At 40.5% G+C, this 133,465-nt stretch overlaps 5 protein-coding genes and 4 long non-coding RNA genes across 16 annotated transcripts; 4 read left to right on the top strand and 5 right to left on the bottom strand.

Annotated features, from left to right (window-relative positions):
• The first annotated feature begins 30 nt into the window (after nucleotides 1-30).
• Nucleotides 31-7,714, top strand: LOC147757529 (uncharacterized). Its single transcript, XR_015320706.1, has 3 exons — nucleotides 31-2,016; nucleotides 7,088-7,301; nucleotides 7,578-7,714. It is a non-coding gene; the product is annotated as an uncharacterized LOC147757529 (long non-coding RNA).
• On the bottom strand, nucleotides 4,844-9,477 carry LOC147757530 (uncharacterized). The gene is made up of 3 exons (XR_015320705.1): nucleotides 9,340-9,477; nucleotides 7,544-7,740; nucleotides 4,844-7,288 (listed from the first exon to the last, which is right to left on the bottom strand). It is a non-coding gene; the product is annotated as an uncharacterized LOC147757530 (long non-coding RNA).
• Nucleotides 9,478-17,983: 8,506 nt separating this feature from the next.
• On the bottom strand, nucleotides 17,984-25,934 carry LOC111245350 (uncharacterized). Of its 5 annotated transcripts, none has more exons than XM_022793595.2 (8): nucleotides 25,732-25,934; nucleotides 24,928-25,083; nucleotides 23,475-23,582; nucleotides 22,302-22,481; nucleotides 21,444-21,862; nucleotides 20,815-21,001; nucleotides 20,270-20,443; nucleotides 17,984-19,493 (listed from the first exon to the last, which is right to left on the bottom strand). In XM_022793595.2, exons 3-8 carry the CDS (start codon nucleotides 23,568-23,570, stop codon nucleotides 18,987-18,989), a joined length of 1,563 nt encoding a protein of 520 aa, XP_022649330.1. In that variant the 5' UTR covers nucleotides 23,571-23,582; nucleotides 24,928-25,083; nucleotides 25,732-25,934; the 3' UTR covers nucleotides 17,984-18,986. The 5 variants fall into 5 exon arrangements, with proteins under 5 accessions (XP_022649330.1, XP_086836449.1, XP_086836448.1 ...); XM_086980323.1 differs by lacking the exon at nucleotides 25,732-25,934 and adding an exon at nucleotides 25,586-25,711; XM_086980322.1 differs by lacking the exon at nucleotides 25,732-25,934 and adding an exon at nucleotides 25,344-25,481.
• An 8,081-nt stretch (nucleotides 25,935-34,015) lies between these two features.
• Nucleotides 34,016-35,648, bottom strand: LOC147757531 (uncharacterized). The gene is made up of 2 exons (XR_015320509.1): nucleotides 35,530-35,648; nucleotides 34,016-34,894 (listed from the first exon to the last, which is right to left on the bottom strand). It is a non-coding gene; the product is annotated as an uncharacterized LOC147757531 (long non-coding RNA).
• LOC111244431 (zinc finger protein 131-like) lies at nucleotides 34,457-46,795 on the top strand. Of its 2 annotated transcripts, XR_015320508.1 has the most exons (4): nucleotides 34,457-35,003; nucleotides 35,505-35,753; nucleotides 35,945-37,567; nucleotides 44,174-46,795. XR_015320508.1 is itself a non-coding variant. In XM_022791575.2 (3 exons), exons 1-3 carry the CDS (start codon nucleotides 34,457-34,459, stop codon nucleotides 36,169-36,171), a joined length of 1,023 nt encoding a protein of 340 aa, XP_022647310.1. In that variant the 3' UTR covers nucleotides 36,172-46,795. The 2 variants fall into 2 exon arrangements, 1 of the variants encoding a protein (XP_022647310.1); XM_022791575.2 differs by having other exon boundaries at nucleotides 35,945-46,795.
• Nucleotides 44,585-46,854, bottom strand: mRpS11 (mitochondrial ribosomal protein S11). The gene is made up of 3 exons (XM_022791576.2): nucleotides 46,615-46,854; nucleotides 45,525-45,703; nucleotides 44,585-45,086 (listed from the first exon to the last, which is right to left on the bottom strand). Exons 1-3 carry the CDS (start codon nucleotides 46,809-46,811, stop codon nucleotides 44,869-44,871), a joined length of 594 nt encoding a protein of 197 aa, XP_022647311.1. The 5' UTR covers nucleotides 46,812-46,854; the 3' UTR covers nucleotides 44,585-44,868.
• Nucleotides 46,855-47,143: 289 nt separating this feature from the next.
• RpS7 (ribosomal protein S7) lies at nucleotides 47,144-49,045 on the top strand. 2 transcript variants are annotated; one of them, XM_022791578.1, is made up of 3 exons: nucleotides 47,144-47,442; nucleotides 47,817-48,068; nucleotides 48,612-49,045. In XM_022791578.1, exons 2-3 carry the CDS (start codon nucleotides 47,830-47,832, stop codon nucleotides 48,952-48,954), a joined length of 582 nt encoding a protein of 193 aa, XP_022647313.1. In that variant the 5' UTR covers nucleotides 47,144-47,442; nucleotides 47,817-47,829; the 3' UTR covers nucleotides 48,955-49,045. The 2 variants fall into 2 exon arrangements, with proteins under 2 accessions (XP_022647313.1, XP_022647312.1); XM_022791577.1 differs by having other exon boundaries at nucleotides 47,830-48,068.
• A 9,300-nt stretch (nucleotides 49,046-58,345) lies between these two features.
• On the top strand, nucleotides 58,346-60,806 carry LOC111245669 (cytochrome c oxidase subunit 6B2-like). 2 transcript variants are annotated; one of them, XM_022794315.2, is made up of 4 exons: nucleotides 58,346-58,473; nucleotides 60,034-60,143; nucleotides 60,330-60,431; nucleotides 60,669-60,806. In XM_022794315.2, exons 1-4 carry the CDS (start codon nucleotides 58,359-58,361, stop codon nucleotides 60,711-60,713), a joined length of 372 nt encoding a protein of 123 aa, XP_022650050.1. In that variant the 5' UTR covers nucleotides 58,346-58,358; the 3' UTR covers nucleotides 60,714-60,806. The 2 variants fall into 2 exon arrangements, with proteins under 2 accessions (XP_022650050.1, XP_022650051.1); XM_022794316.2 differs by having other exon boundaries at nucleotides 60,633-60,769.
• A 9,300-nt stretch (nucleotides 60,807-70,106) lies between these two features.
• LOC111244588 (uncharacterized) lies at nucleotides 70,107-92,633 on the bottom strand. The gene is made up of 5 exons (XR_002670972.2): nucleotides 92,557-92,633; nucleotides 92,355-92,418; nucleotides 72,909-73,151; nucleotides 72,276-72,446; nucleotides 70,107-72,011 (listed from the first exon to the last, which is right to left on the bottom strand). It is a non-coding gene; the product is annotated as an uncharacterized LOC111244588 (long non-coding RNA).
• Nucleotides 92,634-133,465: the final 40,832 nt, after the last annotated feature.

Raw genomic sequence — 133,465 nt, forward strand, 5'->3', positions numbered from 1 at the left:
TATAATAATAACGCAAAATGTTTGCAATCGGTACATCATTACTTGTGTCTGCAACGGTGCAGAGTAGACCCAGATTTCTGTAATCTGCCTTGGCTTCTTTGACAGTCGTAGATAGCGGCGGCAGAGAAAAATATCGTATTGCTTATAGAATATCCTCAGTGCGTCAATACCAGTCTTATGCTGGCCTTGCATTGTTAAAGATTAGCATACTCGCTTGAGAGTAATTTAGCATCGGACAGCGTCGAGAAGTAACCGATATGATATGGCTTGATTCGATTGCTAGCGATCTATTCGCATATCCCTGTCATTATGGATGTAAAATTTATGTGAGTGCTTGTGCGAGCTTGACAGACATGCTCTCATGTCCCTCATCATACCAGGCGCCTATGATTGATTGCTGTAAAGGACCATATTTGATGTTGTCCACATTGCCGGTAATGATACGTCGTGAATGGGCTTACCCAACTAACCCCCTGATGGTGTAATTAGAACTGTTTGCCCACTAAACTAAAAACACGTGAGGCGGTGATACCAAGTACAAAATTGTATATAGCTACTTGACCTTGTGTTGAAAGCCAGTCGTCATAGGCGAAACATCATTACCCAACTGTAGTATTTATTTTCACGACTTTATAAAGTGTATGTTTCTCTTTTAACAGGGAATGACAATTTTTTAACCTGAGGGATACTGTACATTATTTTACTCTTGAGGCTCGAAATTTTCATTGATTTTTCAAATTTCTTCCTTATTGATGTTGTACATAAATATTAAAGTTTTAACTCTACATCGTAATTATGTTTCTACCATAAAAAGTACAACTCGCGCTTGCCTGCTTGTTGGTGGAAGTAAAGTAGTGCGAGATAAAGATATATCCTATGAAGATTGCAAAGGTACTACTATATCATAGCTTTTCTGAAAGACGAGACGCATTTGTCTCTATGACTAGAATGTTTTGCTGGCAGGTATTGTTATTCTAGATTCTTTTGATCGCTTTAACTTTTTCATGGGGTGAAAATCGCAGCCCTAGTCTTATTTCTCTTTAGGTTTAAAACGGAGAGAAGGGCGAATGTTGTCGTAACGCGTTCCTGTTTTCACGTACGTATCCGCGAAGTGTCAGTTGTCCGTCCAACAAAGTGATTAATGCTTACATCAACTGGTAGCGCTCTATACCACTGTTTTCGGCCCTGCTGGAGCGTTATTTGCAGGGCAGCCCTAGGGAGGAAACGGTTTGAGGCGACGCAGGAGCAGAAGCAGCGCCGACAACACGAAGCTGGAGGTACATAGTATGACTATGTACCTCTAGCTTCGTGTGCGGGGATATAGCTCGTGAAGGGGGAACGTGGTCGGGATAGGTACGGCCGGCTTTTAGGGGTTTGAACGGCGGCTGGGACTCCACCCTGTAGAGGCTCGACGCTCTGCATAACTCGGCGGTGCCATCACCCAGCACACCGAGGGAAGTAAAGTAAGAGTGAGAGAGATGAGACTACGAAGCGACCAACGGCCGCTCAGAAGTCAGCCCGGAGAGCGCTTACCAGCCTCTGGTCTCTCACTGACTCACTTCCTCTTTTCCTCACTCTCGCCGAAACTTCGTATGGGCTAGTAGAGGACACAACTACCACCCCTCTCCCTCAACTACTTCCAGCAGCTCCATCACCGCCAAGCCAGCGATGTGATCGGCTGTGACGGTACAGAAAACGTTGTCGCCTATAAGGAAGGCAGCGCTAGCACGATTTAACGCACGGTAGACTCAAAAGAGGCGGCAGAGTGGCAGCTGGCCACTCTGCCGCTTCTTTTGGAATTCGTCAGTGAGTTCCGCATCCTGAGTCTTCCAATGGTTAAAACCAGGAACACGGTCAGGAAACGCCTGTGGTCAAGAAGCGACCCGACCGCCGCTATGTGGCAATAGCCTTGCGAGTTCGGTACAATAACAGCCGCACGGTTAAGTCAAACAGTCCAGTCTGGCTGAAAGGAAGGCGCACTTCGGTAAAGGCCAACTCCCTTCACGTAGATCTGTGGTGAGCGAGGTTACCTTCTTAAAATCCGATTAAGTTCCAGACTATAACTCTTTTTGCTCGCCTTACGACGATCTTTGATCGTCAATATGTCATCTAGACTAACCTAAACTTTATCTTCAGCGTGATATTTCTATCAGTAACTGTGATTTTGCTCAGATTTTTGCTAACTTCTATGGTAACTTGGGGGTTCATCTTCAGAACGACAGGTAGGTAGAGAAGTTTTCAAGGTAGTGATCCTTATTGATATTTGTTCTTATCATGACTACAGCGTTGTATGATGTTTTTATTCATGTAGGAATAAAATTTCCATATCTAGAGAAGTTTTATTAGAGTGCTTCGTAGAAATCATTGTTTTCAATTCTTATGCAAAAAATTTATTCAATAAGAAGACATCCGAAACATTTCTACTGTTTATTTTTCTTAATGCCATGCACGTTTATGGGGATTGCACTAACCCCAATTAATTTGTATTAAGTCGAGCGTATTCCCTGCTAAATAATAAAGATAGAAACATTCTCTAAATAATATTAGCCGCTTTGCATAGTCAAATTATAATACCGGAGGTAAGTTTTCGCCAATTATGTTCGACACTAGTTTCTTGACGGAGTGCGGATAACGAACTATTATCAAACACTCAGAGTTAAACAAACGAGTTCAGAAATTTAATACGTTGGTATAGGAGAAAACACAAGGCCATGAAAAGGTCCTGTGAAGTCTATATCGCACCAAACGAAACAAGTAGATTGATTCGTCCAAGCTATGCTTTACCATTATGCATATCATCGTGAGCCTGCCGAATAATTTCCAAAAAAAGGGGCGTCGGTAACCGTACGTAGCACAATTAAAATTAACGAGAAAGGTACAACTAACCATTACCCTGAACTGGCTACATACATGCTGGTTCTAGGCGTACGAATTTCCCGTAATTCATAATCTTCAAAGTATTTTATTACTGTCACTAGTAGAAACAGTTTATCGAATAAATCTGTGGCCTTTACCTCAGTCGAGTACTTATTATCGATAACCGTCTTGCTTTGTACCGCAATAACATCGCCGCCAACAATGTAAGTGTAACTTTGTTATACATGTTCGCATCACGTGGAATAAAATAATGCATTGGCTCTTCTATTAAGCACCCCCTTACCCATATCGGCTGCTTCCTAGCTGCGTTTCCACCATGCTAGCCCGGGACTCGTTCATCGTCGTTTTAACACCTCAACTGACCGAGCAAGCCTCGAGTAAGGCCCTGTCTTGTCGATTTTCTGCCATCAGCAACCAGAATCTCACTGACAGGGCAGTTCTGACCATGAGCGAAGAAAGCTATTCACCAAAGCTGCTTGTATATTCTCCTTCTTAATGGAAGGCGTGGCAGAGAAGCAGAGAATAAAGGTTCCTGTGCCTGTTTAGCTAGCTCAAGACGTCCTAAGACATTGTTCCAACTCGATGTCCGCCAGTGGCTGGGCGCTGTACCGGCAGTTGTTTAGGCCCATCTTTTGTTTTGCTACCCTTCCCAGCTACCCGAACCTGCCGCGGACGCCGCCCACCTTTCGTAGTCCGCCTGGTCGCGTGAGCCGATTCGGCTACGGCTTCAACCCTGCTCAACTGTGCCATTTCTCCTGCCTCTGCTGCTAAACGCTACTAGATCTACGTCAGGGCCTCTATTGGCAAGTAGCGTCCGGTGGGCCGCGCACCACGTCAGTCCCAAAACGGGCAGGTTGAAGGGAGGAAAAAGCGCCCATTGCAAGGGATACAGAGAGAAGGGGTATAGAGGTTGAGGGAGATAGCTCAAAAGAACAAAAACAAAAGACGATCCTGGGTGCGGCTGTACTAACGACGTTCTGACCTCATTCTTTGCCTCCGTGCCGTCCATGCGGCATCATCAAACTGATCCTCATCTAGGGCAGTCCTGGCCACCTTCACTCTTGTTTTACAATGCTGCTTACCTGTCATGATCTACTGCTGGACAACTTTGGTAGAGTCTACTGCTTCTGACTTTCTATGTCACCAGCATGTCTTGTCAGTTGGCCTAGTCCTTATACTACAATACACTGAAGCTTGTTTAGGTTTATGGTACGTGAACCGCACGCAAAAGCACTTTTCCTCGGAAGTTCTGGGAAAGAGCCATTCCATAGAGTACTAATACTCTTCAGTGCCCCTACTCGTCAGCACAGTTCTCCGTTGTAGGCGTTCTCCAGCGTTTCTTAATCCTCGATAGCAGCGCTGGCAGACTAGGTACTCTGACGGGGTATGGGACCCGTCTTTATAATCCCTGGATCGTTTTCGCTTGTCTCCAAAGTATGACGGTCCAACCAATCGTTCTGAACGGTCCGCTTTTGCTCGCAAGGGCAGAGCTGTTGCCCCTACAGATTCGTCACGTAAAAGGCAAACTTAACCCAGTCTACCCAGTGACTCCAATGAGCAAGCGACTTCAGCGGTCTTACTATGTTCCATTGCTGTCTGTGTCCGCAGCTGGCAGTAATGCAGGCACCTTAACGCCATAATTTCTCCTGGCTTTTGCTGTTTTTACTAGCACTAGTGACCAAACTTTGCTTCAGTAAGACTTGGTTAAGGCTATAGAAAGAGCTTGCATTGGATAGGATCAACGTTTTTGTTGTTGATAGATGAACGTGAAACATGCCGTTTAGTCGGCTAAAAGGCTTTTATTTTCGGGTATAATATTATAGCATGGCCGCGCCCTAAATCAACGTTTCGTGAGTAAGATCACTATGTCGGACCTCTGGATATTTTATGACCTCGAACATATGCAAGTCTATGGAGAAAAACCTAGCCAATATGGTATATATACAGAAATAAAAATTAGCCATGATTTCTATTCAAATTCACGTAACATTTTTTGTTATAAACGTAGTTACGTCTTGTTTTCAGATGTTATTTATTAGAATCATATCGTCTGTTCTTACGAGACGCTGGGTGTCACATGTGCAGATCCAAATGAGTAACGATTTTTTGCAACCGGTTTAGTGAAAAGGGACAATATTGCTATTCAACCTAATATAGATTACAAGCAGGCTTATCGAGAGTATTCATTAAAGATTTCTCCCCTTCTATATTTCTACAATAAAGTCAGGATTAGCCGCCAATAAATGTGCGACAGCATAATACACTTGACTGTTTTCGTGCCAATAACATTAATTAAAATGGCGATTTGGGTACAATGACAAAGCTGGTGGTTCTCTTCAAAACTGGTGAAAGTCTAGTTAGATTGCGAACGAATTCTGTGCAATAAAATACTTCATAAGAGGAGGCAGATAAATGCCAGAGCTATAAATGGGTCATACTTTGATCCGACTCCCGCAGCTTTATAGCCTTTGATTTGAGCGTTGTAAGAATTGCCTAGTTGAAAAAGAGTTAGTGCTAAATCACCGTTGGCTGTCGAAGGCGGTCTCCGTTTTTGTGCGCGGATAGACACTATATGCATAATATTAAAGTAATACGAATAGATTCGTTGCGGTATACCTCTATTCTATGTCCAGAAGCGTAGTGGACATAAACATTGCCACGGTGATATTGCACATCAGATAGCTCATATCATGAAACTTAGCATGAACATCACATTCGCATTTGCAGTCGCTGCTATTCGCATGGAGGCCTTAATCAGCTAAGCGGCAAATTTAAATGTCTTTCTCTTTTGTTTAATATAAAAGAAGTTTATACTATGCTGCCTACTCATCAGTTTGTTCATTAGGTCACGTCAACGTCGTGGTATCTCTTACATTGGTTGCCATCATCCAACGCCATTTGTCACCCAGCGTCCTGGCTCGCCACGCAGTTTAATTTCCTTGAAATGACATGTGCGTGGAAGTCCGCCGTTGTAGGCCCTATAATTCACGAAAGTCGATGCTCTCGACGCAGGTGCTACACGGGAATCCACAGACGGTCTGTTTCAGGCTAAAAGATCAGTAATTATTATAATGCCAAACCTAATGCGAATTTACTAATCAAATGATGCATTACATCTCTGAGTACAGAATGACACTTCCAGTGATATTTTTATAGATAATGTGAGTATACTTACATATGTCTATTTAAATAGTTGTTTCTCCCGCAACTACGGGCTTGGAGACGGCATTTAGTTCGTGCTTGGATGCAACTCTGTCCTCTAAATTCTATAGTGAGCGTAATCGATTTTAAATCACTGGCTCTGTTACTTTCATTGTAATGTTTCAAATCAATACGAATTGATGAAGTGTTCATAATTATTAAACTGACCACGTGTCCACACCTCCTAAAAATCAGTCTCGATTTTTTTTATTTACCCATCTACTCCATATTAGATTTTGAGCACTTTTTTTTATAGCTCTACGAGACTGTCGCACGCTTCGACATGATTGAATCCCAAATTCTGCCAACGAGAGTATACTGCACAATATATATATATACCGCTGTCTTTTTTGACATACTTATTTTTCTATTATTGATTTGATGTGGTACTCTATGTGAACGACTATCTGTTCCAGCGCCAAAAATGAATGGGCCCGCAGAACAGAAGGAACTATCATCAGCAGTGCGGCATTGAACCTGTGCACTGGCGCGACAATTTAAACTGTTACTACTAGACCAGATTGGCGATTTGCCGTTCACATGTGCATTCTGTTGGTCTTTGTGTGAGTGTGTGTTTGTGTGTATGCTAGGGCATAGGATCACCATAACTCAAGCAAGTATTCGCGACAATAACAACGACAACAATACATATAGGAACAATTTTCTTTTTTTGATAGATTTTCGACGTTATAGTCCTACTAGTGGATATGGGTTGCAGGCATATACTCTCCAGCGCGTTAGCTCCTTCCATTCTATGTTCAGCCTTCCTCGAGAGAGATCGAGAGAGAAAAACGAGAATACGCTGTCTCGTTCAGTGAATGCAGACTGTGACGCGTAGTGGTCGTACGCTTGCCGAATTTTTCAACCTCCATTCGATAGATCTGAACAATAAAAACTTCTAAACTGTACTTAGCGGGCATTCGTGCGACAAGCCAATATTTATGGACTGTTCGCCTTCCATCAAAACAATAATGCGCGATTCTATTTTTTCCGTTTTCTCGGGTTACAGAAGGAACAGCAGCCGAAACATTACCATCAGCAGTAGAAGCACTATCAGCAGCATAACCAATAACGATTGCTGTAATAGCTGGAAGGGAGTTCCTCGATGAAAGTTCTGCTGTAGCTGCGGCACTTCTTTAACGTCCTCTAGACCTCCTGGTCACCAACTTTACAGTAGCTTAGGACAGCTTCACTTGACTAGCCGGACAAGCTCGAGACAAAAAGTAAGAAGCAGTTAGTAACATACAAGTCTAATTTTAACATTCGTGTACGCCTCTGGGTGTGTCTACCTATATATATATATATATATATATGTGTGTAAGAACCTAACGTTTGTTAGAAAATGCTCTGTCTTCGAAGAACATTTTCTATCAAACTTGAAAAGATAAATTGAAATATTTTAGTCGACACACGTTATGACCGCAACGGTTTTGTTACTTAGTCGCAGCACTTGTAACTTACTTACCAGCTAGGTAACGCCCTATTATTTTCCCAAGTAGCATTTGAGTAGCCGACATAATCTGACGTTGGGAACTGTTCGAGCTGTTGACGGATCGAGCATTGTTTGAAGAACAATGCCAAGCCTGGCCTCGTGCTTTCAAAGGGTATACAGAAGCGCTCCGTGCTATTCAAGATCGAGGACAGTTGCGTGCCTAGTATTAGCTATAACGAATAGAGTCGTTGCGTTCCGTCACATGTAAAGATGTTCGAAAATGGTGAAATTTAGTCAAAATAGCAAATAAGCATTCGATGGACGTCGAGAATCCAGCGTTTCGTTTATACCCGATCGTTAATATCACTATTGGCCTAGCGAGTTGTTGGGGTCATTACAGAAGAAAAAACAGTCCGGAGACGGCAGTGTGCTTCGAATATAAAGTAAGTTGACCATTTTAAATAATAAGTGTTTTTAAACTACTCGACGGACGAAACAAAAAAAACTCGAAGTCTGACACGTAGATGGGTATTTCCACGCTAACAAACGTTCACTGACGAAATTAGATTGCAGGAAATTATATTTCCTGCAAAAACCGTACAAAACTAAACGTCAATTTGGCAAATCGTGAACCAGGTCTTTCTTGAATCATTCAAATACCGTTGTCACTTTGATATATTCATCCATGTGATCCGCCTTTTTTTTTTTCTAAGTCAAACGCATGTGCTATTGCTATGTTATATTTTGGTGGAAATGCTTAAAGAGCAGCTGGCCTGACCGTTTTTATAATACAACACACTTTTAATTATTTCAAATAAGTGTAACTGATTTGAATTAAAATTTACTCTTTCATTTGACCTCCCAGGTTGAAAGTTCGCTGAAGTTAAGTATTGCAGTATTGCTCTAGAAGACATTATCTTTATGAATGTATAGCTTGAATATATAGTTACGTAATCAGTAAAATCATTTTTTACGATAGCTAAATTTTTTTTCGCAATCAGATGACGAGGGTTAGATAATTTTCGGCACATTCGAATCAGCTTTTATAAATGAACATATTTAAATCTACCTACGAAAATAATATTATTATTATTCGGGCAGTTTCCGTTTATTTTATTATAGTCCTAAATCAGCTACAAAGCTAAAATTCTATATTGAATTGAAACAACAGCCTCATTGCGTTCTGCCAAAACAAATGCCTCTGTTGAAAAATATGATAGTCTTCTTAACGATTCGACAATCTTCCTTTGCCAGTACATAAGTTTACTATGATTATTTAGCTATCTCAGGACATTTACCGTTAGTACCACTAGTACCCTCCAGCGCTTGTTTGTTCTTTCACTTTTTAAATATCTACCTACAAACAATGCAGAACATATTCGCTATCAAATCTGGCAAATAGACATATGACCCAGCGAGTGATGTCCCGGCACAAAAGAGAAAGAAGCGGCTATGATGCCGCGGTTTGTGGTCCGCGTGACCTATAGCATGTACCGCGTGTCCGTCAGCGAGCGTGTACTTTGTATCTGTTCGCGTCTATAGGCCCAACAGGGCATACAAACAATTCTTCACGAATGAAACTCTTACTTCAAGCACCATCACAGCCTCAAGCTAGGTATCGGCACTTGCGACCGATGATGATGGCAAAAGCAGCAGCAGTGGTTGACGCTTTCATAAAGTCGTGCTCAGACAAAGAAAGCTTTGGCATATACAGACTGAGCAAGCAAATTCAATTTATCTCGCTCTTGTGCAGCTTTTTCGATCAATGACTGGCCGCCTTAGGGCGCCATTTCAGTTTAACATTCATATTGGCTTTCATAGATACGTACTTGCTTAAACTTTGCTGGTTGCGGCGCTCGTCATCGTGGCACTGTCGTTGACACTATAAGCATGCTATCGCTGTACGCGACAGCCAAAGATGGGCTTGCGTTTACCGCTGCTGCTGCTGCTGCCCATTTTTAGAGAGAAGAGAGAAATATCTAGAGTTCCGTGGATTTCAAGATGATCCTGTAGGCCGTCTAAACTCAGATTAGGCAAAAAGAGAAAGAACGCGCTTCAGCTCCGCCACCTTACCGCGTGCTCGCGTTGCCAGGATCTGTCGGTGCACGACGTCCTATACACAGGTAGTGCACGGATAGGTAGGTGGTATGATCCATCTTTCGATCTCCGTTGCTGACTCCCCAGGGCGTTTGCCTGCTAGGCGACTCCGCCCGGACATAATCAACTTGTACCCACTATCCCCGCACGCAACCCCGAACTACCCTAAAGCCGTCATCGTTGCTGCTGCCGCTATCCCCGCACCGCCTCGTATCGAATCATGGACGATGGGGGCACTGGACAGTCAATGAGGCCTAGGCCGGGTTTTACGGCCCAAGGACTTTGACGTGTGCCTAGAAACGTTGATTTTGCGTAATGCTTCCTGGCCGCCGCAAAATACCAGCCTTCTCCACATTCAATAACAGCTCTCAACTCCTGTACTGACGGAGAGAGCGAAAAGGCCAGGTGGAGTTTCCACTTAGAATAACGTACACGGCGGCATATTACCAAGATATGAAGCATTATATATGTATATGTATCTCTCTTTGTAAAATTTTCTCTGTAGCTCATAAAAAGACAAGGCGTTTTGCAGTATACCCACTAACATCGTAGGCTAATATGTATTATTCTTTATATTATATTTTACCCCTATAAGGGTAGAGTTAAGATGCTGACACTAAATATTATATATGGCAATATGAGTGTAAGGACGGAGACGGCGGAATTCAGGCGGATCTCAGCAAATACAATGTGTGCCTATAAATTTGATGTGACAATAGAATGTCTCTCATGGCTCACTGGGGCAAAAAACGGTTGCTTTAATAGCACCGATTATGATTTTTGTAAAATGGCTAGGCCACTTTATTGCAAGACAAACCGCATTAAACAGATTCCATTTGGGTAGCGTTACATGTGACACAAAGATTTGCTTTTATGTGCTATTATTATAAACATATCTGCCGGAAATTGGCATAACAGATTAGATCATATTCATACAAGCTGGTAAAGGTATATATATATATATATATATATAGTTTTATGTTAGTGGTGAAGGGCTGTATAAGTACTGAGCGCTGACAAGCTTAACCGGCCAACATCGTTTTCAAAATGCACACGTTCAGAGAAGGCGCAACGATTCTATTACGCTTACCACTCAGGCGAATAAATTATAGGTAAAGCGAATCTATGGGGGTGTTCTATTAATGCCAAATTACTTAAAATTAACTTAATATGGCAAATGATATGTCGTCTGTGTATATGTAAAGAATAGATAAACGCATAATAAATAATTAGATGAGTTATTTAAATGCGTGTACTACAGAATAAAAGGTATTTAAGTGAAAGGACGCCTTATATATCAAGATATTTTTGGCAAAATTTTTATCAAGTGTCTTAATTGCCCAGTAAATAAGGTCGTTTAGTAAAAAAATGGCGAAAACCGCAAAAATGCATTACACCAAGGCGAAATGCGTGTTCATGCAGCATCGTTTTAAAAATCGCAATAATAAATAATATATAAGTGTCGTATAAAATTATTTTAAAAATATTCACTACTTGAATTTTAATTTTAAAAAATCTATCGATTTTTAAAGAAAGACACTTAACTAATATAAAGATTAAACACTTAATGACAATTACTGACAACACCATAACATGCTTGCAAGGGTATTATTATTGATAACGTCGTCAGCATCCATTAAAGATGGTTTACAAGAAAGACTGTGAAGAGTCTTGAGGCAGCGTATAGAGGGATGATATCGTAGCTTTTAGTAAGAACGAAGTGACCATACTGATATATACTCTCCTTTTAAACCCTTTAAACCCCATGGCATTGATAATACGTCCCTAGGCACATGTTGCCGTGTCCCATTTCTTCCCCAGGCCACTTATCTTGTTGTTTAAGCTTGACTCCATTGGCTTCGACAAGTCCAGACAATCTCCTTTGTATCTTCCTAGCAACCCCCTTCAGCGGTCGCAGTGGCCTAAGCATTGGTCTGTTTGGCCGTTTTCCCAGCGACAGCCAGTGGACCACTATTATCTATTACAAGCAACATAAGTGGCTGTTGAACGATGTTGTTTCTCTTTCAGGGACAAAAGCTCTTTTCGTTATTCGTCGTTGTGGATCGCTGTTTTCCTGTTCAACCGGGCAGGCTGCACCCACAATCTCGTCGCTTCGCCCGAGCCTCTGTCCACTTGTTGCCCATTCGCTATAATCTTTCCCATCTCAGTAGCGGCTGCACTATATGTTAGCGATCACTGTGGCCGTCTTAGCCCTCCATGCTTATCCCTTCACGATTCTGAGGTAAACGATAACAACATGCCGCTTACCATCTTTTTGCGGCTGTTGGCACCGCCCGTCTGCCGCTGCGTTCGGTCGGCCAGCGCGCGCAAGCCGTGGCTCGTTTGTCGACGTCTAGGGCGCAGGCCTATTAATAGCCACCAGCGGGTCAATGAGGTTACTGAGGTTAACTCGAGGGTAAGGGATGGCAGCTAAATGTGAGAGAAGCTTAGCCTTTGGTTTAGGAGGACAAGGGCAGGGCACTTAGTCCGCGCCCTTTACCAGTCTCACCCACCTATTTACCTGTCTACCGCCTTATATGAGACGATCTTGGCAGCTGCGGGTTCGTAGGCGGCCGTCCGCCAGAGAAACACGCCAGCAGCGTTCGTTGGTCCGAGGAACCGAGCCCTGCGCAACCTATCCACTTACTGCAGCAGATCGCTTTCGTCTGATTACCCTTCAAATTCTGCCGCTGTTGTTGCTCCTGATTGTGTTATATCACTATTTCTTTGAAGACATGACTCCCTTTTTTCAAGCTAAGCAATAAGGGGTTGTTTTATGCGGCGTATGAGTGAAAATAGGGATTGAGGGTGGCTCATGGTCGCAGGGTTGGGCTTGAGGTCAAATGGGTGGTGAGCTTACGTGCGTTAACCCATCTTCCAGCCAAAGAGGGCCAATCCTCCTATTCTTGCTGCCTTTCTTTCTCTTTCTCACCTTCGTGTATTGCCGGCTCTCCTTCTATCTTTTACCCTAATCTCTGCCTCTTTTTCTCGTTTTCACCCTTACGCGTTTCCTCATACTATTAGTAGTATTTTAACTTTGTCCGCCACCGATGCTGAGGCTGTCCCTGCAAAAGACACTTCTGGTGCTGCCGCTGAGCGTTTCTGTCTTTCCTTTTGCAAAATCCCGCAAACTAGCCGTCGATATTTCGATCCCCTTCCTACGCAAAATCGAACGTCATCAACCCTAGCAGCGGCGCCAGCGCCGACAATGACGACATCGTTGACGATGATTCCCCCCGAGTTTGTTTTGGGGTTAACCCGACTGTCCCGTGCTGTACCACGGACACCGAACTAAGAGTGCTTCAGGCTAACGGTGCCGAGACACAGCTGCGGCGTCTCTCTGCGTTCATCTATCCGTTAGTCGCCCGTTGTTGGTGCATCCGTCTAGAAGGGTGGCGTCGCGGATCGCCTCGGTGGAAAGCCGTCATCCCTCACGTTGGGATTGCTTGCCAAATCCGGGGGTTTGATTCATGCCAGTCGTTGTCGTACCGTGGGTGCTCATTCGTTCGGTGTCTCTCACCCATCGTCGTTCGGACTACACCACGATGACCACGACGACGACGACGGGGTGGATACTTGCGCAGCATAAGAGGTGGGCTAGAAAGGCATACAGTTGTCAGTCAGGCAGTCGTTAGCAGTCTTCTGGATCGTTTGGCTAGCGACGGTGGCGGACCTGCCACCCAAATCTGACCATAGCAATAGAGAATTGGACTCGCCCTCCTTCATTCATTGGTTGCCTAACCGATCATCGTCGGAACCGCTGCCACCAAAGTCGTCCATGGCGGCAGGCGCCACCACGCTTCCTACGGTCCATACGCCCTCGTACTCATCCCCATGATGTGTTCCACCCCCCAGTCCGCGCGGCAGTCCATGCACCATCCTTGTCGACTAGTCGGTCGAACCATTGTCGAGCGACTCCACCAGAGTTGCAGGAACGCCCTTGTCGCTTCTTACGGAGCAGCACTGCCTGTCTGTCAGCAACCACCGTCTACCTAGCTAGCTAGGTCCGTTTCACGCGACATTACGAGAAGAGAGAAAAAAGAAAGACCGAGCAGGACCCAATGCTGCTGCTGCCAGTTAGGCAAAACGCCAGGGTGGGGACCGGTGTCACAACGAAACAGCGGCACATACTAGTCGTCATATTGGCAGCTGCGGTAGTGGCGATAGAAGCGGCTGACGGGATCGTGCTCTATTGGCAAGCAGCGTGGTTTAGCACAAGGTGTTGGACCGGGTTGGTACGTCCAACGTTGTTGGTTGGATAGCTTGGTCTGCTACAGCGACAGTTCTGCCTTTTGGCCTGCCGACCCGGTGAGCAAGGGGAGATGTACTTCGTCGAGGCTGTCCTCCTAGTCGGTGGCCCTAGTCGGCCTAGTCGACCACTGCCCCCTCAGAATTCGATGGGTGGAGAGCCGAAGTCAATCTCATAGCTTTCCGCAGCCGCCGCTGTCGCCACCATCGTGGTCGTAAGCGCCCATGTGCGAAAGGATCCGACCCGAGACCCGGAATCGGGCCAGATCGCCATGAGACTCCGTCAGATTCGGTCGACATCTCTTCTCGAGGCAGTAGATGTGAGTTTGCGCGACGGACGAATCCCAGTTTCTTAGACAATACGTACTGGAATGTAAGCAGTGAGCCAAGACGGCGGCGTTTGCCTTGGTCAACAGGTCAAGCTGAAGACAGGCCCGAAGCGTTTGTGATACTCAGCATGATAATAGGAATCAACCGATCGACATCATTTGTGGTAACTTGTGTGATTGCTGGCTTTCGACCTGCATTTTAACATCTTGCTGGACTGTCACTACATGGAATTTGAATGTTATATGCAGTATATAGTAGTACCGCGATTTCAGTGCTTCCCGCAAACTATGACAATCGCCATTCTACTTTTTCCCAGGTTTGTTTAATAATCCATGGAACATGAATAATGTATTTTAGAGTCTTCTAATGCGCTTACCATAAGTTTAACGTAAGGGGGTGCAGCTATCCAAAAAGCAAGTGTTTCAAGGTATCTTTTGCCAGACCGTTTTCCGCATGGCGTCTGCAATAAGAGCTTCTGTATAATCTAATTTCCGATGTACAAATGCTTGGCAAGCACTCCCAGCGAGATTCCGAAATCAAACTATGTTTGAATAATCGCGCTTTGATTCCTTAGACCCGTAAATTCACCTAAATCTCAAACGCAATCGTTGGAAAGACGCAAAAATTAAATTTTATAACTTTCCATCTGACACTGAAAGCTTATTTTTGCTTGGCAGCTTTGTCTCCAAAGATCGTAAACAAAGCAAAATAACGTTCTGCTCAATTTGCCTTTTGCCCTCAATATATTAATAATATCCAAATTCCAAGAATATATCTGTTCTGAGAGGTTCCAAACAGATCTCGCAGCAATAACAAAATCGACCAATCACACGTGGTATGTTACGAGATTGTTGCTAGAATTAGAAATGCTATAAATCCTACACGCGGTACAAATGCTCTCTCCATGGAACCTACAATAAAATTATCTACCATCACAGAAAAATACTGCCTTAATCTCTTTAGCTTCCCTGCATCAAATCACTGGGCAAATCGTGGGCGTAATTTCAATACTAGCCTGTTGTGTTGCATGCCCAGCAGACAATAATCATCCTAACGACTTCTTCAATTGAGTTGAAGCGTTCTAAATTTTTCGACGCGGCTAGGCGCCTGTACACGCGGCGTCAAATAGGCAACGAATTGATTATGTACACGTCTGATAGTTACTTCGGCGGTTCCTAAGTTGTAGTTATACAACACCCATAGGTTATTATCGGAGGGTGGCAGACTGAACAGGTCTTTTGTGTAACACTGCTAAATATAGTAGTTTGTCTGTTGGAGACATAGATTTTGCTCTAATGCATTGCGCACCCGGCCAGGTAAATGCCTGTGATGGCTGATCCCAGTCACCAAAGGTTTCGCGGAGATCGAAGCTTAGGGTGGAGTTCCGCCTGACGTGCTTACTCCATGGTGCGCTATTAACTAATTTCTCTGCCTCTCTCTTTCCCTGGCGGCCGTCGCCTCACCTGATTTCGAAACGACGTTGCATCTAAACACTAAACAACCTTATAGCCCTATTGACCGTAGGGGGCGCCTGTCGAAGGTATTAAGAAAGGAACGGCGAATTTTAAATAGAGCAGGCTTATGACAGTCTAATCCAAAGATATAGCTTATATTTTTCTGGTGTTATCACAAGTTCGACGTAATATCTACGAACGCTCTCGGTAGTACACGGTGATAAATGGGGAAATCTGTGTAGTCGTTTTGCCTGACTAATAATTTATTAAACTCAAAAAAAGCTTTCTATTGAATGTCAGTTTGCATTTTGGAGTTTTCTTGCTGCTTTTCAATGGCTAGAAATGACTAATTAGCTCGACACTACGATAGAAAAAATAACAGCCTTGACTTTATGCATACGTAAATCCTCCAGTTCCTTGTATTTGTTTTATCAGTCGAAGGCCAAAGATACGTGAAGAGATAATTTGAGGTAACGTAAGTAAGGTAAAGTAAGTCGGCCGTGCGTAAAGTAAAAAATGTTATTTTCAGAGCCACAATTTCGTTGCTCGGTTTTATCTTTACTAACAATTATTGTATTCCATTGTGCAGAATTTGACTGATTTGTCGCACCCAACTAGAAGAATCGAGAAGAAGTCATCCTCAACTTACATGGACAAAAACATAGTTATCGCTGAAAATTTGCAACGGTCTAATCCGTCGACAAAGCCGGAGTAGTCAACTCACTTGATCCGGGCGAAACAAAGCTCACTAAATTATAAAAATGCTTTGTTCGTTCGGCTCGAGTTAGGGGACTCTCATTTCATCTGATAATTAGAAGACATCAGCGTGAAAATGACGGAGTAATGTCATAAGATAGTTTTATCGCCAACATCTGTAGATATCACAAGATTGTCTCTGTAGCCTGTAATGCACCATCGCTTAAAAAATCTATCTCTTCACTGTTGCTGCACCGTGCCACCTGTTGCATTCGTACGGGCGGAATACCGTAAAGGATACGTTCATGTACACAAATATATACGTTGAAATCAAATACACTTGCGCAAATACTTTGTTTTGAATATTCGTATTTTGAATATTGATATATCGAATATTGATTTTAAATATTGAAATTTAAATATTGATATATATAGATTGAATATCATTTGAATATTGGTATACTTATTCAGAATATAAATATTTTATATATAGTCATTTTCTTAGTTATAGCATCATTTTTGCATGGGGTGATGTACGGTGATGTGTTATGAAGGAGAGACAAAATCGTTTTGGGTAGGGCCGCAAAAAAGAGCCGTGAAGCAAAAAGTTCAACCTTTTTACAGATAGTAAAAGAACAGATTTATTGTTTTCACTCTCTAATGAAATCTTTGCTTTTAAAAGGAAATTTTTCCAGTAGTACTGAAAACAGATTTTCATGGATAGGTCTTGAGACAGGTCGAGCGAATTTATATTAATTTACATATAAATATCCTATGGTAATGAATGCATTATTATACAGGTGCACACTGTATACTGTATCTAATATTACAAATAAACCATGGTTTGTCTTATTTTCCGTGGCCTTAAACGAAGAGGCAAATCTGACACGAATAAGGTAAATTAAGTTGTCCGAATATTATTCGGTGTACGCTTACCTTTGGAAGATAGACATTTTTAGTCGCTTCCCTGAGATTTATATAAGAAATAAATCTCAGTATGATTTAGCTTCCTTGTTGAAACAATGTGAAAGCCGTAAACACAACAAATAACGTGATCTTTATTCAAAAAGTTTGCAAGTAGGATCTCAAAAATTATCGGTTGCGAAGAGCATATGCTTGCCTCCCCCATTGTCGGAAGTAATGTTTCTTACATTTTTTGTAGTATTAAGACACCCAAGGTTTATTCCTTACTTCAGGGCTACACGTTAACTTATGTACTCACTTTGTAATGGTTTATCAGCACAATTTCTTCTGCGAAGTCCAAGATTACTTGACCAAGGCGATATTTAGAGCTTTGTTCATTAAATTAAATAAGAAATGATGGTTACGTGCTGTCGCAAAGGACCATTCAAAGACAATGTCGCATGTCGCATTATATCTAATAGAAACTTTAACTCAACTCAGTTTTCGTGCGATATAATCACTGGCTCGCAGAGGTGGGCAAGCTCGGTCCAGTTTATATAAACTAAAGAGTGTATTGGATGGTTGTAAATATAATATTATGCAACGAGAAAACAATTGGTTTAAGTTGTTTCTTCCAAAGAAGCAAAACTACGCCCAAAAAGCCACCGAAAACATTGATAAGCGCTACATCTTTCCCCACTATATTAAGTATTTTTACAGATATTTATCAATAAGTGAGACATAATTCTTACCATTTTTTTATTTTATGTATTCATTAACATTATTTAAATTGTACATATGTTCCCTTATAGGTCGCATCCGCGTCCCTGACATATTTAGCTTAAGTCTCTCATTTCCAATAAATGTCACATGATTCCATATTTTTCGATTCTCATTACTTCTAGTTCACCAAAGCGTCAATTAACAAAATGCATTCTAGATTATTGTTATTGTTACAGTTATCGTTTAATATAGCTTATTTTGAAGGGTATGATATTTTCAATAGGTGTATCAACCCAGATTTTTTCGCGTAAGCTGGCAGCGTCCTGAAAAGAGAAAGCATCGATTTCGACTGTTTTCAAATAAACTATGTAGCGTATCCAGTTCTAATTGTCCTACATAAAAATTACTATGCATTATTCATCATATCTGACGTGGAAAATCGCATGCGCTGCAATCAGGTACAATAACTGAGCTTACATGTATGGAAACAGGGTTTCACAGAAAAATCTACTTTGCGATGTGTAGATACATTTGCAAATATTATAATATTTGTTAATTATAACAATAGGCGTTCTATAATCATTGAGTATTTACATCTACTGACTGGTGCGCTCAATCCTTCCACAGAACCGTCAGCAGGACCTTGCTATCATTAAGTTACCACGTATGTTCAATACACACATACAGTTTGATTCTAAGGAGATTAAATAGCACGATTGCTAGAAGATTATATACTATGTAGGAATACTGCATATGCGTCCCTGCTACTCGTCAGGATTCATACACCAACGGCACGGTTTATACACGAAATGCGTTCATACGAAATTTCGCCGAGGCGCATTGCTTCCATTTTTTTACCACCATGCCTATTTCTACTAGTTAGTTTCCGTTGTCATTACCTTATTAGTTGCAGATAAGCTATCTTTAATATAAAATCTGTCCAGAAATCCACTTTTAGCTTTCTACTCGAGTGTCTCCAATACAGAATTAATCACGGCTTGGCCGCTTTTTTAGGAAAAAAGATGCTACTCGTCATTAATATCGCCGAATTCTTCGCTTCTGAAAAGAGCTAACATAGTAGTAGCGTCCTGAGGATCTCGTTCCTCTTCGTCGAGTTCGTCGCATACAAGTCGACGACGCTGGTCTAATGGAAGTTGGTTTTGTTTGAGTTCGATTTTGCACGAATGGCTGTCATCAGGGCGGGACCGTTTCATTGCTTTTGTAGATTTAGTCGACATCGGTGTCTGCTCTGTTCTTAGCTGCGCCAATTCTTTTACTACTGACAGCTCTGCTTCTTCGGCTACTGGCTTTTTCTCAATTACTGTCATTAATTGCTCATCCTGTTTTCCGTTGTCTGCCTTTTGCTTGCTACCCTCTTTGCAACGGCGCAGCTGCTCCCGAAGTATTACTTCCTGTTTAAGGGATTGCTCCTTTTGCGTGAGAATGTACTGGCTTAGCTCGCTTTCAGGGATAACCATCGAAAGGCTGCCATCATCGTGCTCGTCTTCCTGCAGCGATGATTCCAGCATCTCCTGAAATAAACAAAAAAAGCACCAACAATAAATGCTCGGAAGACGAGTATGGCTTAGGTGAACGTCCTTATGCGTTTTGGAAAATGTTGCTATGTGACATATACGACACAGATTTCAAGACACGCGAATTACTTGAAGGTTTGTTGCACAAGCATATAATCCCTACATTTATTATATTATTGTAAACATTAAGCGAAAGATTAGTTTAGATAGTGGTGGCCAACTGCAACATCAAATTCAAATAAATTAATCTTTCAAGGCTTTGTCCAGCCTCAGCTGACGTTAAAAATGTGCACCAGCGAAGGGGAGCAGCAGTAAAAATCTCGAAATCGTAAAACACCACCACGGTCTGAAGATGAAATGGTGGGATGACATTTGTTGCTGATGATCATTGAAATGCTCTGTTATATAAACATTACTACTTGTCAACTATTCATTCCACAGGCAACCATTCGTACATATAGTTTTCGTTGAATTACAGGAATTTCATATGAAGGCGAAAAAATTGTGCCAAAGCAAACCGAACGTTTGTAATGGCTGCCGATTAAATAGTTTTAATAGTTCCTATAGTTTGAAAGTATTCACACTAAAGAGACACCTACGTTCACCTATTGTTAGCCTAAAGGGCAAAAGCCTACTGGCGGTAGGCGTTCTGTTTGGTATACGTTTTTGATTCCCAGCGTGAAATTAGATACGCTGTGGTGTTTAACCTAGACAACCCCACAATTCCGTTAGGTTAATAGGCAAACACGTTGCCATTATAAGCGATTCCTTACCTGAGCTTCTTTGACTTCCTTAAAATTTTCAAAGGCAACATCGCCTTCGACACTTGTCATTCGGTCGGTTACCTTATATGCAAAAAATGCCTTTAATTTGAGGACCAGATCGAGAAGGAAGAAGAAACTAGCCTGAGTTATTAGCATTGAATAGCCTCCTCGTGTATTGACCACCTAAAATGATAAAGAGGAAGCCATTATGAAAGTTACTCATATGCCTCTTTTTGCAAAGATATTGCGTTCATAAAATACCACTGTCAAAGAATCCGTATTAGCCATATCGTAACAGACGTATGTAAAAGAAACGTAAATTAGCTTGACTATAGGAGAAACAATTCCGAATCGCTGCGGGCTCAATGGCTTCTTCTTATACTTTCATTGAGCTATACTATAACACGATAGATCAAAATTTGCCTAAAGTACATAGCGAATTTTGTGATGTTTAATGTCGCAATGCTACTACTCAAAATCCTGTGTTTTGTCCAATTCCCGCTTTGGTAAATTGTGCCTGCGCCTACAGCACATATGCAGAATACAATACTTACCTCGCATACAGTTTGTATGATTGCATTTGGGGAAATTTTATAAAATGAAGGAATTTTAAGGTTCGACATTGGATAAAAGCCGTGGGTTGTATTGAAATCGGCTAAGGTCATCCTGAAGAAGCGCTCGACATTGACCGCTTTGAAAGCCAGGAAAAATACGGACAATGCAAATAGATGAGGGGGACACCTGCATGGAGAGCAAACAAACGGAAGATCAAAGTAAGATCGAAAGCATCACTGTATAACTTTAAAATCATGATAATTTATAAAAATATTAACAGATATAGCCTCACCCCTTCCCCCGTATACCTACAAGCGGCAAGACTACAGGGCAAGAGAGCAACCTCTTTTACAGTGCTCGAGGTCGCAAGAGATTAGTGCGTAAAGACGCAGTGGAATAATCCATGCAAAATTTGATGGCCGTTTCCAATAGTTTTTCATGTGACATCTCTCACCATAGCTCTAACCATTTTTGCACTCTCTATATTATATATAGAAAACATCTCTATAGTATGGAATATCTGACGCTTTGTAAATCCCCCAGCGCAAGACTAAGAGATAAGCTTGTTACTTTCGACCTATAATCAAACCTACTGTGTTAACCTTCATTCTGCCGTTTAAGGACTTGCCTCTGCATCATGGTACACCGGTCGATCCAGTCTGAAAGCTCAAGGGCTTTGCTAATCACTTCCGGTATGCGATACTCATTTCTCAAGGACTGTCCCGAAAACTTATTAGTGAAAACCTCTATCGACTGCTGAATTGTATCGCCAAGCGATGGCTGAACTGGGACATCCCCACCCCTCTGAATGATCTTCTCGCTGACAATCTTGAACTGTTTGCCGACTTCCTTCACGGTCGAACCACAAGCGTCGGCGATTTCGCGAAATGTTAGGCTGCGCTTTTCGCGACGGAGAATATACATCAGCACTCCACCGGCCAAGGCCTTAGCTTCACGCTGCGGAAATCGCTTACGACAACACTCCCCATAAAGGGTCAGGGCTTCTTCGCTGGCTGCCATAGGAACCTCAAATGTCGAAAGCATGTGCTGAAAATACACAGAAAAAATTAACTACCTAATATGGTGGTTGCAACGGTCAAGGTGATATAATATGAGATGTATACAAACTAAATACAAAAAGATAACCGCCGAACCCTTTGATGGACACTACTTCAAAGACTTTTCTAGGAAATAGGTCTATAATAATGTAATTTAATAAACGTCCACCGCAAGCAGTCTTGGATTAACTTGGCTTCGAATACATTGAGAAGGCGAAGCTAATAAACCGAATTTCTTGTAACACGAAACAATAAAGCGTTACTAAGGGTACCAATCCTCACTGTCGTTAAACTGAGTAGAGCAGGCGCGACTTATATATAAACAGACCAGAAAATTAATTAATCGCAGAATTCAACGTGGCGTACAAATCTACATCAACCGTTATGTTTTTTCGAACGTTTGTAAGTGTAACGAAATTGATTATTACCAACAATTGTTCCCGACCGATAAGGCCCGTCTTGCCCATCGACGACAATGAATTAGATGTTGTGCAGACACCCTGACGTATACCACGTCTACCCATCCGAAACTTCGTGACTGTGTTTTCGTTACAAAACGTCCGCATATCGGTGTCAAGCGCTGCCGCTGACCCCGATACCAGCGACACCTAAAAAAAGTGTGAACGATTAAATAGTATAATAAAATCCACTGATTTAAATCGACTCAAAGAACTGATTAAATAAATATAATCGATTCACTGTTGTAATTACTGTAGCGTTGCGATACACAGTTTTGTCCTGTTGCCAAGTCTAGTTCAATGGATTAGCAAGTTTATAGCAATATTTGATATTAAAATGGAAATAATAGCTCGCCACACAATATCAACCTGTTAGGAGCTGATCATTTGTGCTAGAAATGGACAAACTATGTATGGAAGTCGACGGCATGGCTGTTACTGCTTGAAAGACTCCGGAAATACGTCAGCCCAAGAGTGTTCAGCGGAGCGTGAAACAAAAACATACTGATATATATCAGTAGACAACATGAGTACAGCTACGTGATAGGGTTTAAGAAAAACTTACAGATTCTGCTTCAAATGAATAAATGCTGAAAGTTAGCCATGGAAAAAATCTATTATCTTTTAACGGTCGCAGGATGGAATATAAAAATAATGGATAAACGTTTGATATGTTATAAAATCCATTGTGTTATTCGTCGACATTTTCTACTAATTCATTTCATCGTTTGGTGTATCATAAACAAAGTAGGCATACATAAAAGTATCTAAATCCAGTCAGGAGTTGGTTGGAAGACAAGCTGGCATCAAGCTAGGACGTTTTTAGATAATTTTAACTTAGAGACGACCATACAATCACATACGTCGACAGTCCACACTGTCGCTGAACTTCGAGGACGTGTGAAACGTAAGTTCAGCTTGTCTATAAAGAATGTTTTGCTTGCAAATGTACTGCATTTCAGATACATAAATACACTATTTTGTTGATTTATTGTTTTCGTTTAACCTTGGTTAATTACCGAAGTCTTCATAACTGTAATACGGCATTGACGTGTACATCTACACCAAACGTCACCAAGTAGAGTATGCACCACAAATGTTCAAAAAAAGGCTATTATCCAACACTGAACATGATTCACAAACCTCTCCAACGACGCCGCAGTAACAGCAGATCTCGCAGCGTTGCTCCTCATTGTAGATAACGGCATTTTCACCGCAGGAATGACACTTTTCTCTCATCCTTAGACGAAGCTAAAAAAAGAAAATTATAAATTGATAAAATTTTGCGTTTGTATTATTATATGATAACAAAGAGTTATAGACAGAACAGCAAACGAAGATATGGACACTCACAAATTTCAGACACGCTACTGAAGATATGACACAAATTTGCGACATACTTAACTCGTCTGAAATGAATCAGTTTGTAAAATTTGGTTGTCCTTAATAACGGGCGCGAATAAATCTGGGCGAGCAATATTTGTGTTAATTAGTTGCCTACTCGGCTGTTTGTTGCTATTCGAAGAGTCAGACAGCGACAATCTCGACCAGTAAGTAAATGACATTTGAATACTCACCGCGAGCTGCTTCTACGCCCATACAATTAGATGAGCATCTATATTCTACAACTAATAGTACAAACACTTAAGCTCTCTGAGCTTGATACTTGTCTGTCTAAGTACGGGAATTACGACCTTTAATGGTAGTAGGATTATTAGGATAGTAAGATTTTAATGGGAATGCGTCGCTACTTACTTTTTGGTAGTCAATTACTAGGAAAGCCATTGCAGTATTATCGGACGGATCCTGTCGTTTTGACAGTAAAAATTAAAATAGGTTTATGACAGCCTCGAGTCCAAAGCCGCTTAGAATAGAGCTTTTCTTCTTTACAGAAGAGCTGCACCAAAATTATTATAGTCGTTCAACAAACCTACGTCTAGAAGCAGTTTTTAGCTAATTAGAACAACCTCTGTCTCGATATTGTTGTAATCTAACAACAACATGCGTTAAATTGATAGAAGACACTAACTACTTAATAACAACTTAATTCTCTGTTTTCGAACTTGAAGAACGTCGAGAAACGCTTTTGGCAAAACAAAATCCTCAACTGGACGCGGTTACCGGCAGTGTGTTCATATCGGTATGTCGCACCGTGATAGCTAACATGACAACATTAGTGCGTTACGCTACCGCTTCGGATACTAGACCCTCTCCCAAACAGCTCTATTAACAGGAGACAAAAGAAGAATTGAGCTGATGCAAGCTCTGCTCACCTTTTTCACAGGAGCCAATGTTCAATACTAGAAACACGTCTGATAAAGCAACGACCGATTCAATACGGCGCTCCTGGATTACTTGGTGTATACAGCAGCTCATATATCATATATATAGATAGAAAGATATAAATGAATACAGTGGGATAACGGCACGTTGGCTACTAGCAGCAAATACAATTCAATGATCAATGAACAGTATGGTTACCGAATAACGTAGGGTCGGAAGCCAGAACACTCAGGGAATTAAAGCAATGACATACATACACACATATGTATACATATATGATAACGAATACGCTTCCACTGAAGCACTGACTTACCGCTTCGTCCTGGTGCGTGTATGTATGGCACTACATCTAATGTGATCCGAGCTTTGACCGGTGATCTAGGATAAGTCGAAGCTGGCAAACATCGGCTGAATAGAACCACAGCGTCGCACGGAATTTTTACAGCAAAATCGTCGTGCTACAGGCAGGCTATGACGAAACCCGACAAAATCAAATAGTCAAAATATTTAAACTTTTTCATTATGAGGTCATTTTTATAAGTCCGGTTATGTGGAGAAATACAATATTGAATACGGCGCCGCATTCAATCAGGGCTACTTAGAGGTTAACAAAAAGTGAATTTGTGGCAGTATGCACCTGGATGAAAGGATAAGTGAGGAACGATTAGCTGCGAATGCTTTATGACTAATAACTTATTGAAAAAACAGACTGTATCACGAAACACTAACTTAATCACTACACAATTACTATTCGCACATGAATACTCTCGTTTCACAAGTGGCTTCATTCAAAACTTCCAGTATAATTCCTTCTCAAGATCTACTTAAACAGCAACTTAGATGAGAAGTGCTACTCTGCAAAGTATCCGACGAATCACGACGATATCAGCATGTTCAAAGCAGAATGGGGACTCAAGTTTATTTGCCAAAAGGGAAAGGGACTAAACGATTTAAATAGCAAAAACACTAACATTATTAAATATCCAGTATACCCATCTGCCAATTAGTCTGTTTAAAATCGCAATGTAACGTAGAGGCACAGAACAAAACGAGTTCCAAAACAATAAAAAAAAGAAAACAAATTTTGTCCACTTTCAGGCCAAGTCAATATACTAACCTGAGTGATATTATTCTGCAAAAGCAGAAGAGCTCGATAATGAAAATCAATGAACCCATACTCCTGGGTTGCGCATCAACAACAATAACTGATACGTACAACCGACCACATCCTTTACTGGCTCTTTCCAAGCAATCTTGGATTTAAGTCGAGTGTACTGAAATATACAGTGACTAACACTGCGCTCAACAGATAAAGAAATGGTCATTGTGATCTCTACCCAATGTTTACATCCTCTGGTCGAACCCTCCCCGTTGTTGGTGCTTTCCCTTTCCATAGGTTCTCAACCCCAGATGGCTGTTCACGCGGGCTCTGTTCGCTTGTGTCATTGTAAGAATATTATAAGTTCCAAAAAAATTACATTCTGGATCAACGCAACTGTCCATATAGCTTGTATCAGGGAATATGGTGTAACGTATATCGGTTAGGTAATGATGAAAACCACGTTTTAAGCAATTTTATTTTAACCAGTTAGGCCAGCTATCAGCGGTTTAACCTATTAATAATTGCGACTTCTTTTCGTTATGGCTTCTGCAAACAGCGCTATCATAACTACCCTTCCCGTTTTCGACAGGATATTCGTTTATTTTTTGAAAAAATCAGTAAGCATGCACCTGTCTGTGTGACGAAAATGCGCTACGTCGAGGAAAGAGCACGTAGAAGCTACATAAACTAAGCCTCATATGCAAGTTGAATTTGGTTGACTTTGAGAACTTACAGCATAGACGGGTGTCTAACGCATAGTTGAAGACTGTATTCTATGTATATTAATCTATATAGATGTATAAGAAAAATATCATACGTTTTGTTATAATAACAATAAAGTCATGTTTACAGGTTATACCCTTATTAATAATGAATGCCTATAAAGTTTACTGCATCTTGGTTTTTGTTAGTGATACTGCGTTTGAACTGTATTTTTATTCAATTAATTCAATTTCTTTTCTTGATATAACATAAGAATAAAGTAAATGGAATAAAACAGAAGGTGAGCCAGCTTAAAATGAGCTCTACGAGCCAATGAACAACAAAATCAACGCAAACCCTCAACGAATTATTCTGCTATTCATGTACTCTAAAGTAGTTAATGTAAAACTTTAACTTTGCTATATCTGCAAAAGAAGGAGCCATTATGTTTAAATTGGTAATTATTCATACCACATTAAAGAAGATCGAAATGGGTCAAGCAGTGTGTTCACCATCAAAAATGATCTTCCATGTTTCGAGTTTTTTCTTATTGCCTTTAGGCTTTCTATCAGAAACGTAATTCTATTCGCCAATTTGTGCTTCGCAACTTAGATTCGTAACAGCAACTATAGATCCTAATACGATAAACAAAGTAGTCTCGGATACATCAACAGTAAGCAGTACTTATTTTGTCTCCTATTTCCTTCGTGTGCAAGGACGTCTATTAGTCAACACTAATCTCTGTATCTAACACCAATAGCAGGCATTTACCGATTTCGTATGTTGGACTTTTACAAAGATATCTCAGTCAGAGCAGTCAACTCGTGATTTGACTCAACGTGACCTCAAAAAACGAAATTGAGCATGAGCTATGCATCTGGCACAACGCAAATATGTTTACGATCTCTTCAAAGGATTTATGAATGCTTTCAAGCGTGTACAATTCGGCCTACTATTTGTGCGTCGAACCGGGGGTGGGGGGCATGCTAAAGAAGCCAAAAAAACGCAAACGAGTTAAAGCGAAGAAGTACGAATATAAAAACGAATCACAATTACAGTTGGGCTCCTTCTGTGCTTAGCTTGGAGAAAAACTGGTAATATGTACAGGTCGCTTTTCTAACTATATCAACTATCGTACGCTTCACCTGAGTAGTCAACGTCGCATAGGCATATTGAAAAACGATAGCCGATGGTCATCAGATAAAAGACTAAAGAGCACATCATTCATATCAGTCTATTCACTCCCAATTGAATTCCAAACCTGATGTGCTCCCACAGCATGACAGTCTTGGGAACCTTGACCCAAGCCAAACAGATTTTTAAATCGATTTCTACACATTAGTAATAACATTGGAACCCTGTAAGAAACTAAATAGTTCATTGTTTCGACGCACTGCCTAAAAACTCTATCGAAGTCCTATAGCGGTAATGGCATTCCAGTGCCGGCAATTCTTTACTGCGGCCACCTCATCCGTTTCAACCTTCTTTTTCCATTTCGCTCTGTTATATTCAAAATCTGGCGGTGACTCGTGCCGTTATGACGTCATTGGCGGGAATTGTGCGCAAGCAGTGGAAGTACGGCCGACGAGCCTACTGTGTTCGTGGAGGGCTTTTGTGAGTACAGGGGGACAAATGAGAAAGGAGGCGCCGGGGGAGCTCTCTATACGGGAGCCGCAGCAGGGAGGTTCTATTTTGACGGTTTGATAAGAGAGAGAATCGGCGGCAAGGAAAAGCAGAGAAGACGAGTACCTGCGCGATCTCCATTTTGATCCACACACAGTCGGTGGCGGTAGCAGCGGCGCGGGGAGACTCCATCGGCCGATCGGGTCAGACAGCAGGCTCCGGATCATCGGTGAAATACGCGGAGCATCCCGGGGCATCCTATGGACAGACGCTTGCGGGTCGGTTGGCCATAAACGGCGTTATTCGACTCATTGGTTCAGTGCGAGCACATGGGTTGTGGCGGTGTTCGGCTTTTAGCAAGACGCCTGGCCATGGCCTTCGGGTGAAATACAAAGCGCGCAAACGAGAGCGCGCGGTTTAGTCCACCATCGCTTCGTTCACGTTGGCTCTCGCACTGGCTTCGGGTCAAAAAGAAGAAGAGATTTTGCAAAGGGCGCTGCTCCGTGCTCATTATGAAGGAGGCCATCTTTTTCGCTTGGGTTTATTGCGTGCGCGCCTCAACTAACTCCGCGTTCGTCGCAGGAGATAAGACGAGTGCTTCAGCTGGAAACAGCTGAATAACGGTGGAATCCCAATACATGGAATGAGTTCATGTAGTCAAAGGAAATTACAGATAATCATACATAATTACATATAAAGATTTACGTGCGGTGAGGTTTTAATTGAGCGATTCGATTTTGACGTGCGAGTTTATCTTCGCGTTGAATTTGGATGGAGATATTTGCAACTGAAGTTATTACGTCGAGTTTTATAGTATGTGTGTACATCGATTATGTGTGAAACAGAGTTTTTGGTGCTCTCAGGCGCTTCTGGTGATGAAACCACGAAATCTGGATAGCACTACTGACACCCTGCGGGGAGTTGAGACTGCACATGTGTTTTGTTCCGTCAACTGCCGTACCTACGTTCGGCCTTCCAAAAGACGCGACATAGTAAATCTGATTTGGTGGCGGAGACTCGAAAGAGAATTCACGAGAGAAATAAGTACAAACATTAGCTCCACACAGTTTAAACAGAGTTGGAATTAAGGAAACGGCGCACTGAAATGGAGGTGCAGGCGCGCAATAGCTAGATTAGCTATGCATAGAAGTAGATACATTCATGCTAGGTGGCCACGGCGAGCATGTTTTAATTATAGTACATCTTGTTTAGGTTCACGGGATTTTAGCTTTACCTTATGCTTAGTAGGTGTCTGTCTGTCGTGTTGTTAAAGATGGTTGGGAAGGGTTGGTAGATAAGGGTGACGGGCAGGAGAGAGTGATTGAGAAGTGTGCTAAGAATAGATATATACGAATATCTACCCGATGAATAGAAGTGCTTAATAGTACCGTATCTTTCGAGATAGGTGAACACTTCTGTTGTACGACAGGGACGACAACAAAAAATATTTGTTGAACGGGTAAACCCTTGTTGAGGGCAGGAATTAGTTCCAAACGTATTTAGTAATGATTCAAAGTGAGTATAATCAGGAGGCTGGTAACCTGTTCAGGCCGTCTAGTATCGTGATGTTAAAAGGGATGGGTAAATACCAACCCAAATTAACCGATTAACCCCAAATTTTATGTAATAGGTATCTATGAAGAAATTTTTCTGCGTAATGACTGCATGTCATAAGTGCATATCTGTGATGCAAGATTTTACGATTCTTGCGTGGATCTTGCATCCATTGTAGATATTGAAATTTTATAAGGGGAAATCGTTATTGGAGAGTTAAAATCACATGGAAAATAACAAAATATCGCAAGATGGCGATTTTGAAAAGCACAAATACAATGCTGATTAAGTTAAACTGCCATTTTCTATTTAATTCTCTGTTAATTAGCTGCTAGTTATAGCTTTCTTTCTGAATATGCTTTGAACCCCAGACAGAATCTTAGCTTTGTTAAATCTATAAATATTATGTATTTGTTATGTGCTATGCTGTTCCAACTAAAACTTGTCGCAACTGAAGCCGTGTTATGTGCCTCGTTTTTAAAACTGGTTTAATTCGCCTACGAAGGCCTGGAAGTGGCTCACTTTGATGATCATCCAAAGTCTGTTAGTTTTTCATTAGATTTGAGGATCAGAACTAACAATAGTTTGCTCTATTTACATTTTGCATCATCGTATTCTTTTGGCAAGGGGCACCGCAATAGCTTGAACGTACACGATCCTATATTGGAATCTTCTTGCACAACTGAGTTGGCTGCCGGCGACGAATGTATGAGCCGAGTAAGCCCAGCTATTTTTCTTAAAAATCAAATTTCCCTTCGCCTGTATGAGTCAGAGAACTTCTCAAGCGCATTATTAAGTTATTATTAAGCACGCCTTCGCCGCGGCAATAAGCAAACTACAGCAAAAAGAATGAGGGAAAATTCCGCGTTTATGGGTGTGTCTTTGTAGCAGGAACCTTTGGCATAAGATGTCTTCCAGGACAGTGCTCACTAATTGCTGGGTCACTCGAGTATTATACTTTTTCAGTATTAACTACATATTGAATTGGCTATGATCATTTGTGAAAGTAATTCTTTTGAATAGCATATAAAGTGTTTATTTGTTTATAATAATATTTTTATAAGTTTATTTAAAAAATACCTTTCGTGAGCAGTACTCACATTACTAAACGAGCACCAGGCAATCGGATCTTGCCGTCAAAACACCTGGCATCATACCTGTTATTTGTTAGCATCTTTACAGAGTGCTAGAAAAAGGTGAAACCCTGGCACGGGTGAAGAGTGTCATTATTGTGGATGCTGAAATTGGTTGTGGCACGCATTATATGGCACCTTACGAACGTTATGATGAACTAAGTTATCGTATATTCTAAAGAGCAACTCAGTCATATAAATAAAAATTACGCGATTTACTACCTCGAATAGTATTGATCAAACAGTCCAAAGTCAGTATAAATTGTTTCATTATATCATTTACTTCTTTATAATCTTATATAAGGATAAAATTAATGCTCCGCAGAATAAGTACGCATGTGATAGGATGGAGGTAGCTTCTATGATACCGCGGCCAGGGAGTGAACATAAAGAATTGGTAAAACTAGAGGAGTTGTCAAATCAAAACAGCTATATCCTTATGAAAAAAGCGTCGTAAAATCAACCTTACCCTAAGGCAAAGCTGGTGTTCCCCAGGGCAGTGCATTTTCCAAGCCTTATTTATGCCCTGCATGTTGAATTGTGGACAAAAGGGATATGACGTGTACAAACGGTAAACAGAAAAAGCTGAGTAAGAAACACATTGTTGAAGAACGAAGAGCATCACAAATAAGATCATATAATGTAAACATGGAGCAATCGAAGCAAACTTATGCTCACATAGGATAAAAGCGCTGGATCTACTGGACAGAAGTTCAGTTTTGAAACTAATATGGCTTTAAACAGCGTATTTCAAAACCTGAGGCCAACATTTCTCTCAGGAAGATAATTGAGCACCGATACTAATTTCATGCTAACAATTGAAAGTGGCGCTTTTTCAACACAATTTGAATTAATCACATCTATTTTTCAGTGTCATAATGCTATTATTAAACATATTTTCCAATATGCCGGACAACCTAGAAGCGGTTACGTAAACGTCTCTTTCTCATTATTCATCGAACATCGGCCAAACATCAGGTTAAACTGGAAAATCATTGAAACAAATTCCGGTTTTAGTCTCCTTCCTTTAATACAGTCCTTGTACAATTGTTATCCTGATGGACCTCAAAAAGTAAATGGTTTTATAACTCAGCTGTAGGATGTTTTCACAACAAGTGCTCGAAACACCGCGACTGCTAACCATAGCACGGGTTGAACACCAATACAAAACAAGTTGATACATGTTTTTTAAGATGCTTTCGGGCATCTCTTAGTATATTCTGGCGAGGAGCAAGTCTGTGATTTCACTGTGTTCGCATGCGATAGAGCAGTTCATGGATAGTGAAAAAAGATATGAACCTACTCTATGACACCATAGATTGCAATACCTTTGCCGTACACTAAGCTTGTGAGAGACATTTCTCGATAAATATTCATCGGACACTGACACATTGCAATGCATACATCGATAAATTTCTGAAATGAATAATTTAGCAATCATAAGTTTGAGTTCAGCGGGGCAGAGCTTGCAAGAATTCCACACCTTAAAAACCAAGTTTTGTGTGCAGGCTTGGTGATCGAAAAGCTTAATTTTAGCGCTTGCACAGTTGAAATAAGTATCGATATAACTGTGGCCACCATTTTTAGGCTCACCCAAGAGGATCTACATCAATACCGTTATCGACGCGTTCAAGCTATGAAAACAATTGGCCATCCATGCCGTGTAGAAATCTGTCGGCCGTTTTTTGATCACAGGGGAGGCGAGATGAACCTAACTCCATTCTACCTCCAACCTAACCATCAGAGCCACCTTTACATAAAAAAGCATGTCAGATATTACGCATTGGTGATCCATTTAGATACTAATATAACACATGGCGGAACGGTTATAGACACGTTTGGGAAGAGCTAGTCAGCAGTTTTCGCACAGGTTTTTACCTGTCCTCGATTTGATTTAATTTTTTTAACACTACTTCAGCTTCAGTTTTTCTTTTTCGGCGAGAACTGACCTTTGAACATATTTTTTCGGTATGGTGTAAAGAACCTGTTCTACTAGAAAGGATGGTTCGGGTAAGCCTTGCTGAACTTCTTTTTTTTCGGCAGACCCATAAAAGAGCAGAACAACCCATTCCTTTGTGTCCATTTTAGCGACAATTCCTGGTATTTAATTTTTACCTATTGCTTACTTATTGACCAGCAGATTTTGTATTCAATCTTGTATACGAATTTTTCGTTGAACCGCAACAAGCCCTGGGCGTAGAAATTTGTGCTACTGTCACCGAAATTCAGGGAATAATAGCAATATGGAAGTACGTCGCTCGACTCTCATCTGCATCAAAAATAGGTTATGTTTAATAGTCTCTATTTCGGCCTTTTGTTGGGAAAATACCCTACACCGGAGCTGTAAAATCATCTACTTTTTAAATTTCAGTAACATAGCAGCCTCCATTAGAAAAAAAATATATTTCTAGACTATAAAACAGGAGCTTATTTCTATATATATATATATATATATATTTTTTTTTTTTTAATTTTAGTGTATGTTTAACTGATATTGATTGGACTAGAAGAGTATGATTCTTGCGTAATAGCCTTTATAAAAGTCGCTTGCCATACTGAAAGCCTCTCTAATAATTCTATATAAATGCTACAATAGCAGAGATGATCAATACGATTTTTATACTTTTGCACCTATTACTACCATTTGCTTTCACTTAGGTACCTCTAAACAAATATCAGGCAAAAGCATTTCGTTTTAGTCTCAAACTAGCGGTTCTTAAATTTTACTTTTAAGCGACAAAATGATTATCGTCGCTTTACGTTGCAATGTGACAAGCGCCTTATTTAGGGGGTTCTATCAATACCTCGAAAATCTATTTCGAGTTTTGAAACACCCTATATAAGTCTAAATATGGTAAATATTCACATCAAAGGCTTTCGATAATCGAAATTAGAAGATTAATTAAGGTTAAATATGACCTTACATGTGTCAGCGATCAAGAGACCGCTTTGATACAAGAAAGTAGTATTTCAAAAGCTATGGTATGATATAAGGAGTAATGAATGATGATTAACCTTGCATTTGGGGCTGCTAACAGGGTGACGTATTTTTTAGGGTAAATTACAGGTAACACTCCAAACCGTTGGCGATGTAAACGATGATTTTTCAATGGTTTGGTAAATTCAGGAAATATCTGCATCCAAGGACTCTCATTTAAAGCCAGCTCTAAGATTTTACGAAGTAAATTAACTAAAATGTTACTATGCATTAACTTCTTATAGGAATGGGCTACCAATGCGGGAATCTATTAGATGGATAAAATATTTACCAAAGAAAGCAAAGTGCGTTCACACTATTCGCCACGAACTTTAATGCTAATTACTATAAGAATATGTCCATTGATCTATTGCGTTTTCCTTACAGGTTCTGAGTAACTCTCGCGAAGTCGTCCGCCGTGCAAGAAGAATATCATTGTCGAAGCTGCTTGGAAATCTTTGACCTATTATTTACAGCATATTTTGTTAAATTTTTTTTCATTTCGACCCTACCACCCGTTGCTAGAAAATTTAAATGATTTTGCTCTTTTTTTCTTAACCTTTTTCCGCTTGCCTAATATTCCTGCATGAATTGAGCGTCGATATAAACAAAAGACGCTTTTTTTTGTTCTTTTCGCAACTTTTCAATCCGGGCAACCTCGGAATCAGTTTCCAACAAAGAAATATTGCGCATGTTCACAAATTGCAATCATTTTTAGCATCATAAAATAAGTTACTTTTTCGGCTATTTTATGTCCTGTTCTGTGTCTGCTGACTCGCTTAATTCATCCAACTGGGCAGCTCTACTCAACTGGTTGAAAGCTGTGCCTTCGCCACCTGCGCGAACATCGACCCCTGCTGCTGTATCTTCTTCAGCAAGAGCGAGCAGTCCGGCAGGGGGTGGATGCACTAGTTCTGGCCAAGCGGCACCAGCGAAATCTGTCGGATCAAGTGGAATTTTACTTGTTTCATCCCCACTGGCGACATCTACGAACTCTGCATCGTCGCTAACGAACCCGACGAATGCCGGCGTGATGGCCGCGGCCGATTGTCTGACTTCGCTGTGTATCAACCATTCGAGCAGCAATTCCGGAGGACAGCAGACAGGAGTAGGCAGCGGCCCAGGTATCGCGGCAGGAGATTCCGATGAAGACACTCCAGCGATTCTTGGCGATGAACGCCGCAAAGACCTAGCCAAGAGTTTCCAGAGGGACGTTAGTGGAAAGTTTAACTGTGCCTTCTGCCCGTACTCGACGGAACATCACGGCAGTATGAAAAACCATCAGATGACACACACTGGTAAGCTATTAGCTAACTAAGTAGCCCTTTACTGCTCATTATTGACAGAATAGGATATTGTGTGCATTACTAAGTACTGGGCTAACCAAAGTCTTTATTCTTGTTCTTTTTCGAAAACTGAATTTCGTGTTCAGTGAATAATGCTCTGAACAAGCCGATATTTCGGAAAACGGCTGAACCTGTTTGAGCCGACTTTGTCCAATTGAATGAGATCTTAAGAACAATAAAATAAATAAATAACCTTAACGAACAACCTCTTCTTGTTGGTACATGCGTTTTGTATGTCTTTTTGTTAGCAGAGCTGAGCGAGCTGTGCATATGATAGCAAGGTAGTTCCAATATAAGTAATGTGGCTTTAAACAGGTATTGCCAGACAGTTAGATTGGGCGTACAGTACTGTGGGTCGAAGTTTTTTTTTTGGAAGCATCGTAAGTGCGTCGCTGAAGAGAACAGCAACACTATCCTAATGTAATAACTGCTCTAATAATTCGTCAATGTTAGGTGAAAAACCCTATGAGTGCGGTACTTGCGGGAAAAAGTTCATCCAGAAAGGAAACTGGCGACGCCACGAACTTCGTGTCCACTCCGCGCAGACAGCCCCGAAAGGGTTCACATGCCCTCAGTGTTCCAAAGCTTTTCCCGAACTTCACCTCATGACAGCTCATCACATCACAGCTCATCTGTCACCGCACGGGCTTCTTGCCAACGGCGCTGCCAATGCCGCAGCGCAGCACTTTAAAAAGGACATATGTAAGTGCAACCCTTAGTAAAGTGTGTGTGTGTGTGTGTGTCTACATATATCGTATACTAACTGTTATAAGTTATTTAAAATTGTTTCACATATGCCCATGCGCCACATGATAAAGTTGCACTTAATCAAATTACGCGTACGATCTTATGGGTTACAGTTTCCTAATCTAGTCGTTCTTATCTAATCACAGTGTCTATTTTGGATGCTACGTTGAGCGGTGTTAAACGCAAGGATAAGACGTGTGAGGTTTGCCTAAAACAGTTTGCCTCGCGGCATGACATGGAGCGACACATGCGAGTTCACACCCGTGAGCGGCCGTTCATTTGTCCTTTGTGCACTACTGGCTTCACACAGAAATCCTCCTTGAAGTCGCATCTCTACTCCGTGCACAATCTTTCTACACCAGGTAATATGTAGGCCGGCAAGAGAGAGAACAACTACCAGTTGTCGAGATATCTGCAGCTCTCAGTGGCAACGCCTCATAATCGAAAGATAATCGTGATGCACGAAAACAAAAAAAGTTACTAACAGGTTATAATTTTGTGACGTTTGGCTTATCCGTCTCTGAATCTACATCACTAAAACGAACCAAACTTGTGCAAAGTAGCATATCGTGTACTCTGATCTGAGAGCTAAACTGTATCGTTCAAGAGAAACCCTGGGGAAAAAATACTATGGCAAGCAAAGGGGAAGTTGTAAAGTTCGCGGCAATTTATCTTGAAGCCAGCACTTGGCCGAAAAATATACACAACGAACTAAACCAGCGGCTGCTATCGATCACTACAGCGCCCGTAGGCCAATCGTAAACAGACCAACCGCGTTTAGACAGAGATCACTGATTGTCATCATCATAATAGCTTAGGACTGACGCAACTTGAAGGGTAATGTCGATTTTGTAGAAAATAACCGCATACACACAAGGAACACATAAGCATGTTCGTACAGATTACTATTACAATCATGCACATAATGCAATCTAGTGACAATTATAGGAAGAAAGTGGTTTTTAGAAACTAAGACAAATTTGAGATGCGATAACATGAGTCGAGTACAATAGGGGCAGGAGTAGCGAACGATCAGCTAGTTCTGCCCCTTCCAAAACTGATGCATTTATGATAAGGCCAATGCTATAGAATTGTCTGCCGACCGCAGTGTGGCCATGGTGTAACGAATGGTTCTCCCTAATGCAGAGAACTAAAGCAATATGTCTATATACATATAATATATATATATATATATACAATACATGAATGTAGATTTCAAACACGAGTGCCATTACTGGGAGGGCCTTTCTCCTACCAACATACATTCATAACTATATATTATAAGTGTAAGAAAACTGTTAGGACCGGGCATAATTTACAATTGTTAGTCGTAGACAATGTGCGCACGCACATGTACACGTTTAGGAAGAGATGTTGTAGTCATTTCAGAGGAGAAGGTAAGCGACAAAGTGAATAGCCAGTTTCGATCGAACGCAATTTCGATGCAGTAGATGAGCTACTTGTGAAGAACAGAGGACACTTCTTTACTATGGCGATGTACTTATTCACCTCTACCCGCGATGCCTCTGAGATACATACACGCATACACATCTAAATAGAGACAATGCAATAGCCTAATGCATGCTGGCCGACAACGAGAACTAGAACAAGTGGAAATCGTTTTGCGGAAGTTGAGGGAGAACGTGCGAGCAAAAATTCATTTTTTAAGAGTGTCATGCATGAGTTTTATAGTATTGCTATACCTATTACTACAGAGATTGTCCACGAGGTTTACTGATTGTGTAAGAACGGAGACACGGCTAAAAGAGGTATGGTTGAAAGATGCGCGAGCGAGAACCACATGAATGGAAGTCGTTATATATGAATTAATAATGATGATAGCAACAGATGTCTAAGCGTTTTGGCTAGAAACTTGGAGAAGCCACTTGTTGAAGAGACCAGTTTGATGTAGATTATAATGAGGCCTAGTCTACGTGTCTGTATGTGTACTAGATCCGGCTGCACGCGACACGTAACACTAATGTACAATAAATTAGCTTACCAATGATAAGAATAATAGTTAGAAAATCATATGCAAACAAGATGGATAGCAATGTATTCTATGTATTAGAACGTCACATCCATGTAAATAGTGGAATGTTATAGTGAAAATTAGATTTGGGAGGCAAAAGCAGCTGTTAGGAGCACGAAGTGCTTGATGATATTATTTAATGGTACATAGAGCCAGAATGACGCACGATATGCATCAAAACATGCATCGTTCGTTCACGAAGGATGACAAGCAAGATAGAAAAAGTAGCACAAACCTAAGCAGATAATGCCCCCAACTAAACCATTGGCTCCGCGCCAGGGCAATATACGACCAAGATATCCTCGTTATATTATAAAACCGCAGAAGAAACGAAAATGTTTAGAAAGTGATCGCTTGGCCATTGAATACAGTTTCATGTGATGATTACACGTTAATGCACGTTTGTTCACGTGCATACTATAAGCGTTGTTGGTAACTCGACGGTTATTTCGCATTTGTATGTTAAGTATAAAATAGATGGACGTGGCCGTTGGTGACACGTTGGGAGCAATGGGTTTAAGATAATTGGCAATACCAAACGTCAACGTTCCACAGCATTATACTTTTCCTTGATTGAAATCGAACCTATGTGATAGTGAACCACAGATCTCAAAAGAATGTACTGCAAGCAATGTATGTAATCATATCGTGTGTGGCTCAAGAGTGACGACTAATACGCCAAAGGAAAATAGAGGTTTTTTTCAACAAACTGAGACCAATCGGTGCAATTTGAATATTCTCTCTTGTGTTATTAAACCCTGCGAATTTATGGGTATAACCGAAACACAGTTAGGATATTTTACATTAATTTCGTACAGGCGTTACAGTAATGCTTCTCTTGTGACACAGTATAACTCCACCATAGACTACTACGAAGCTAAGTCGCCGGATTTCCTAGCTAGGTCCTTGCCACTCGCGTTGGCACGTTTACAAGGTGCCAAATAAACCGCTAAATTAGCTGCACCGATCAACCGGCTAAACCTTATTCAGCACTGTCCGACACTGCGTACAAGGAGACCCCGAACCTTCTTGCATCTTGAAATTCCAGCGAAAGCAATTATTTTTAACTTCTGTTCGGTGATAAAGTCCTAGATAGGCTTCTCAATGTATTCGTTCCGACATGCAATGATTGATAATTAAATAGAGAATGAAGTACGAACAATCTCTCAAACCTAATATGCATGTTCAGCTGCATTCAAAAATCTGTTATACAATGTTTCGGCTACTATAGTGGCAAAATATAGGTGAAAGATCTATGTTTATTTTATCCAGCATTTACTATTAAGATAACAATATACTGTTCCGAAGCCTACCGATTTGGGATCGTGGCTTCGTTAGTCGGGCATATTTCTATAACAAATGTTATTGTCAAAAGTACAAAAGCTAGTTGGAAAAGCGGCAACCAACTTTCCATATTCTTCCAATAATAATGAAAATTGCTATATACTATATCGCTAACAACCGTTACCTTCGATCTAAACGAGATCATCGAGCGGGCGACTCGATCCTTATTTAAAATTCAATATTTGCTATAATATACATAATCGTTAGAACATGATCTTTACCAATAACGAACTAAAATAATATAAATGCCACCAGCCATATAAAACGAAGACCCTTCTATAATCTACATTGTAAAGAAAAAGTTCCTGCGTAACCGAGGACAAAGTGAGCTTTTAGTGAATATCTTATCTTTACTGCACACTGTCTGTAAAAAAAATCCGGTTATATACTTTTGATTGTTTGGTCAGCTGTCTGCGAAGTTTTCATCACAATTCACGTCAGCTTTTCAGCCACCCTGTACCCCGCATTTACTAATGTTTTTGCGAGTAGTGACATATATATATATCACAAATGAGTAACAAATCAATTTAAATTTATCACACGAGCGGTTATCCTGTTGATTGGGTTAGTTAGCAGTTTATTTAATGTTAACACCGCGTATTATGTTGTCGTTCATTACACAGATCGATGCCAACAGCAGCACCACTTGTGTTGTTATATATATATATATATATATATATATATAGGATTATTTACTGTTAGGGTAGATCGTATTCTTTTCCTAGATTGCTATATAGACATGGCTAGTCGAAAACGATGGGAATATGTATAAATATACACATACAGAGAAACCCAATATAGATACATATACACACAGCCACATCGTAGAACAGCAGTGCACATACTAGTAAATTTAAGAAACTATTAATGACTTAGGAATAAAGTACTAGCAGTAATTATAATGGCGATCAGACTGACTAAGTAGGGAAGAATCATGAAGCTACATTTAGTAGTGCAATTAAACAACGACGCCATTGTAAGAGAACGCCACACAAATGTAGAGAAATCAATTTAGAAGACAATATAATAGCATGTTGATAAATTCACTTGCGGTATAGTAAACAGGGATGCAATTGTCATAGATACTAACAAACACAGCATATAGATTTTTAGACTCAGCCACTACTCCCGACCACCCATCCCTCAAAATGCGTTATTACTGTGGGTGATTGTATCTATAAATTGTGTACAAGATTCGAGCTTGGAATAATGCGTGAGTGGGGGTTTGCCATTGTATGCTAGTTCGATATGCATGTGAAACAAGAACTGTTTGTAATGGTCTTTCTACACAATGAGTGTGGAACTCCCTACCCAGAAAAATCGGGTTTCTAGATAAGTGCCATACTTAGCAAAGAGCGCACTCACCCAGGAAGCTCAGTTTGACTGTTGGAAAGAACGTGTTACTTCACAGTACATATGTATATTTAACCAGAATCGAATCACGCCCGATATGGCGTCTTCGCTGTATCACTACATAACGAATTGTTGAATATCAAAAAAAAAAGCTGTAACAAGACACATCAGTAAACGTAAAAACGTTTAAAACTTTTCCCATGAGACAAACTTGCTAACATGCTATTATTATTATTTCTGTCATAATTAAGAGTGGCGGTTTAATCGAATGTAATACAAAGCCATTTGACACGAATCGAAAGCTACGTAATGCAATCGTCCTTCACATAGGCGATAGAGTCTCCCCAGTTTTATATCGTCAGCGCCACCAATATTAAAGGAGGCAGGAAACTAAATGAAAGAATGGCGTGAAGGCTAATTGTACCAGTTGCCAAGGGGTTTGCTATGTTACAAACATTCAAATTCTGAAGACCTAGTTGTAAAAGAAAGCACGATTTATATATGCATAACCGGTCATCGAATCTTGCAGCAGCAGCAGCAACATTCGAGAAGAGGCAGTTGACGCTAAGGACTTTACGAAGGGAATATAAACACGTCTACTTTGAAGGTCGCTGTATTAAGAGATCATGGTTTTCGCCTTCGGAAACTGCGCCTTTGTCAACTTAGAAAATACTATATTATGGTTCTTAAGGGTAATAGCTGATCTTGAGCTAATCAGTTGATTGAAAACCGATTTTTGTTCTCACTACAGAACTTTATCTTCTTGGAGAACACTAACTGAACCGCAGTATCTCAGTGTAAGGCTCGAATCTAATGTTTTGTCAAACAGCAGCTATGCAGAATCAATTCATATTTACAATGCTTATTATAAATGTATCATAATGATATTTAAGCTTAACGTCTACATCGATTCCTTTAACCTGAGATTTTTGTTCACACTGGTATCTCTGACAAGAAACAAGCATACGTTTATGAAGCAGTCCAATGTTGGTGAAGCTTTTTGCTTTTTCATGAAAAGGTAGACTAGGTACATTTTGAAAAGTAAGAAACATCAAAACACGATGGATTGAGACCGTAGCCCTTTGAAATTAACACATATGAATAAGAACCAAAGTGCAAACTGACGGCGGGTTGTAATTTAGATATTATACAATACTGTAAATTATAAAAATTATGTTTTTCCAAATTCTTTATTCGTGCAAGAACCCTATTTCCATTTAGCAAGTGTCTACTAAGCGCTGACTTTTTCAGATGCCAAAAGGTTACTGAACTCACATGCACACAGTGTGGCAACATATATACACAGCAATACAAGGTTTCCATAGCATTTAGTCACTTGGTAGCTGAATGCAGTTAATGCAATGTTAAGCCATCTGGTTTCTGGGGGAAGACGAACTGTTAAGAAGTTCTGACCAGCAATATATTAGATATATATACGTAGAGCACGTTAGCTAATTATTACTGGGCTTTTATAAGCGAACCCGGCGGGCTTTGAACTTGAAGAACTTTTAAACTGCGCACCACTCGCAAACAAGACTTGGCTGGCAAATACTCCAATCTTCTAAAAATTTGTGGGTAAAAACCAGTTGAGTCTATCATTAATTCATTATATAATTAATAGATAGAATTATAATTAAATCAAGAAATTAGTTTAAAAGTTTCGAGAACGAAGACTGGAGTATTGAAGACCAGTGAAAAGGTAACCAGACGTTCGCATCCGAAGGACGAGAATGCATTGGCGTTATTAAAGAGGTTTTCCACGAAAGCAGAGTTTGAAGTCTAAGGGCTCTGTCGGCCAAAACTAGAATTTCATATGTAACATCTCATAGAATTATATTCCAAATACATAAGTAAAGTGTTTTTAAATTTTAAGAGTGTTTTGACTCCAGGCCTAATGGCGATGCGTCTGGTATGTCCCACGAACGATTTGCGATATAACACTATTCTCTACCGCCGGCTCGAGAGGGGTCATACGAGAAAATGGTGTTGTATAAAGAGAAAGTGGGTCTGGTGGCAGTGCCGAGACACTCATTCATAAGATAGTAGTATTTGTAATGGACATCAGAGACATCTACTACCAGAGGATATTTACCGAAAATGAAACAGGGACTAAAGCTTGCCCTAAGAAACTAATGGACCATTGAACCGCATTGATTATTTGGTGACAACGTCAAGCTTCAATTACTGAATTAGGCGAAAAGATATTCAACATTGGCTTCAGCCCGCTTATTCGCCTGATCTAAGGCTGGGTGATTATTACAAAAGAGCAACTAGAAGCCAAGCATATCTCACTACAGATTTATTACCAGAGGGTGTAAATAAAGAGAATTACATACGGGACTCCGAATGGTAGGTATATGCCTGTCCAGGAGCTTCAAGAGCAGTGAAATAAGGGGGTAAAAAATGAAAGAGAATAGCCCTAATTCGTACTAAAAGACCATCATTCTAACCCAATCAGTTAAAAAGCTATTCAGTTTTAAAGTTCGCTAGATTCGCTTATAACAGCCTGATAAATGTTTACAGCGGTAAGATGCGTGAATAGCTGAGAGGAAAATAACTGTAGGAAAGCGATGTACAACAGCAGAGCATGATGCCACTAGAAGTTATATAAACATTTTCCGCGATAAAAACACGAGTCCCACATAATGTGTCAGTTTAGTTACTACTGTATTTAGGCTAGCGCCCGCCGTCATCAAAAATGCAACCTGTGGAAGAGTGGAGATGTACATGTGTTTTAGATCAAACGGTAGCAGAAACAACAATTGCTGCAGCCGAAATGAGAGTATGGTAAAGTTGAATGTAGAAAGGACACAGGGACTTGCAATACAAAGAATAGTAATAATAATAACTAATATTATTATTACTAGTGTTACTATTATATAATAGATACAAAGGTACTATACACCAACGGACACGATACACAAAGGCAAACACCTACAAAAACATATATATACCTGCAACGACAATATACGCGGAATATATCCATACCGATGGCAAGCAGTGTATGCATTTGGTAGATACATAAATATTGAACCTTCTATATATGAAGATCAGTGGGCGAAAAACAATGGATGACAACGCTGAAACAATATTAATGATGATGACGATAACAAAATGAACGAAGCATTTGTCATGTAAATAAATGTGTTGGTAGTTGTCTACAATAAATAAGCAATACATACTTATTTAGATAGATGAATACTGTGTATTCTACACAGAGGTACTATATCTGCATTAGGATTATTATTATTCTAGAAATACGAATTTACATTCAAATACAAAATAATATTTTTTCCTGCATAATACATTGGCTATGATTCCGCTGCATGACAGTCACATTCGACCGCATTCAATGTATTAATATATCTTGTCAGACTTCTATCAAAATAACGTGCTTCGCTAACATCGGAGTTATAGAAACACATTATGAATATCAGCTTCTTGGGAGCTGTTTGTGGGTAGGCTCCAAATAGCCTACACATCTGTGCACAAACGCAGTTAGCCGCCGAGGACTCTCTCCGTGCAAATTCAAAGAATATAGGCAGCTAATTGGGACCATGTACTTCAGAAACATTACTAGTATTGCAAAATATGTATCTGAATTTCTCTACCAGCACTTTTTAAACAAGTTGGCTTTATTCAATAGATCATGAAAGCAGGAAAGCTTTAATAGGAGTGCTATGTGTGGAGTACCCTACCGAGGATTCCATCACAGCGCGCGTGTTCGAGAATCTTGCTGTAAACCGAGAGGCGAAATTGTCTATGGAGCCTGCACTGCGAAGATCGTATAATGATCTTTTACCTAGCAATACCCGATATAATACCACAGTGTCATAGTGTTATATCGGCGAGCAGTTAAGCAAGCATTTAAACAGCAACCAAAATTTTTGACGGTAAGTGATCTATAATTCACGCGAATAAACTGCTTTTAATTTAGATAGTAAAATAAGAGCAGGCCGGACACCACTGTCTTTGACACCTCGTATATTTACCTCAACTCGTGTTTCATCTGTATAAACGAGTACAAACTAATAATGTAATAAAAATACGCTTGTAATTCGAAATAAGGCATTAAATATTTATGACTCTAATAAAGTTGTTTATTTCCGATCAACCATTACCATGACAAAAACACTTAGTGGTGGCAAACGCCACAAATCTGTACAAGATGGCCAAACCGCTTATATCTCAAAGATGAATATGTGTTACATTTACGGCGGCTCGACACGCCAGTTAGCACATAATGTACCGAAAATTCTTTACCAATTACATGATGTAGTGACAGAATGACATACGTTATGCGTAAAAGCTAAATACGGCCATTAATGATTACAGCTATTTTTACAAGCGCTTGGCTTTGCGAGGCCGAGGTGGCCGCTCCGAGGCTGGTGTGCGATCAGTGATCGACACAATGTTGATACCCGTCATCTCGAGACCTTTGATCGAAGCGTGACGTCCCGGACCAAGTCCCTTAATAATAACACGCACGTCGTTTAACGAAAATGACAGTGCCTTATTAGCCAACGCGGCCGCGGCGGCTTGCGCAGCAACTGTCGTCCCTGATGCAAAAACAAAAATCAATTTAAGAAAAAAAAAGAGTTAGATGGCAGGATCTGTACCCGAGGCGACTATCTTTGACTTCTATGCAAGAGAGGACAGAATACACAACGGCAATGATTGCAGGTACTATAAATTAAAGTCAGAAGATAATTGCAACGATCGTGAACACATGCTATGTAGAGCTATCTATAAAGAGTACGACTTTTGTGTGAGCTTAACTGGTTGGGCAAGCCATAGAACACAAACCTAAACATAAGTACTTACTCAAAACACATTTACCGCTAGAACATCGTTATGGAATTGAAGATGATCTATGACTGAAAATTTCTATTTAATTCTGTATGAGCCCAATGTTAAGTAACCGCATGGTCACATGTTGAAGTTGATAGGTGACCTTTATAAAGGCAAGAACTTATAGCTTATGACTTAAAACAAACCTTTTCGAGCATTTTTGTATCCCTCGGTTCCACCTGAACGAATATAAATGTGCTTTCCTTTAGAGTCCGTTAGTGCACATATTGTGTTGTTCAGGGAGCATTTTATGTGGACTATGGGCAGGTCAGGGAAAAGAACCCCATTTATCCGTAGATCTGTGAATGTTGACTCAGTAGGGAAGCTGTAGGAGCAAGAAAGCAACCAAGTAAGTGTAAGCCGCCAAATGCAAACAGTATGACTGCACAAAGAGTCCGTTGGTACATAGAAAAAAACTATTCTTAGATTTCGATTCTAACAGAATTGAAAGCCACCCATAACTAATTTGGATTCATCTTTATAGGGATATAAGTATCGCATATTGTAACGTTCTTGTGCAGGTATAATCAAAGTACTATTTAGTAGTTTTTTTTTGTAGTAAATCTCCAGTGATCTGCTACCTTCTTTGGCCGATTCTTCCAAGTAAGTTCTTTCTATTCAACGCCATGGGAAGCACCAGGAAGACAGCATCGGCTGTCTCGCTAATAACATATCTGCCTAAATGAACGGATGCTTCATTTACCAGTGGCGACGGTAACGCATACGACGATAAAAAATAGCAGCGACTTGAGGACGGTGGGTCGTAGTTCGTTTAAACTACGCTCCACCGCCCATGTATATAACATGTCAATCGTTCCTCGTATTGATTAGATGCTACTATCTACCAAGCGTTCGCTGCGTATTTACTTGGAGAAACCAGAAGCTTCCTAATTCTATTTTTATTTGGCGAATTTTGCAACTGTGGTATTCTGCATCGGCCTGCGCTTCGACGACTATTTTGAACTTGTTGAAAAAGTGTTTACTATTCGTTTCTAATTAGATTAACACGAGCGCAATTACCTTTTTTTACAAAAAAAAAATATCACAGAATGGCATTTTAGTATGCAGAACAAAGATGTGCCGTGAGTTTTCAACTCGGAATCAGGATATTTCGCTTTGCGGTATTCAGCAAAGAATAAAATTATCTCTTAAGCATACACTTAGATGAAAAAGAACTGCAGATATAGAAAGATACATTGTTGATAGTACACCCCATTCAACGCGTGTTTCGTTCACCTTGCATCTCTGTTTTTTCCACACATTTCCACACTTCCAACACCCTCGACACCCTCGTCTTTTCTCGGCATCGATTTTAACCACGATCGATGGTCATATTCTTTCCACTTTTGGAATACAGTGCCCCGGGTAAACGACCGAATATTTGGCGAAGCATTTTTTATTCGAAAACCCGACAAAACTCTTGAAATCCACATCGCGCACCTCTCTTCTTTGTGGTACTTGTATGTCAATATGAGTGATACATGTGGTGCCCTGTGGTGCTTTTGTAGTAGTCGCTGAACAATATTTACTAAACAACTTTAAGAGCGCTATGGATTTTTTTCTAAACAAACAATAAATCTCTAATTTTATTGTATAGATTCGATAAATAAATTGACATGTACAGTAGCTTAGTCTTTACAAGCAAAAAGTCGAATTTTGATGAGCACGGCGTGGCACTATTTTTGAAGCTGAGCGCCTTCGAAGCTGTCTTCCGGTTTCACATATTGTCTCGCGTCCTTTTTCCGGTCTCTGTGGAAAGGTACGGCCGATCGTGGTGAAGCGAGTAATAGAATTTCCAAGTTTTCAACGCAATGGCCTTTTACATGCAACAAAATTAAACACAACTTAAAGCTCATTAATTGACCTGTGTTATTGGATGTAATTTCAATACCAGCCATGTGTTAAAGTATGTGATTTCCTCGGATTAAATGTTATACTACGGACGTATCGTAGACGAAGGGCTCATAGGAACCTTGTGTCACACGTGAAGAACAATATCGCCCTTCTGAATTGAAGAAGTGCCTGCAGTTGTATTGTCTTTCCCGAGTGGCTTCATTAAAAAAGGTTCATTTGTGTTGCGCAGTCGTTTCTTAGCTCCAAACTCTTTAGATTCTACTAGCCATGAAGCTCCATCTAATGCAGTCTGTCTGACATGCTTTAGGCAGAGCTTCTTCAAACGGAAAGTAGTAGGAAACAAAACTGCTTAAAAGAGTCATACACGTGAGATCTCTGAAGTGGCTTTGTCTCACATTATGATACTCTATTGAATAATATTATCATATTCCGCGGGACCGTTGAAATAGACCGTACTCACGGTAATCGCGTACAATATCAAATGAACTGAACACTTCTGTGGTGATTGTGTCTATATCAACAAGACCGGAATATTCCTTGCTTCTTAGTGCTTACTATGTCTTGTACGTACACTCGTAATTCAGTTTGTTCTTGCAGATGTCAACGGCAGGATCGAAGTGCATCAAGCCGGGCGGCGAAAAGCCGGATGACTTTGAGGAGCAGGTGGCCAAAACGCTCCTGGAACTCGAGGTCCACTCCGAGCTTCGTGGCAACCTTAAGGAGCTCTACTTTGTGTCCGCTAAGGAGATGGAGCTTGTTGACAAGAAAGCTGTTTTAATCTACGTGCCCTACGCCCAGCTCAAACAGTACCATAGGATTCATACCCGTCTCGTACGGTGAGTAACGCATGGTACAGACCAATTCAACGGTTATACAGAGCACTAATAAAATACTAAAAAAAACTAATAACACTATCGGTGTCACTGTCGAAGCAACAACTGATGGTAACCAATAGATCGAAACGACGACCAATCTTGTTCCGCAACGGGCCTTATCTGCCAAGGACATGACAATGCTATTGAGATTTAGAAAAGGAGCTAATATATTCCTAGTAATAATGAAAGTATTTCTAATCGAGTCCTTAAATCGTGGAATTAGTGGGACGTTGTTAAATCTACTGTTTTTATGTGAGTCATTAGCTTAATAGAAGAATCCGACGAGAATCTGCTTCGATTAAAATATTTCTCATTTAAATTGCAACTAAGTTTTTCCTTTTTGCGCTTATAACTATATGTCTAGTTAGTAGCATAACGACAAACCATTTGATTGACCTCAGGAGATTTTTTAGAAATAACATTATTAAGATCATCCAGCTTAGCCTAATTCGTCATACGCATTTCGGTTGTGACGTGATTTCTGTCTTATCCATTTCACTGCAGGGAGCTGGAAAAGAAGTTCAACGGCAAAACCGTGATCTTCCTAGCGCGCCGTACGATCCTTCCGAAGCCTTCGCGCAAGTGTAAAAGGCAACCGAAGCAAAAGCGACCAATGTCGCGCACTCTGACCCATGTGCACGACGCGATCCTCGAAGACATCGTTTATCCGGCTGAGATCATCGGCAAGCGTATACGTTACCGTATGAACGGTACCCGACTGTTCAAGGTCCATCTTGAGAAGTCTCAGCAGACCAACATGGAACAGAAGACTGACACGTTTTCAGCAGTCTACAAGAGACTGACCGGCAAAGAAGTCGTCCTTGAATTCAGGGAGCCCCTCGTCTAAACCAACAGCCAGCGCATTAAAAGCAAATATAACGTGTGGCTAATAAAGGGTAGAGTTCCGCAGGGAGCTCAGTGGCGTCGGCTTGACGAAATGTGTGTGTTGTCTATCATTTTACTAGCGTAAGAAGTTAGGTGTTTATGCGGTAAAGTTAATTGGGCATCAGAGATATATTTGGTATTCTCATCTTTTCTGCGATGTCGTATTTAGTGTTATGTGCCTATCAAGTGTGACAAAGCCTTGCGTGTTGACTAATGTGCCGAAAATCATAAGCTGTGCTTTCAATTACCTAGTTATTTATCATGTAGAAAACAATCCTACTGGAATGAGCAAGTAATCATGTAAAATTGCATTTTGTGTTGGCTTCCTTTAGCATCTTGGCCAGTTAAGATTTGGAAAATTAACTAATGCCTTTTACCTATGAGTGCGGCCTGTTTTGAGCCAGACAACTTCAACTGAATTTTCAGAATTAACACAGTACGTTGTCTATTGTGGTAGAAAAACAACTGGAAAGCACTGTACATATTTTCTTCAATCGGTCTTCGAAGAATAAATTGATGCAGTCTTAGCAGTGAATTTTTCAACTCATTGGTGACGACGAATCCGTTACTACCGATTACTACCAAAATTGTTTGTTTTAAAATGCGCTCCCCAGTTCTCAAAAAAATGAAAAGGATTAGTGGCCCAGTGAGATCGTTTTTGGGACAAGAATATCATCATTTTAACTATTAGCTAGAAGGGTTAACGATGAAATGTGTTGTCAACAAAATCTGAGACAGTCATTAGAGTTCAGGTACAAGCATATTAAAACTTTGCAAGTGAAAAAATAATTCTGGAAATCGTTGTCTAATTTTAGTTGTCTAAAAGCATCTAAGGAAAGAAAGCTAGGTGTTTGAGTTATATGCCTTTAAATTTTTAAATAGTATCATAGGAAACTTTTGAGTTCCCTTTGTCGCAGGGAACCTGACGTCATTATGATCACCCACATGCCCCTTTCAATTTTCTTAAATGTTTTAGGTAACTCTACTTATATTTCGAGTGCTCCACTTTATATACTATCAATCCATTATAGTCCTTTAAAAATAGAACGCAGATAAAACAGTATCAAAAAGTTAAACTCATCGAACACAATAATAAAAAACAGTAGTACTTGGGAAGCTGCATTTCGTCTTACATTGCCACTCGAAGTATCAGGGTGCAAAGGGTGCTGGACTACAAGTTCATCCGGTTATTAAAGACATTAGCTAACCGTTGGTATAGGCTTGCAGAACAAGGCTTCACCGTTTTTTGTTTGTTTTTTCAAGCATGTGACGTTTAAGAGCTTTCAGAATACCATTTCTGTGTTCAAAAGCCACATCAAACAGCATCGTTTTGTTTATTCCTTCTTCAAGTGGTCCTAGTGGATTAACGTCATTGTCATTGTCTTGTGCGTAGAATCTCTTGGGAAAATCGGTAAACAGGGCGCTTTCGCTTTACTCGGCTATGAGACCGATCATTTGTCGATCTCGAAAACATTAAGCCCCAACATCGATTTGCTTTCGATAGACGATGCAACAAGTTGTATACCAGTACGTGTATGTGTTGCTTCCGTATCTTTATTTCGTGAATCTCTTAAATAAAGCCGTCATTGCATTTTATTGTAGTTTAGCTGACTTGAATTGTGTGTCCGATGGGCTCTTATGGTTATGTAATATTCTAGCTAAAGTGACATATTACAGTTTTAACGATACATTACAGAAAAGCTAACGCGACATTTTATATATTTTGAAGATACATCGAACAACAAAAAAGCGCGATTTTTCATAGTATCGCTACGTGGGAGGTGTTTTACAAAAATTCCGCTGTGAGTTATTTTAAATTGCCTATTTCTGCAAGAACTTCTAGAGATTTCTTGAACTTTTTAAGTCATATCTATGCATGTATGCATTGCGACCGTTGCAGTGGCATAAATAGACAGTAAAGAAAAAAACAAAGCACCAAGCCCTAGGAACTACGAATCTTACAAAAATTATCGTGCATGATTAAACGTCATCTACCGTGTATTTGTGGTGTATCGATAACCTGACTTATGTATCTTTGCAAAAGAACCAAACAAAATAAGGTTGTTCGACTGAAAAAGGAAACTCCCCTAATCCAGCCAGCGGTTACCGATAAACTTCGTAGCACTGTTTCGTAGCATTTAGTCCGTGCAACAGGTATTTGCCATAATTGCACAGATTTTCGTGTTTATAATTTAGGGCAATAACCCCTCTGTTAGTGGATAGCACAAGCAGTCTGGCATCTGAGAGCAAGCCAAGAAGCTGTCCAAAAGAAAACCTATACAAAGCCATTTTTTCCATTTTTAGTGGTTGCTGTATAGCCCAGGCAGCGATATATTTGGTTTTCTAACGCTGTTTTGATACAAAGGAATGAACACTTTTTTAGCCAAGGACTGGTTTATTTCTGTGACGTGAAGCCGCTGCCCAGATTCGATTAGGTATATACTTCTATTAATTTGGATGAAAGCCTTTCTTTTAAAGATAGCCATTCCGGCACATGAAATGCTGCGAAAACTACCTATCTCTTTATTTGTTTTTGTATAGAAGGCAACTTCCCTTCAATGTGTGGTATAATTTTCTAGATATTTCAGGTGTATGAAAACAGATTTAGAAGCAATGGCAGTTTCTATTCCGGATCACTTCGTCATGCGCTTACCGATGCACTGTGACGACTTCATCGTTAAGGATTCCAGCTATATCACAATCTTCGCTTCCACCCAAGGATAACGTAATGATAGAATTACCGTCACTTTTTGCTCTTCCAATCTCAGTGGAAGTTACGCAATCAGGGATTTCGGTGCTTGCTTGTTCGACTGTTAGTCTCCCGACAGTCCTTAATGAGTTAAGGATTTTATGACAAAGATAGCAAATCTAATCTAAATGGTCAAAAATTTAAGTTTTTGATTCATTACCAAACAACTTGCTCCATTCGAAGGTCTGTGTAATGATCAATAGCCTGTCGGCAAAGGAGTTTTCTTCTAGAGAACATTAATCTCACTTGTAATAAACTGGTAAAATGACGTGCTTTTAATACGATTCCACTCGTGTGGAATGAGAATGAAGTGTGCTGCTAGAACGTGTGCCGCTTTGTCGAATGAGACCGATTATGCTGCCACACTGAGAGAAATAATATCTGCCTTGTGCTGGGTGAGAGCTGCATCAATGAAGAAGGTCCTTAGTACAGCATCAAGCATCTCGCCACCAATAGCCAATCGAACTTCATTGATTTATCTGATGTTAGTATAAATATATCTGTCTGACTTGGGACAACTCTGTGAAGTCGCCGTCTTGTATTGGCTAAAATTGCATTGAAAATAAGGCTACTTTCTTTTTTGAAAACCCAAAGATACAGAAAACTTTCAACGACATTACGCCTCAGTGCTTCGTTTGGAATTGTTACTGGAACCTTAAGATTCGTCCCAATAATCGAGAAATCTATTAAGGAAAAATTAATCAAAAAACATGGCATTGGGACTAGTTGCAAAAGATTAGTCGTCTCCATCTGATGGGATAGACGAAATCATTGATTTGGAAAACAGAGGCCGGATCGCGAGAATCATACAAATGTAGGAACTTCAGCTGAATCTTTTATCAAATAAAAGAGTAACGCCGCCCTATCAAAGTGGTAGCCCAAACAAATACTAAAGAGCTAACCGAAAACAGTAAACTATTTTAACGAAATCAAATTCAGTTTTGAGACACATTCTAATAAACTCAACAAGTAGGCGTTATATCTAGACCCACATGATACTGGAAAATTATTTACCATTCAATGCTATCTGAACTCATCAATTTTATTCGATGTGAGCTTGGTTTGAGATCTAGCTAGATTTAGAGTACTACGTTTGTATGCTTAGTTATCTTGAGACTAGCATTGGATACTGAAGAATATGTTCAGTTCTTTTGGGGTACCATAAAAATGTGTTTTATTCAAATATAACGTGCACATTTCAGTAGCAAACTTTTCGATGTTGTGCTATACTTGTATACAATATGCGTTAAAACCAGCTCTGTTCAGTCAATGATTAGTTTTCCGTAGAAAAAAATAATATTATAATTGTATAAGATTGTTATATCAGTAAATATCATACCTTTGGTAAAAGACACAAAAAAGGCTCATTTTGGTTGTTGGTTGAAATCATCAGATTTCGTTATAGGCTAGAATTTGTTCAGCCACGATATATTCGTCAAAAGTATGTCCGAAGGGTACGTACAGTGTCACGATGTATTGGCTAACCTCAACAAGTTCGCGTGAGGCATTGTCTCGACAAAATGTCAGAGGTATCTGTGATTGATCGAACTTGTTTTAGATTATAAGACATTACAATGATAATTAGAAACGGCTGGTATTTGCACTTTCAGACTTACAATTTTACGATGCTTCGGAAGTTCGTTTTGAACGCCAAACAAGTACTCGCATATGAATGTATTCAAAGCAGACGCTAAAGAGAATGGAGTGTCCTGATGCACATGCTGTAGTGTTAGCGGTATTTTGCTCATAACTTCTTAGCTATTAGTTGAAGCCTTTGGTCGAACGTTTCTTTTCGTCGATTCCATACACAAAATAAAATATATCGTTCAGTCACGTTGGGAAGTACGTACATAGACACATGTGTCACTAAACACAGCCGAAGTAAATGAGCCATTACAGATTTTTGCTAAGGCAAATCACGACTGGGTCGATGAAAATCAAATTATCAGAAGTCTGCTACAACAGAAATATCAGACAGCGTGGCAGACCGACATCTGAAATCTAAAACCCACTTAAACGTTAAGTTCGCGCCAACTAAAAATTCTACGAAGTTGGAATAGATGCGAATTATATCCGTAGGCGGAACACTGCGGTTAGTAATGAGAGCAAAATTATGTGTTTTCACTGCTTATTGATAAAGAAGTACGTAAGCCGTTCTGTACAAATTAGCGTTTATTATGGCAAAATTTAACACTGTGCATGTGTGCAATGTGTTTCAACAGAAATAAAAAGCGTAGTTCTCTTATTAGGTTGAACATTTACTGTGTATTAAATTGAATCATACAGTTCTCTATTGTGAGTAGATATATCATCGTGGTGAAGAATCTACTTGGCTAGTAGACAAAGAAAGAAATTTCTATTTTTTCCGCCTGAATGTTCCGGTATTCTTTGACCTAACTTGTTTTGGAGTGATATGTAGACGACTGGGCTCTTATCTCTACATCATACCCGTATATGATGACTTGTTGCATGCAATGACGTATGGGAACAAAACGTGCTCTCCTATGAGACGCTTTCCGGAGACCATTATCGACGTCTCCGCACCTGCTTAAAATTCTACAAAAAGATTGTTATCAAAACTTGAGGTCAATCCTTGAGGGGATGCCCGAGCTCAATAAATATATTAGTTTTTCCATGGAATTATCAGACATCGATATTAGTTTTACTGTTAAAAATTGATATTTTATATTTGAAACGAAATTGCTCACAAAATTTCGTTCGCGCGGGGTTGTACCGCATAGAGTTCGAGCGAACGTCTCGATTTCCCCATATGTAATGTGCCCAGATTGCAGACAGCAGTGTGAAGAAATAAAGTGAAATGAACTTGTGTATTTTAAGACGTTGCTACCACGTACACATCAAACGTCTTATTTGAGGTAAATGCCTTGCTATCATTCAGGTGGCATGCGGCACTGTGGAGCGGTGAATATTGAACTACGAGATCCTAAAAGATTTCCAAAAACGCAAACCTAAGCAATTCTAATGCATGATGAAATAGAATATACGTTGTAAAAAAGTGGTGAAGTAGATTTACGGGCAAAGATTTAGCGCCTCCAAGCCATTATATTAAGGATGTGCCGTTGCCCAACGCCACGAGATGTTTAATTAAGTAAAACAGGCACTGAACACTTCGTTTGTGTTCTACTTTCTCGCTTTACATTTGAACAGTTTCGAACATTTTTTACTTTTGTTCGGTGTTTTATGTTTAACACCAGCACGGTCATACACACAACTAGAAACAAATTAGCCAGCTTTATCTTTGACATAGCATGTCAAGCTTCTGATACAGTAGGTTTGTTTAGTATGAATTGCAAGATAGGATTTTTGCCATTGTGATTCTTGCTGTGTGAGTTCGAGCGTTGTCAGGCAAAAAAGAAGCTCTCTGTTTACTGATACTGGTAGCGTAATGCGGGGTTTATCAACCTCTTCTTCTTCTTCTTCTAATAATCAACAATACACTTCAGCAGTACGACGTGTCGACGAACGAGGATACACGGAGTTGTAGTGAATAAAACCTGCACTAGATCACAGAACCGACACTAAGTTTTGCAATTTCACATTTGCTTTAGGATACCGTCCTGCTGGCTTACCTACGTATACACACTAACGTGACCGTCTGCGCTAATCGTAAAATTATCCAAATTTTATTGCAAGTTAGAATTCCATGCAAGAATAGATCATTATTATAACATGGAAGCTTAAATAAGCAAGCGTATACACCTCTTCATTTTTGCACGTCGCTTAAATTATGCGGCACCGAATTTTTGACTTATTTAAAAATTTTGACCTAAGTAAAAACTGGGTCGATAGGCTTTAACCTAAAGTGCTATCTTTACATGTACCCAACTTGATTGCATCTCAGGAAGGATGTCAGCAACTATCGCATAATTACAAAGTAGCACAATTTTAAAATATAGGATTAAATTTCTTTGCATTTCAAGCTACACATCTAAAAGGAACCAATAATCGAATACGAAAAGAAGCACTGAGCAAAACTGAAAATAAGTGAGCAATGTCATAGGTACAGATGAGAGTGATACGTTAGTACCCCAAGGGTATTAGTTGCGACTTTCTCCTTGTGAAATAGGTTTTTTTTAAAACGCTAGGCCTTACTCAGGTGTAAGAAGTCTTGATTAATAAGTATGGCGAGCGTGAAGATAATTTACTCTCACTCAGTGCACAAATGTATGTGTCAGCACATGAAACTACGTTACGCGACTTGTATTCGACTCTATTACCGATTGCGTTCGTGTGGAAACCAACAAATATTTTCCACACAAACTGTGTTGCAAGAATCCACAACGAATCAAAACGCTTACGCTTGACGCGTGACCGGCGTACGTCTGTTTATGAAAAGCTGAAGCTCGGTTCTACTATGTCCCCGTAGCTGCGGCGACCTACAGATCACGTCGTGATAGAAAAGTGGAGGATTCATTAACGACAATGCAGTTGGCCTTTCCTGTTTTATGTATAACTTCATTTAGTTAAACGCGGTCATTACGTCACTACTTTATATGAATGACTGGTATACTGCAGATTATTTTAACTAGAAATCAGATAAGCTTTTTTTTTTTTGTTACATTTTTTCTTGTAGGTAAGACCTTATTGATGGGCATGCAATCGAATAAGTAAATGAGGATGTATTTTTGTTATCACAAAAGCAAACTGAAATCGAAATAGTTTCTCTTTTGGTTACGGACTGAATTGAGGACAATAAGCGGGTGGCTTTGAACCAATACATGTAATAGAAAATTCGGAATCAACAATCTATCAGCCTAGATAGGTTTCTAGATCGAGGTTTATTACAGCCAAGGCTGTAATAAACCTCGATCGTATTGCAGCCGAGAACGGATACATTATTCATGATAAGGTTATAGTGCGAAAGGCAGCTTTACATAATAGTAAAATTGTCTTTTATAAAAAAAAAAAGATAAATAAACACAAATATTTGGAAAATACATTAAAATAAAAACACAAAAAATACAACAAATGTGCCTCTAAGAAGGTGTATGTTTTTCATTGTATCTATAGGTATCGAAATTTAAATGTTACTCACGTTCATGTAGTAAGTTAAAATACTGACATTAATCCCTCGTTTTCATCTCATATTATGCGCTAGTCATTCGAGCAAATTCAGGAGTAAATTAACGCCACGAAGTTGTCTCTACAATAGCCGAATGAACAAGGTATTTCCATTTACTTTTCACTCTTCTCCTAGTATGCCATTTTCCTTTTATGACTCTTATAGATGGCGTGTGCCTACTTATACTTGCAGTTTTATTCTGGCTGTTGATTAAGCGACACTCTCTACCTTCTGCATTAGATATGATAAATTGATTCTTCTTTTTTTCATCTACGTTAGTGTTTCAGTAATAAGCTACGTTACGTATTTTAACTACTTTTTCGTTGAAAGAGTCAGGTTTAGCTTTTCACAGCATTAATTGTTTATAAATAAAAAAATTAAAGGTTTTAATATAAATTATCACAAGTAGTTAATAGAGAGATCCTTTAAGAATCTACTTTTTTGGGTCATCCATACCTGAACTGCGAAAACGCCTTGAAAAATCAATTTCTTCCGTGGAAGATGTCTAGAAATACGCCATAAGCTAATTTAGAGAAGGAAGGTTAGCTTTACCAAAGGTTCCATCAATTTCTATCTGATCTACACGAATTCTAAAAGAAATAAAGGTGAGTAATCAATCGTACCGAAGCATCTGGTTTATATCGAATTATAACAGATATCTTGTAGACACCTGTTGACGGCATAAGCGCACCGAATCTACAACATTTCCAAACAATATATGAACCTTCTTAGACTTTTTTCCACTAGACTTTCCTCATAAGGGTAAATATTTAGTTGATGCGTGCGTGTTTAAAATCACCTTCAAGAGTCTCCAAGGAGATCGCGCTTCAGTCGCTATGGCGTTCACAAAGAACTGCTGGTGGCGATCGAATAAGTCAAACTTGCATTACTTGAGACGCATGTTTTAGATGCGCAGTGAACAAGCAGTGCTCGGCTAAAATATCCATCGCATTATAAAATCCGACTTATTTTATAGTCAGAAAGCAACGCGTAGCCGAAGCACTGCGAGAGGTAACATCGAGCAGCTGATTGAATCGAAGAGCACAGAAGTTCTTCGATTGACACTTACTAGCTCCCGGTTTGCGGCAAGGGAGCCTTAGAAAGGGCATGCTACAAGAATGACCAGGTGAAAGATTCGCAAAACTTAAGCACATCTTACACCGTATGAAGATACATTGCGATTCACAACTGAGATACTTGCTAATCGTATTTATTAACCAAAAAATCGTATATACAAAACAAAGGAGACACAGCACACTTTGTTACTATTTAAATAAGATATCGATATCATAGCCGGAAACGTCTAGCGCACAGTTTATTCATTAGGCTCTTTGTTCTACATCGTTGCATAAGTAACTATTAGGTGTAAGATTCATTTCTCCATCGATGCGCTCCTCATATTGGTGTTTAAAGTAATTACTCTAAATATAAAGGACAGTTTTTTCAACTACTGCAAATTTTGGAAGCGCTTTAAGGAAACTGGGCAGGTTCGTGATCATAAAACATTTTTCTTCCAAAAAAACGAAGCATAAATATGGTAACCGTGGAGACCATAAATTCTCAGAACAAGTCAGAAAAGCAAAAAACACAAAATGGCTTCAAGAAACCTGCCGGCGAAGATGACCCGTCTACGTCAAGGGCTAGTTTAGGTAATAATTTCTTTTAATTGCTGAAACCACGCATCGCGCCTACAGACGTGAATGATCACGTAATGAAAGCACGTTTGTTGCTTTTTCTTTATTTATTTTTAGTGTTTGTCTTTGAGTAGTGCCATAGAGCTCACTTCAGAATCAACTGCAGTTTCAAATCTTTAATTAGTAAGATCGTTATTCTTAAGAATCCTTACTTGGATCGTAGTGAAAACTATGTTCTCAGCAAGTATCGTGGCAACAAAGCTTTTTATATATATGGGATACGATAAAGTTGAAATTGGCTTTTCTGTTCAGGCTAAAAAGCCTAATTTGCCAAGGCTGCTTGCGTATTAAACACTTTACATTATATCTATATATTTATTATGTCTAACAGATAACAATCTGTTAGACATACAATAATATATTACTGGTAACTGATCGTAGCCTAGCGATTTTCGGTGATTTCAAACGTTATCTTTACATCAGTTTTGGAGCTCTTACACCCCCGCTAGATCCCGTTTTCTCGCGATATTGAATACACTATGTAATTGCCTACTTCGGTGGCATTTATGAATTGTATATTTTTTTCAAGATTTGTGGAATGATGTCACATGGCCACGTTGAGCTCTTTTTTCACTGGCATTATCTAATGGGGCTCGATTGTTCATATTGGCTTCATGGAACGCCGCATAAGTTCTTCCTTCTGCGAAGTCGGCCTGACGGATATTATTATCGGGGCATTATCGCTGACATCTTTGCCATCACTCAATTCCTTCGTTATTGACCTGGCCTCTTGTCGGGTTGTTTACGGGACCACCCATCTCAAAACCGTAGTCATTGTTTTAATGGTCCACGACCAGTTTCCTATGATTCACATCTGTACTCAGCGGCCTCATGAAAGTATGCGCCATCTGTCAACAGGCGTTCCGTTTTTGAAATTATTCAGTCCTTAGTTAGGCATAACTAAGGTACCTTGATAGCTTAGTGGCTAACATATGTCTGCCAATCTTATGGACTCTTTGTGGTCTGGGTTTGAACCCGGGTGTAGACAAACTTCAGTTCGTGCTGGGAGCCAGCAGTCTGATGGAATAGCTAATGGCAATACCGGGCATAAAACATGAAACGAAAAAAAAAGGCTAGCGCGCGTGTGCTAACCTCAATTTTTCAGAGAGTACTGTCTTCTACAGCGCTACAGATAATAAAATCTGATTTCAAGAATATATTGTACGCTATACTTAGGTATGAAGTGATCTGCATAAACATGAAATCAGCGGGCACAAAGTTTGCTTATAATCTTCCCTGTCCAAACAGAGCGATGCCCATTACCGCTTTCGTGTGTAGCACCTTTCCGAAGCTGAGGCCTTGTTGCGTTTAACTCAAACCATTACCCAACAAAGCAGTGATATTCTTTGTTTTTTTGAATCAGTTTTATAGTTGGATTTTGAAGTGTGCTGAGGACTGACCACTGACGTTTGACGAATCTAGCTTTGCTACTATTCAGCTGACACAGATATTGACCAAGTAGGAGGATACAGGCAGTACTTTGGTTTAAAATCTAAAATATCATCTGTTTGTTAGAGCTTAAAGCCCAGCTCCCATGGGTGGTGCCGTTCGATCCGCGATTTCCGCACACAAACCAAACAAGAAACTGTTACCAGAACTATGTCGACTATCATCGCTGCGTTAAGGTTCGCAACTTGACACTTAAAATATCTATAATTAGATGATGGTTCAAATGCTCCCGACAAATGGGACAAAAAAAGGCATACTCGATGCCAATAGGAATCATTTCTATAAAGCCTTACGTCCCCTTTCAACAATTAAAAATATTGCATTCGGACCTTACACAGTCATAGCGTCGCGTGTTATTGCAGGCTAAGAACCTACGCGGCGAACCAGTACAGTCCTGTGAGTACTTTAAAAAAGCATATAAAAGTCTTTGCCCAAAAATGTGGTTTCAAACGTGGGATACGCAGGTAAGTCGAAGTAAAGTTCCGCTTTATCAAAAGTGAGGATAATCACTCTTTTATTTCGAAGCAGTAAGCCATATTCAGTGTCAAACGCTATAACCCTTAAGGATCACTAAGAATAATCGCTATTATGGATCGAGTGTCAGACGTGGATGTATTTTTGAACCAGATAAACAAAATGACCCATAAGTTGCGTTTCATGTTTAGATTGCTGAAAATCGTTTTCCCGGACGAATTTAATAGAATCAACGAATCGGCGAGTGGGGTAAATTATTCACTCGAACGTGAGGAGTGGTCTTAGGAGGTCTTTGAAGCGTGTTGAAGACGGACCGGGCTACAGTATAAAGATGATCGTTCGAGGAGATCTCTCAGAGAGAGACACGATTGTTTTACACGATACAGTCGAAATCCGAGAAGAAATACACCTTGTGTGTTCAATTCATGGATTGCATCTATTGCTCGCTGGGTAAACGAGTAACGTATTTATCAACTCTTCCTCAGAAGAGAATACAGTCATACTTCACAAAACACAGCAGTGCCTTTTTAATTTTATTTGGCCATATCGTTGGACAACTGTTGAACGGATTTGCTTTGTTCAGTTTATATATAGGCTCATTTACGTCTAGTTACCTTCACCGCTGTGGCGGTGAAGCTAACTAGACGTAAAATTTGCACGTAGTGCCATTATCGAATTAAGATTTCACTTTCATTAAGTTGTTAACAAGTTGTGTCCGCATCGCAAATGACAATGCATGTAGTATAAACGGTTTAAGTATAAGATATAGCTACTTGAAGTTAATGTGTGGGAACATATATACGACCGCAATTGAGTGTTCATGTGGTCCTTGAAGTGTTGCATGGTCAATGCAGTAGTTTAGATTCAGTCACCAGCCTTCAAGTGACCACCGTAAATAAACACGTTACGTTCAAGCCGATGGAACTATTAGTCCAGTAATAAGAAATTATACTTATTTAATGAAAAGTTTAATAAAATATGATTAGGTTGAATTATTATTATGTTAGTTATACCTTTTTTATTTTTATAATTATAATTACTGCCCAGTCGCAATTTTGTCTTTCTGTAGCAAAATAATTCTTTTATGCACGTCATCAAACACATCATGAAATGTTTATGCTGTGAAACATTTTGTTCAGGCAGAAACAGCAGCAAATCACGAACTCACTGAGAGATTGGCCACGTTATTGTTGAATTACTTTTTTTTTTGCATAACTACACTACAATAGTAAACTGTTCCTCATTGACCTCAGCCGGTGTCGCCTGAGATAAGTCCATGTCTACCTTTGATGTGATTCTTTAAGCTTTGTGAGGCCGAAAATCGCTTCGGACAATGTGGACATCTAAGCAGGTTGCTCAGTGTGTGTAGATTTTCATGTTGTTCTAAAGCGGTTTGCTTGAAGAACATTTTTTCGCAGAATCGACACTTCCATTCCCGCACCGCATGAGTCTTTCGTTCGTGGAGCGTTAATTTCGTCTTCGATGAAAACCAGTCACCACAGGCATTGCAGGCAAAATATCTAGTGCTGCGATTATGCAGCTCGTGGTGTTTTTCGAAGCTGTATTTCGTGCGAAGCCTACGGCCGCATAACTTGCAAAGAAATGGCCGTACACCAATGTGCTTGTAAAGATGTAGCTGTAGTGTACCTTCGGAGATTTGTGGCAATTCACAAATACGACAAAGATCGAGCCTCTTATCGTGGGTTCGAATGTGGTTGGTAGCTGCTTGACTCGAGGCAGACTCAAAGCTACAGATGTGGCACGTAGCCTCCTTGTACTTTGAACTACACGGTTTTGACACGTCGTGATGGCTTTCAGGAAGTCGATGGTCAGGACAGCGCTTATCGAAATTTACTGATCGAGATTCTTCATAGCATGCGACCCCAGTAGACGACGAAGCGACCACATGCGCGTTCGATTGAGAGGCCACAGATGCGCCTGAGTTGGCAGAGACTATTCTACCAACCGCAAAAACGCCCTCTTCAATTACAGCAGTGTCCATAGTGAGCCTTTCTCAACGCAGTACGGGTGAGCTTTACATGCTTTAGCTGGAATAGAAGTGGAGACAAAATGAAGACAATTTTGAGTAACTGAGCTACGAAGAAGACAATCAATCGGCACAAGTCAGGTAAAGTTAGATTAGGGCTATCTCTAAATCGAGGGCGAGCACGTCTCCATCCAAACGTCCAGATCAGGTCTTATCATTGTTTTTAGTCAATATAATAAAACTTGCAAGATATGCAACAACCAAGGTAATAACCGCGTCCCGCATTGTCAAACCGAAGCTTCGACTGTACGGAATATACTAATCATTGGCTTAACCTGATGTCCTCGCATAATAAAATAAAAGCGGCTATTGCACTATGGCCGGTGTTTTATTTACATATGGAAGCTTATCACTAACTACCTAATCGGTTTCTATATTTTCACTCTGGGGATTGATTCGTCTATAGCACCTAGACACTGCTAACGATGCATAAAGCAGTTGGTAAAATTACGTTTTCGACATTCCGTCCACACTTGCACAACAGGGTACTTACCTGTTGATCCATTACAGAACAAGTTGTATCACCAGAAGTTTCGCCGACATTACGGAAGTTCGTAGCTAAAGAATACAGGCGTGCGCAGTAGATCGCGAAGTCGATGGAGAGAAATGACCACTATGAGCCACTAAATCATACCTAGCTCGTAAGTTGTGTCAGAATTTTTAGATATTCTAGGCAAACATGCACCTCTATTAGGTTCATATCATCAAAAAGAGAGAACTTGACTACTAATTATGTTGGAGACACATGTTGTCGGCTTTGCTTGTACTTGGAGAACAGCTGTGTGTGTTACCCAGAGAAAGCGAAGCTTCCATTTGACAGGCAAAGCAGTACAGATATACATCCATGCGTTTTCTCCTCTGAGCCGGGGGTATCTACCCTCACCCTCGCTACAAGGTTGGAAGTAGGTTTTTTCTCGTCGTATCCCGACAAGAAGCAGACGAAGTTTTTTATGCTGGGAGAAAAACTTAAATTTGACGGGTCTGTCCTAACATGTTACGCCTTGGGCCGTCCAACGCACGAGCTCAGAACTCTGAACTTAAATCAACTGTGTAACATGTTTGCTTAATATACTCACCATCTTGTGAAGTGGCGTAGGCTTGAGACCAGGGGGTAGACACACTTCGTTTTATGCTCGGTGACAGCCAACAAGGCAACATTTTCATGCACTCTCAGGGGTAAAACCGAAAGCTCCACAAATTTATGTGTGACTGACTCTTTAGATACTTCGGTATTGCGGTAGATATTACACCATAGATTACGGAATTAATAAATCCAAAAAATATTTGGACAAGGGGGTAAAAAGACCCAGTAAAATTTAAGTCAACAGCCACTTTTACTTATAGCAAACATAGGCTTATACTTATAGTACCTTGATCGACGTTCTGTTTAACTGGGAACTTAGTCCTTCAAATTTATAGTGTGATTGAAGTTCACCGCTACGTCTGTTGTTGACAGTGCATGGCATGCAAGAACTTCTGGAACTTTTCTAGTAAGAGCCATATTCTGTTACCAAAGGATAACAGATTTTAATATCAAGCCTAATTATGTTTACATACCTAGATATTTTTGCATAAAGCTTTCACATATATAGATGCCTTATAATAGGTGGAACCTATCACATATATATATATAATGGCTAGGTGCATATGTAAGGTTGTTTAATGAAATCATTTCCGGAATTTCCAAAATACGTTACTAGTTAATTAACTTTAGTTTTGACAGTACATCACATATTGCCGTATTTAACTTTGCATCTATTTCATGGTCTCGTATAATTCCAACGTAGAGAAGACTCCTATTCAATGAGCGATCGCAGAGGCGCTTTGTGATGTAGCGGATGTTCAGACGATACCGTTTAGCGTGACAGCAGGAGATAACGCTAAGCATAGAAGAAAAGGAATGCACACCTGTAGTAGTAGATAACAGTATAAAGTGAACCCGTATCCTGTGTCTCAAAACAAGGAAATTGTTTCCATATTTCGCTGTTCATCTGCCATGTGCTCCAATCTTGCAGAGGCCTTGCAGATTGCACTGTACAGTCTGTCGCTTAAATTGGATCTTATAATGCAGCTTAACAGTCGCGAATGATAGCCTTCACGTTTATTGAGAATTTGATACACGCCCTTATGTAATTAAGAATGAGGTTCGTGGCCGGCCGACGACGGCAATAGGAAGCAAAGCTCTAGTTGCAAGAAAATGAAGCACAATTTAAGTGGGCCAACTCTGGAAAAACTTGCTAAATTGATTGGGGAAATGTAATCAGTTCTGCGCATGAGCGCTGGTACATTGCAGCGGAATAGAAACAGCGATAGGTCACCGCCGCCTCCCCCGTACTCCCCGAAGACCATAAAGTAAGGGGACGTTTTTGTCTTTTGTCCTTCACTCGTGCATGGCAGTACGCGTGTGTTCAATAGTACGCGTGAGGCCATTTGTGAGTCATCTTTTAGCTGACGGCACTATCCCTGCATCACGCAGTACCTTAATCGACCTCTACTGGCTAGCGCAAGTTGTTCTGCCATGTGCTGAGCATGGTTCCTGCTATGCCCAGTTGTAGGAGCCACTGAAAATCGAAAACATTAATGAAGGCGAGAGCTGAATAAACGAGCAGAGAAATCCGGGATCGAGGTAAGGGTAGAGTTGGAGAAGCGCGACTATCTAGGGTCCCTTTACTATGCCACATTTTTCTGTGGCTCCTTTGCTTTGCGCTCAAGCGTAAATGCATCATATTATGCGGGTTCTGCGCAGGTCGCAGAAGATGTACAAAGATAAAGCAATAGAAGGATAGTGTTGAAAAATGAACAGAGAAAGGGCCAAAATACGATGTGTTGATTTGGTTATTGTTAACTGATAGGGAACAATGTCTCAAGTGGTAATGTGACGTGGATCAACGTAGCACATCGTTGTACGTTCGTTAACGTTTTTATAACGTTTTATTATAAAGAGCAGTAAAAGCACGAGCTGGTGGTATATCTAGAGAAAAACTGTGAAGCTGGGTAGTTTATATATTCTGATATTACCATACACGACCATAACAAAGGCAACAATGGTCGTTTTGTGAGTGAACCGTCTTATATATGAAAATTTGCCATCAATTTTGCCTGGAGCTCACTTATTCACGTATTCGAATCTATGTGATATTTATTCTAGGAAAAAAAAATCCACTTTTGTTAGTTAAAGCCGCCGCACGAGATTATGTAGGCTGCATTATAGTATATTGGTTACATGCTTTGATAAATACCAAGCTAAAGGAACGAGCATGGTTTGTGCTTAGCACGTGCATATCATGCAATATGAATCCAATAGGGACTACCGATTCTTGTCTATCAGAGGTGATTACATTTCCTTTTAGCAGTTCCCAGATATATTGGCTGTATCCCAGGTAGCAGACTGTTTGCTGCACCTATAATGCCTATATTAATTCAGTATTTTATGGTAGGCGTTATTTTATAAAAAAAAAAATATTTTCGGCTTGATACATCTGGCTAACAACAGTAGAAAGTGAAGGTTCTATCGTTTACGCTTCTGAATACACCTTATACAGGGGGTGTTTGTAAAGCAACTTTTCCAATTCATTTTTATAACGATGAGGTCTACGGAAAAAGGTGTAAAGTCATAATTCAGCAATATGCACTGGTGCAGTTTCTCAAATTGATCCTTGATTTTTTTTCTAAACGCTACTGTTTTTAAAACCTTGACACTTTCTTGTCTTTACGGAGAGAAGCTCGAAGTCAATTTCATACGATATATCTCTTGATTTGAAGCGAAATGCATCCTCACATTCTCTTTAAGGTGGATTATCGGTAGCTTTAGCTAATGCTGGCTATAACTTTTCCAAGTATATTCATCATGGAATTCTTTCTACGGCTATAATCCGCAGTTCTTTCGATATATATATATATATATATGAAAAAACTTATCAGGTTTGTTTATTTGAAGTTTGCCACAAAGTATTATTTATGATACAAGTTTTTGGCCATGATTCACCTCACTCATACGGCAACGAATTTGGCTAACATCGCGGAAAATTCCAAGTGAATTTCTCAACATCCCCTGATATTGCACAATTAAAAGGCAACGAGTTTTATCCAAGAATGTCAGTATTTTTCGACATTTTTTAATCAATATTAAAAAAATGAACGTTAGCATTATCTTTATCTATACACGAGAGTCACGTGCAGTAACAGAGAACAATATTTATTGCTATATTAAAATTTTTTTTTCATCTAACGGGATAGTTAAATGAAAGGGAACTAGAAATCGTCATCTTGGCATTAGATCATTTCCCGTAACCGACAGTTACGCTGTTGATATATTCGATATGAAAAATAAATTTAGACCTACAATATATACAACGGTGTATTGTGTCGCCTTGAACTCTTCATTGTGCCTGTGCCTATTTATATATCTAAATAAATATATATGTAAATGTTACATAATATATGTTCTTAACGTGATCATTTAAAAGTATTGTTATCGCTCAGATTGTGCAACAGCACTGCGACGAATTTCTGACGGAGCGGTGGCTCCCGACGAAAATGATCTTGACGGGCGTTGAGTGACTTCATTGCACGGTAAGGTAAATTTCCAGCGCGGTGTATATAGCCATAGGCTTTAACTGTTAAAGAGAGGAAGTTGATATCACTTCGGGGTGGAGATGGCGCCAAGAAACCATTAATGGATGAAGTGAAGTTTGAAAGCATTTTGTGCCTATGATTTTACGATTGAAGTGATACGTGATCCGTTCAACTTCTGCCCTATTTTGACTAGGACCACTGGAGAAAAGCATGCGATCAAGAAGGTATACGATTTATTCTTTTCGTCCGCTCTGCTTTCCTTAGGAATAAATTGTGTATTCCTTTAGGGCTGATTAGCTCGGTTTGGAAGAGTTTCCATCGAGCGTAACCGCTATAGCTCCTTTTAGAAAAATTTATAGCGAAATCCACAACAACCGTTCGGTGATCGTCACCACTGCTTTATGGCAACTAACAAGGACTACACGAGACATATTTTCCCTTCCCAAATATTAGCACAGTTGTTCTACTAAACTGCACACTTCCTTTGGTTCATCTAAAAGTTCCAGCGTTTTAAAAATCAGTGGGAGCGATAAGTTCGTTACCAGTATCATATGCTTTGCCTAACGACTCAATGTCTATTTGCAATTATTTATGGGAGCGTATTTTGTACGGGCTAACTTTAGACCGCGTACTGCACATGCTCGTTTGCCCTCGTCGTTAATTTCGCTTTGTTCTATTCGATGGACCCGACAAGGTCCACTACATCTGCTAACGCTACATTTTAACGGCCATTCAGTGTACAGATATAAACAGAACGAGCAAATTGGACGGTATTTCTATGTTCACCTTTGCGGGCGACGGTGATTCTATAATGCACGGATATATTAGCTTGATTATTGTTAAAAAAAAAAATCACATTCAGGCTTTTTATACAGCTGCAAGCCTAAGTATTTGGATCGTAGCTGAGCTGATATTGTCATCATGGTTTTTTTCTGTTCATCGAGGAGCTGCATCTAAGTCAGGTCACTCTATAAAGCGCGAACGATAGAGGAAATGAAGCAGCTCTTGCCTTTTACTCAAAACTCCCTTTTCATTTTACGTTTCTCCCTCAGCTTCTATTACGGTTTAGCCAGAAAAACACGCGTCCTATAGCCACCAATAACGGCTTCACCAGAGGCGGCTTTCTCGCGATGAAGAATCGATTAGAAGCTACGACGCAGACGAATCGAACAGAACAGTATTCCATTAAGATAATCGTTTGACACATGCTGCTCCTCCCGATTCTTTGATATTCCTTGTAAATGTCTGCATCTATAATCAATGTGCACAATTCATACGTGACTGAAGATAACGATGAACTACATGCTAAATATTCGAGGCCAGTACGGGCTGGTGCAATGGGTTATGATTAGGAGACCTCGATCTCACACGGTACGACGCACATAAAATGTGCCTTGCTAGCGTTGTTCTCCATGAAGCGTACCTGTTTAACAGCGACATCCATATATGACAAATATTATTTAAGGCTAATCTTTATTATCAGTCCTTTGAAAAACTGATAAGTACTAGCTGGAATGGGAAATGCTTCTCATGCATATATATATACGTATGCGCACGGTGCATAAAAATGGGTTCACTGGTGAACATTGAAAGCGAGCCACTGACGAAGCCTGATGCATGGTTAAAAAAAAAAAAAAAACGAGTGTTGACAGTTTCTTTTGCACAGCTGGTATCATTTCCTGGCGTGTGCAATTAGTTTTCGTCGTAGCTCACCACTTAGGCTGACGACATGCGGCGTGTGGCCTATTCGCTCTCTCCGACCCGTCGTGTTCTTTTAACTTCAAGGAAAATTATTGTACATGGAAGAAGCTCTACCCAAAAGAGGCCAATGCAGTTATCCATGGTATAGCAGCGTATGCAAATGGTGCCGGGGCATCACACCGCCACACAGCTGGCAAACTACCAGATAACATAGGCCGGGGAAGAACTTTACACGTGAACAGCACGTCGAGGTCGAGCCCCGAAAACGAGTAACAATCAGAAATAACTCGTCATCCTTGAACTCTTCCATTGTCTATATTAGACACCACAGAGTAGTTCAATGGCGACATTAGTCGCCATTGGACTACTCTGTGGTGTACGCGTCGAATGATGTCCTTTATACGTCCTTTTGTCGGTTCCAGTGATCATGACAGGTTAGGTGTTATGCAACACGGATTACTTGTTAGCGTATGCAATGGTCACGTGTTTGATAGGCAAGCTAATTGAACTCATGCTTCACGTCGTAACTTGGAAATTTACGATAGTAGGACAAAGTACCAATTAATCGCCCATGTTAAGCCCTCATTCGAATAAGAAACGTAATAGACGATAACGAATAGCAGATGAATAGAACGACAACGGTGCCTAATATCGACATATAGAACAAGCAGTCTATATCTGTTTGGTTACTGCACTTCCCCTCTTGCTCTATTACTTAGCAATTTGTCAGACTTGGCGATCGTCCAGTTTAATCTTGCAAGCTGTTAAAACTTGTCTTGCAACATATCTATAGTGAAAAAAGAACTTCCTTAACGAAAACCATTGGCTGGCACTAATTTTTTTGTTTCGTTAGAAGGCCCAGGCCCGAATGCAAAGGATAGTTATTTTTTTTAGTTGCCTCAATATTGCCTTCGGCCTAAATCTAACGTATCTAGATAAGACAAATAACAATTACTTTTACTCCGTTTCTATCGAAATGAATTGATACGAGAGATTAGCATAAAATCAAAGCATGGTAAAATCTTCGGCAAAATCTCCAACTAAACAAATATTAGAAGTAAGAAACAATGATCTGGATACCTTATAGCAAACAACATATCTGCGTATAGATACTTAAACATTAATTTCAGCAATAAAAGCTGAATCTCTGTAGGTCTAGATAAGAAGATAAATGATTTCTGTCTGAGCCTGCATTACATCAACGGTGGTATTCAACCTGCTCATTTGAACGTAATACTAAGAAAAACAAAGGAAAAAAACAAGCATCGTTTTAAAGCAAAAATACAGTTCTATTGAATAAGCATATCACGCATGGGACGTTTGCTCTTGTTGCCTTTTGCGATTCGTTTCTCTTATTATTTACGTTAACGCAAAAAATAAAGAAAACGTTACTTTCGTTATTAAACTTCCATTGTTGACATTAGTTTACAAACCGATCGCTTCATATACCATGGCCGCTAATCAGATATTTCTATGAACAATATCATTCCAAACAAATCTTCAAATTTCACCATAACTTGATAGCAAAAAGATTTCGAGAACTTAAATGTCGCGATAATCACCCAATGGAAAGCTCGGTCGGTCGTCTACGTGACAGAATAGACTAAATGAAAAGGTTCCTTTCTTTTCTTTTAGACGAGTGATAAGACGTTATTAAGTCGGAAAGGATGAGATGTAGGACGTCTTTATCAGAAAGTGGTACTACCCATTCAACTGACGGAACTATAAAAGCCGTGTGCGGGTTGGTCGGAACCGAACCGAATGAATTGAAAAGGTCAGATGAAGGGAAAGCTTTGTTCAAATTTGATAATCAGGGGAAGTCCTTTTGTCATAAACTCAATGAGAAAGATTATTCGATTATTAAAAGAAATTATATTACTTTGCCCAAGAGACGCAGGGTTTTCAGAGCGAGCAAAAAGAAACGAGAAAAAGCTGCGCTGACAATCACAGCAGTAGAATCACAATATCACTGTGTTACTGCGATATTTTTAGTTTAGACTGAGTTAGGGGTAAACACGACAAATGGCGGGCTAAATTGTACTTGTAATAACTGAACCAAATCAACTCATCCGGTCCACCATTATTCAGTTTCTCTTAATTTCGCTATATATATATATATATATTTTATAGTTTTGTTGAGCGTGTGATGTCACAATCAAGCGCCTAAGTACTATCACAATTTGCTCGATTTTTACTCTTGTAAGTCTTATAGCCGCGCTTCAGAATCTATGATCGGAAATACAATTGCTAGAAATGGTTGTACATAGTCCAGTCGTATCTTCTGTTGTACTTCAAGTATCGGTCTTCCTGTAATTGGTGTCTATTGCAGAGGTATAGAAATTACAGGATGTACCTTTCAGCGCCTCCCTGTGTGCGAGTGCACCTACTCCGTTGACAGGCTCGACGCAGCGTTTTTCCGAAGCAATAGTAAGATACGCAGTCACTGGCCTTTGCACGACGATTGTAAGCGGGGATTACATAAAGAGATTATATAGAACGCTCCGAATCGTATTGTTCGCTTGCAGCGACGGCTAGGGTCACAAGCTGTCTATGTATCAATCTACACGAATATACAATAGTATCGTCTTGTATTTCGAAAATCTATGGATGTTATTATCGATTGACTTCCTTTTTTTGTCGGTTCGAAGCCAGACTAGCGGATTGTTGCCACCCGTCCTGTGTGCTTGGTGCTGTTTTAGTTTTTTTTTCATATGTTGTTTGTTTTTCACGCATGGATGTTTGTAAGTGCGATAAACAGCTAAAGACAAGTTCGCACTGTCCCTTGCGTAACCATAACTATGGGCAGTCCTGCTTGTTTTTTTCAGATGCAGCGTATTCCCATGTGATGATGAAGCCTACGTCGATTTTATAGTGCAGATTCTAAAACGGTGGTCATAGCAATTAACGTAAGCAGTCAAACTTATTTGGTACTAGATTTCTGTAGCGGCTTTCTTTCTGCGTCACCGGTACTTGAGGCTTTCCTGCAGGTGCAGGAGTGGTGATGTATACGATGCGAATACCTACCTTCTACTTGCGTTTTCTTCTACATATCAAATCAGAGGATAGTCGTAATCACTCCAGATTTCACTCCTGGGATGCACCCCGTGCTCGGAATTTACCTGTAGGCTTCACATTCACCAGTATATGATTGAAGTACGTGTATATGCGCTTACATGCTTCGAGTTTTACTTCCGGTATCGCTACTAGGCATTCCATCACGCAGCTGACTCCCAGCACGAAATGAAGTCTGTTTAAGTCCGGATTCAAATTTAGACCACAACGTGTATGTAAGATTAGCAACCAAATACGATACCCACTAAGCTGTTACGGGTATTTTACTACGGGTTTATTTTATCCAAACCCGTAGTTAGCCCTTTGAGGCGGACAATGAAGGAAACCGCTGGGATTTACAAAGGAAGAAAATTACACCACTATTAGACAAATTATCGTATCCTGGTGTAAAAAAAAATAAAAATAGTGAATAAGTACTGCTGTGTAGAGGAACCCTTACCCTCGAAGAAGAAGGCGGCGAGTGAGAAGCGCATCAGAAATGTGTTGACGATTGCGCTCTGAAGAGTGAAGATACTTGACCGCTATTATTTCGGGTTGAAATAAAATGGCGGTTTTGGCTCGATTCTAACTAGTAGTTCACGATACCTGGTACGAAAGGTTTGAGGTAACTCTGAAAGTAAAGGTGCATGGGGTGTGTTACTGAAGACCGATCTTCAGTCGGGTCGGGGGCCTGAACTGCTTCAACGAATTAGTGCGGGTAAATCGAAATGCTACGTGCATAGTCATTTTACTGTTCCAGGAAATTGGTTTGCAAAAATAGACAGCTAACTAATTAACAATTAATTTCAGCTGGACTAGTTTAGTATCGGAAAAACAAGGCAAGCCTGAAAATTCTAAGTTAGCCGAAACGTAATTTCGACAATATATAAATTTCGGCAGCTGCATATTTAGCGAACTTGTTTCATTAGAAATTTAGCGTAAGTATTCTCTGAGATGTTCTACGTGCTGTTATTATTTTGCCCCGGGGTTCGTCAGCAGTAGTTTTTCTGAGGGACAAAATGATAGGACAGGGCACCTACATGATCGATTCCGCCTGTCTGCGATATTCCAGTTACGAAAAGCGTATACTTACACATGCAAACTTGATCCGGCAACTCTCGAAATTTTGACTACCGAAAAAGGTGCAGCCGAGGCCAATTGTGTGATTGCCAAGAAATTAGCTGTATTTGAAATAACTGCTTTTAATGTTTATGAGTTGTAAAGATCTGGATTTGAACTGTGAATTAAGTTTTGAACAGCTGCACAAAGTGAATATCGATGATTTGCAAGCATTTTGGCCAGTTCTCTGCACATTGGCCTGCATGTCCTGGATCGCCTGCAAGTATTCAAAAGCAAGAAAAGGTAGGACAGTAAATTCTGCACTAACCCGATACAAGTGTCAACCTTCAGTTAAGCACGTACATATATATTTGTAATCTCTGTACAAGATTCCCACAACTTTTTCATGCAAAACGCATTATTAAACATCAGATAAGCCTTAACGTAAGCAACTCATAGGATTTTGTAGAACCTGAAAAGGGTTCTCAACTAGAAGTTACAGAGGTGCACTGTAAACTTCGACTGGACTTGAATTGTTAAACAAAATCCAAAAAGGATTATTCATGTCAGAGCCCTGAAGATATAAAAGACCGCACACCATGCGACATTTGATTTTACAACACATAGGCTAAGGCCATTAAATTGAATTAATTATTATTAAATTAAAATAAATTAGAGTGACCTCATGAATTAAACACGGAATTTATACGTATTTTCAGTAGAAATTACTCAATACTATATGTGGACATCCTACTAACCCTTTTCATGTTACTTTTTCTTGGAGCTTTTAAAAAAGAACGTAATTGGGATGATATTTAACTATTTTGACTTAAATTTATAGAGTTGAGCTTTGACTAAAGTAGTGCAATTCCAGTTCACTTGTCTGAAGCTACATGTTACCTGTGCTGTTTTAACGTTCGTATTTTTCCATAAATAGTCTTAAAAATAATAGTAACCAGGTTACCTTTGAAAAAAATATAACAATCGAACCTTATCTTGACCTAGGCGCCAGTTCCTCTAGCAAATGATGATATTGAAGACCGTAGTGAATCGAACGTCATTAAAACGGGCTCCACTTCACTCAGAATAAGCTAGCGGATAAATCATTTTTATCTAATATTAAAGTTACTTTGGTGCCTAACTTCACCCTTATGATTCACCTTATGTTCCTGGCTACTACGCCACTGCTGGCAGGAACACAGCAACGAGAATTTTAGACGGTCAGAAAGTAATGTTTTGACAGTCTTCAGCCTTTGTTACTTGTAAATCTTATTTTGCCGTTTGGCTTAAAGCTTAACGTTCTCTTTGAACTACTCTTCGTTTGCTGGGCCCTTTGAATTTTGGCTGAGTTTGTTCATAACAGTGCATTGTGCTCAGTTAGTTAAATCATAAACTGCTCTCTTCACTGTTTCCCGTTAAGGAATATTTACCTGCGACACCAGGAGCGGGATGGAAGATTGAAAGCTAAGTCGCAACGCTTGCCGAAGTTTGTCTTATGGCTTTGAAACCGAAAATCTCTATTTAAACCGTAAACCACACTTCCGACGACCCGTCCATTTCAGGAAAATTAAGGTTCGTGTGCAAGGAGCAATTTTTCCGCCAAATAGGCAACGGTAATAAAAGAACGACCCTCTATAACAAAATCTATTGCAAAAAATCCCGAATTAGCTTTAGCCAGATTATAATCGTTCGCATTCATACAGTATGGCTCGTAGGACAAGTGATTTAAGAGAAACGTAAGAAAATAGGTTTATCAATAATCGCCTCTCTTGTAAGCATTTAGCCGGGGTATACGTTTACTGCCAAATCGGTGCAGCAAGATTACGGAAAGCCACACAAATTACCTCAGTATAATAAATAATTGGCCTTCTTTAAATATCGTCACCATTTTATGTAAGCTAACAACCGAAGCTTTCTAGCCAATCTGCTAGATACCGTGTACTATAGAATTAAGACCAGCCAGGTTCCACTAATTGTGTTTGTAGAAGGTAACAGAAAAAATGTCCATGCATTCCCCTATAACGTGCTTTGTGAAGCCGTTATATTGATTTAGCGCCTTCTGATAATGGCTGATATAAAATCTAGAAGTCGAGAAAAATTAAGGTGAACTGTTTTCACAATGCTTCCGTAATACAATAAAGCGAAAGAATAGGCAAATAGGCACAGACGGCATGCGTTTGCATACATTGTGAGTAAGCCTGGTAAAGGTCCTGCAGGTGTTCAGCAAAAAGAAGCTCGACCAGGCAAAGTAACAGACGTGGATAAGATGAGGCAAGGGTAGCCTTTGCCTCGTCAAAGAGCGACCTAACTAACCAGGGCCGATGGAGAGTCATTTAAAATTGTTTGGGGCTAAGCGTAGCTTATCAGCGTGCATGGAGTAAATGTGATTAATACAGAACTTCGCATACTTAGGCACAAGACACTGCGCACATGTAGAAGGCCAATTTCTCGATGACTTTGTTATATTGATACTGAAATGCAAGTTACCACAGGTCACTGGGTGGGTAGATCATAAATGTGGGCTGACGCACTGGCTGACGCTATTCAAGTGACTAGAAAACAGGCACAAGAAAGTGAAACTGTCAGAGGTTAACGAATATCTAAGTTATAGATCGTTTTCAGTATAAACGGAAGGAGTGATCTAATAATAGATATAATATTCATAATAATAAATAAGAAGAATAAAACACGAAACGCGTATGGTTTTTGTTGAATTATGGATACAAAGTTGAAAAAGTTAGTGCTTAAAAACAGCTTAGACCTGTGTAAACGTCGTTTTATAATTGCAAATCTGAGCTGAACAAAACTCTGTAACTCATATGGTCGCATCGCCAAATTAACTGATTTCATTCAGCCGATTTGTAGTGGAGGTATTAGTTCTGAGGGGCAGCTGAGTCGAATCCGGCACAAACACTAATCCAAAGGATAGAATTTTGGGTCACGATACTTGAGCAGTAGGAAATTTGTCCGTATGTGTGAAATCTATATTGGGCCGTAATATATGTACGTCCTCTTGTAATCCGCTTTCTAACCCCACTTTTGACTCGCGCTTTTTCCATGACAAAAAACGGCCCAGTTGCCTAGCCGATCATTTACTCGGCCTTCATTCCGTTAGTCTCATAGCAAAACAGCTCCTATCCGTGTACGGTTCGTCTCGCTAGAGACAGTTTTTTCAATCCCTGCCTACCAAAGCCAGACCAGACGTGTGCGGTTTCTTCCTGAATGTGCGGTCTGCTGGCAACGTGCTCATGCTATCCTGCCGTCCAGTATCGGCTTTCACCCTTCGCCTGACCTTCAAAGGCGCTCAACGGTTCATCGACTGAAAACCGCTGAAGAGACGAAAAGATGACAAGAACAAGCGCTTTCAGAATGGAAAGCAAGGCAACCTTTCCTCTGTCAACTAGACCGAAATAAATCACATGCTAAAATCAAAACGCACCAATTTTTCCCCGTCTAAGTTTAACGGATACCGGAACGACTGAGCATAGACTATATGGTCAGTATTTGTGATTCGATAGTCTTCTTGTTAGTTGTAGTATTGTAGTATTATAGAATTAAAACAGTATATGACCATTGTTTGTCATAGGGCAGAACAGAGGAAAGAGCACAAGAAATAGTCTGTGTCTCAGGATAATTGTAATTCCAGTGAACTCGTTTTGTTTGAGTATCGAAAAGTAAGCGCAAGAATATGTGAGTATTTTTACTTTAATATATTTTTATTTGAAACACATTTGTAGAAGAAATATTCGCTGTTACAGATACCCCTATTTGTAAAAAGAGAGTCCGGCGTAAATGCGGAGAAAAACGACACTTCTTCAACTTTTGTAGACCTTTATCTCTCCGAGCAAGCTGACTTCGTATTGCCTACTTAAGGCCTCACTGTTTAGATTTAACCCATTTAAAATTCTTAGATAAGAAGTCACGAGCCTAATGGAAAAATATCTAATCTTGCTTGTTCTTTAATTTATGTTTTTTTACCTTCATTGAAAGTGATTAACTAGACGTACTAACAAACTCTTAAGCTCAAAAAGGGCGTAAATACCTTTAGAATTAGAAGATCGTTCGTGCATGTGATATATGTTTGCGTCGAACGGGTCGTACCTATTGCAAATATAAATTTCTGAAGCTCAGCTTTCGATGTTATCCACAAAGTTTGTTACTGTTCAAAAACACAGGTTCGATGATAATTTCTTTGAATTAGTTTTCTACAGAAAGCAAATCTAAATTTTATTTGATTCTCAACTGATTATTCAGGAATATTGAATATTCAAGAAGCGTACTTTCAAGAATAGAAATAAGGCTCGGAATGTACGCATTTACCACAATGTACTACCTAATAAATGTTCCGAGCTTTAATGTCCAATACTGCCGTTAAGCATAGCTTCACACGCAGTGTTCTACATAGAAGTACTACTCTAACTTTGGCGTCAGGAATCTACCGGATTTCGAAGCCGCATGACGTAATATGAACGTGTTGCATTGTTGCGGAAAGTTCCTTACAATATGCTACCTTCGACACAACTGTAATAATGCAAGATACAACTGTTCAATAGAAAACTTCCGAAAATAACTCGTCAGAATAAGTTTTACGTAAGGAATAAACAAGTTAAAGGAAAGAGCCGTCCAATGCGTCCAAGGAAGGATATCCACTTTTAATTATAAACGAAAATACCTTTTGTATTTAGATACGTGTAGTCTGCGTCCTAACTTTACCCTTTCATTGGCGTTAAAGAGGAAGAGTCTTCAAGGAGTTAACCGAAGATAAGAGTATCCACAAAATTTAACCTCGTGTAGTGAAACGTAACGGTTCTACTGTAAGGCAATTCTCAATGGAGAGGCAAAATTACCGTAAAGGTTTGGTCATAGACTTACCTCAAGTTGGCTTTGTTTTAGAAGTGAAGAATCCGGCATGAATGTAATGTTAACAAATAAAATATGAGAAAACGAACCTACAACAATATAGGATCCTGAAAAATGCAAAAACATCTAAAATGTATATTTGTGTTTGTCCAAACTCTTATTGAACCGACCTTTTTGAACATCTGTTGCCTCACCGTTACGTCGAAATGGTGGCCCGCAAGTTTTGCTTTCTTTTACGTAATCCCTATATTTATGTTTAAATCCGAATATTTTTTGCTATCTGGCTAACACATTATCGTATTCTACTCGTGGATAGGCAAAGCACCTGTCTACCCTTTCAGTTCTATGACTTGCAGAATACCTCCTCTAATGTCATTGGTCTGCTTGGATGGCCTCAGGCAACTGTTAGCACTTCATGTTCCCATATCTCATAGTCAGCCTGCTGCTGGTATTTCCCTCCCTTGTAATGTATGTGCGACATTTGAAACAACTTATATGGCCAGCCCCGTACTTAAAATGTCGTTTTTGTCTCTGCTCCCCCTATGTTCTTCGCTCACGTATTCTATCTAAGCAATTAGGGATGGAGCTACAATGACAAGGTTTTGAACGGTGCCCCGAAGACGGCAACGTCGCACATAGGAACACAAATAGAGCGTGAGGTCGTTGCAACAACCGCAATATTAGTAGCAGCGTTGCCAGCGGCTGTAGAGGACTAGTCGTAGCGATATTAGCAGTGCTGGAAACGCTACGAGAGCACGATAAAAATAATTTTTTGGATGACTGGACAACGACGATTCACATCATCGCTGCGGACAGTTGGAGTAGGCCGCGGAGCCTGAGTAGACCTACAATGTAGACGTACTCTTATAGTACGGTGCGAAAACAAAGTCCCACTTTTTGGATATCACGACAAATTGTCACCAACAGGTTGCCAACCCGCTGACGCCATCTAGTACGTATTACGGAGCTCTAACGATTATCATACTGAGACAAATATGTAAAATTAACGAGTATCTTCGGTCGACAATACGTCAACGGATACGTAAATAATACATAAATCGTCATCCTGCCTCTGTAGAACTGAGGAAGTTTTTTAACATTTATAAAATATCGATAAAAGAATGAATCGACATATGTAAAGTTTTGGATTCTGTTAGAGCTAATTATCATGTTCATTAGTGAATATGATCAGGATTTCCCATCGGAAAACGCTAAGATGCCCTTTAACGAAGAACGAATAAAGTTTGCTACCTTTTCCATTAGCACATCAAAGCGTAATGCACAGCATAAGTTTCGGACGTTAAGCCTATGCAGCCTTATACATCTACATACTGTGGTATTGGCACAGGCCAGTTCAATTCAGGCTTACAAAAATCAAAGCACGGGTACATCGACATGCTGGCGCATCAGGATTCCGACTAACGATGCCGATTGTACTGCATGAAATACGCTTTCACCGTTGATTGGCATGTCCAGTACTGGTGACACCAGGTCCGTGTTTATCCAGAAATGATTTTGTCAACGGTGAAGCTTGCCCGCAACTAGCTAATCAATTAAGCAATTGATGAAATGTATAGACAGCGTACCGCTGGGAAGCGACGTCATAGCGCGCGCATCGCACTTTTTTTTCTGCATCGTTTTAAAGCTTTGCAAGGCGAAGTGCAAGCCTTCAGAAGCAAGCCAATGCGCTCGTCCACTAGGCCTTTGAAGGACGAAAAGATGAACATGTCCAAGCAGCACGGAACTACCCGTATTGCGCCTTTATCGATAAAGCAATTATGGTTATCGGCGGCGCTATCTTAGAGCCTTTTAAACCGGCCTTGCCGCCATCTATTGCGGTGCATGCGGCCACGAAAATGGATATAAATAGTATAATAGCCGAAGTGAATAAGCATCCCGGTATTCAAATGACCTGGTAGCCATCTTTATCCAGACAAGCTACCATTAGTAGATGAAGTTCGAAAATGATGGATTTATAATCGTTGTTGAGCCGCTACTATGGAACTGGAAGCTGCTGCTGCACCCAGAATCCGAGCCGCATGTCCTATTTGTTTCCCTTTTCGGGTCGGAGCGCAAGGCAGCCAATGAAAAGCTTGCCAGAAGGGCAACTCAGGAGAATGCGCCTTTCGCTGTTTTGTCTCTTTCAATGACATAGCGTAAAGAAGTTGAGAGTGGGCGCAACTTGAAAGACGATGTAACGAAGGAAATCGCGTGGAACATCGCACGGTGAATCAAATCCTTTTTAAGAGTGAGATTAATATGGCTCCAAAAGAAACTCTACAGACTAGTCATAAGAACACCTTTGTAGCGCCGTTGACCCGCCGCGGAAAGAATCGACAGTACGGACTGCCGACGTGAACGCAAGAATTCAGAATATTTATGAGTTTTTTAAGGAACGCATTAGGAAATCGCTTCAGCCCTTCAAAGAGAACTCCTCGTTATCCGATCCGTTATCAGTGTGTCGGCACTCTTCATGGAATTGCAGCTCCCGCCGCCATCGACGATTGAAGACATCTTGAAGTAGGCTCTGATCGCACTGCAAACACAGACCATGCTTAGGGACAGCAGCCCCACATCTCACACTCAGTCACAAGCACGCCCTCAGAAAAGTAATCGGGGCCAAAGTCATGAGAAGCGCTAAAGTTCATTCGGTGGAACTACAAGGACGCCTCTACATTAGCGCTACTCGCATCAGAAGTCTTGGGCTACAGTCGATAGCATTGTGCTTACAAAGAACTGGGCGACCGGCCCATCCAAGTTACTTCGTCCATTGTCCTGTGCAAAAGGGAACAAGCCATGGCCACATATACGGAAAGTCAGTGGTTTACCATTATGGAGCTGTGGACCTCATTGCGGGCCATATGGAAAACGACATTACGGCTTTGTGTGGCCCCAGAACACTGCTTGTGCGTCAAGTGTAAAGAAGTGACCGTAACGTTTGAGGAAAAGCTTGTTGGCGGCCTGCAGGCCATGGCGGGCCCTACTTCCAACGCTTCCACAATTGTAGCAGGATACTATAATGCACGTCTGGACCACCTTGCGTCGAGCCGGACGTCAGCCCTTGCAGACACACTAATGCATCACCATTGGTGAACGATCAACTCCAGCAAAATATTAACGCTTGTTAGCCCTGCAGGGAGCTCTATCATAGTTATCTCTTCAACGAACACGAGTAGCAACACTCCCATACACGTCGGAGAGAATTGTTCTTTTTATGAAGGAGGACAGTTTCGGCCACACATTGCCGTCGGATTGGATTTCAAGATTTCCTATAGGACAATCGCTTGTCCGTATAGATTGAACTCGAAAAAGCTTCTGGAATGGGACAAACTCAATCGGTGTTAGGGTTTATTCGCATCATCTAATGACATTCTGCAGTTTTCAATTTGTTCAGCCTACCCCACGAAACTTCGCCCATAGTTTAAATATATTTCCATCTCGCCCGCCATGCCTGAAGCGCCTTTGGGCTACTGGCAATACTACAGCCGGCAGTGGCATCACTGGCCGTAAATATATGCTGCCCCGCATGAAAATACCTGGAATAGGGGGGAACTATTCTTATAAGGGACGGCGTATGTCGCTTTGGCAGGCCTACATCGTGTCCCATTGCCTCATTAGTGCATATCCTTTCTGGAGTGTTTTCATCTAATGACAGCGTACATCAAAGACTCTGAGCGCTCAGTGCAGCGTGGAACGAATCGACAACGAGCAAACACGAAAGGCTGAGCCAGGAGTTCTTTATCATGGAAGCGACTGAAGGGCTTGAAAAACTATACTCAAGGAAGGTATCAGAACCAGAGAGGACTTAAAATGAACACCTCAAGATCGCCGTAGAGCTGGCGCTGTGCTAAAATGCTTTATTCAACGAATGTCCTTGTTCCGGACTGACTTCCCTTCATTGGTGGGATGCAATGCTTCGCGTTGTTCCAGAAGACAAAGGCGAACTAAATCAACCAATCATATGGGGCGGGGCGGCGAAGAAAAGCATCTACTATGAACTTTTTTCTAGTACTTGTTAGCAAGAAAACTAAACGTGTTCTTGAAAGCAACATATACTCAGGAGGAAGCATTTGACTGGAGCAGCATATAAGATGTTATTTACCAATATCAAACGCATTTTAAGCAGCCCTCGACGATATCCCTAAGCAGTGTTTATAGACTATGCGCTGAAAACTTTTTTTCTTAAGCGTCCTGGCCGACATCGCTGTCCTTGCGAACCTAACAGCTTTACAAGAACAGGACTATAATCAATGGGGGGGTTTCAAAGCTTTTTCCTCAGACTGCGAGTGTTGCTTAGGGTAACAACTCGAGCCTCTTCATTTTCGCAATTTTGCTTAAAGATCTTATTGACAAGATATAATCGGCTCAAGATATACAGGTGAAGGTTCCTTCCGACGCAGATAATCTAGTTATTTACGGATGCAGTTGCTTATATGCGCAGAAGGCCAGGTACTGTTGCTTCGAAAATTCGTAGGCGTCGATCCCAAGTTATATCAAAACAGGACTATGATGGACGAGGTCTGGGAATGACTTTACCGACCTAATAGACGTGCAGGGCACGATTTTCATTATCGCTTACGCAAAGTATAAAAGTGTCATGAACTCAGTGAATATTGTGCTTCTTATTGTGCGAATTAAATGTAGACAACCTTCGGATCTGTCTCATGGCCCTCTCTGCTTGCTAGTCCAAGTACTGGACAGCTAGACTGGTAACTAATGGAAAAATTGAAGTAGTATATTCTATAACATGAAACGAGACCATTGGTAGGTTCAAAATAATAATAAAATAATAAATCCTAAAGCAACCATTTTAGGAATCATCTTGTGACATTAGTTTTAGCCAGGTTTGTAAAGCCGGCATATGTATGGTATAAGATACTATATAAAGCCTATTATGTTGTTATAAACATTTGAGTGTCTAAAATGCTACCTTACGAAGGCGAATAAATTAGTTTAAAGTACGCGAAAGTATAATTGTCAAGTATAGATGTTGACTTTTGTAAGGAGCACGCCGGGGCAAACGGCTACATTCATCACTACCACGGCGGCCCTGCCCTTTTGTGTTTACGATTTTTTAGCAGTGCCTTTTATTTAAGTATCTCGCCAATCTGTAACCTGCTACTCATATGCGTAACGAAACGCTAGCACACTGTAAAAATTTTGACAGTATTTTTCAATACGGTCTATTTGCAAATAGCGACGTGACAAACAGCGGCAAATAACCGTGACAACGTCAACCTTCCGTTACGTCGGAATAAGTTGGGGACATAAACAGGTGAGAAAACCTATGTGTATGCTCTGTTGCCTAAAGCAGTGACGCTGGCATAGGCGAGGTTTCACCGATGGCGGTGGAACCGTGAAGTAATGATACGCAGAATGGAGCATCCTGCCAGATATCCGTGCTCGAGCCGAAATTAACGAAGGTTTTTAATATGGCTCCTAATTATGAATACACGTTTTTGGATATATCTAAGCACGGAGAGACTGGCCATGGAACTTTATTTCCTGTTTAGTGATAGTCTGAATATGTAAGAAAGGGCATTTGTGATTCTTGTGTCATTGAATAAAACTTTCGACCTTGATTGCGTTTTTAGTTCGAACAGAATCTTATTAAAATTTTATTTGATAGCAAGTTAAAGTCCCTAAGAACCACAAAGTTCAAAACATGCAGAAACTGACTGATATAATTGGTAAGCGACGCTCTTCTCGAAAAGACAGTCGATAATTGCTGCATCGAAAAAAAAAAAAAGAAGATCTCAGAATAGTAACGCAGCCTCTTCAGTTCGGTAAAGTCAACAAGATGTGATCTCGATTTCATTCCAGTTACGTGCGAGTGACAGACACCCAAATTTAATCTAATTGTGAGACATTTTTACTCGTATACTATTGAATGCATATTATCTTCCGCGGTTGTCTTCAAAAATAAGTTCAAGGTTTTATATGGGAATCGAACAGAGCGGCCCATTAAGGGGAAAGCACGCTCAAGTAATAATTCATGCATGTTTATAATCACAATTAATATGAAATCACCAATCATTATGATGGGTCAGTACTTCGTCGTGAAGTAATTGGCGGTTGTAGCTAGCTGGAATACGCGTATTGCGCATATGAGGCCGCGACGGTTGCTAGCGACGGTGATCTTGATCTTTTAACGGAACGATATCGGTGAAGAAGGCAAAACATGCGAAATTAGTAACAGACTGCAAAGGAGAGTAAGTACTGAAGTCTGAAGATTGACTGGCTCCCACCTAATTAAAAAAACACTAGCTGCCATAAAATCAGATAGCTAAAGATACGTAAAAAGACTTTACTTAATTGAAGGGTCATACAGTGGAAATTTCTGTTTGTTCTAATAGGCAAGCTGAGCAGACATTGTCAATTCGTCCCGTTCGTGAGATTGGAGTCTAAATATCCACATCTGCCGGCTAAACTCTAAATGGCTAAAGATAAATGGCCGTTTTTCGTTTCGGCCAGACATACTGTTCGACGTCAAACGTGGGTTAAGGGCTATGTTAATAGGGAAATGGGTGACAAGCTGAAAAATGGTGCAAACTATATGCATGATAATAAACAAATGGCACGCCGTGGTGCCGGTTGATCGGTTGGTATATGATGTGAGCTGTAGATGTTAAGGTATTGAGCAGGTAAATGTTCGATCATGGTTAATAACAGGAATAATGAGATAGGCACAGTCAATCAAAGACATACATTATTGAGCCTTTTATTAGAGCAAATCGTTAAACTATCGCTTAAATACCTTTGCCATTATAGGATAGCTTATATTTATAAGAGGTCGTCTACAGCTAACTACAGTTCAACGTTTGAATGATAATTAAAACCAATATTCTCACTAAGAAAGAGATCAGTATCAGAAGGAACTAGTAAGCGAACTTTAATTATTTTGAATATTTTTCTGGAAGTGATTGTGACTGAAAGTGGGATTGATCTTAATGGATACTTTAAAAGGCCTTCAGATACAACCAAAGCGCATGCAATTGTTGCACATTTCGGATACGTAACGTAAAAGGTGAAAATTCAAGAGCGAGAATGTTCTGGCTGTACAGGTTACCGCCTTTTGTAGAATCTAGAAGCGCTTGTCTAAACAGTTAAAATGAGCTCTCTAAATAGGCACGCGCGGTCGGGGGAAGCGCGGGGAAAGGAGGGAGGGGTGTTGAAAAGCAGCAGACGCCGCGACGCAGACGAACATTCGCTCGTCGGACGGACAGAGAGAAGTTTTGGCGTCTTAGCTAGCGGCCCGGTTGGTTAGTGTCCGCGGTGCGCTGAGCCTATTCATACGTTATTGGCAATTTCCGTGCTCGACAATACCCGCGTGTTTATACATACGCATACACATACCTATAAGGTCGATATTTTGGGCCTAGCAAGGTTTGTTCTACCAGTCTGTTAAGAGCGAACGAGTCCCAAAAGGTGCTGGCAAGCCTTGCCGGACTTGGAACCTTGACCTTAGATCTTATTTCAGCAGGCCTCGTAAAGAAAATGAGCGCTCCATCTTAGAAAGCTAACGCGGAGGCAAAGTTCTCTGCAGTGAAGAGCGCTCTATGCAGTATCAGCAGTTATTTTATGGACTTATGAAATTCTCTTTCTTGCTCTTCTGCCTATTTGCTTTTTGCTGCGAACACTTACTACCTGGAGGCAGAAGGCTGCTGTAAGAGAATGCCGCGTCGTCGGTAGCTCGGTGACGAAGGATATTGCAAACTCCTAGATGGCCATTTCCTAAACCTAACGGCCAGCACTATCCTCTTTACCGACTCGGCCTCTTATGTCTTCTCAGTTCCGACCGCTTTATCCGAACATTTTTTTGAGGAAATTGACGACATATTCAAAGCCGGCGGGGACACGGTGGCACGCCCATATTATTTGCGACGTGCGCGAATGAAGGTCAGGCCACGATAGTACGCATGAAAGGGTTGACAATAAAAAATAAACCTTGAATTGTACTGAAAACCCAAAAGCAAAATATATATTGTCTACATTATTATGGCCATGTAAAATCATATGGTCCAGAAAGTTGTGTACGCTTTTCTAGAAGCCAAAGGACCCAATACCTCTTCAAATGTGTAGTAGTCAGTTAGTTGTCTGCACTATCATATGCAATGCGCCAACAGAGAGCCAGAAAGTGGGTTTTGTTAACAACTTTACGCATAACTCCCATGAGTAAAACTAAAATTAACAATTCATCCTATTTATTTCGATTCGAGCGTTCAGTGTTTTCAGCACAGCTAACTTCACCTTTCGATGCTAGAAATGGACGGTCTTTGCAAGGTAAACACAATTATTACGACAGTTAGAGCAGCGTGCAGCCCGACTCAGAGCGTCCTTCGTATCATTTCGCATTTACGGTGTCAATCTGTGCGTTAACCAACGAGGTCACTTTGAGTAGGTCTCGGGTGTCGTATATATATATATCTAAGTGCATACGCTGCTAAGGCCACTTAGAGGGTCGCTGACATATGGCGAACTTTGTCGTAAGCATACCCAATCCAGGAAACAGTTATGGTAGACGTTCAGCAATGTACTGTGTGGATCAGGATTCGTTGACGCATGATGTTGACTTTGGCTTATATTTGGCATATAGAAAAGACCCCAGGAAAAAGACAAGCCCATTCATACAATATGGTAGCGTGACGTGGCTATATGTATTGTAGATCGTCGCGACCGAACGTGTTTACATCGTTTCGAGGTTGGATGGATAAGCGTACTATCAAAATCGAGTTAATAACTATTTTGATTGCCCAGTATCTCAAACTGCCAAAGCGGCGAGGTCAGCTCATTCTGGTCTTAACCTTTAACTGCTGTGGCCATCGCTTTGAGTAGAATTTATACACCCACATGTCAGGCACCCTACGGAGAGTCTCGTTTACTGGATGAACCACTGCCGAGGTCTTTGGTGGTGAGCTTTCTCTAAGTCAGTAACTACTGGCCTACTCCAAATTCGAAATGGTGCCATAAATAAAACTCGATATGGTGCCGGGTATACGTGAGGTGAGCTTCAACGAGGGGCCAGTGGTTTGGCCACTTGGCCATATTTATTTGTTGTTTCCTTTTCCACGCAGCTGTCTAAAATCCTACAGGTAGTATTCTTCAGATGTACGCATAATGATACATCAAAGAGTAACTTTTGTATACGTTTGCTAATTTCGATAAGGGGAGTGACACTTTAATAATTTGTGAGTTGATTTAATTATATAATATGTGTATATATAATAGCTGGATTCTGTTAGCGCATTAGCGGCTTTTGTTGTTTGTTTCGTCGTGGTGTAACTTGATGATTACCCACAGAGGAGTACTTTATTTGAATTAGCCTGTGTGACTTGAATAAGGATATCTTTTTGATATACGATGAGAAGGCTATAACTGTGAAGTTTGATCGTTTACCTCAGGATCTAAGGTTTTCCCTTTTCACCCCACTGTCTGCCACTTTCTGTGCAGCACTACTTGTCAATTTTGCCAACAGCAACAACTGTTAGGGATACCATCCTTCTAAATATATTATTGGTAAAGACGTAGAACTACCTCATGGAAACGGCCAATACAAGAAGGAATACTTTATTCTCACGTAACATCATCATAGTCAGATTGGAAGAGAGTGACTTTTCAATTGGCTTATGTTATGAATCCTTATAAATTATGCTTGGATCATCATATATGGAAACCGGGTAATAAAATGAATAAAGATTGGCCGTCAGATGTAATCGAACAATCTTAAACACAATCTGGCACGGGACCTTTCCCTCAGAACCCTACGATTAAGCACTGAATACATATGATCATCCTATTATGCTCGCCGCATCCGGCAGCCGGATTTGTTACCAGATTAACCAAACTCAAATGGCCCTTGAAGCACCCCGTACCGTAGGCCTGGATACGGGATTTGGGAAGCCGTCGCTAAGTGCGGCATTGCCTCCCTGCTTTAGTGTCGTCTGTCTGCCGCGTATAGACCTTCTCCATCAGACCGTATTCAAACTGGAGATGGACCGCAGGCAATAATGGAAAACGAAACACGATACCCCATTGTTTGTCTTGTGTCCAGCCGTAATTTAGTTGCTATAAGCGATTCTTCAATATCTTTAGTCTAGCACGATACTCAGCCAGCGGACGTGACAGTCTTCGTAGCGGAAAGTCTCCTCCAGCAATGCTCTTCGCCTCTAGTCGCGAACTGCACATTGCCGACAATGATCTTCCTACATGGCGACACCTAAATAGTAGTGGTAGCTGAGTCCTTCCCAGCTCGTCGGGAAGTTTCGGGATCTCGTTTTGTAAGTAGCTGTTATGGTTTGCATGCATGACGACTAAGGGCAGATGCAACTAATCCATATGCATCAAGAAAAAAACGAATCCGTCCAGATCGAGGTAATGAGTGTTGTCGTCGGACTTTGGCGGGCGCGTGGGAATGCGAAAGCATACGAGACTCTGGAATGACTCTGCTTTGTATCGACAACGATTCATTGTCTCGTAGAGTATTTTGAAATAAAAGCCGTATCATACAAGGAAGAAGCATGTACAGCATATGTGTTATATCGCGCTCCTAGCTTCATTCTTCAGAGTGTAATAAACTTCACGTAGACAAACAGTAGAGTTCACTGGTTTATATGAGGAGACAGTGAAGTAATTTGTTTTTGTCTTCGATACTTTGATTGAGGTGTGTCACAATATTTTCGACAAAACTCAGTCATACCGATTTGATTACAACGCAACAATGTGCTTCAAATAACTGAAAAATACGCCTGCGTATTATACCTATGAGTTCATTTTCGCCACTGGCTATAAATCTTCATTTTTGCTACGTTTTATAGCCTTTATATTATCCAGCCCCTAAAGAGTAGAAATCCTTTCAGCCCTATTCGTGGGTATTTCTCACATATTCACTAGCTTCATCTGGACATTAAGCATCTTACGTATGTACGTCTACCTGTCAAGGAATGACTTACGCACTCTCTCATATACGGCAGCAGACAAGACGAGACGCCAGTTAATGTACCCCTCGGAGACATTCACGTCTGTCCAAATTGAGGTAATTATTGAAATCATGTGGGCCGTATTATTGCTTGCTTGGTTTGCCTATTGGGGCTTGGTTTGCCTTTTCGGTATGGTCGGCTTTGCGATCGCTGTGATTCCACCGGCGGTTTTTCGAAAAAGGGCAAAAGTCCGTTACATCAGACAGGCGTAGAATGACTCAATATAGTATACGCGTGGCGCACAGACGGAAGCACAGATGGCTAACACTGTCTGTCCCTGCAAAGGGATAACGGTGTTTTGATTACCATCTAATTTCCGTTCCTCCTAACGTTAACTATTTCGTTGTCTCTACTAATACCGGACTCTCTTTAACTGTGTTGGATGTCGACCTGTTTTATAGGTTCAGTGGCGTGACACGCATTGTCGATAGCCAGACAGTCCGACGTTAACCTAGCATTCCCTAACGAAAATGGATGATTTCCGCGGTGCCGTTCTTCAATGACATCGAACCCTACATTGTCACCATAACGAAAGCATAACAGGTTAAAGCTGCGAGTTTATTAACAATGACCAATCGATCACTGTACAAGTCTTTTATATATTTTTACCTGTATAAATAATAGGTATTATTATTATTAGGCACTCGTGTGATAGCAAAGGTACTTTATAATGGCACTAGAAATATTCAACGAACAACAATGATCCGTTTTATAAAGATAAAGTCTCCAGTCAATCGATGCCTAGAGGGCGAACTTTTATACGATTTTCGCGACGTTTACAGGGTAATTTATAAATATAAACACTAACAATGTTGCGTGTTTGAGAAACACAAAAAAAAAGGCTTTGTCTTTTACTTTAGCGCACAATCATTTAAAGGCCATCGGAGGCAATGTTACCTTATCTTTGGCCTGTGCACCTAAGGGGCGTTGCACTACGTAGCATTTGTGTCCGAGCTGAGTATACGGTTCGTGAACACAATGAACTGACGTTTTTGTTTCGTAACTTATATGTCCCTGATAGACTATTTTTGATCTTTAAGGAAGCAAGCTAAACTAATGGAAAAATTAACCTAACTTAAACGGAAACAAATATGCCATCTCAACTGCAAACAACCCATAATATTTATAGTCGCTTTAGAACCTGTCCTCTAAAGGAGTCAGCATTGTCATCGAAAGACGAGTTTCAGAATCGTCAGAAGCGTATTTTGACACGGTAGGACCTGCATAGCTAATCCCCTTCGTTGTATTCCATGGGAGTGTTTGATGTGAAAGATGCTAATTTAAGATGTACGGGCTATTGGTGTTGTCGAAAGTAAGAAACAGTCCGCTAGAAAGTACGTTTGCCTTTTGTCGATGTATAATTTTGGACGTCCTCAAAGAGAAAACGGCCACTGAATGGTACCGGACCGGATGAGGTCGTATCTTCGTCAAGCAGTGAATATATGGCTTTTATGTAGCAATATTTTTACAGATTACAAAGTGGTGATGTTCTATCACCGAACGTTTACTAGGCGCAACCATTGTTCCGGAAAAATGTTTACGACAGGTCGTTCACTAAACACATCTTTATCTCACAATCTAAAGGAGGTTTAAAAAGAAAATACGTCGTTAGCCCATATAGGCAGGCATACAGGGTAAAACTGGATAGGCCAGAGGTGGAGTTATATGAGCCACCGGCCATTTTGTCAACGAGCACGTGTATTAACGAGCATAAGCTTAAGATATATATTAGTAGGTTGAATTGTAAGTTAGTTCTGTCCATTTCCTTGTCATATCAGCGACCTTTGTATAGAGTATGCAGTGGTTCATATATAGCTATTAATGCAGAAACTTTTATAATGTCCAAATCGCTTTCAGTTCAAATATACTTGTCGAACAGGCAAAACAGCAGTAGAAAAATGGTCTGCTTACTTTGATTCTTTACGTTTCGATTAAATGCAAAACAAATAAATGCTCTGATATAATTCTGTTTCTCAAAAGATACCCGAAATAAAACGCCGCCGTTTAAAAATATAACACACCTATGTAGTTCTTGACCTCTGGGGTTCCACTACACCTACAAGTGGCAATGAAAAAGAACGTATGATTTACTGCACAAAAAGAGGTGACACATCCGCAGCATTCACAATACAACTTTTTACTGTCCAAATGTACGATCATGTCTATTATAACCCAAGGTTGCATGGACTCATATTTGTCCAAGAACAATCAACGACCCTCTGGTTCGTCTGTGAGTCCCTGATGAGAAGGAGGAAACAGATTTCATGCGACATTATCTTTCATTGCATTCGTCTAGACTCCCTTTTACGGTTGTTTAAAGCAAACTGGGTTGCAAGTTTAGCTCAGTGCCGCAGACGAACATGAGCACGTTGCCAAATGATGCCCCTGCCAGCCTGCCGCTATAATCTAGACTATATTGATCTACGGATATATTGAGTATTATATACCTACATATGTATGAATACATGCGCAGTGTGTCCTCGTATAGGTCAGCCCTTGACCTGGTACCGGAATGAGAATCACTGGATAGCGTCGGCATTAAACCTGTCATGCAATTAAAGGAAGCGCCCAAAAGGTGCTAGATGTACTGAAATGAATGGTTTTCCCCAACTCTGAACTTTGAGCGAGGTCTATTCAAATGGGCCTTCTAATTGTAGTGCCTATAGCGCACTATGAAGGCAACTTCTTAACAGCTCACTTTACGTATTCGCACGTTTGACAGCGAAGGCCATGATGCAAAGGACGTGAAGAAGTGAGTGCTACGCAAGCTAAGTATCAAAGAACTCATTCCCACTACGTCTATGTTGTCTTTAAAAAAAAAAATAAAACAGACTACTAGATAGATCGATAGAGTGATGCTAATAAAGTATGCATGGACCTCATACTAAAAAAAGTACATGGAAAAGAAAGCCATACATTTGTACAGCGAAAAATTCACTCGTATAAATGAATTTTTCGCTGTAGAATTCCCATCGAGTTCAAGGTTTGCTCACCAAAAAATGTACCACCATCTCCATGGTGATTTTCCATGATGAAACATTATTGGCTAGAAAACTTTGTTTTTAAGAGCTTAATTGTAAACATCATATATTCCCATGCGTTGTTTGTTATTGATATATATATATGTACGCTTAAATATTATCATTTAGCTTAACACAAAATAAGCCTAGTGAAATGAGATAAAGTATCTGACAAGGGTTTGTTTAGGTATCGTCGAACGTTTGTTAATAAACGTTGTTTCTTACTTGCAGATTTGTCAATTTGTAGTGCAATATAGTAACTTCTCTCCAACACTTTATAAACAGCTGTAGAATGGACGGCGTAACTTTGTGAGAGTAGTGTGCTAGCTTTTCGTAGTTGTTAAGAGGCTAATTTGACTTTTTCAGTGTACTCTTTTTAGCTTCGAATAATATTGTTTACAATTTAGCATCACTTCAATAAAGGATATTGTTAACTTGCCTAGAACTAACAACCGTTGGATTTTCATTCCCCAAAACGCGTTGGGGGTACCCCCTAACAAAAGGCGATTGAGTATTGGTGTGCCCACTGCGCTATACTTCCGTAAAGGGTCGGAGTAAATAATAACGGAGGTGTTTGATAAATATTATATATCTTATTATTTAGAAGCAAAGCAGATGACTTACTATACCCGTGAGAGTAGGCGAGTCCTCCTCACAAGCTCTGTTCACATCCGACCACATCCAGCCCCTGAAATTTAGGTTCGTTTATGTCCTTTATCTGTTTGTTAGTGTTCTAGACGTTGGTTCTCAAACGTTGCCGTTAGTGGCACATTGAGATATTCAACAGTAGAACCATTTAGTCCATTCCGTCGCAAAAAAAACCTACCTGTTGCACAAGGGTGTGCCTACTCTACGGCATCGTTTTTTTACTTCTCAAGCAATCTTGCGAAGTTTTCTCGAAGAACGCTATAGCTCCTCGTTTGAGACCGACTGAGAAACAATAGCCATGCGAAAAAAAAAGGCAAAAGGGGTACACGTTTTCAGCCAATAGAAATTGGCCACTATTATGTGTCCTTTTGGTTATTTATATATATATATATATATATATATATAGGCATTTTTTTTGCCATACTTATATTGCTGTTTTACTGTCGACCTCGTCTTGAACACACACACGGCTCAAACTGTCCACACAGGCCTATGTCTTTTGCGTAGGACTCTAGGGAAAGAAACAATGTACCCTTCTTTGCTTCGCGCTGCTTCATGCTTTGAGCTTAGCCACTCAATACTGTTTATACGTAATTCAGTGGATCGTGTTTAAATAACAACTTCTTTAGTCAAATTTCATTCGTTCTATAAAAGTTTGTGTAGATTAGTTACGTGCCGGCTTAAACCTTATCATGAACAAAAAGATTCTGGTTTTTATACTGAAATGTGATGCCTCTACCAAACATTCGATGTCGAAAATAAATTCAACAATAATGGGACTGTTATACGGAACCAAAACGTCTACAGCGATGGCCCCGATCGTCGCTGCTTCAGTAGGTAGAAGGAAGCGCCCTGATCGGCGATCTGATATTTCATCAGTGGAACAAACAGACCTCGACTGTATGACACCTTTTCAACGAGACAAACGTTATCAGGCCTTGACAAACACTGTTAACTCAAGTCTACTTTCGCAGATATTTAAATGTCTATGGGGTGTCTATGGGGGTGAAACAACACACAAAAAAGTAATGCGAACCACCATCCTTTCTATGGAAAGATATCTTAATTTGGCAATCCATCAGCTTTAGTCATTTAGGCTTCACGGAAAGAATAAAGATTACGATAATTTTCTTTTGAATCTGCTATCTTTTTTGTATTTCTAAAACCAAAAGTATACTACTTTTACTTTATACTAAATGTATTATTATGAGACATAAATAAAACAAAGGCCTCACACATCCACCCTTATTGAATTTACATCTCTATTCCAAGCGGTAGTGCTCATATCTAAGCACACATTATTTATGTATGTTTTTTTCCGATTTTCGTAGAGCCTATCGGCTTATTCCTACACTTTTTTTTTTATCAATCATTCGGCTAACAGAGAATTCACATGACACGGACGCTTACCTATTTACCCCTGTAAAAAACGGAATTAATCCAAGAATTATCCAAATAATTAAATCTTATGCTGCTAATCAGAACAACGTTGCCATCTTTCCTCCTTCAGCTTGTCCTACCAGTAGGCCGTGTTAATAATAAATAATTTTCCAGAAACATTCACTTTTCTGCGTTTCCGGCTAAAAGCCGACGAAAAGCGGATGGATGCTTCGAAGAATATCGCGGTTGTATAACTACGAACGCCTTTTTGTCTTCGTGCCTGCCGCGGACGTGCCTGGAAGAACGTTAATTAGGACAGGAAGACCTTGGATTGGAATACGGATTAGATTGGATGTCAAGCGGGTGTAGCGAACCAAAGGTTGAAGGACCCACGAAAAAGGGTGAAAGAGTCTTCCAACGGCCGGGGTGTCCTCCATCGCACACACAAACAGGCACATCTACACAAACATCGGAGGGTCAATTTCGCTTTAAGAAGCTCGCTGAGAGACGAGCTCTATAGACCACGAGAAGGTAGATTGCATAACTTCTGAAATGGGAACCGGTGAGAATCGATGATATGACTTTCTCTGACATAGAAAACTTCGTAGTCTTTGGTTAATAACTTCACAGAGAGCTGAAGGTCAAGTAAAAAAACTGATGTGGTGCATATCTGGGTCTATTTGGCTATAGCCAAACTGACTATCTTTCATAACTTTTCCTACGTAAACATCTACCGCCGTTGACTAAAATTGCAGAAGGGCAATTTTTTTTTAAATCGGCGCACGAAGACACTTCGATTTTTATTTTTTAATTTTATGATTTTCGTAACTTCCTCTGCTAGAGTATAACGCCATACGTCTGTGTGCACTGATCGGATACTGTATAATGCAATACAAGTCATGGTATTAAAAAAAAAAAAAGAATTCACAGCACTGCTATAGTCATCGCAGTTGTTAACGTCTTCTCAAAGTTTGACCTCGCTGCAAGCCCTGTGATCACCCTCGTGATGCTGCGTACAGGAGCTGACTCGCCAATCGTTTTTACAAAGTCAAAACTAGTCAAAACCTGCTTTACAAAGTCCTCCACTGTTGAGGCGGCTGGGACCCGTTGACCTTGGTCCAATTGCTTGGCTTAGATACTGCCTTTCTGAACTGCAGCTTTTAACGGTTGCTTTGCTTGACGGCGATTCGTCGTTTTGAAACTAAGTCGGCTACCGGAACGTTTGGTTCTAAAAGCCTGCTTAAGCTGACTGGGTTTTCTGCTCAGTCGCTCTCGAGTTGTTGCCATCAATAGCTTTTAGATGAGCATCTTCTGGCGCCTGCATCTCTTGGTTGTCAGGATTCTTATGCCTAAAACAAGGCTCTATCCTCCTGGCAATGTTATAGGCAATCTTTCCAGCCGCCTAATTCTTATAGCTATAAAATCCACTTTTGACGATAAGGCGCTGCGATATAGGGAGTAGAAAAATTTGCATTTTTTTCGTAATATAATCATTTGCCGGTTCGCAACTTTCTTGGGAACTTCCTGTCTAGGAGGCGAGGTGACTAACGTCTTTGAAAAACTCCTCACCTTGCTGATACATCTCCTTTTTAAATGCGATCCCTGCATCCATGACAGCAGGTTTGCAAGAGCGTCACAACTAGCCCATTGGTGCTGTTAATATGGTTGTTTACCTTAGATGGCTTCTTTTCCTACGCAGGGCCGACGGGCTGCACAATGCTATGGGCCGCTATTGACGTTGTAATTCATTGGCGGTAAAACCGAAAATCTTTAGAAGATGTACGCAGTACCACCACCGCTGGCGCCCGGTTTCTACTTCGTTTTCAGCTCCATTTTCCGAACAGTTCTGTGGACGCTGCAACGCCGTTTACCTAATGTCTTTGTCTAGTGCTATATCCTTATTATTAGATATTTAATTTGTTTGATTACTAGGTATATAAGTATTGTGAATAAGAAGGCTTTTTGGCCAGGCGGAGAGATGTAATAACTCATGACTGAACAGAAACAAATAAGACCGTATTGCTATGCCCCCCAGATACTTCAAATTATCCATAATTTAGGAATGTTATTACAACTATTGAACTAAAACAAGGGGCCCCTGTCCGGACGACCAGTGCTCACTCTCCTGATCCAAATGTCTGGGAGAGCTAATTTACAGGACAAGCATAAGGTCATAAGAGTTCTCTCAGAAGAAAAGAGGTATATCTAGGAAAATAAATCGGTATTCGGTAATCATGACCGATCGTACTTTTAGGTTTACTGCTCAATTCAATATGTTCCAAGGCTATTGGTCTAATCAGGTTAGAATGCGGCTTGATAATATTTACCAGCGATGATTGTTAATGTTTATTGTTTTTATGCTTTACTTTTCCAGTCTTGACAAAAATAACGTCAATTTGGTATGCCACAGAATTTTAGAAGAGGTGTGGTCTACTGTGTTTAACAAAACCACCTAGAAGCTGCCTACCGACGGGCAAATGAAAAAACGTGAACAGTAGCATGTTTTGTTTAGGTTTTTTCGTTTTTTAGATGTTGAATAGATTTTTTAGACGTTACGGATTAATTTTAATTCTAAGCATCGAATACTCGGACAGATTGCATCAGTTCAAATATATCTTAGGAACTATCTATCAAAAAACGTGTCTTTGGCTTTTCTTTCACGACAAATTAGTAAAAAACGATTTTAGGACAATGTATCTTTTTTCCGGATTTAGGGCGCTCCTATTTACCGATATGCTTGAAACCTGGAACAAGGACTCATCCTGTAAGGCTGAGCTTAATATTCTATTTGAATGTTTTTTTAACTTACAAGCTGGCCACAAGCGAAAAGGGCTCAGCATTGAAATGAACGTGGTTGGAAGGCTAGTCACGTAGAGAGGTATAACTAAGAAACTTGAATAGAGAAGAATTAGAATTGCACATCCTAAGTTCATTAGCCGCTGAATCGCAAGCATCTTGAGAATAACGTAGATAGTACGGGAAGCCTACGAGGTGTACGTGGTCGTACAGACCCAACCGATTCGATAACGCAGCGGTTGTGGTGAATTACTGTGAATGAGAGTTGGCTACTGCAAGACCAAGGTGACAACAGCCGCTTTCTTCAATGCTCCCTTTTTCGTTTCTTCTAGAAACGCATGGCGGTGGAAGTGCTGATCGTCGGCCGACGGTCGTCTGTGTGAAGAAGACGGTCATTCGTTTTTTTCTCGTTCTCTTCTTCCCTTTGGCTGCTTTGTCCCGTTTGCTTTTTCGGCCCAGTTTGGTTGGGTCAGATACGGTTTCGACCGAAGGAGCTTGGGATGCTCGGTTAGTGACCGCTCGATCCACTGCCATCTGCTGCGGAGGTGGGAGCAGCTGGGTAATACCTAGGACACGGGAAGCCTTTTAGAGTACTGAATCTGCCGGAGCTGCGTCACCGCGGGCAGCAGAATGCCACAATGGCAGCGATGTCAAACTGCGCAGGCCGTGGAAAAGCAAGGGCACGTTTGTTCCTGTGTTCGAACAAGACAAATACCACGACAGGCGCGGACACAACGCTGGCAGCCGAAAAAGCAGCGTTACCTGCTTGCGGGGAAGCAGCTCTGCGGCTTGCGAAAAGGCTTTGCGGGCCGCCCAGTGCCGACCTATATCCGAACCCACATGCAGCTGGGGTAGCAAGAATCTGATGGCAAAACCTGCTTGATTAAAAGGCTCACATCCACCAAACCACCTCGCCTGTCGCCTGGCAGTGGTGAAATACGACTGAGATTACCACCCCTTCTAGCCAGCAGTTTCTCTTCAGCTGCAGAAAAAGAGGAAAACGGCAACAACAAGTGGAACCTGAATGCTCCTCCCATGCCCTAATAAATCTAGCATGTGCAACAGAGGTAAATAAACGACAGGGTTACTGTATTAATAATAGAAGCCGTGGGGGTGCTTTCATGAGTATCCTTGCAGAAATTGAACTCTCCTACGGCAAAGATGCACATGATGAGTAAGTGGAATATAGAGGTTTTCTTTAAAACACATAAACGTAAGGTTACGTGATCTATTGTCATTAAGATACTTGAAAATTGTTGTTGTAGTGAGACATAAATAGCGTGTATTTGGAAATATTCGATTTTGTCATGCAGTAGCGGTAAGAGGCAGCACGTTCTTGCAGGCTTGGGAACTTACCATGCACGGGAGTTGAAAACGCTTTTAATTAGGTTCGTAGTTGATCTGTCCTGAGTAGTAATTACCGACAAATAGATAGTGACTTCTTATTGAGACCTAATGAGCAAAATAACAAATGCTACGAGTGTGTCTGCATATGGTTTCAATTTCGACCACGCTTATTGTTAAATTATGTTTGTAAAACCAAAATATAACACAGTATACGAGAAGTTTAATGTCATTTGTTCATAGGTCTGTATTCAAATGAGGACTGATAGAGGCATCCCTTACGAGTTATTAGTTAAATGTAATTTGCACTCACTTCCATCACAGTTTCAGTTCAGAGTCTGAGCTGTCTTTAGCACTATTTCGAAACGTTTCTGTCGATTTGCACGAAAAGAGCCACAAGTTTTGGGCAACGTTTCGACATTTAGTAAGGTGTGATTCAATCAAATTTTGCATACTATAATCCGGCGGATCAAAATCTGACTGTTATGCGGCCAAAAATGTTTAATCGACGGTTTTAGCACAGTTTGTAAATTAAAAACGTACTTTCTTTTGTCAGCCACAACGCTACAACGACTTCTTCATTGGCTGTACCGCTCAGATCGTAGGTACGGGAAAAAAATTTAGCTTTATCTCTAGTGCCAAGGCCCCCTGGATTGTGAACATACCGTGTAATAGTAGTTATGTTAACAATTGACTTTTGCATCCACGCCAAATCTTTTTTTGTCAGAGTAAAATTAAAGACAGCCTACTGTTTTAGCTTCTGACGGGCCCTCCTGATTCTTGGCACGTACCTGAAGTCTTTGCGAACGATTACTCAGAAAAATGAGCTCGTTAATACGTTTATGGAAACGGAAGAATTATTGCGAACGGACACTTCTGTAAATCGTAGAGTCTTGATTGCCTTTTTCTCACATGTGTTTAATCTTGCTATACGAGATCCTACGTTTACAGGTTCTGTCGATGAGCAATCACTGTCGGGAAATCAAGGGAACCTAGGATCATTCTTTGAATCCATCACGCGTGGAAACACTGGTAAGTAGATGTTATTAAGCTATATTCTAAAGATGAACAGTGGGCTTTCTCCTTATATTTTATTGTAATAACGTCTATTTAATACAATTTTTTTTGCAGTGTTAATAAAGTAAAGACGTTTCAAAGAATGACAAACTTAACATGGCAAAAACAAAATCAACGCCAAGATATCGTTCAAATTGAATCGGCTACTCCGTATCGATTCTAGAGTATCAAAAAATATTTCATAGTGTGCTTCACAGAGAACCTGACTAGTGCAATGACCATATTAGCTGGCTTTGTTTTGTTTTAAATGCAACGTAAAGGAGAATGTTATGTAGCCATTTAGCGGAAAATCATTCAGCGGAGATGCTTGGAAAGAAGCTTCATGTGCGGAGGTGAAGAAAGATAATTGTTTGTTAAAGTGAGATTTCTTTAATGGCCTCAACTTGTACAGCAGATTTACCCTCAATTAACCCCTTGCCACGCGATTTACTGGTAGCCTTTACATGACCTGTAGCTAATAGTCGCTCTTGAAAACCTTCATCGCAAGTAGTAATTCATACGGCAAGCAGTACGAGTGGCCTTTATCGCGAACCGGCTTCCCTCGTGGCCAATTCACTTAGCGCATGGTCTCAGGACACGTTTAGGCACTCAGCACCCTCGCAAGGCTGAGCCTTTGTAGACAGTTTAATGTCGTCATTATCGTGGTCGACTGAGAAAGCACCTATCATCGTACAGGTGACAAAATTATTAAATTCAGAGTAGCGTCTTGCATAAAATACATTATTTTTTTAATCATGACCAGGCGGTAATTCTAGCCCACTCAATTGTTCCCTCACCTTATCTGTCGACCTCTGCTCCGTTTCATCTCCCAATCGCGTTCATATAGCGAGCGATGTGTTTAAGCGACGTCGGGAGCTTTTCTCCGCACTATTCCGTCGATCTGCTTCTTCCTGGCCCATAGCCTTTCCGTGGCCATCCAAGTTGGCGGGGTCTACTCGATAAGCATCGGCAATGTTGCCAAAACGCAACCGCATGCGACGTTTCATTGGGGAAAACGGAACAATCGCTAACAGTGAATACGCACGTGCAGCAAGGAGAAGGAGCAAATTGGGATGGTTGGAGCAGACTACATTAGCGATCATCGGCTGGCTGCGCAAGGCAGCTCCTTAATTAAGCGAGACCGCGCATGCGTGTGTAGATACGACGAACATAGCACATTTGCATCTGAATAGACCATGGGAGCTTTCGTTCTTTCAGCCCCCATGAAGGCGCAGCAAACGCATGATCATAGTCACCTCCAACGGCATCTGGCAGACTAACAAGCCCACATCAGCAACAGCTTCGACCGTAACAACAAGCACAGACACATAGCCGTAAAGCTTACGACACCTCTCGTCCACGTAGATGTCCTTCGAGCAAGACTTGCGACTGGCAAGAGACCTAAAATTCCTCAATTGTGCTTACACTAAGGAGAACATTTCAAAAAGATTCAGCGACCTTTCTTTCCTCGCCATAAGTCTACTTGTCGATCTGTCTTTCCTATTACACATACTCTGTTGAAACGTTACCCGCATAAGGCTACGTTCTAAAAGCGAGAACGGAGGAGAATGGCCAGACTTAGGAAACATGAACTCGTATGGACCTTTAAAAGCTAGTCCTGCGGAGATTCTGCGCTGAGGTTAAAACCTGTGGTGATTGCAGCATGCTAGTGCACAGTGCACTTAGTAAAATTCAAGCGCATCAAGCAGACTAAAGTTTAATACGAATGTTATAAAGTGTGTGTCTGGATGGCTACCACAAGAAGCAAATTGCATTTCTTTATTCTCGATCGCCTAACCTAGCTAGGCTATGGGTTCAAGTTGATCAGTTCAGTGAAGTCACTTGAACAACTAAACCTCTGGTTATTAAACCAAAGATCCCTGGTTCGAACTCGGCCCTAGGCATATACTATAGCGTGCATGATTATATCGAGGAAGTAGTAACCCACTCTCTGTCGAGAATTTATGAATATTATTGAAACCGTTATAAATGAGTAGATATTCTGTTTACATGTATTGCTCGTTTTGACAAAATTGCATATTGAGGTTTAAAATGATATTTCAAATATCGGTTCGGTACTCAATATGCAAGTTGTAAGGTTTGTTAGGCCAACCGGCTAAACTGGCTCAAACCTTCAACCTTAACAACATCTGGGCAAATTTTGGATTAGACACCCATCAACCCATTGACCCACGATTTGATCATTTTTAGCATATGATTTAAGCAGTTAGGTTTTAAATAATTGCGGCCTCTTTCAGCTGCTCTTGCCTATGGTTTGTTGTCGCATTGCTATCATCAGGCGCATCCTCTTCATCATGTTAGTGTTTCTGTCATCATTTCAACTGATCATATTTGTGGTACGTGCCAGAGCGAAACCAACCACAATTCTTAGTCGTTTTGAAATGGAAAAACCACCCAAGTTGTTACTACTAGAAAAGTAATTAAATCTTTCTCACCAGTATGGCTAGTTTAACTTAGTAAGGTGCAGAAAGGCGATAAATATGGTGGGGGGCTGCAGGCATACTGGCAAACTTGCCCTTTTTGTTACTGCTGCAACGGCCACAATGCTCCCTGAAGTCAAGGAAGTTTTTGCGATTGATGCGCGTCAGACAGCATCTGAAGCGGCCGTACCCTTTGCGTATGGTCTTGCTGTTGATGCTTTTTCATTCGACCCGCTGTTGTTTTATTCGCTTGCACATCCCCTCTGGAGAACTGTAGAACAAGAACTGCGTTTCTATGGACGTGGCTGCTACATGGGGTCGAACTAAAAGCTAGATTCGAGCTAAGTTCCTGAATGGTAAAGCAAACGAGGTAACGGAACGACACGGAGATACCATCTAGAAAAAGCGGACCCGAAGGGAATGTCCTTGTCGGTATTTGAACAAAATCTTTTTTTTTTTCGTTTGCCCCTATTCAACTACTTTCGCTGACCGCTTAAGATGAAATAGGGCAAAACTTGAAAGCAGTTATAGTTGTATACCTGCAGATGGTTGCCGGGTCTGGCTTTTGTACGAATATGAAGTTCTGGGTGCCTGAAAAAAACAACTTTTATTTAAGCTTAGCTAAAGCACACGTTGCCAATCCGGACAAAAATGGCGCCGTTTTTAATCTGTGTAAGGAGTCATTTTAAGGTCTAGTAGAGATTTTAGAGACTGCGAAAATGACCGTCATTGGGACCTGTTCATAAAAATAGATACCACCTTGAAACTTTACAAAACGTACATATATATATATATATATATATATATATATATATATATATATATATATATATACACATATAATAACATAAACTACGTTCGTATCATCACCATGACATACCTAAACATATTAACTGTAGAAAAAACGCTTTGAGTTTTGCATTTGTTATAGCCGTTGGCGACTACTTTGGATAACTCGTTTCCTGCTTTGGAGGAAAGGTGCCTCGGCCCAGTTTCGGACTTGGACCACCCCATGTGTTTCTAAATTAACTAGACAAACACGTTACTACTTCATCTTTGCGGAGGCTACCGGTTATAGTATACTTTGCAAATCGCTTAAACATATGTTTACCTTATGTAGATCGGCACGCATATATGAGGGCAGCTTTAGAAGTAGTTCTTAGAAAAATAGAAAAACAATGACCTGTAAACAATGCTTGTATTTTAGCTTTACTTTTACTTGTGCGCAGCATCGCCTGAAACTACTGTGACATGTTTGCTACGTTGGATTAGAGTACACGCGGCAATTCGCGAGTGCTCGTATAATAGGTTTTTCTGAAAAAATAGTTACCATCATAGTATACGTGCCACTGTCGTGGTACTTTTAGAAATACGAAGAACTAGCCTAAGCGGGACTTCGGTATATAAAGGATGTCTCAGACGATAAACGCTTATAATGTCCACCAAAAAAAAAAACTCACGAGGGAGTTACTTTTAAAATAGCTAAGCTATTTTAACTTTCAAAAACTTTGTGTTTGCTGAGCATGTAAGCTACTAAAAAGCTCCCTTTAACTAAGCTAGAATCAATTAGGTGTTTATTAAAAACGAGAAAAATCTAGCTATCCAGCAGATATCCATTTGCTGTAGGTCACCTTGGATCTGGTTAAGTCTCAACCACTGCGATGTAGAACTTTAGATATGACAAAATACACGAGACGGATAAAATTCCATCGAATTGACTCAGTCCGTTCGTGAGCCCTAAATGTCGCTACGTTAAGCGCTTCACTAGATGACGCGAAGTAGATGCCAGCCAGTTCTAAAGAAGACGACAGCATTTGATGTATTCGCTTCTACCGGGACCTCTACGCTAAAAAAGAAATACAGATAAGATCATTCCTCTGTCAGTTGTTTGAGAAAATTTTGACAGTTTTTGCAGCGGACTGCCATCTCCATTAATGCTCACTTCATCGCTAGCATCCTTTCTCTGACCATTAAGTCTCGGTTGTGTCTAAAGCTTTCATTTTACATTGGGTACACAGACTGATACAGCAACCGTCAGGACTAAGACTCTTTTTTGGCACCGAGTATTATACATAAACGCCTGTCTACATAGGATTCCGCTTGTTCTAGGTTCTGTTCCTTCATTTTCTGTCCCTATTAACGTAAGGGGCACTGATTAATTTGTGCACGTTAATTTCCTTGCGTATTGTGGCTGTGCTTAGTTCATATGCAAGTCTTTCCCGCTCTGACTCAGTTTCTGATCTGTTTACGCGTAAGTAGTAATAACAAAAATTTCGCTTGCCTGCCCCCTATAAAAGGAAATAATGCTGGCTTTGCTTGACTCTCTTCATCTGCATTTCTTTGTGATTTTTCGTATGTTGTGACTCAGCCATCTGCCCGTAGCGGGAACTAGTTGCTTCGCAAGTTCAGCATTGATGGGGCAAATATCGACAAATGCTGTTTAGGTCGGGTTCGTTGGCGAGGAGAGTTTACGACGTAGCATTTCAGATGTATGCGATGAGCCATGAGTAAGATACGGGCGAGTATGGATTGAAGCAGCGACTTGCTGACTCGGTCAAAGAGTGTATGTACATTAAACATGCGTAACTTAAATTAATTGGTGAGTTAACTCCAACAGAAAAACTTCAAAAATAACATCACGATTATAACCTCGCAATTGTGCTAACTCCTTATGTATGATTTCAATGTATCCCATAAGGGCAAATAGTGGACCCTAGCGGGAATACTGATGCTGTTGTCCACAGAGAACAAATCTTACTATCTTTGAAGCTTGTTAATTCCTGTGAAAATCGCTGATATAGGTCACAAAAATACCGTTCAAGGAGATTAATTCCATCGCATTCATACTAAATGCGATTAAACAAAAAAAAAATAACATACAACGCAACGTTATGCCGTTCCAGATACGAACGTTCCTGATCGCGTAGCATTCTCTCACGAACTATCTGCTCATCGACGTGAACACGTTCGATCTTCCCTGCGCTCGACGATCCCCGCATGCACCTGGCAGTTACACCACACATAGACTGCTCGTTGCCTGAGTATGGGGCCGTTCTACTTTCATACGTAATTTACTTATACACTATCGCAATGGAAACAGTTCTAAAGCAAAGGATCCAACGGCGTGTTCCGAGGAGCTGTTTGAGCAAGAACACGATCTGCGTGTTTCCCATGTTGCTGTCTTTTAAGAGTTCGACCATAATACTCGTTTCCCAACTCATTCATCGTTTCACATGTGCCAATTCCATTCCCGATTCCCCCTTGGACAAACTGTCCCCAATTTCCCACTTTGATATCCCACGGCAACGCTTCCTCCAAGAGCTGCCAATATAAGGAAAAGGACTCGTCGACCACGTAGTCGCCTGGCGTGTCTGCCGCTCTTCCTAACTAACAAGCCAACGACATAGTGAAATTCACGTGAACGCGTTAGAAAGACCCAGCAAGGTGAAGCATAAGAAGCATCAACCTAAAAATGCCAACGGCTGTTATCCTAGGAGCAAAATTAATAGCGATTCGTTGGATTTGGTTAAACTAATCGATAATAACCATTACGGTAGAACAATGGGCTGGAAGCTGGGTTGATGGCGCTAGCAGCGATACGAGATTTAGTACATATGGGGGTCAGGTAGAAAAAATGCACCGAACAGGCAGATTCAAAGTTGGGTCGTTACCATCAGGAGCGCCTACCAACGGCTTACCCTAAATGTGGGTTTTTTTTTTGTAGAGTAGGCTAAACTTCAGGCTGTGTCTGTATTATATTGTTATCGCGTATACCGCTATTCGAATTACTATAAATCTTACAAAATGAACACTAGATTCTAGCTTAACAGCTTGTGTGCAGTATATGCGTATTTGGTCAAACAATCGATTTGGGTTATACTTTTTTCGCCTGCGCTAGCGTTGGTAGATGTGACCGAGATGGTTGCAGGAATTGCTTTGGAATTAATTAACTGTAGTCCGAAAACTAAATAGATTAACAGAAAAATGATTTAGTTTTTCTACCAGTAAATGGGTGGCTCTAACGTAAACGGCACAATTTAGTCAGGCAGTCCTCTTCTTGATGCTTCCCTCATCCTTACGGCTTCCGAAAGTTGTCGATTCACCGACTGACGCGTTCATATAAATCTTAGCGCCAGCTTCACTAACAAGAAATACTTCTATTCGAACTTAACAACGTACACCTTTGCCGATAGTTTTTCTTGACTTAAGCTGGTTTATAAATTTCTGCTTACTGATCAGCAAGCATGGAACAGGCTTGAGGAATAATTCCCGCTGACTCCTAGTTCTTGCTGCGAGCGTGACTTGTATACGAAATTATATTGTGCCTATGACACATCTTTCCGCTCCTTGTTCTGCTTTGGCTTTCTTTCATAAATTGAAAGTGTCTCGATAACTATCACCTCCTTCGCTAATTTCTAGCACACAGTTTTAGAACGGATGGCTCAGAAAACTACTCGTTTCCTAACTATATAGAAGGAAACATTATATAAAATACTGCTCTGGCTACGTTTCAAGAGATCCACCAGTGACTAGAGGCGTAGTCCTATTTAGGGAAAAGACATTTCTAAGAATATCAGCTCAGACAAGTGAGCTAAATAAATTCGCTGTTCGATGTCTTAGTTTAGGCATATTCAATGCTCCGTTATGCCAAATCTAGTTTCTCTGCCTGAGCTAATTTGAGAGCGTCACAGACAGAATCCTAACCTGAAAATTTATACATTATTCCCCTTAGTTAAGCGTAGTAGGCATAGCTCACTCGGTATAATATTAAAATAACCACTTTTTATCCAAATGTAGCTATAGGGGTCTGCGTCAGTTTTGAATCGCATAGAATTAGTGTACTACAGTGTTTTGTAGCTATACATTGAGGTATTTAAATTGTGCTGTTCCGTTGTTGAGATGATTGAGACCTTTCACGCAGACACTTCACGAGTATCATTAGTCTGCGTATCCCCCGATATTGAGCTTGCTTTTGTTCAGAGACAATTTGCAACGCATGATCTAAAATCACAGCACAGTCGCTCTCTTCAACCTGTCTTTGTCCCGTTTCATTTTTCGGTCTTGTTGGTATGCCTCTCACTAGCCTTCTTTAACTTCCGTATACGCTATTGAATCTAGCTGTTCGCTCAGTATTACTGATAAATTTTTGCGTATCGAATGGCAGCAAATCTGTTTCGGCGATCGTCGATTTCTTCGGCGGATACGGGTTCTTTAGGATGCCTGCGTACCGCCACAGTAGCGCCATAAGGTAATATGGCACGAACAACAATGAAAACGTAGAAAAAGTAAAAAAGACAGCGATTTCAAAATCACTGAGGAAGTGAAACAGCGAACTTATGAGGAGATATCTCTTGGCTGGCGAAAGGCCAGCCAGAAAACGAACGATGACAAAGGAGAACCCGCAGCCGCAAAGGAAGTAGCCGCTTTCTATTTCGGATGAGTGGGCAGCATATTATCGTTTTCCAACGAAAACGTCAGCAACTAGCTGCTAGCACCGGTTGCCTGAATAGCCGACGTTGGCTGTCGCGGGTCGCGATGCTGACTACCAGAACTATAAGCGTGGTTGAGGCCCTACCAGCAGCGACGAAGTAGACAGCCGTTAGGTGGTGGTCTGGTAGGCGAGCAGAGGCGTCGACTGCCAAGACCATGGCGAAGTGTTACGCTTCGATGAACTCTTCGTTTTCCCTCCACTTTTTTCTCCTACTTTACCTTCTGGCTGTTTTCGTGGCGGGTATTGGCAGGTCAGGGCCGCTGGTTCTGATTCGCGTCTTGCTTTCACTGAACCGGGATGCTCTAAGCGTCCTCGGACACAGGTAGGCTACACTTTAGCTATGCCGTTGGGAAAACGGATAGGGGCCTTCAGAGAAGCAAGCATGAGACTCTTGATTAGAAACAACCAAAAGCTTGACCTAAAAGGAACGCATGATTTAGAAAGCGGCCGAAATCCATGCTTTATGTTCCGTTCAGTTCTGGATAATCTTACACTGATTTTTGGGTCAGAGATGCTTTCTCCTGAGAATGAAATGGATCGAAGTGAATTTTTAGATGTTATAAGGCGCGAGCATTTCACCTAGAACATAAGAGCTTATCAAGTTAGCTTCAATCAAGATTTCCAAAAGTAAAATTTTTATTGGCTGAGTTTGTTCCATGTCGTCCGTTGGTTTGTCGTATGAATCAACCGGTTTCGAGATGTCTAGTATAAAAGTTTTCCACGCCCGTAACATGCTATAGGCATCCATAATAGGTATGGCAGTTCACGTTAATAAGTCTCTCAGTGCCGACATTTTCTTATATCAGATCGTTGCCGTTATCTCTTTCACAATAACGATCGATTTTGATTAGTCTGCGACTTTAACCCCCTTGTTCCTAAACAGCAGAGCTAAATATTGTTCTACGGTTCTGCGAGCCTGTCTGTTACAGTATAACGTACGTGCACACGTATATCGTGCGGCGCATATGAGAAAGCTGACTTCTTGTTTGTTTTGTGCCTTTGCCCTGCACGTTTTTGTGTCGTAGAATGCTCGTTTCTGTTTCTTCTCGTTGCGCCATTTGTATTTGCTTAAGTACCAGCATGTAGTGGTTTCGACGGTGACCTGCAGCATTATGGACCTCGTACTTTGTTCTCATAAGACTGGCTTATTACAAGTTTGATTCGGTCTAGCACCATCGACATCGACAGTACAAGTAGTCAGGATAAGGGGGTAAGCCGGCTGAACCAGGTCGACCAAGTTCGTCTCGTACGCTTGCGCAATTCGAAATAAGCAGGAAAAGTTTCTGCCCTCAAACTTGCTCTCAAGCAACAAACTATGTCGTGCCATTTGGTTTAATTAGGCGATCCATTTTACGACTCTTACTGAAACGTAGCGTTCTTCTTTAGCCGACATCCCTAAGAAGATTTTGCGTAATAGAAAACTAGTCGGCACATAGACCCTGTCTGACGTCGATGGTTCTACTGACGGTCACAATATGTCGTGGAAAAACAGAAATATGCCTTTTAGCATTTCTACATTTCCTACAAGTTACATTGCTCAAAAAAACTGCTCGATCCACAGGATCTATCGAAATATTATATAGCGTACGAATTTTTAATTGAACACTCACAGAGAACTTCTAGCCTCAGCAGCTGTATACGTAGTAGTTGGCTTCGTCGAATAGAATAAAACACATAGTCAGCGGAGCACGCGCAAAAATGCAGGTCTGCATACGCGGAAACAACCTGCTGTCTTTCCTATCTTGACCGATTTCCGTTTCATAAAAATAAACGCCATAGCATGGGTTTACTATACATATTAATAACATAGACAATTAGTGTTTTATGTTAGGTGGCCTAAAAGTGAAATGTCTAGGCACACTCCATTACGTAAACGTCCCGCCTCCCTGTATGGAAATCTGCGTGCACTTGCTAATGTCTCTATTTGCGTGCGGCACGTTCAGTCAATGAATAAATTATACAGTCTTAATATTAGTGTGAGCAGATTATTCAGTTCTGACTACGATATAGCTAAGATAACAAAATATTACCAAATCAAATCAGATTAGTCATTACGGCACCTAAGCGCGAGGCTCTTGGCCTAAACTTGTAGTAAGAAAGGAGGCAAAAAAGATAATGATGACGAATGTTTGCCTGCCGACGAAATGATACTAAATCGTTACCAGCCTTGTCTGTGGAACACTATTTGCGTCATCTGTCTTGAGTTGTACCAATATCCACGGGTATATTTTGAGAAAATTAACCCCCCAGTAGATGTGTGCAAATGCCCACAAAGAACGCTCGCCATTGACTTTCAATGTATTTCCTGCTCCTTCTATCGACCAGTCGAAAATCGTTAGTCGTTGGTAGATTCGTTTCCTATTCGGTGTACGAATCCGATGCCTTCAAAATGTCTTTTTCCCCAAAGCAAACGATATTGCAATTTTCATTGACGTCATTTATCATACGACATACAAAAATAGCCCTATCTATATCGACTAGTACGTTCCCTTGGTGAATGCAGGGTCTCCCCTTTGGTGAATGGTAAAAATATACTGACAAATTTATACTTTGCCTTATTTATAAAGTCGATCTGGGCCGAAAGGCTTTTATCGTACGTAATCACAAAAACAAACATGGACAGGAATATCTGAACGTTGATAAATCTTATTTTTTATGAAAATTGTCTTAAGATACTTTGCATAGTATTTGCTTACATCGAGAAAATCCCGTATCATGCATTTAAGAATTAGTAGCGTCCTTTCTTTATTCTCAATTAGATCGCACAGTAGAAATGTCTACCGTGTATATGCTATATTCATTTTCAATAAGCCGTTTTAATTTAATACGTCGTAGCATTTAAGATAGGCGCGTCTGAATATAGCTACATCTAGGTAGCCTTCACAAACCTAGTTCCAAAAATATGTATTTTTTTTTCTCGGGAAACCCTATTGAGCATTGTAGGAGTAGACAGCCCACTTGGTGAATAGCACGTTCGTTCTTCGGCCTCCTTTTGGCAACTTTTTGTCCGTTATTCGAGCAACGGGTAGCTTAGTCACACATGTGCCTATATAAGCCTATCCCGTCGTGGCTGGAATGGCATACCCACTGCACCTGGGCCGCATTGCTCTCCTGTTGGCTATAGAAAGTGTGCACTTAGCGAGTGCTCCTGCGTTTGCAGGAACCTGATAGGCGGCCTAGCGACTGCTGTTGCAAGGATAAGCTACCATTCCAACGGCTTGTAAAGAAGCGTGACGAAGAAGTAACAGCCAGAGTGGGATTCACGGACGGTGGCACTTCGTGAGAACTACTAGTCCACTTGCTGTCGGCAATAGCAGTTCTGTTCGCTGGGGAACCAATCGTTGACTCTACAGTTGCTATCACGTCGACCTGCTGTACTATCTAGTGATAAGCCTGCTAGAATATTAATACATTGACTTCGACCTTCTTCACCGGGTAAAAACGAATTGTGGTTAATTAGCCTTTTACTTTTTTAGTTTTTTACGCGTTGGTTGGCGCTCATTTGTGTTTATGCGGTGGTCAGCTTTGGCAGCTAAGAAATTTACAACTAGACCCCGGTAAAATTATTATGGTGTCTAAAATGGAATAGTATTTAGTTTGTTGACATCTTAAGTGACAATTAGCTCCAACTAGCGCAGCATCCCTCTACCATGAACCTCACTATTGCTACTATAACCGTCATCTAGTCACATTCAGGACGAATCTTAATTTACTGGAAACCTATTCCCTCGATCCTTTCTCTGCCTGAAGAACCCTTAGTTCCCAGGGAGTTGCACTTCGTAGATCCTAATATTGAGCGGTCCATATTAACGAAGTGTTGGGTGCTACGGAAACGGGTGGATGGGGCGGGGGTTTTCATTGGTGCTACGGAACTCTGCTTCCTTTTTTCTGAGGGCAGGAGATAATAATATCAACAACGACAAGAACCACAATAGCTATACGCCGACGCTAACGACAATACCGGTTAACAGGGTTAGCCATCCATCACCGAACCGAGACCCCATGCGTCCAATGGAATGGCGATATGAAAGGTGGTAACGGTGGCTATGACGAAGGTACCTATAACTGTAGCGCGATTTTCTCTACAAGCTCTTGGCCTCATTGTCTGCTCCGATCCGTCAGTTATACGGCAAACCCGTCTTTTCTCCAGCTAACGAGACAAACAAAAAGGGATGAATATAGACGGATACCAGTGTAGCGCCTGGGCCGGTAGTGCTCACTTCAATTAGCTCAGCTGAATCCCATCAGCTACCAAAGTAGGCAGCCATTTTGACCCATTAGATGTGATCTGGCTGGGTTTTTTTGAGGTAGGGACAATAACAACCTCATCTGTGTGTGTGAGCGCCTAGGTGCGCTGTAACAGAACAAGAGGAAAGCGACACGATTGCGTAGTGATTTGACGCTAGTCTCCAAAGAAGAAAAGATATAACATGGCAAAGAGACTGGTGGTGCAACTAGGTTTTGCTTGGACGTTCGGAATATTGTAACAATTAATGAAATAAATAACAAAGCTGAATTTGTTGGCCTCAAAGCTGTTAAACTGTGAATATCTATGAGCATGACCCTCTGTGAGGATTAGGCTACGGGTAACAGCTTGCAAGCTAGATTGTTTTCTTTAAAAGCCACACGAAGACTAGAGGATTGTGAAAGTTCTTTATATGAACTCCTATTAAAAATTGTATGATGGCAGTGTCGCTATTAAAGTGGTTGGTTAACATTGAACCGAGTCGGAATTGAATTAGCTATGGTTAACTATGGTTTCCTAAAAACAACCGTTGTATGGTACTGAACAAATTACCGTAGCAGAGGAAGGATTCAGACACTTCAAAGGATATATCCGAACAATAACAAGCGAGCACAATTAAATGCGTCTGCTCGTTAAGATGAGAGAATTAAAGAAACAAAAATGAAGGTTTCCAGGACGGCTACTATGGGTAAATGGAATGTTAACGAGTGACTTTAGGTACCGGCTTAAATTGCCCACTGCATTGAAAGAAAAATGAAAAGGTCGAAAGATGCCAAGAATGTTTTCCTTGTCCGGCCCCAAATACCTCGCGCTTTTTTACACACATGCTATGTATATATGCCCATTTGTAGATTGAAACCTACCAACGGCTTAAGTGAATTTGGCAGTTGGTACTAAAGTGTGCATGCTAAGAAAGCACCTTCCCATGAAATTGCACAGTACTATATTTTCCTCTATAATGCTCGAGCTTTAAGCTGTTTTTATTTACCAAATAGCTTACCTACTTTACTTGAACAGTTTCATGTTTTTTTTTGGCAATCATTCAAATGGTCATTTATGCTCAAAGATCCTTTTTTTTTTTGCCTTATTTGACATATCCTTCACTATGTGCGTTCTCACAAAGGTTCGCTTCACGCATCCTCTTTTCACGGTGCTACGCCGCGTTATTGTTTTGCATTTTAGCTATTACGCTACGAACTAATTGGCACCAAGTCGGTCAACAAGAATGAGGAGAAAAAATTGCGTCATGTCATTAGCTACTGCGTTGGCGTTCTGCACGCCTGGTCCTTACACATCATTAGGTACTGATGGTGACGGTGGCGTCGACACTGAAGGGCCAGGGCTCTGACCTCGGTTGTCGACCTCGATTAATGCTAACTCTGGCCATTCCAGCCGAACCCAACATAGACTATGTGAGCCAGACCAAACGACACGACATAGTTCACCCATTGCTATGTGGTTTCTATTCGAAGTGATTGCACCCCCTCGCTCATCGTGCTCGTTATCATGAACACCACCACCAACGACTCCGAATACCACGACAACAACAACATCAACGGGCATCCGAAAGGCGGCAAGTCAAAACATCGACGAGAGCAGCATAGGCAAGCAAGACCTGTCTGTTTACACTCCTTAGCATTGTCATCATGATAATGATGATTATTACCATCGCCCATCAGCATCATCATGATCATGCAGCGTCTGTTAGCGTCACTGACAGGAGGACAGAAAGGCCAAGGAGGTCACGCAAGCGGAACCCACAGACGTAGGGCATAATCCTGCGAATCGAACGAGGACTACCTTAGTCATGTTGCCCTGCTGCTGGCGCTCCCAACATAACAAGTTTGAGTCTGTTGAACCAGTAAGCGCTCGGTAGTATTTCGGTTCTGATGTGCAACGCGAGGAAGCAGCGTCAAGTCGAGCGGAACAACGTAGTCGGACAAGCCTGCGTGTTTATATTAGTACGTGAACAACGTCACGAAAAGAGCACGTGTTGTTTTGCTTGTATTATGGGCTCTATGCGTTTTGAAGGAACGACAAAGTAAAATAAGGCGTACCTTCAAACTCAGTCGAGAAACCTAAATAATAGAGTGTAAATATAATAAATTATAATTAGACTCGTGTTTCCTTAGTATTTACGTTGTATGACTAGATAGTTCGAAGACGCTCGAGGGTCAATAATGATTTATTGTTTGTGGAACCCTGCGAACCTATTCAAATATTTGCAATAGGGATAAGTTATGGCGCACTAAAATAGCTGATATTAAAATTCAGATAATAATAGATTCAATAGAAATACTTCGATTTAATAGAAAAGCACAGGAAATGGGTTGTTAGTCCGCGACACTACCTGTTATTACCCGAGTCTGGCTCACCCGTTGAAGGTTGCAATTCCGTTTAACCTAGCTTTCGCTTATGATCGAAAAACTGTTTCTGTATTGCCTTCTTTTCACTGCAACATTTAGCTCGCTGTCTTTAAGGCATCACTATTATCATTTATCCTTATGTATTGTTCCATGACTAAGAAGTTCCATGACGTCTAGGAAGACTCTTTCACTGCGATGCTAAATTTGGCACGGGAAAAATAATTGGGTGCTTGACATGTTTACCCCTGGCAAATAAAGGCCGCGTCGAAGGAGGGTAGCTGTCCACTTGAATAGCACCACAACACGCGGCAAGTCTGTCTTGTCTCAGTGAGTGCTTCCTTTATAGAGGCGTCGAACTCTTAAACGCACGACATAAAAATAACAGTACCAACAATAGCACCAGCGAGTTCGATGTGTTCTGCTATGGTCCTGTGACAGTAGGGATCTATAATATCTTTGATTTTTTTTTGCGCCAGTTGAATCCGAAGCTTACTGCCAATGCACCAGGCCTATACTTTATGCCCTACTTTCTGCTGCTAGCCGTTTTCGTTCACGTCGTTAAACTGGAATGATCTGTTTTTTACGCGGCGGAAAAGATTCGAAAGACCACCAAGACAAAACGGGTGAAAAAAATAGCATAGAATTTTATCTCATATATGAGGACTTTTTTTTGAGGGCTATACACGTTGGAAAGGGCCAATAAGACTAATAGCACTCTAAAGGCAGGAAAATACTCGTATAAGGAATTGTGCCATTTGGGATAGCTATTAAATAGTCAATCATAATTACAAGCCGGAGTACGCCATAGATTTGTCAGTCATTATTAAGCTCATTATTATTATTATTATTGAATTATATCTTCGTAAGTACTTGGTGTTAGGTAAAATTCAGATTCTTTCGATAACGTTGTTTCGAGTAAATACAGGGTTACGTGCTCATTGAATCTATTCTTTCTTAAGATGTTATTATAGCGAAGTTCCAAGTTCTGTGTGATGCATAAAATACGCACCGACAAGGATTAATGATAATAATAACAGGCCGTTCTTAGCTATTAGCAAACTCGAAGCGGCCAACCAGCAATCCTACTGCATGTACAGATACTCTGTGCATTGTATTCCAGCCAAATTAGGGCTAGTTCGCTCAAAGGGGATCGTAAATCTGTTTGATACGCTAAATTCCACGGCCGTAAACATTCGTCGCGTTCCGCATCGGCACTAGGGCAAACGCTTGTGTGTGCAGCTTTCTGTTTACCTAACGGCCGGCTGACATTGCATCTAGGTCTCTCCGGGGGGGACGGATCTCCCGCATTATACAGAGATCTGTAAATAATCTTTCCCTAAACATAGGCAGCGTCATTTGCTTGGACGCTTTATAACACTCGTATTGTTATGAGCGTTTATGGGCGTGCGACTATGTGGAGTTGTCGAATCTTCTGCGACAGCTTCTGCTGTTATTATTGCTGGATGTTGCTCCTATTTGTCAGGTTAGTTCTCCTTGCGTGGTTTATGAAGAGGGAAAAAGCGGCAAAGAAAAATAGAGATGGGGCAGCAGCAGCAGCAGCAAGTATCTTTGCCATTGCTTTCTGGTCGATTCAGCAGGACTATCATAAAAATACCGTTACCTTTGCATAGTTCAAAGGGGCAGCCAGATGTATAATGAATAGGTTACACAATGCATGGGTATGTGTTGATATACAGCAAAGCAAGACGTTCTACGTTGGTGAAGCCATAACATTTAATAAATGCAATACAGTATTAAGCGAGTGTCTGTTTGAATGTTCTAAAAATGGATTGAATATAAAGAGTGACGACTCTGTTCTTGCAAATACGTTATTGAAACTAAGTGTTGAACGAGATAATCAGGAGCTAAACTAACAGGCAACGCTAAGATCATTATTGGAGAGGGAACTTGAAAATAATCGCTTTATCCCATATAATACCTAATCTAACGACCCACATATATCGAAGGAATAGAAACGTTCGCCATCCGATCAATGTGCTATTATTACTAATATACTTAAATAGTTATTAATATAACTTCCCTTAGTCGCCTCTAATCGTAGAAGTTCAACGACAATAGAGACATACCAGTCAGGTATAATACGATGCAACAAACATCGGACGATTGCTGATTACCCGTTAGCATGTCGCTTGAACTTCTAAGGTTCGTAAGTATAAGCATTTTAAAATCTTAGATGCTGGGCGTGCAGGGCAAATTAGGGACCGAAGCTGCTTAGCGAAGTTACTAGAGTAAAGCTGACTGCTGCGTGATATTTGCCATAGTTCTCAGCCCCATATGCACCGCACGACATTGGGCATTTTTGCGTTATTTGTTGTTAAAGCCGTGAATTACATTTTTTTCAGTTGGATTCCTCGACTACGATTTCAGCTTCAGACTTCGATCGCTGCCGCAATAAAAGATTCGCCTTTTTCCTGCGACTCCGTACCCTCACCTACTAAGACATTTAAAGAGGATGTCGAGTGCTGGAAAGCCAAAACGGAATCTTGAATCTTCGATAAGCAGAGGAAATTCGGCAAGAAGGTACCGTTTTCGATTTCTTGTCGTGCAATAAAGACCCGATATATGCCTCGAATAAAGGGCCTTCACTCGGTTAAAAAGCTAAAAATGTGCTAGAGTGGGGTCTTCTGCGATAATATTGATTTCATGCATCGCATCTGGCGCCACCTTCAGGTCGGATAGACGACGTCTCGAGGGAGAGCTGATTTGACGCTTAGTCGGGCATGACGCAGTCATGGCTTACAGGGTTGATTGCGATTTCGAAATGAGTAAATGACGTGTATAGGAGACTCAATAGCTTGTCAAGTACCTTCATAATATCGGCCTGGATGTCTTTTTGATCAAATGCTCTCTTTGAAGTACGTGTTATTTAGCACAACATCCCTGCCTTTTTAGAAGGATAGTTTCCTGGTTAGCAGATCGGGGAATGGTTTGTCATAAGCACTCTTCTTAATGATTACCCGTCATAACAAGGGTGAAGCAAAATTGGCTCATCTTTTTTTTTCTCTGAAGTCACCGTAAGAAAAACATTTTCTTATCAAGATATCACTACTTAGGCGTTTATTAACGAGGGCTTATTTCCTGAATAAGGCCTATATATATATATATATATATATACATGTATAAGGTAAGACACGTATCTGGTAATTTGTGTAACAGGAAATAAATCATGCTACGAGTGTCAGTATACCAATCAGTGGCTTTATAGAGTGTATCTGGAGACATTTTTACAATGTGTAGCTTTTCTGCGTTCTCGATGTAAAGAACTTTCATAAAGATGGTCCTGTATCTAAAGGACATACTAAAACTTCTAAAGCCAAAGGAAGCGGCGATGGCCAGCTGTAATCAGCTACAGTCGTCCTTTGGATCGGTGTATAGCAGACGACTTGATTGTTGATCGTTATGTTTCTATAAGGAATTTGCTATCGTTCCAACTGAATAAAAAAGCTCACATCGCTAACCTTTGATATTCATAGAACTCGGTTTGGTTAATTTGATTCATTTGAAACCTCAGCTTTTTTTTTTTCTTTTTTAATAAGTAGTTCTATGGCGTAAATTAGCGAATTGGTTTATAGCTTAGATAGGGAAGCTTAGAATACGGTTAATACGGGCTTAGTTGACACAATAAAGCTCGCCGAGTCGATTCATTGTGATACATCTCCACAATAAAGGCCTTATATTCTACCTACTGGTAGCAATTTTTAAGCCGAGAACGACCTAGAAGAAGAAGATGTTAGGAGTGCCTCTAACAAATTTTCCCATGATGTGCTCCCCAAATGATCTCTCATGCTGTGTCAACGTTATTCGTAGCTAAGTAAAGTAATTGGATTTCCCGCCACCGAATCGAAATTATTCTTTCATGATATTGTGTTTTTCATTGTGCGTCGTAATAGGGGCACACGGGGCGTTCATTGTCAACAGTCATAGGGCGCGAAGGAGGTTATTGCCAAACAGCCACAGATTTTCAATTCACGCAATTCGGAAGTGCGCCGACATTCGATGCATACATAAATTGATATTAAAGCACGAGAGGTGCGAAATTGAAGATAGTCTTCGCTCACTTATATCGATAACCGACGCTCATATATAGACCTGTCGCAAAAGCCACAGTTTAAAACGCCCATAGGGTATGCGTAGGCGTGTCTGAGACGATATCTGTGTGTGGTAGTCGGGACTCCCGTTTGCACTTCCAGTATACACCCGATAACAGTTAACAAATTACGATAACTATCATATTTGTTATTATCTAAATAGAAAACATATATTTGTTAAATATATACATTCATAGTCATATGAAACAGCCTCTTCGTTGTTCAAGCTCCGGATGTATCATTACAGTGACCTATTCGAAGCAATGGTGACATAGCCGAGCGTAATCATAATCAATGTACCAAGTGGAAACTGTCAATGTTTCGCGACAGACTTCACTGAAAATGGGGGTCAAAATAAATGCTTTAGTGACGTGGAATTGCCGTAAGTCAGCGTACTCTAAACGCTAATTTGCGTAGATGAAGCCACTCAATAGCAAATCGCTTATTTTAACAAAATGTTTTATGGATTCCTTCAACTCGTTTTTCAAAACATTATTTACCAAAGCAACTTGCCATCGTTGACTGAACTCGTCGCTGGATGGCACCGTTTGCAAGTGGACCTTTGTAGGCTGTAGCCTAAATCAACGGCTTTCTACTCTAAATAAACAAGCTAATCTGACTAAGCAGCTAATACGTCGTAGTAACCGTTCCTTCATAGTTATATAGATTCAGACGAATTTTCTGCCGACGCCATATACTGCTAGGTTAGTTTCAAACAACGAACAAGTTTTTCTCCCATACGCCCATCTCCTTAATATCTCTTTAACATCTACATGAGCGCGATCAGTCAATAACATCAAATTTGAAGTACGATACTGTGTGGCACCTGAAGTACTTATTTATCTCTTATCTTTAGGATGGCAGGGTTCGGAGCAGTATAGGAAGAAATTCAGTACAACTTTCTCGTCTTCCAGCCAACGTGAACCAGTGGCTTGGTAATGTAGGAAATGGGTATAGGTTGACCAGGATACGTTCTAGACGTAATATAGCTGCGCCACACAGATGACCTGGTGGGGACGCTAGTGTTCGCGGCTACATGCCCTAGCATTAGCTACTACCATCTTGGCTATATCGAAATACAAGCGTGCGGTTCGCCAGTTTAATCTCCATCTTTGCCTAATTCTCTCCTTGTAGGAGGTCCTCGAGGAAGGTCTCCTTGTAGTGTGACCCCTGCCGCTGTAAGCAGGGATTTCACTTTCACTCTTTCTTACCCATTCGCTATTACCTCATCTGTAGTTATGGTTATTATTATTGTATGTTATAAACATGTGTTATTACTATTCATTATCATTTTCGTTACCATTTGCAAGGTGCTATGGTATCAAGCCAACGGTGAGGGCGGCAGCGAAGCGGATACAGATGTAGACAGAGCGACAGACATGAGTGTAAAAAGATCGCATCATTTTACTTTTTCGTAAAAGCCTTTTCTTGTTTCGTGACACAAATACGCACCGGCCATCTGGTTTGTGCGTGTATGATTTTCTTGCCTCTTTGAACGCCTGCCACCTACTTTTTTCTCTCTGTGTCTAAAACACCAAAAAAAAAAAACAACGTGACCTTCAACACGTCAGGTAGAAGCTGACAAAAGAAGTCTTAGGCTTTGCCATCGCTACTACAGCTCTCTGCTAGTAAGCCTAGCATTTTCGATTGGTTCGTCCGAACGCTAGCGCGCCTACCTAAATCAAGCTAGCTAAATAATTTGTAAAATAAAAAAAAAAATATCTATGCTCTGACCCTACACCATGTCCACTCGAGAGCGGAGTGCCGCTGGGTCCACCAATGCTAACCTGTATAGTTATCGTAATTCCAACTTGTCACGCCTTTACGGACGAAAAAAAGTAGAGAGCCAGAACTCTTTATAAGCCATTTAATTTTTAGTAGTAGAGAAAACATTAACGCCTATTGCTCTAGCGGGGCCGGGAGCATTCTACTACCGCAGTCATTTTAGTATTCACTTTCTGAGATTGAACCTAAAATCTCGTTAGGAACTCTTAAATTCGAAGCTTAAAAATTCCTATTCAACCCATAATCTAAGTTTTTTATAATTTCGAAACGTCGAGATTGCTGTACCCAATCGGATGTGTTTTTGAAGGTGATTCCTGTTGAATAGAGTTGATCTACCCTATCTCGTAAGTTTTACGGTTAGGGCAACTTAACTTACCTAGCAGAATGTTCAGAAGACCATGTTTGTTAAGTAAGAGAATGTATTTTATGAGTAAATCTTTCAGTTGTTGCTTCACGGCTGGATATTTTTCCTCTGACAGAAACTAATCAGTTATCGTGATATATAACTATGGCATCATAAACGTGTCTATATTTTTTCTATTTTTGTACAATGTAAATTTTTTGAGAAACATTTGATGCGATGAAGACACGAATAGCCCTGCGCATAAGTTCCACTGACATAACATTTAGAAAAAAATTGTGCTACGAGTTTACAATAGAATACACCTATCGTAGACTGGTAGTAATAATAGACTGTCGCATGCGAATATTTGAACTGCGCACCGTCAGCCTAACCAGTAAATACTTCAGTTGTCTAGAAGCTTGTTAATGGGAACCAGGCAAGTTTATTCGAGACACAATGAACTTAGAAGGAAAAACATCATTTTATCTCGGAAATCAACATTCAGTGGCCACGTTTTTGACCTTCTAAGACGAAAACGCCTCGGAAATTCATCGAAGGCCTTAGGTGAAAAGTACAAACGTTTCAAGGACGCAGATTGGAAAATTGACGAGCAGCCATAAGGTGACTGAATTCGCTTGTAACAACTCAGTACTAAAGCATTAACGTGTAGAACAATAGTTGATCCTCATCAGTGCGATAAGACTATCCTAATTTCAATAAATAATCATTTCAGGTTTTAGCTTCAATACTGCCTACTAGTGAAGTACTCCTCTAGACGGCTAGTTACTTCTGGCACGAAACGGAAGCATCATATGCTCGATTCTGAACCTCACCTGTGCTGAAATTGAGTAGGTAAACACATTGTCATGGCGCTATCAGGAGGAATATTTTCATCATTATAATAAACTAGTTACGGATGGTAACCGAAGGCAGCCTAAATACAGTGAAATAACCTCCTTACATATATGATTACGTTGAAGGTGTTCCTTTGTCCGCAGAGTGCATTTAATGAAAAATGCTAGTCAGAAAGTAGATGATAAATACTGCAATTGTCTGCCCGCTTACGGTAAATCCAAGCACGCATTAGAATGTGTGACAGATCGTGTTTTGCTAATAATTTACTGAACAAGTGATGTCAGTGAAACAGCTCACTTGTTTATATAGATGCCTGTCACAAGTCGATACAATTGAGAGAACATATAGCACCACATGCAGGACACGATGATCGCAAGCTACCGAGAGATCACTGGATACGTGCAGACCAAGCCCCATACGCGGACTTGACTTTAACAGGGTCTAGTGGTACCTTTCGACGATAGCTGTGTTCGAAATAATGTCGAAGCAAAACGTAACGAGACGCAAAAACTCCAAGCAACGGTCAGCTCGTGCATTATTGCTTACGACGACCGATAGAACAATTGCCGCCTGTGGAAAATTGATTTTCATGGCCTGCTTAGGTGGAGGATTCGCCTATTCAAATCCTAGCAGGAAGCTAAATTGCCTAAAATTTAAATTATTATACCTTTCCTTGAAATTAGGCTTTCTGTCGTTTGGTTCCTTGATCCATGGCCAATAATTCGAACAGCGTGAGAAAAAGCAGTATAGTGCAGACTTGAATTACTTCCTGAAGAAAGAATATACTGCCTGGTCCGATTACATACATTCTACTTCAGATACGAGTCTTTATTATTTCATGCCGTGTTTCTGAATTCCTAATGCTTCCGTCTGCATTATATTCTATGCTTGGTGGAGTATTCCTCTAGACATCTGGGAAACTAGCCCTTACAAGACGGTCCAGGGTGTACCACCTACGAAGACCGGCTGCATAGAGATTCGCGTCTATTAAAGACAGTTTTGCAGTTACGCTTCAGGTCAATGTCCCTAAATGGTAAGCACTTTCGAATATCCCGCCACTATGAAGCATTAGTTTTGGCAGAGGTTGGTGCAGTTAATTCGTTCGGTCATGAGATAACTGTGGAAAGATATAGAAAAAGTAGACTCAAAGCTTAATCTCATAAGGCTTTATGTGTTTCAGACGGCGCTAAGGAGAATAGGCCGAAAGTAGCTGACGGCGTATGTTGCTTCAATTGAAGACGATTCCTCATTTTGTCTCTACAGTAGCAATCGGATTGACATCAATTAATGATGGATAGGAACGATCTAAAGTGTTAGTTGCCCTATAAATTTGTATAGATTACAACTGCGTCGGTCAATGATAAGGAAAACGGTGACACAGATAAGTAACGCAACAAGGTGATGGACAGTTGCATATATATAATATATGGTACAATGAAGCGGTCTAATCTGGCATACATTATTATTACGATGCCAGAGTGAGGAGTGAACTGCACCAGGGAAATATAGCAAAGTTTAAGAATTTAATATTCAAACAACTCTTCTTTATGTTATTTGTTGAACACGACACAAATGTTCGATGAGGACATACGCAGTGAAAGGTGCCCTTGAATAAAGCTAATATTGTTTTATTTGTCGACATATGGACAACTTTTTACCTACACATAGGTTGGGTCGGGTGTAATTTGCTCCTGGTAGACTATACTGAGCGAAAAACAATATGGAGACGTCACTAATATATTTCATATAATTTTCTTTTTTAAGCGTGCTGTGCTGAAATTTCAGTAGCATATATTAGAAGCATCTACCATCAGCCTTTTTAATTTTTCCATAATCGAGACATATATCTATATAAAGTAAAGTAGATTGGCTTTGTCCGCCGCTAGGTGGCAGAACGGTTTCTCGCTGTGTGTTTGTGTAAACGTGGCCGTGTACTTATTGGTGTTACAGTACAATGTATCATGTTTAGTTGTGATCTTCATTCCTGAGTGTTAGATAGGCTTCGTATTTTTGCATTAGCCTCCTTACTTTTGTCGCTACAAGTTACCGTCACAAACGTCTTTTTCTAGTATACAAAGTGCTTCTAGAATAATGTCGATTGAGCAGGATATGCGGTGTTTAGGAGATAGAAAAATTAATAATGTACTATTTGCTCTTTTTTCATAATTATGTTTTCGGTATAGTCTTTGAGCGGCATCAGTTACGTTATTATCCATCTATCCTCGCGTCACCAAGCGTTGTTTTGCGCAGTAATCGTATACATTCGTTTATCTGACGTTTGTAGCAAAGTTTTGACATGTTCCTATGCTTCTTCACCACGTTTAAGCGTGTACCTGAACATGTCAGGAAAGAAAATGAATACCAACATGTAGGCTTTCAAGCGAATTTTCTCGTCTTGATTTGCACCATAAAGCTATATACAGGTGTCAGACATAATCTATGTCGTCCAAATCTTCAACCATGCAGTGATATTATCAACTCTATGGATCAAATAAATACGCGGCCCAGTAGATCTACGTGTGTACATTACGTAATGTCTTTCCACTTGATTTCACTGAAAATCAAAGGAGATTCTTTGTTTATGTGATACATTAATTTTTGTATTATAATAATCTGTGTCTTGTTTTTTTTTTCTTTGATATGGGTGCAGGGACTCGTTTAGTTTAACATGAATAATATAAAAGAAGTTGATACATGACTTCCTACAGACCAGGTAACCTGAATACTCTTCCTGACAGAACCGGCAATAATCTTGCCCAGATTATATTGGAGTATCTTTCGTCAGCCCAAGACAAAAATGAATTGCTTGGTCTTCATTTTTTCTCTGAATATAAAATACATTTTTGTCTCCTCTATATATATGTATGTACCCTATTTTTTGTTAGAGGTGCAATGACAAACAGCGAGGCCGAATATTTTCTTAGAGAATTTCACATCATTTCTACAGATCGAAGTCAATTTCGAAGTCGACCTTAAGCAAAAAAGTATCTTCTGAAAACACCCGTTTGCACACATGTTTACGTGGAGTCATCAAATGCTCTGGAAATACAAATATTCCGAGTTGTAAAGCCTGAATTCGCGATAAAATTCACAAGTTCAGGCTCTACACACAACGAAACACATAACTAAAAAAGGCACTTCTGAATGACGTATAAAAGTTAACAAGCAGTGCACGGGTAAAAAGTGGTACAGACATAAGTGTCACTCTTATACTTGCACAGATGAGCAAAAGTTGGAGACTACGATATGTGGCTATAAGCAGTACCCTCAAAAGAGGCTCTCAGTGCCTGGCGTACTATCAAAATGTCGACCTTTTGGTTAAATGTAGGTATTCAATTAGCGATGTTTCTGGTCGACGTTCTTCCCTATTATAACTAAGAGTTCTATTCTGCACTTTTAGATTGCGTCAGGCAGTTCATCTACGCTGGAATAGCACCAAGAAACCTTTAACATTGCGTAACGGGTGTCGGTTTAAAAATCAACTTGGACACGCACAAAACCATGAAATTCTGGAAGGCCAAACTACCAGCAAATGCTGCTCTCCGATTACCTTCGCCTTTGAAAAGACGTGAGGTATTTTCGCTAGCTAGGCCTAATTTTATCCTGCTCCAAAACTTTTCACAATGAGCGTGAAATAAAATGCGTTAGAACAATGTTAACAGCCAGCGCTTGCGTAGGAACGTTGTCGTTCTCCCTGAATACAGATATACGCCTCTTCAACGAATTAATGGCCTCATATGGCATCAAACTCCTTTGGAATAACCTTAGTACAGCTGCATTTGCTGGACTGGGTGAAGCCTGTTTTTCCCAAAGAAGCGCTGGGTCTGCATACATATTGCCATAACCGTTACGTTACGTGTATTTTCCGGAAAATAAGCCGCTGCTTGTTGAGGCTATACCACGCCGACTTCGCTTAGCAAAATGCCCGCCTCTCTGAAATGCTTCTTACAATGAGGGAATGGATGGTTAAGGTGTACCTGGGATTCTTTGCTCCCGTTGCTATAGTGAGGTTTAAACATTTCACCCTTGTTTTGCTTAGTTGCGCAGATCAGTCCTAATAGCTCTAGCTTTTTACTAGTTAGAAGACGTTCTCTATGGCTAGCAATGTTACTTGTGACCTGTATTGCCTCTACGCGGTCGATTATGTACTTGTTCAGCGATTCGTTTAGCTGACTAATACAACATTTGATTTTATCTTATAAGTTCTGACAATTTGATTTTACTCGCATTGTTATGCGTTCCTCTGGTTTACTTAATTTGATATCGCTGCTGTTTTTTTTTTTTTTTCGATTTCATTAATATAGTACAACTGAGCATTTTGAGCAGTTATTATCCTATTGTGAGAGTTATGACGCAGCGCCATTTACCCGGGGGTAACATTTGTCGACCGCGCTTGCTGTCTTCCAGACCTTCTCTCCCTCTCATACAGGCTCCGAAGATATGCAACAAGGACTAACACTATTACTAGCACCTGACGTAACGAGATGTGGCCATCAAGGTAATTGGTTGACTCTTCGTATAAAACAAGACTAAACAACAGACGCTGACCCAAGCTTGAGAGCGCTAGCCGTGTCAATTAGGTCACTGAATTTTCTATAGCGAATGATGCGTGAAGCGATCATTTTCCACAAGTAACGCATCGACACTCAGAAGTGCAAAAAACCTTTTTTTTCTATGCACGATTAGATTGTAGCCGTTACATGGTGCTAAAAATTAACGGTCGTTTTTTGGTTGCCATCTTCTCCACCGAACGTAATGACTCACGGGGTGTGTACTTCGTAAATACTAATACTGTGTTACGTTAGGTCAACTATTACAGGATTCGCTTTATAACGTCTGCTGATAATGATTCGAACAATCCAGCTGGTTCTGCCGAGAAATTCGATGGCCGAAGCATCTTACGTCAAGGAGGTCTCATCAGATAAACAAGTATTCGTAGTGACGTTCGACGGTACGATTAAAACGGTATTGCTAGAATCTGGAATGATCGCTTGAAATTAGGAAAATAGACCTTTGCGAGATTCCATCTCGTGACGTAAGCTAGATCAGTTAGTACTTCGCCTATAAGGTAACGTATCGAGTTAGAGTTACCATGGGCTCTAATGAATCCGTAAAGTGACGCTCCTAGAAGTGTACAGCTCTGTTTCTGCCTTTTGCCTATTATGATTAGCTCACGTATTAGAGAATTTTTGTGTTGAAAACCAGCGACAATTGTTACAACTCAGGAATATGTAGTCTGATCTGAAAAGATGTGACAGGCTTAGCGGCAAGGCGTTAGGACGCTTTTTTTAGGAATTGAAAAATTTATTTGCTAGATGAACGACTTTAAGCTCATTTGAAATTATAATTGCAAGAGGAATACGTAAGTGGTTTAAGTGACATCCTCAACTTTCCTGTTGCACGTTCGAACCGTTTCTCGTTCAAAACCCAATAAAATATTATCATATTAAGGTCAAACAGGTGCCTTTACGGTTTGTATTATTGCTAACTGAAAATCATAATATGTTTAGTAAAAGCGTAGAGAAAACGTTTGTGATTTTAGAGAGGCATAGCACGACAACCGTCCTGGTTAGAATTATTCCATATTTCAAAATAGGTAGCGGACCTGTTACAACAAGCCAGGTTTGTACACGATCTGAAGTAGTGCTTAAGGGCAGTGCCGAACTCTTTTTACATGTCTTTAATCTTACCCTGACGTCACTCTTAATGTAGCTGGAAGCGTGTACAAAATAGGATCGTGCTTAACGAACTATGTGTTGCTCCATAATTTTAATGTGCAAGGGACCTTTATTGTTTGTTAAGCTGTAAAAGGATCATGGAAATCTGTTAAAAAAATAGTTCTATCCGCCATATGTATATAATAAGGAACTGATATTTCGCTAGAACAATTCGCCGTCGCGTTTCATTGCGAGGCCAAATTACCTTAGCAGATCGCAAGGATATTATTTCTCAATTGGAGACACCGGTGTCGACTACCTATTTCGGAAACAGTCGCCGCAGAAGGTACGCCATCTAAGTACTTGAATATATTTCTTATTTTCTGTTTTCTTCTGCCCACACTCACTGAAGTTCATGCTAACTTTTCATCGGAGACCGTGCCTTCGTGAAGGTCTCAGGCCACCGCAGTTGGGGATTCTCAACATAGTGACAGACACTACACACTGAGAACAAACTATGTTATCGAATTGCGAGAACGACAACGAACAGGCGACCGGTACGATTCGGCCTAATTGTACGAGGCAGTTAAGCTTCTGGGTCTAAATTCAGTTTGTCTTTGAGTTGTCTTGGTCTAATGGAAACTATTTCGGGCTTAGGCCATTTACTCGTTAGCGCTATTCATCCATTTGGCATGACTGCAGTAGCCAGAGCTTGTTCCAGCTATATCACCTTACAGACACGAGTTTGGAGTGCTTCATTGTAGTCCTGATTAGCTTTGTCTTGGGCCTGGGTAGCCACTCATTGGTCGCCATAACGGACATTTTTGACTCGCTAGCTGTTCGAGGAACGGAAACTCGGCCAAACTCGGCCTAAGCGGTAACATGGTTAAATTGGGGACAGCGAACAAATGTAGTAAGGTAGAGTTGCGCCATACAATGAAAAGCTAAGTGCTTTATAAATTCTTCATCAGAAGCGGTCGTGATCGAGATTATTGTTGATTAGATTAATAAAATTTAATTTTTTCTTAGTAAAAAAGTGTTTTCGCTAACAGCTTTCTCAGCTAGGCTCAGGACTGTAGACATTTCTTGCCGACCCAAGGCTCGTCGCAGTAACACAAGTAATATATCATTTCACGCAACGTATAATAAATTTAAGGACTTCAAGGTAAATCACCAACAGTACCGTTATAATACACCTATGGTAGTTGCAGGTCTTTAGTGATTCGAGCAACCAACGTACGCTAAAATGAAACAGGTTTATTTTTCCAGATTTGCGCGCAACATAGCGCTCTCAGCCAAGCATACTCTGTTGTAGGTCTGGACTATCAAACTCCAATACCAAATATATTCCATATAAAACGAAATTACAGGTATTTATATTGCGCTATGAAAATAATTATTGATTTACAATATTCGTGGAGAACTAGTACAATACATGTAGCAGTGCGTGATGATTCGGGGCACAATGACATACTGGGTATAGCACGACATCGTGCTAAATATAGCACGAAGTTAGCGTCTGAAGTAACGAACAAGAGATTTATATTTAATATTGAGCAGTCATCTAATTGTTACTATTAATTGTTGTTATTATATGTAAAAGATTATCACAATGATGTCATTTTTGACACTTTTTTTTGGTGAAGACACTGCATGCTACATACGATTCTATTACCAATAACCATTCGTTTGTCTTCTACTTGAACGTGTAGATTATGTATGATAAGCTGCAAGACTTCAACAAAAATCAGACAAACTTCAACATCTTTTCCCATGCAGTAGGTAATTCAGCATCATCCGTTATTAATGTGGATTAAGTCCAGTCCGTATTGCATTGGGATGGGTCTCATAGTTTGCTACTCGTCAGTTTATCACTAGGACTATTATCAGCTCCCTTCTCATTGGCAACCGTTTCGGGCGAACTTCATCCGAGCGCCAGGCCACCGGCGTAGCTGGCATTGCCCTCCGATGCGCAACGCGTGTTAATATCTCCAACGCCTTACAGCCTTTTGATTGCTAATACAACCGTCCGTCCTTCGCACTACCTTGATTTGTGCGACCCCGTTGGTAACAACATTTACGCTGCATTTCTTAATATCAGTTCATAGCAAAATTGAGAAGACTAGCGGCACAAGAAGGCTATTACGGTTTGTGTTTCCTCGCATCCGCTCACACGATAATCGATTTAGCGATGTCTTTTACTCAGAAATATTAGCTTAATTATTTAGTCATATGAAACGCAGCGGCATGAGGTGCACGCTTGCTGTTCATCTTTTTTGCCAGCATTTATCCTGTAATCAACTGATGCTGCCGGGTAAGCTGTTCTGTGCAGTGGCTCGTTATGTCCAGGACAATATAGTGCCAAACAGGACAAACCATCGGTAATGATGAGGCACTTTTGTGTCGTAGAGAGAACGTTTCCAGGCGCATTTAGGCCTCGATGAATAAAAACTGTGAATATGACGCCATAGTTCAACTTGAGCCAAGTAAACGCTGAAATTCCTGGTTTGAATAGAGGTCATCTAGCTACCGCAGGTTCCACTGTTTGTCCTAGGTGAACCTTCAAGCATGGAGAACTTTCCAGACGTGTCGCCCACGGCCCTCTGCACCTTTGTGTCCATTGCATGGGCATACACTATGAGATATGACTACAAAAGACGATAATTTGCAGAGCCTACCAAATCGTTGTGGGTTGTAGTAAATTCTATATTCCTAACATATACAGACGGTGATTGTCTATGACTTGAGCAAATCGTTGGTTTGGAACGAGCGAGATAGGATACGATGCTTTGTGTTTTTTAAAAATCATCACGGCTTCAAAAAGATAATTCTCTGTTTCGCTTCAGTAGTCGGGTGGGGTATTTGGGCTTCTTTTAGTGACTTTGTAACATGTGAAAATATCTTCGCTACATGTCAGTTGCGAAACGCTCCGTATACTGGCTGAAAAAATCATTCTTCTTCAATTTTTATGGCAGCGCCTATTCTCCTTAACCAATCTTTACTTTAAAGTTAATTAATTAGTAGTCTTAGATATAATACATGTCGATACATTGATCGATGCATAATTTGGGCGTCACCAGGTATATACGGACTGGGATGAATCTTGCAGCAGGTTTCTTTAAAGTAACAAATTCGCTTCAACCTGTTCTATGTAGCAAGCGGTCCGAACAGAGAAGTCTTCCCTGTATTTTTTTAGACCGAGTGAATCTCAAGGCACGAAATTTATATATATATATATATATATTCTTTTTCATAAATTTCTCTAGCTCGGAGCCAGTCGATGTTCTGCTAGCAAAGAGTCGAGGAAATAACGCATAATTACATGATCCATATGTTTAAAATGAAGGATGGCTTAGATTAAGAATTGTTGTTCTGTCTTGCTAATAGTAGATTATGTATTTTAAAGGAACAACAAGTTGTTATAAACTGATCTTGCGTTACCAACGGATCGCCACATAGCAGCCATAAATGGTGACTGACTTTCGCTAATTTTAACTATTATTTAAAGCTTATATTTAGTTTATTTGACTGAATCGATATTTTTTTTTTTATTAGCGCTCACTGCCCCAGCCCTCCGCCCGCTTTATTCTTGTTTCCATCGACAAAATCCGACTGAAATTCAATTTGCCCGAGGCAACGGATCCTTTCGACTACCAATTAGGTCAAAGCGAAGAAGATTTTGGAAAGAGATATTTTCGAAGAACCCCTTAGCTCCAAAAGTAACTTTACAATCGGAGAAGGCGTCAGCGACAATTTGATCAGGCTCAAGAAATGCGTAGTCTCGGAAAAGTTAAACTTTTTGGTTCTTTTTTGTTTTCCCTTGTCCGAAGGGTGCCATACCCTTCAAACGAGTTTACCCAAACAGTATTATTGATAATGAGGAAAAATTAGAAGGGTGGATATATAGTTTCAGCGTCTACTGGTTTCGCTGTGAGATCGAAAAGGTTAAGTAAAGCGACTGTTAGCGTTCAGAACGATGTTTTTCAAACACTTCTGTTCGGAAATCTTCTTACACTTATATTATATAGAGTATAGCAACTGATCATTTGCAGCCAATTGCTAACACCAGATGTCGCTACAGTTCAGCCTGATAAACACTGATAACTCATTCACTTTTTCTAATTAAGTACGCTACGTAATTTGGTTGATTCTTATGTATGCTTCTCTAACGCAATAATTATACGTCTGGTTTAGTAGGATTATTAGTTAATTAACTGAATTACTAGGATATTAAGTATTGCATAAATAAATGCTCTTTGCTGTAGAAACAATACGATAATGTACCGCTTTGTCAGTTACAATAGCCCTTGCGTTGCTAGCATTATCTCTTTTTGAATCTAATCAAAGTTGAGGGATATGAGGTGTCCAGAGTTAACACGTGATTGTTTAGTATTAAAATCGCACTTGCCGCTCTACTACTAAGGTGTTACCGAATACAGTCGGTAGATAGAAGAATAGGGATCCCACAAGTGTTCGGCGACAGCTGCTCTAAAAAGTCTCCTGGACTAGCCTTGATGATATATGTACTTCACGCACGATCGCATGTGATAATTTTGCACGCGCCGCGAGCAACATTTCCGCTTGTATATAGTACATGACAGCATGTCGGTTCATCACTGCTAGAAGGCATTCATCGTAATACCTATTAAAATAAGATATTTATGTGACAGGATAGGGATGTAGGCGTCTATGTTTATCCTATCTTGAATCAAAATTACGTTATTCGGCAGAGGCATGGTTCGTTTTTTTCTTGTGTCTTTGATCAAGCTTGATAGGTTACCCGCGGCTTAGCATAGTGATTTCTCGGCATGACATGTCAAATGAACGCTCGTTCCTCACGAGGCATCGCTTTCGGTCACTCTGGTTCCAGCAAGCCGACAACAATAAGAATACTCCAACGCAGACGACACCTCCCGTCTCGCTACGACCCCCTTCTGGTCTTCGGTCCTGAAAGTTAGCAGATAAGGTTAAATGCAGTTTTGCTTTCTTGAAGGACTGGCTTCGACTATGGTCAGCAGACGATGGCCTAGTTTATCGTAGAGGTTAACCAAATCCGATCCTTAGAGCGGGGTAGCAGTCATGTATGTATGAGAAGAACTGAATAGAACTTAAACGAACTTTTCACCATCTTAAACAATATACCCGACTCGAAGCGGAGTGTGGCAAGGCCCATTTTTGAACCTACATCGTCTTACGTAGTTTAAAGTTCGGTGAACAAACGCGTGACCATGGCGCCGTTACAGCGATCTTCCACTATCTTAAAAGGACAAATTACAAGAGTCAGGAGGGACTGCAAGTCGCTGGGCTAAGAAATAGTATGGGGAATGGCCGAACTGATGTTATGGGATTGCCATCCTGGATTGTCTAGTAACGCCAATCATATCTATCACAGAACTACTAATTTTTTCTCACGAATACCCAAGAATGCAGCACCGAGAATATACCTCGACATTTGTTTCGCTTCCTAAAATAACTTATTTATATTATTATTATATTATATTTAATTTTATTATGGTCTGGATGTGAACATTTGTTTATTGTGTCTGCGTAGATCGAGCTTTCTTCGGGTATTTTTCTCTGTATGCCTGCACCGCGGTCCTTGTATGTCGTGATGTTAGATTAATTAAATGCTGAAGATTATTAATGCTATTTCTAAAAGGGCGCAATCACATATATAGTTAATAAATCTTGTAATACTGTATAACGAACCACGTTCACACCACCTGTAATCTTTCAGTAAAAACAAAGTAGCACGATTAATTGCCCGTACTAAATCTCGTTATATGTTACACTGATTCTTCCCTCTTCCTTCCATTTATTTAGAATTACTGAATATTGCTTTGGACTAGTACATAATCAAAATCTAAATCTCATGCCATCTTTACCTATTTGTTACTTTGACCTTTTACTAAATCGCAACATTCGTTGAAGAAAACTTTGTTGTGCCAGAGTTAACACTGGACGCATTTCGTGTAGGACACACAGCTCTACCAGTTTGTACCTGTAGTACATAGGACTGAAAAATTGGCTTGCGTGTGAAATTTCGATTCGAAATCCATTTCGACTTTCTGTCAGACGGTAGACATCCAGGATAAGGACACATCGTCCACGTGTCTGCAAAACAAGGACAACTCTATTATTCGCTTCGATGCACTGATCATGCACTCATGATACTAGTGCTAAATAGACCAAGGTTTGTCTTCTTATACTTTTTACATTAAAAAGATTTATACATTGTATACTTTTTGTGTATCATATACTTAACTCAAGTACCGCAGAATATGATATTGTTTCTGCTATTCCAAGAATGGGAACAAGAACTGGTTTACAGCTGAACTTCGCCAAGGATGAATAAGGCTTTTCAGTTAAACTAAAGATGAAATATGTGAAGATTCCTAGCTATTCAGATTTGTTTATTAGTTGATAATGGTAATATCACCACACTAATTAAATGATGTGGGGAAGATTACAAACGGTCCACAAAAAAATGCATAGTTCCTTGAAATTATTGATTTGCTGACACGGTTAGCCTAGGTGTGTCTATATTTCGCTGAATATTATTATATTTTAATACATAAGTACATAAGCCGATTTCGAAGCCGAAACAAGGATACTGTAAAGTATATGCCGCATGAGATGAATGCCTTATGCTCAAAAATATTATGTTTGCTCAATTTTTCACCCTCGTTTCGTCCTGATACAATGACTATTCGATCAATAAACAGGTTTTTTGCTGCTATGAAGCGATGATTTTTACATGCGAAAGTTACTAGTAACTAAATATGTGCTTCAATACCTAAGAAGTCACGCACTCTGACCTAACGGTTGAATCGATAAAGTATACTGTCGCTGATAATATAAAAGCTTAAAATCTAACCTGATAAAACTACACGATCGAGTAAAAATTATTCTTCACGAACTCAATCCATACATAGGCGTACCTATCTATCCTATCCTATCTATCCTATCATATCTATCCTATCATATCTATCCTATCCTATCTATCCAATCCTATCTATCTATCAGGATCTATCTATCTATCTATCAGGATCTATCTTTTTATCTATCTATCCGGATCTATCTATCTATCCTGATAGATAGATAGATAGATAGATAGATAGATAGATAGATCCTGATAGATAGATAGATAGATCCTGATAGATAGATAGATCCTGATAGATAGATAGATCCGGATAGATAGATAAAAAGATAGATCCT

The sequence above is a fragment of the Varroa destructor genome, unplaced genomic scaffold (genome assembly GCF_002443255.2).
Source record: "Varroa destructor unplaced genomic scaffold, Vdes_3.0 BEIS01000002.1, whole genome shotgun sequence".
Lineage (NCBI taxonomy): Eukaryota > Metazoa > Arthropoda > Arachnida > Mesostigmata > Varroidae > Varroa > Varroa destructor.

Coding starts and splice junctions, on each gene's coding strand:
- LOC111245669 (XM_022794315.2), top strand. CDS start 58,359: ATGGTAACCGTGGAGACCATAAATTCTCAGAACAAGTCAGAAAAGCAA. Junction 58,474..60,033: donor TACGTCAAGGGCTAGTTTAG/GTAATAATTTCT, acceptor TCTGTTTGTTAG/AGCTTAAAGCCCAGCTCCCA. Junction 60,144..60,329: donor ACTATCATCGCTGCGTTAAG/GTTCGCAACTTG, acceptor GTGTTATTGCAG/GCTAAGAACCTACGCGGCGA.
- LOC111244431 (XM_022791575.2), top strand. CDS start 34,457: ATGTCCTGTTCTGTGTCTGCTGACTCGCTTAATTCATCCAACTGGGCA. Junction 35,004..35,504: donor CCATCAGATGACACACACTG/GTAAGCTATTAG, acceptor CGTCAATGTTAG/GTGAAAAACCCTATGAGTGC. Junction 35,754..35,944: donor GCACTTTAAAAAGGACATAT/GTAAGTGCAACC, acceptor ATCTAATCACAG/TGTCTATTTTGGATGCTACG.
- RpS7 (XM_022791578.1), top strand. CDS start 47,830: ATGTCAACGGCAGGATCGAAGTGCATCAAGCCGGGCGGCGAAAAGCCG. Junction 48,069..48,611: donor ATTCATACCCGTCTCGTACG/GTGAGTAACGCA, acceptor ATTTCACTGCAG/GGAGCTGGAAAAGAAGTTCA.
- mRpS11 (XM_022791576.2), bottom strand. CDS start 46,811: ATGTGGATTTCAAGAGTTTTGTCGGGTTTTCGAATAAAAAATGCTTCG. Junction 45,704..46,614: donor GGAAAAAACAGAGATGCAAG/GTGAACGAAACA, acceptor TTGCTCCTACAG/CTTCCCTACTGAGTCAACAT. Junction 45,087..45,524: donor ATACAAAAATGCTCGAAAAG/GTTTGTTTTAAG, acceptor TTTTTGCATCAG/GGACGACAGTTGCTGCGCAA.
- LOC111245350 (XM_022793593.2), bottom strand. CDS start 24,116: ATGGCTTTCCTAGTAATTGACTACCAAAAA. Junction 21,002..21,443: donor CGGTGTACCATGATGCAGAG/GCAAGTCCTTAA, acceptor CTCTCCATGCAG/GTGTCCCCCTCATCTATTTG. Junction 20,444..20,814: donor TCATACAAACTGTATGCGAG/GTAAGTATTGTA, acceptor TTATCATTTTAG/GTGGTCAATACACGAGGAGG.